The sequence below is a fragment of the Bombus affinis genome, chromosome 18, assembly GCF_024516045.1.
Source record: "Bombus affinis isolate iyBomAffi1 chromosome 18, iyBomAffi1.2, whole genome shotgun sequence".
In the NCBI taxonomy this organism is placed as follows: Eukaryota; Metazoa; Arthropoda; class Insecta; order Hymenoptera; family Apidae; genus Bombus; species Bombus affinis.
In genome coordinates, this window is record NC_066361.1 from 753,002 (window position 1) to 897,180 (window position 144,179).

The window sequence follows — 144,179 nt, forward strand, 5'->3', positions numbered from 1 at the left end:
TTCGTTAATATGGACTTTTGCTTCGAAGCGTATCCACGCAGGAACGCAGACAATTCAAATTTTCACTTTCCTCGCAGTATGTATTTTTAATGAAGCTTTTATACCCATGTTAAAAATCTTAAGTGTCATGGGAATCACGATTGGCACAGAAGCTCATGCGTTCGCAATCAGGCGAGACGAAGTTCCTATCAAGCGCTCTGAACTCCGAGCTTCAGAGGCATCAAAGGAAGCCAGAACTGCTCGTCTCCATGAAAGAACTTCGGAAAATGAGCATTTTGAAGTAAAGGAAGGTTTCCTGTAGGGAGCAGGAATCGCCGATTAAAAATATGTAAGTATGCTGTACCATTCTATGAGTAAAATTGCCGGAAACTTGCCTCAAAATTTTAAACGCGTAGAGAACGATTATGTTCTTATTCATAATGATCATGAGAAAAATAGGTTGGACATTGAATGGTTAGGGCCATACAGAATTCACCAAATTAAAACTCCGTATTACGGGATTTTGATTGATAGTGTTATTAAGAAAATCCATGGTAATCGTTTGAAAACTTATTTCTCAGAACGAGATCCACCCTAAAGTAATTCTCAGTATTAGCACCATTGTTCCAACCAAAAATCCTGAATTGCCTTTTAAAAAACATGAAACTATACAAAACAAAGTTCCAATGCAGCTGGTAACGCTATTGGATGCTATAAAACAATTGAAAAAAAAGAAAAAAAAGAATCTAGCTTCAAGAATACGGAGATCCAAGTAGTAGATAAAGGAGGTCAAAGATAAAGGTCATTCAAAACACCATTAAAAGACCGACAGTCCGAGTCAACATTTATACCGAGGTGCCAACTTCAAGGGGACGCGTCAGGGGAATCGTCAGTTGGAATCGAGAGTTGTACATAAAGAGTCGAAAGCGGAATTTGTTAATAAATATACTGTTAAACACTACCGAGTATTTCTTTGGTACCCTACACGCACATATAACATTATCGGAAAATATAAAAAAAGCAATATATAAGTAAGCGTGTATGCGAAAATGATACAACGTATGGTGATAATCGTTTAATGCTAAAAAGATATTTTCTTGATGTATACGACCATAGCCTATTAACACTTAGTCAACCGCGCCCGCACAGGCCAACCTATACGCTGTCCACCGTGCATTTTTCTAAGTAAGGACTAATATTCACTAATACTTGAAAAATAGAGAAGTCTACAAATTATTTAAATGGTCAATTATATTTTGCGGTAATGATTTCGTTTAACGATTTCACATATTGTTTATACAAAACATCAAATTAAAAGTATAAAAAGATATAGTCAACATTAAAAACATTAAATCTGATTGTTCGATTGGCTAAGTGTTGAAAAAAGTAAAAAGAGCTAACGCCACACGGAGTTCCCAAGCGGTCACCCATCTAAGTACTACCCGTGCCCAGCGCTGCTTGACTTTCGTGATTGGACGAGAACGAGTATTTTCAACGCGGTATTTTTTTTTTTTAACTTTGTTCATTAATTCCAGGATTTTTTACATATTTGTTTTTACATGGTTTTTTTTCCAGAATAAACGCTGAATTCTAATTGTAGGGTGGTACAGGCAAAAGTACCGATACGCGACGGTACGACGTAGCCATGCATTATTACTGAAAAGATATAGAATGGATTCGGAAATACAAATAATTCCCATTATTTAGCACACAACTGTTATACATATATCTTATACTCTTAAAACCTCAAAATCCTACTCACACGCACGCTTGTTGTCAACCGACTCTTCCAGATACTTCTAACGACTGGCTCTTGTCTTTTGTCTCAACCAAGACCCGGACGTCCTCTGACGCTTACACACACATTCACATGTACAGTGTAAATGTATCATATTCCCAACACGCCTCCTTACATTTATACTGTACACTTAATCGTATTTACATGCTTTGACGAATTACGTAACAGAAACTTTAACACTTATTTATTTACATTTCTCTTAGTTTACATTCATCCATGACCTAAACCTTTCGAATTTCTCTCTACACAGTGCCTTCGTAAAACTATCCGCAGTATTTTCGTCTGTACTTACTTTAAGTATGTTTATCTTGTTCTCTTTTAAGCACTCGTGAACATAGTGGTAATGAACTTCAATGTGTTTAGAATTTTTTGTAAAATTTCCGTGCTTTGCTATACTTATCACTCCAGAGTTATCCTCATAAATTTTTACAGGGTTATCGTCTAGATTTACATTGAAGATTTTCATAATTTCCCTAATAGACATTAATTCACTCACCGCTTCCGATAGAGCTACATACTCTGCATACGTCGAGGCTTTTGTCACACACCTTTGTTTTTTAGACTTCCAACCAATTACATTTCCATACAATCTAATTACATATCCAGAAGTCGATTTCCTATCTAAATGATCTCCTGCCCAATCAGCGTCCACATAACAATCTATCGTTTCACATTTTTCATTCCTTTTATAATCTAATCTTAAATCTCTAGTCCGGTACAAATATTTCAATATTCGCAAAGCATATTTAAAATGTGTCTCATTACAACAATCTTGAAATCTACTCAAATAATTCACACTATAACTTATATCGGGTCTGGTATTTACACTAATATACAACAATGCGCCAATTAAATTTTTGTATCCAATATCCTATCTATTTATCTCAGCTTTTTCAATTTTTAAGTTGGTCTCCATAGGTGTACAGTACAATTTGCTATTTTGTAACTTATATTTGTTTGCTAATGATTCAATGTGTTTCTTTTGGCTTAATCTCATTTCATTTTTGAAATAATCATACTCTATATTTATTCCAAGATATTCTTTGACTTCACCTAAATCTTTCATTTCAAATCTATTAGTTAATAGCTTCTTTACATTTTGTATCTTCCTTTTGTTTTTACTACAAATTAGCAAATCATCTACATATATTAACAAATAAGCAACATTTTCTCCCTCTCCATGTGTATATAGGCACAATTCTATGTTATTCTTTTTAAAACCTAATCTCGTCACATACTTATCAAAACACTCATACCAGTCCCTTGGACTTTCTTTTAACCCATACAGCGCTTTCGATAGTTTACAAACTCTATTCGTTCCGTCCGCATATCCCTTTGGTTGATTTACATATACCTCCGAGGTTACTTCACCATTTAAAAAGGCAGTTTCTACATCCATTTGCTCAATAATTAATCCATTTCGACAACAATATGATAGCAATATCTTAAAGGTCTGATTACTCGCTACTGGGGAGTATATGTCATCAGCTACATTTCTTTGTTGGAATCCTCTTACCACTAATCTAGCCTTATACCTGTCATCTGATTTTCTCGTGTAAACCCATTTTACATCTAATACGTCTTTGCCTTTTACCCTTTCTACCAATTTCCAAGTTTTATTCTTATAAAGACATTCTATTTCCTTATCCATAGCTTGTTTCCAATCTTCACTATCTTCGCAACAAATCGCCTCCTCAAATGTACAAGGGATATCTACTCTACAATAATTTGCATGGATTTCACTAATGTTTTCCTTTTCTGGATATCTTACTGGAGTTCTCTTATTACGTGTAGATCTTCTAGGGATGTTTAAGCTTTCAAGACTGTTATCATTTTCATCTTCCCTACTTTCTAACTCTTCCTTATTCATGTTTACCAATAAATCATTATCCTCAATGTCATCGTTATCTTTATCGAATGAATTTTCCACAAAGCCGATACATTTTGTGTCTGTTCCTATGACCTCTACATGTCTCGCTATTGTTATTTTCACACCTAATGAGACTCTGTAACCTACTTCACTATATCCTAACAAAATTCCCATATCTGCCTTCTTATCCCATTTAGAAACACTTTTTTGTTCTGGTCTTCTTACAAAAACTTTACTTTCATATAGATGTAGATTTTCAACACTTGGTTTTCTCCCGAAGAATATTTCAAAAGGTGTCTTTCTCTCTATAGTATTTGCCAGTATTCGATTTTTCAAGTATACCGCTGTACAAACTATTTCCGGCCAATACCTTTTATGTACTTTCGCTTCCGCTAACAAGCAACGCGCCATGTCCATAACTGTTCCATTATACCTTTCCGCGGTTCCGTTTAATTCATGTACGTAGGTTGGGCAATTATTTATTCTGATACCTTTATCCCTAACAAATTTATAAATTCGATTATTCAAATACTCTTTTCGATTATCACATCTCAATATTTTTAACTTCTTGCCCGTTAAATTCTTGGCTTCATTTACAAACTGTACGAAACAATCAAAAACCTCACCGTTTGATTTTATACAATAAATTCTTTCTATTTTGCTGTAATCATCGATAAATGAGATGAAATATTTCTCCTCATTGAATCCGGTAGTCTTAAAGCGACCGACACGTCCGTATGAATAATTTCCATTATCTCCCTAGCCTTGGTTCGATTATTTTTGAATGGTAAATTGTGCATTTTACTTTCTATACACACCCTACATTTCAAAAATTCCTTCTCAAATTCATTCGGTATACCAGTAACTAGCTGCTCTTTACCCAAAATATTTAAATATTTAAAATTTACGTGTCCTAACATCCTATGCCATCTTTCCTTTTTACTCATACCACTACGTTCGGCGCTGTTTGCTAAGTGCTCCTTCCCCTTCAATATACTTTTCATTCTATATGTTCCCTTTTCTTTAACCGCTACCGCTGTAAGCTTATTGTCCTCATCTATTACTTTTGCAATATTTCCTTTTGAAATAACCGTTTTCGTATTATCTGTTAACTTGCCTAAACTAATCAAGTTTGCGGACATTTCTTTCGCGTAAAAAACATTATTCATATTTATTTCATTTTGCTTTCCAAATGCTTCAAAATAACTTATAACATTCCCTACTTTTGTTGCCTTTATCGATCTATTATCGCCTAAATATATATTTACCGGTTCTTTAAGGTCAATAGATTTATCGAAATAATTTACGTTGTTAATTATGTGATCTGTGCAACCGCTATCTAATAGCCACATTACTTCATTATTACTTATCTCGTTCGCCTCGCCGCTGTGTGCTGCGTGCGCCGTTGCTATCCATGTGCCTGATCTTGAGTTACCATGCTCGCTCGTGCCGGTTGTTGATTGACGATGAAAATTTCCACGTCCCCTGCTCGTATTTCCTTTGTTTCCTCTTCCTCTGCTGCGACCACGTGTTGACCCACGCCAAAAACTGTTACTGCTTCCCGCTTCGACGCCATTTTGACACTCTCTCGCAAAATGTCCTACTCTTCCACATCTGAAGCATCCTTCCTCTTTTGCAGAAAAGGCGTTGGTTTGCATTTCTCCTCGATTGGACTTATTTTTCTTCTCCGCTATTTCAATTTTATTTTTTACGTACGCTACCGTTTGATCTTCTGCTTTCAATGCATCTACTATATCCGCTATGTAGGTGTATTCTTCGGGTAACGTATTCAGCATGTAATTTAGTTTTTCCCTCTCACTCACTTGTGCACCCGCACATTTTAATTCGTTTATTAATTTTTCGAAATCACTAAAAAACGATGCTGAATCAGTGTAGTTCTCAAGTCTTATCTTTTCCAATCTCCTTCTGCATACGATCTGTAGTGCCGTCGACTCTTTCAAGTACATTTCATCAAACTTTTTTACTATCTCATACGCCATTTTTTCTTCTCTAATATATTCCAATTGTCTATTTGTGACGGAACTATAAATTATATTTATTGCCTTCAAATCCTTTTTGTCCCAGTCTTCATGGCCTGTTTCTGTCTTCACCCTAGTTGTGACAATCTCGCATTCTTTATATCTGAGAAACATCGTTATTCTTTGCTTCCACATACCGTAATCCTCACCATCGAAAATAGGTATCATGATATCCGATCTCTCCATTTTAAATGATTCCTTATCTCTTACTCAAGCGTTCGTACGTGCTCGAAGTGTATTTTTCCTCTTTGTAACCTTTGAACGTTTCTTTCCTTACTGAGAACTCACTCGAACTAACTCGCAATTTTGAAAAACACGCACTAAAATAACTTGCAAAATTATGAACCACGCTCTGCTACCATAAAAAGATATAGAATGGATTCGGAAATACAAATAATTCCCTTTATTTAGCACACAACTGTTATACATACATCTTATACTCTTAAGACCTCAAAATCCTACTCGCACGCACGCTTGTTGTCAACCGACTCTTCCAGATACTTCTAACGACTGGCTCTTGTCTTTTGTCTCAACAAAGACCCGGACGTCCTCTGACGCTTACACACACATTCACATGTACAGTGTAAATGTATCATATTCCCAACAATTACATTCTTTATTTTTTTTTTTTTTTTTTTTTTTTTTTTTTTTTACGCCTATTGCAGTAAGTTAAATTTAAGCCGCTGTTGCGCTGTGCTTATGTGCAATGTTTTAGTTTATGTCCTGAAAGTCTGGACGCAAAAACAGGACAGTTCGCTAGCCTATTAGGGGGGGATGGTCTGGGAGGGGAGGGAAGGGGTGTTCTGTGGGATTAGTATAATATTTGTTTGTCTATTTACATATTTACATATTTACACTTAATTCGGTGAGCGTTGCCGTTCTGTGGTTCTTTATCTTGTTGTTTTTTGTTATGGGTTCCGTATCCACTAATATTTTTTTGTGTTTCTTCTGTGTTTGTCTTCTGTATCCTTTTGGGGGAGGGCCATGTTGTATCTCCACCTAGTGTCTGCAGTACGGCCATCTAGGTTTTCCTCGTATTGTATAGATTTCATTCCTATTTTTCTTTGCATATGATAAATTATGGGGATGTTGTTTTGGTCTTGGAGATAGTTTCTTTCGTCTAGGTATAGAAAGGCTTCGGGGGGGAACTTAGCCTGTTAACAGAGTGTTTTTGAAGTATGCGTCGTTTGGGTATAAGCAGCCGAATATTAGGCTGTTTTCTTTGATCTTCGCGGCTTGCGCGAAGTGGTTTCTTGTTAGTTTTAAGATGTGACAGTCGATGCGGTGGATGTTGGCTAAGTCGTATACTTCTTTGTTTTTTACGTATTTTCTGTATCCGCTGTGTTCTGATCTGTAAATGCTCAGGCAAGCTCTGATGCATTTTCTTTCAAATATGCGAATTTTTTTCATTACTGACGCTGGTATGTTGTACCATATTGGACAGCCGTAGGTTATAATGGGTCTTATCAGCGTTTGGTAGCACATGATTTTTACTTTGCTATCGAAAAGTCTGGAATAAAACAGCCTTTTTGTATTCCAAAAAGCTTTGCTGGCTTTGGAGAGTTGGATTTCGATGTGTTGCTTGTAGTTTAATTTTTCATCTATATTTACTCCTATGTATTTTACGCAATTTTTGTGTTGTATGAGGTTCTCTTCGTTTGCTTTTTCTTTTAGGCGGAATTTCCTGACTTGTTCCCTTTCTGCTGGGCCGATTTTGCTTGTCATGGGTCTGAATAGAATGGTTTCGCATTTGCTTGCATTAATTTTTAGTTTCCATGTATGATAGTAATCGCTGATTTTGTTAAAGAGTTCTTGCAGTTCTGTTCTTATCGTTTTGGTTTTGCGGCCTGTTACGTAGATGATTAGGTCATCCGCGAAGGCTATGGAGCGTTTATGTGTGGATGTGTTGAGGTTAAAGAGGTTTAGTAAGTCGTTATTCTAGATGCTGAAGAGTAGCGGGGAATTTACTGTTCCTTGTTGGAGGCCGTTCTCTATGGAAAATTCTTTGCTTGAAGTGTGCGAGCCGTTGGTCATTATAAAAGTTTTGTTTGTTATCATGTCCCAGACTATTTTGATTAGGTATTCAGGGAAGTTCTTTTTAATCATTTTATAAATGAGCCCTGGAATCCAGACTGTGTCGAAGGCTTTTTCGATGTCTATTAGGCAGGCGGCTACTCGTTGATTTGCGTTAAGTGCCCAGTAGATATCCGACGTAAGTTTGTTTATTGCGTGGATTGTGGAGTGTTTGTGGCGGAAGCCGAATTGGTTTTCCGGGATTACCTTATTTTTTGAGCAGAAGGCTGTTAGGGGGTTGTTTATGATCATTTCGTATACTTTGCTTATGTTGGGGAAGAGGCTTATGGGTCGTAGGTTTGCAGGTGATGAACCGTCTTTATTTTTTTTTTTTTTTTTGTAATGGCTATGAGTTTGGCTTTTTTCCATATTTTGGGGAAGTACGTGTTGTATAGAGCGTTATTAACAGTACTGTGTAGTACCATTTTATTTTGTTTGGTAAGCGTTTGAGCGAGATGTTTGGGATGTCATCGAAGCCGGCGGATTTTTTGTTGTTTAGCGTGGAGAAGATTGTACTTAGTTGATTGAAGTTTGTAAAGTAGCTTATTTCTGGGTCGAGCTGTTTGGGGTCGTCCGATGTGTTTTCGTTTGAGAATGTGCAGACTGTTTTGTTTAGCGCTATGTCTTGTTTTATTTTATTTTTTAGTTCGTTTGTTTCGGCGATGATAATTCTGTTTAATTGTTGTCGGCCCATGTGTTCGTTTATGTGTGAGTTTTGGCGAAGTGGGTGCCGATAATGTCTAGTTTTTCCGTTGTTTTTGATATTATGAAGTTGCCCTCTGTGTCTTTGTTGATGTTGTGTATCTCGATGCCTGCTTCTTGGATGAGGGAGGCTTTTTCTGGTGGCAGTTTGAGGGGCGGGATGGAGTTTTGTTCCTTTGGTCTGAAAATTTGATTTATCTGCGAGAACATGCTAGCAGAGTCTTTTCTGGAGATATTTTTTATTTTATTTGTCCAGTATTGATTTATAGAGTTTGCGAATTCTTGTTTTAGTTGTGATTTTATTTCTTGTAGCAGGTACTTTAGGAATTCTATGTCTTCTCTTTTGTCGTAAGAGTAGTTGTGTCTTAGGATGTTTAATTTAGATAGTATGTAGCTTTTATCTCGTTGTAGTTTTTTTATTTTATAGTTTATATATGGCTCGCAGGAGTCTTTTTTTTTAAACGTCGGTACGGTTTCTTGTAGGGCGATTTGTATATGTTTTTCTATTTCGTCTATGAACGAGTCGATTTGTCTGTCTGTTAGGTTGACATTGTTGTAGATTTCTAGGTCGCAGTTCTGTTCGAGTAGGTTTTGGAACTTTTTCCAGTCTGTCTTTTCGTAGTTGTACCTGGGTGTTTCGGTCTGTGTTTCGAGTGTTAGGTAGTCAGATGTGTTTTTGCTTATCTGAAATACTATGGCGTTATGGTCGCTGTCGTAGTCTATGGTTTTGAGAGTGTTATTTGGTCGTAAGTTTTGGAATTTTATTCGGGCGTCTGCTAGGCATATGTCTAGGTAGGAGCGTCCTTTTGGGTAAGAGAGTAGCTCGGAGCTATAGAGGTTTGTTTTGTAGAAAATGCTTTTATTGTCTAGCCAGGTTCTGACGGAGTTTCCTCTCGTGTCTGTTTATTTCGTTTTTCCAGCTGGTATGTTTGGCGTTAAGGTCACCGGCTATTATATAGTAGTTTTCCTGTTTGTCGAGCTGTAAAAGTTGGAAGAGATTGTCGAATTCGTCGTTAAATTGTTTCTGGTTTCCGTAGGCTGCGGAGATAAATAAGTTTTCCTTATTGTTCATTTTTATTTTTATGATCGCCGTCTCTAGGATTTTGAAGTTTGTTATTTTGTCGTTTTGGATTATTTTGAACTTCAAGGGGTTTTTTATGAGGATTGCCGTTCCTCCTCCTTGGGTAGCGTTTGGTCTGTCGTGTCTTATTATAGAGTAGTTTTTGTAGTGCACTTTATGTCTATAGTTCAGTTTGGTTTCTGAGATAAGTACTATGTCGGGGGTTTCCTTCTTAATTAGGGTTGGCATGCTGTATCTTTTTTGGTTTGAGATTAGTGAGTTGGCGTTTATTGAGATGATTTTCAGATGTTTAACTTTTATCTGATTTGTTTTTTGCTGTAATTGGTGGACGGGTGGGTTTTGGCTAATCTTCGTCTATATTTGCGATGATGTTGAAGATGGAGTCGATTCTTTCTTCGTGCGTATTTAATGCTTTTTTTATTTCGTTTAGTTGTGTTTGTTGGTCGCTTAGAGCTTTTAGAATGCTTTTTTTGAAGTCTTCAATGACATTTATTATGCTTATTTGAAGTGAGTCCATCGTTGGGTTGGGGTTTTGTTTGACTCGTGCCGCTATATTTGTTACTTGTGGGCTTGTCTCGTTTATACTTGTTCCTTGTTTTACTATGTCCGCGAACTTTAGCTCGGAGACGTACTTACGGCTTATTTTGGCGATTCTTTCGGTTTTTGCTGTTTTTGCTTTGGTGATATTTTCATTAATCTTTTTACGTAATTCGACGAGTTTTGGGCATCCTTTGTATGATGCAGAATGCCCGAAGTTTTTGCAATTTACGCAGTAGATTTTTTCTTTGCTTACTGCATCTTCTTTTTTTATATTACACTCGCCAGGTCCGCGCGGCTCAGTGCATTTTACACAGCGGTAGTTTAGGTTACAGTTTTGTGCTGTGTGGCCTATTCGCTGGCATTTGTAGCACTGCGTGATATCGTTTTTTTTTATTTTTTCCCATGCTATTTTCAGATAGTTAAGTCTGTTTATTTTTAGTAGGTTCCCAATGTTGCTATCGGGGGATACTTGAATTATATAGATTGGGAGCAATATATTGTTCTCCCTTGATTTTCTTGTTGAGAATCGAGACACCTTGGTGAAGTTAACTTCTTCTATTTTCAGGGCTTTTAGGTCTTCTAGAATTTCTGCTTCTGTGTAGCTGTTTCCTAGCCCTTTTAGCAGGTACGTGTGAGGTTTTTGAGATTTTGGGGTATATGTGAAATAGGCCGTGTTGGCTGCGGTCAGTATTTTTTTGCCTTCGCGTGGTCATTTAGGTTTTGATGATAAAGCACGTGCTTACCTGCATGGATTCTTTTGATATGGAAATTCTTGATTTTGAGGGAATTTTCCATGAGTGTTATTGTGTCTTTCGGGTCTTGTAATGTTATGTTGATGGGGGGCGGCCTGGCCCCTTTTGCCGATGTGGGGGGGGGGGGGTCTGTCTGGTCTTCAGCGGGGTGACTGGGTGGCAGGCCCTTATGCGTTTGGTTTTTCAGTGATGTTGTAGGTTGTGGTGTTGTTTTTTTCAGCGGAGTGGCTGGGGGGGGGGGGTGCTTGTCCGGGCGGCATTGCTTTTGCTCGTGGTTATCGGTGACCAGGGGAGTGGGCTGTCTGGTTGCTTTTTTCCTTAGTAAGTCGTTTTTTTTAATGTTTTCGATAATAGTTTCCTGCGGTTGCGGTGCGCAGGGGTCTTGAGCTTGGTGGTCTCCGAATCTGTTTTTTAATGGGATTGCCTTTGGTTGAGGTGGAGGGCTTCTTTTTTGTTTCATATTTTCGTTTTTTTCGTCGCGCTCTTCTTGTGAATCGCTTTCTTCTTCTTTTAAATTTTCTTGTTTTGTGTTTTTTTTTTGTTCCTGCTTACCAGGTTTGGAGACGGATTGAGTTTCCGCGTCTTTTGTGCAGCAGGTCTTATGTTGCTATCTTTAATTATCTGTTGTTTTTCTATCTTCCTTTTGATCCCTTTTTTGTCGGGCTTATGGCGGATTCCGCCTCGTTGGTTTCAATTTCATTCCTTTCGTCTTCTATTTTTATATTGTTTGTAGTGTGGTTGATGTTATAACTATTTTTTCACTGTTTAGCACTCTTTTTATTTTTCTTTTTTTTTCGCCCTCTCACTGTATACTGTACACTGTATAGCTTGCCGCGCTCACTGTTAGGGCCTACGCTTAGTGATTCCTTAGGGCCGAGAGGTCCGACCTGCTCGGAGGATCACGGTCAACTGATTTTCAACGCGGTATGAACGTTGGCTGAGGTAATCAGTTTTGTTATTTCATGTCATCGAATAAACTAAATATTTAAGAAAACATACATGTATATATGAGGATAAATGGTATTTTTAGACGTGCATACAGATATATAAAGTTTTTCCTGGCTTCGTTTCCCAAACAACGGATTGTGAAGTTCCCTCATACAGGTACGCGTATACCTAAAAAGCAGGGTGTTTCAACCGTTCGCGGAGAGACGCGACCGCGAGATAACGCGTCAGCGAGAGTCGTAAATTCTCGTTACGATTAAACAATCGACGCCACGAACTGATTGATCCCCTATTTCTATTACGAGAATAGAGGTGGTTAGGTTTGAGTGTGTATGAACAACTATACTGGGTTGGTTGATAAAAGTTTAATAAAAATAACGAAACAACAAGTTCAGTCAAAGATCAACAATTAAAAACGAAAAAGATAACAGTCAAGGTTTGTTTAGCGGTTTGTTTATAACGAGATCTATCGCACTTCGCAGCTTGAGACAGACGTTATGTGTTAGATTCGATTCAATGTGTAACGTTCGACGTGTCACAAGGAACTAACTGACTTTAGATGATTCCTTTGTCTCGTGTTTAAGACGACCCCCACTCTACTTAGGTCACGCCACCGTTCGCGCCTATGATCACGTATGTCTGTTCTTGCGTGAAAAACGTAACGGACAAAGTTCGACGTTTCCAGAACTCGCTGCTTGGCGACAGCTATGCGCTCGTCGATACATTGTATATGATCCGGCGGTCAGATAAAACGATCTGCCTGCGACATTGTAGGGCCGCGAGCGACGGTTAGAAAATACAGCCTGTGGCAAGCCTCGTGGCGTAACACAGGGAGTCAAGTGGAACTTCATAACTGATTTTCTGGAAAACCAAGTCTTGTGTCAAAAATTGTCACTTCATCCTCGACTTATTTTTGTATAGGAAATCAGGCCCTTTCGACTTGCACCATCATAATACTCTAGTTTTCGTGCCTACATCAATTTTGAAACTATTTAATTTCACTGGATTGCGTATAACTACCAACAGTAGAATACTAACATTCACGAACGACACGGCTGTTGTGACAACGACCATACCCAAATCCATGTCGTTCCATACTATTTCGACTTGACCTTTGCACACGGCCCAACATTACTTATAGGAAGATGATACATTTACACCGTATATGTGAATGTGTATGTAAGCGTCAGAGGGCGTCCAGGTCAGAGTTGAGACAAAAGGCGGTTGGAAAACAGTTAGAAGAATCTAGTTGAGTCGGTTGACAACAAGCATGCGTGCAAGAAGGTTGTCGAGGTCTTCAGAGTGTAATATATATGTATAGCTGTTGTGTGTGAATAATGAAATCTATTTGCATTTCCGAATCCTCTCTATACCTTAACAATTACATTTTCCCCTTTACGTAGGGCGATTAGGATTCGCCCCTTGAACCTCAACACCAACAATGGCAACCAGTAAAAACTGCAAGCATTCGACCAAGAAGAGTCTTCTTTAATCTTGAGTCTAGTCTTGTGTACAGTTTGGCTGTGATTTGAACTTCATTGTAATATTATACTTAATCATTTTCGTGAATAAAAGCCTACTGCAAGTTTACGCCTCGGTCCGATTTAATTGCCATCGCCGTGGCTGTTTCCATTGGCATCGAGACGATCGTAGAAAAAACGTTTCAAGTTCTGTTATTTCAGTTTCGAGTTTCTACACGAATCTCCCTCACTGTTTTGAATTTATTCGGGATATTCTCTGATCGGCCGCTGATCTTAAAGCTTCTACGCCGAGTATTTGCAGCCAGATCGAACGTTTGTTACCCATCCGACTGAATTTCCGTCGAATAAATTCGAATGGCCACGAGAGTGAGAGTCGTAGGGCACACACGATGCTGGTATTCAAATTTTCTGCAACCCGTTCCCGTAGAAAACTGTCGAGACGACCCGTGACCGAAGGGATTTGCTCAAAAATATTAAATTACACGGTCCAGCCAACGATTCAAAGAGATTTTCTAAGACAATGGCATCTATTTAGAACTCGCTTAGGATACAGAAAGATGTTTTCCTGGTCTGTTTGCTCTTCATCTGGAACAAGTTCTCGGGCTTGTCCTTTCCTGGCACGGACGTTTTTAAGGGAATCGTTCAGGCTGAAAGTACAGCGTGATACTAATATGAACACGTGCTGGCAGTGACTACTGGAATTGTAGAAATAAGGATGGATAGATCATACTCGCAAGCACTTGAGAATGGAGAATGTAGTTTGTCGAGTGATGGGAAGAAATATCGAAATATTTTTGCATCATTTAGAAAAATTGCATCTAAGGACTGCGCAAGAATAATTAATTTCTGTTCATTTTTGTATCACTTGATGAGTAAAATAAAATATATACATGTATACAGTATAATTTAATGTTATTATATATATTTATTAATAATTTATCATTATTTAATGTTACACAATTTAATGTGTATAACAGCGAACATAAGGAATTGCGGAGTACATGAATAGCTGTATATGTTTCTACATGGTTTATAATCCGTTTCATCTGTTAACTGAAAGTAATTAGTGTTGTATTAGTGTTGCGAAATATGTGGAAAACATAATTTATCAAGACATTCCGTACGAGTTGTGTCGTACTCCACGAGTTTCATAAGCGTTAAGAGCGAAACACAAGCTTGTATATCTTTCGTGCCATATAAATAACAAATAGCCTTAAGGAAAAGTGATGTATTCTGCAAAATAAAAGTTCAGAAATTCAAAAATAAAATGTAAACGAATTGTTAAGAATTTACAATATTTATTAACGATACATAATAGAAATGTGAAATGTTATATTTCGTGTTAGTAACGTTAGCAGCATTTGTTACAAATATTCCTATATCGATCGCAATGACGTTTTTACAGAAACTTGACGCTGACGCAATATCACAAAATAGGAACCACAATTGCCAAACATTTATGTCTCATTTCGTTGTTTTAACCATTGTCGAACTCACATTTTTGTAAAAGCAAGCGAAACTCGATAAAAACAAAAACAAGACAACAAAGAAGAACGGGTCCATAGGCTCTCTGTGCGCTTTTAGGCGACCGTACTCCACATCCACCGCCGCTTTTAACAGCACCTCGACTGTGACACGGTTTGTATTAAGTCATCCCATAAGTTCGTGTCGACTTTTGTGTATACACTTCATGTGTTGATTTATAAACATACGGCGATAAGGGACCAATGCACTTGAGCTTAGCTGATCGAGAACAGGATAGAGTAGATTTTCGCGGGTATAAGATCGTAATATATTGAACACAGTGACTGCTAACAGTAAAAAATTGTAGTATCGGAAAAAGGATAGGATTAGGATAATTTAGATTTGTAAAATTCTCCTAATACTATTTATTAAGATAAATGAAAATAACTCTCTTTTTACCAACGCCTCTGTTTTGGTAACGCCGAAATGGCCACGTTCGTGAGCTCGTCGGACCACTTGGGTTTGCATCGACTTCGGCACGACCAATAGCGGTGTGTCTTCTACTTCTCGATACAAAAGTTCGTTTCTTAAGATGTACCCGTCTGCCTCGTGCTGCTTTATGTTGTCTCAGATCTGTCGCAGGTCATCCTCTTGCAACTGCGCTTCTCTCAAACGTACGACAATCCCTCGTTTGTCTTCGTCTATTAGCATGACCTCGGGTAGGGGATTTCGACTCAATGCTTCATCATGCATCATACTGGTCTCGGGCCTATGCTCCACCTTATAATCGAACTCCTCTAGGAGGATCGCCCACCTCGCGACGCGCACGCACAAGTCCTTTTTCCGCATTGTTAATGCGAACGCCTGACAATCTGTAACGATTTTGAATAGAATGCCGAGCAAGTAGACACGGAATTTCTTCAGCGCTTTCACGATGGCCAAAACCTCAAGCTCGTAACTGGTGTACTTCTCTTCAGCCGGTGAGGTCTTTCCGCTCGAGTAATACACGGGGTGAAAAACGTTGTCCTCGCTGTCGCGTTGCAGTAAGATCGCACCGTATCCCCCGCTGCACGCATCCGTATGCAGCTGAGTCTCCGCTCCAACACGATACAGCTTCAACAGTGGCTTCTCGCTTAACGCGGTTTTTAGGCTTCCGAACGCTTCGCGCTCGCGCGATTCGAACCTGAACGGGACATTTTTCTTTAATAGATCTGTTAATGGTCTCGCGATGACAGAATATCGGGGCACAAACTTCCTAAAGTATCCCGCTAAGCCCAGGAAACTCTGAACATCTCTAGCCGATCGGGGCTCCGGAAAATTAGCGACGGCCTTGGTTCTGCATTCAGATGGTTGAATGTTACCGCCCTCGATGATGTGGCCCAAATATTCTATTCTCGTTTGTAGGAATCGACATTTACTCCAGTTTACGAGTAGTCCCTGTTCACTAGCAACACGCAGCACTGTGCTTAGTTTCTCTATTCTACTCGAAAAGTCAGTCGACGGCACGATCAGATCGTCCATGTACGTTAGCACCACCCCTGTCGCGATCAACTCTTTAAAAACTGCGTTTATATATTTCTGAAAGACGGCTGGCGAATTGCACAATCCAAAAGGCATTTTAAGGAATTCATACTGGCCTGTGGGGACTACGAACGCTGTATACTTCCTGCTACTTTCCCCAACAGGAACATGAAAAAATCCGTTCTTAAGATCCAACGTGCTAAATACCCTCGAGCCCTGTAGCGGATCTAGTTGGTCTTCGATCAAGGGCAGTGGGTATCTATCTTTTACTACCTTTTTATTTAATTGTCTATAATCGACGCAAATTCTAGTCGAGTCGTTTTTCTTTTTGACCAAAACGATCGGACTGGCATAGTCGGAATGTGATTGACGTATTATTCCGTCTTCCAGCCACATTTTGATCTGTTTGTCGACCTCGACCTTGTCTTGTGGAGATAGTCTTCGCGGCCTTTCTTAAACCGGAATAGCGTCATGCAGTATTATATTCATTTTGATTCCTACTTCGCGCGTTTTCTGTGACCTATAATTTCGGATTAAACTCTCTACTGCCTGCTTATGGTGCACGTTTTCGACATGGGATAAATCTACTCCACGCGCCCCCGTCTCTATGTCTACTTTAAGAACTTCCGGAATCCCATCGGAGTTTTCGTCTTTTAATCTGAAAATGGAGATATCTCCCTCCTCCTGTTCATCTCAACGGTATCCAGGAAGTCTGTGCCTATTATCAACGAACGGTGCATCATAGTGTTTGGAACTACATGCACCGTTATATGATATAACTCATCATCTATGACAATATCCGTTGAAAATTTCCCGAGCGTAAGATTGTTCTCGGATCCGATACTGCGAAACTCGATAATTTCCCGAATTAATTTGGGCGCTCCAATTTTGGCATGTTGATCCGCCCGCATCACGGCTAATTCGCTACCGGTATCTATCAACGCGCTCAGTTCGCAATTTCCAATTCCAACACTTTTACAACCCGCTCGTAGCGACTTCTGCGTATTACAAACCTCTTTAGGGGACTTACCCAGATCGCTGCATCTCGATGCGACGTGTCCGTACTCTCTACACTTGAAGCCCTTAGGACCTCTCGATCCGTTCGGGCAATCCGCGCTTACATGTGCTTCATCGCCGCAATTGTAGCAACGCGTCTTTCTCGCACTTCCACCTTCATTGGGACTGTTGTTTCTCTCAACTCTGGCCAGCTTCGCAACCGACTTCGTCCTTCGGCTCTTCTGCTCCTCGTACGCGATTAGCCTCTTCCTTAGCTCCTTAATGGATGCAGCACCATACAGCATAGATTTATGGACTTCTTCGTCCGTTATCCCGTCTATGGCGTATGCTACTTTGACTTCTTTCTCTATATCGGCATAACTGGCTATTTCCAGCGTGCGATACATGTTGGCCAAGCACGCCTCGTCGCTTTTCTTTCTCGTCTCTCTAAGTTTTTGGTGTACTTGCCTACTGTTGGACGTTCTGGAGAACTCTCTGATTAGTCCCTTCTTCAGCTCATGCCAAGTCCTGGCATGGCACTCGAAGCTTGCGAATATTTTCGCCGATCCCCTCAGCAGCTTCCTCGCGTAGACTGCCTTCTGACCGTCCGACCACATACACGTGTCCGCGACTTCTTCGAATGATTCGAACCATCGCTCCACGTTTTCACCTTTGTCGCCGCTAAACAATTCTAGTGCGTCTTTGACATCTTTAATGCTTAATACCGAGACGGTACCTGCCTTTTGGCGATATTCATCACGGTCCGAGCACATCGCTCGCGTACCTCCCTCGTGTTTTATCACGTCTCTCTCATCTTCTTCATTGTCACTTTCGTCGTCGCTTTCTTCTTCCGACGATACGTTGTCTCCTTCCAGGGCCGCCTGTAGCCGTGCGCCTAGTTCAGATTTTCTCCCTGTGACCTTTAACCCCAAGCTAGCGAGGCGCGCTCTCAACTCCTTCGTCCTCAGCTTCTCGAGGTCTTCGTCTCCAACCTGATCGCGCTCAGCTCTCTGCCCACTCCGTAGGTCTCGCTGATTTACCGATTCTTCATCGCGCTTCGATTCCTTCGGAGTTGATTGACCAGCCTTATACGCTCGGTTCAGCCTGGCCATCAGCACTGACTTCGAACCAGATATCGGCAGATTCAGACGTGCGAGCTTATTTCTTAGCTCCTCCAGCGTCGAACCCTCTTCAGTCGAAAACTGTTCCTCTTCACAATTTGCCATTTTCAACTCTTTTTTTCAGCACAATTAGTTCCGTTAAACGTGTCGTTCTCTGTCTGGTTTCAATCCCTGCTCGACCCCCCAATTGTAGTATTGGAAAAAAGGATAGGATTAGGATAATTTAGATTTGTAAAATTCTCCTAATACTATTTATTAAGATAAATGAAAATAACAGAGATTAATTGGACAGAGAACGATAAATGTTCAACTTGAACTAAAACACAAAAGTCTTATTCCGCTCAAATCACTCTCGCAACTCTATAACTCTAACAACTCGATCTCTCGTCTTCGGCATCTGCACTCGCACGCTCCCGCTTCTCAACTCACTGTACGCCTTTTGCATTCGTTCTCGCCGGCATCTCAACTAACACTCCCTTTAGCATCTCTTTGTCTTTTCCCGCCCTATCGCGCACGTGTCCCGAAAACGCCCGTGGCCAGGGTCACGCAGGCCTCTTCCACGAAACTGTTCACTTGAAAGGACCGACGACACATTGATGTACCCGACGATGCCGCGGCTCTCGCGACATTGTTTACAATTCGGCCGATATCTTAGGCCTTTTGTCCACGATACTACAAAATCATGAGTGAAATGCGTATCCATTTTCGACATCTCATGTTATATGAATTTCGGAAAGGAAGTTCTGTAACAATTGCCACGAAAAACATATGTGCTGTTTACGGAGAAAATGCGTTTTTATCTCGCACCTGTAGGAAGTGGTTCCGACGTATTAGAGCTGAGAATTTCTGTTTAGAAGACGAGGAACGCTCCGGGCGTCCTCCTCGGACAGACGAAGATAAAATTCGGGATCTTGTTGAAAAATCACGAAGTTTGACAGTTCAAGAGATGTCAAATGTTCTGAAAATACCTAAGACAACGATTCATAGGTGTTTAAACGACCAGGTTTAGTGAATAGGAACAACGTTATCTTCCATCACGACAACGCTAGACCGCATGTCGTAGCGAAAAGTGTTACGTCGCCTAAACATCTGCATGCCAGCCCTCGCGACCGGACAGACAGCGACCTGCGTATCGTCACTCCGACCCTCAATAAACCTACGGACCCAATATAGTCTTTCGCTGTCACTGTATTGTATCAACAGGCGTCTTCAGTCAATACCTTTATCCTGAAGAATTTCTTAAGCCAAAAAATATTTTTCGAAGCACATCTGGTTTTTAGAGAAGTCCTTGGGTTTATTAGGCGCGCTGAAAAAATACGGAGAAAGCGAACACGCACCCATTGGGAAGAATCGAATAGCTAGCTAATAAAACAATCAGGTTTTCCCATGAACAAGGTCACCTATCAATCACGATGGTAGGAGGCCTTCTACCCATCCCTTCAAGCATCAGCGTAGGGCATAACCAATCGACATCGCGGATCGTTACCCTCACTTTTCTTAACGAAAAGTGTGAACAACGAATCCGCGTTCGTCATGCAAAAGGGCACACCCACACTGAACTTTCTTCCGTCTCAACGCAAGAGCGACCAATTAGTCAAAATTCTAACGCCTAACGTCTAACTCTGAACAGAACGCCAACGGAGCGTAATTCAAGTCGGTCCGCGACATTGCCAAACATCCGCTTATTCTATTAAGTATCATACAGTGCTCCGTCCTCTAAGAGACTAAGTTCAATTGTAAAAGCCTTGCTCTAAATTGTTTTTTTTTTATTTATTAGAATATTTACAATCAATTCTCGTTGAGAATTTTCAGTAACTTAGTTTGGCGTGATACAATGACATGGATTATAATAGTTTTATATTGTTGGTTCTAGTAGAAACTAAGGATTTAATCTAGAGGGTATTTTCTTTTTAGTCTGCGGATCTGGTCCGTCGTGTCCAGTAGTTGGGTTGCGGTGGTTGTTGACTCTTGAGTTATATCTGCTTCTGAACTTGTGTATTTCATCTTTGACTGTAGGTATCTTGAGATCACGGTGGATTGTTTCGTTGGTAACATACCAGGGTGCATTTAATAGGGATCTTAGCGTTTTCGATTGGAAGCGTTGGAGTATTTCAATGTTGGAGTTACTTGCTGTTCCCCATAGTTGGATTCCGTAGGTCCAGACAGGTTTTATTACGGCCTTGTAGAGGGTTATTTTGTTCTGTATGTTTAGTTTGGAGCGTCGGCCCGTGAGCCAATAGAATTTTCTTAGTTTTTCCTTTAGTTGCTTTGTTTTTTCCGAGATATGTTTTTTCCAAGTTAGCCTCCTGTCCAGGGTCATGCCCAGGTATTTTACGGAGTCCTTGCTTGGAATTATTGTGTTGTTACTGGTGGCCTGGGGGCAGGTTTGTTTTCGGAGCGTGAAGGTTACATGAGAGGATTTTTTTCGTTTATTTTGAAGCCCCATTTTTGGAACCACTTTTCCATGGTGTCGCGACTTCGCTGGAGAGTGGATGAGGCAATTGCCGGGTCTGCGTGAGTAGCTAATAGTGCTGTGTCGTCGGCAAATGTTGCTATTGTTACCTCGTTTGATATAGGTAAGTCGGCAGTGTAGATGGAGAACAGTAGTTATCCGAGGACACTACCTTGGGGTATGCCGGATTCTATTGGGAATGTTGCGGAAGAGGCGCCTAGGCATTTAACTATGAATTGTCTGTTGGTTAGGTAGGATTTTAAGATGGAGTAGTATGGATGGGGTAGGATCTTTTTGATCTTGTAGAGTAGCCCTTCATACCATACTTTGTCGAATGCCTGTTGGATGTCTAGGAATACCGCTGAACAGTATTTTTTCTTTTCAAGGGTTTGGCTGATCATGTGGGTTATGCGGTGGATTTGCTCTACTGTTGAGTGTTGTTTTCGGAAGCCGAATTGGTGGTCTGGGAGTGTTTTCAATTCTTCTAGGAGTGGGAGGAGACGATTCGTGAGCATCCTCTCGAATAGTTTAGACAGGGTAGGTAAAAAACTGATTGGGCGATAGGAGGTGGTTTCATATATTGGTTTACCGGGTTTAGGGATGAGGGTGATTAGTGAGATTTTTCAAGCCTTGGGAAAGTGTTGAAGGCGGAGGATAGCGTTAAAGATTGATGCAATGAGTGCAATCCCTTTTATGGGAAGTTCCTTGATTGCTTTATTTCCTATTAGGTCGTGACCTGCTGCTTTCTTGGGGTTTAGGCGACTGATTGCTTCTATAATCTCTGCAGAAGTGAAGGGTTCAATAGGAGGGGACATTTGGAAGGGAGTGTGCAGGTATTCGGTAACGTCTGCAGCAGCTACGGAGGAATGGGGTTTGAATACTTCAGACAAGTGTTTGGCAAATAGGTTGGCTTTTTCTATAGGGCTACGCGCCCATCCGCTTTGCGGGCGGCAGATTGGAGGTATTATTTGTGGGGGGCGCGTGAGTTTCCTGGAGGCCTTCCATAGTGAGTAGTTGGAGTCGGCTGTGGGGGACAAGCTGGCGAGATATTTGTGAAAACAGTCATTATTGTAGTTTTTTATGGTTTTGGATAGTTTTCTAGTTGCGTTGTTCAGTTTGCGTTTGTCCTCCGGTGTTCTATGGGTTTGCCATACTCTTCTTAGTGTACGTTTTTCTGCTATTTTTTTTAATATGTACTGAGGATATTCGTGTTTGCTGATGGAAGTTATTGCCGGTGTGGAGAAGCGGATAGCGTTTATTATGCTCGCGTTTAGGTATTCCGTGGCTGCTTCGATTTCTTCATTGGTCTTTAGTGAAGTTGAGGCTGAAGTTGTGTGTGTGAAGATTTCTCTAAAGAGCTGCCAGTTGGTGTGTTGGTTGTGAATGGAGCCATTAGGTGTATTCTCGATGATAGATGAACTGACTGTTACTATCACGGGGGAATGATCAGAGTAGAGATCAGCCGAGGAATTGATTTGGACGTGTCTTGGCGAGATATTTTTAGTTATGAAGAAATCAAGGAGATCGGGTATTTTGTTTGTGTCGGTGGGCCAGTGTGTGGGTTCGTATGTGGTAAGGTAGTTGAGGTTGTTGGTTATTATGCTGTTGAGGAGGTTTTTGCCTCTTACTGTAACCAGTCTGCTACCCCATTGGGTGTGTTTAGCGTTGTAGTCTCCTCCGGCTATGTATCTGTTGCCCAGGGTGTCCAGGAAGTGGTCGAAGTCTTCTTTGGCGATGGAGTGTCTGGGAGGGCAGTATACAGCTGAGGTGGTGATTGTACCATGATAGTCTTCTATTGCTACGTTTGTTGCTTGGAGGTAGTCTTTCTGGAATGGTGGAAGTTCGTAGTGCTTGATGTTTGCTTTGATTATGATTCCGGTGCCGCCGTGGGCCTTTCCGCTGGGGTGTTGGGTATGGTAGAACTTGTATCCGTTTATGTTCAGGTAGTTTTTGTCGGTGAAGTGGGTTTCAGATATGAGCATTATGTCGATTAGCTGGTGTTTTAGGAAGGGTTCTAGCTCAAGTTTGCGTTGCGCTAGACCATTGGCATTCCACAGAGCTATGCGTCTTGGTTTTATTTTGTGTCTGGGCGTATTAATTTATCCATGATGAGTGTTAATAGCGATAGCAAATTGTTTATTTGCTCTGATTGTTTCTCTATTAGCTTTTCAAGTCTAGAGACGTTGTCTGTGTTAGGTGAGGTGGGGGCACTATTTTGGGGAGGATCCCTGTGGCTATTTGGTGTATTTTGAGTGCCTTGTACCGCTTGGGCATAGGAGTTTGAGGGAGTGGTGAGTTTGATAGGGCTGGGTGTTTGGTTGGTTGGGGGGATTGGGATAACGGTGGGTTTCGGTGAGCTGGGTGTTTGGTAATTTTCCTCTTTTGTTCTAAGTTTGGGGTATTTGCTTGAGTACAGAGTTTTGTAGGCTGGGCAGCCTTTGTAGTTGGCAGGATGATCACCTTGACAGTGGATGCACTTCGCTGGGGTTTCCGGTGATTTCCTGCACTGGTCGGTGGGGTGTGTACCTGCACATTTGACGCAGCGGAAGGTGTGGTTGCAGTATTTCTGCGTGTGCCCATATCTTTGGCACCTTTTGCATTGGACTATCTCCTTTTTGGTTTGCGGTGGTTCGAATTTAACGATGGCGTTCATTAGGCGACTGATATTGTAAATTTCCTTGTTGTTTGGTTTCTGTTTTAGATCGATGAAAAATAGGGATAGCGGGTCTTTTGTGACTCTATGCCTTATGTTGCTGACATTGGTGACTTCGTGGCCGAGTTTCGATAGTTCTATTTTTAGTTCGTCGATGTCTGCGGAGTGGTGGATGTTTCGTAGCACCACCCGAAAAGGTCTTTCTTCTTTGAGTTGGTAGGTGTGGAAGTTGGCGTTCAGGGCCCTGAGTGTCTTGGTGAGCTTCCTGTAAGCTTCTGGATTCGTCGGCAGGATTTTTACTTGATTGTTGGTTATCTTCAGGTTATAGTCCTCCTTGGAGATATCTCTCTCTAAGGACTTGGTCATTGTCTGGATGTCGATGACATCATTAATAAATATTGGTGGGGGAGGGGGGGGTCTCTGTGCGTGGTGGTTAGGTGGTGAGCCTGCGGTTTCCATGGCATCGTTGGTGGATTCCAAAATTGCGAACCTGTTGTGGGTGTTAATTTGCGTTGCTGGCTGTTCGTTCGAGTTTGTGTCTGCTGGTTCGGTTTTGCGTTTTTTCGCCTTATTGGCGTCGTTGGCACGGGGGGATCTGCAGAACTTCTGCCACGGGGGGAGTAGCGCGGGGTAGTGATGGGTTTGGACAGGCGAGCCTGGTCGTGATTGTTGGGCCATCATCGAGCTAGCTATTTCAATATGAATAACTAGTCGTGAGGCTATGCGGCAGGGATCGGGTTGGGGTTAGGTGCGTAAGCTTTTCTTCTCTCTGGCGGATAGGAAACACTTGGGAAGATAGGAGCACGTTGTGTTCAGTTTCGACGGTTGGGTGACACGTGTTGCTTTCGAACTTCACTGGGCACTAGAGACACGTCTGCACGCTTCGGCACTCGACAGCGAACTGAGGAAGAAATTAGCAGATACTCAGAAAAATACAAATCAAGAATAGCAACAGACCCAAACCGGCTAGCTGCGGAAACGTACGAAACCATAAACATGGACAGAAGGCTAAAAAGGAAGCACCCAGCAGACCTCATAAAGGATATAACCTAGCAAACGCGAGGATGGTACCCAGCTGGGGGTAGCCACCAACATGTTAATATAACTGTTAAAAAATTCTACCAAATGTCCAAATTGGACAAATTGTGAATTTCAATAAATAAATATATAAAAAAATCTAAGATGTGATATGGAAAGGAGATACCTATATATTTAACAGTGTGCTGAACTGGATAATGTGCTGAAGGGAAGAGAATATATTATCGAGACACTGAGTCGGTAACATTTCGAATAATACTAAAATGCTAAAGGTTCCCAATGCTTCCAGATGTGCGACAAATGTGTTTATTCTACGTCTCATTTATATATATTGATATAAATGTTTCTTCTGTACTTCGTTCCGTCTGTGTCATTGTATCTCAGATGATATTACATATAAATATGTTGTCGGTAATTTACCGACCGCAAAAGTTGATGGCCCATCGAATTCAAATAATCATTTCTTTAACCACGTTTTAATTTCTTGAGCAATAAGATTCTCATCCTTAACGCTAGAGTATAAAACAGATAGTTTGACAAATATTTTAACAACCAGTGGTATCTCATAAGCCTTTCACAAAGTCAACAGTAAGTACATGTGTATGTGCGTGCGTGCGTGCGCGCGCGTGCACGCATGTGTATGTATGCACATATTTGCCATGTTCGAATACACAAATTTAAGAATTCCATTAGAGTGGGTAAGACTCCTACGGACCAGAAAATATTTCTCGAGTAAGGGATTTCAATCGATTTGTTAGACTTCACCGTGCAGTGCTTCTTGTGTCTGCAGCACGATCGTGTTTAGAACTAAAGTCTATTGTATTATGTAAAACTACAGTTATTTAAACAAAATTCTTTTGTATCACGTGAAATATTGTATATCTACTTTAAGTATATTGATGAAAATTATGAAAAGCAGTTTAGTTTATATTGTTTACATTCAATGATAATGCAAACAAAGGTGTTAACAAATCGATGCCAGCGCTACGACTAACGGCTGATTTGTAAAGTACATTTCCGAATATTAAGAGCATTACCCTCTCTACTGGAGTTTACAAACCTGTGTATACGTATGATGCAGGAATAATCAGATATTGATTGACGTGTGTTGGTGTTGCTTCTTAGATGCACAGATATACATACATATATAACGTGAGTTTATATAGAAACGTGAATATGAAAATTGTATTGGACATAACTTGAAGTTAGTCAGAAAATCTACTCAGTAACACGCATGCGCTGTAGCTCTACGAATCAATTTTTTATTTACCGTTACGTGTAAACGTACAATATGATACTGTTTCGTAATTAAAATGCAATTTATAAAATAGATTAGGTAAAATTAGATGAAACTAATATTAAACTGTCGAAGAGTGATGTATTATAAATAGTATAAGGTTCTTTATTGTACACTTTCCCTCCATAAATATAATTTCAAGGTTACTTCCTTACCGATAATGATCTGAACCTACCTGAACTGAGCGGCATGTTTGCTACTAGTGGAGGACGCCATTTTAATGCCCACAGTACTGCTTATGGTGGTGTCCGAGTTTGAACGGTATTCTCTCTCTCTGTGCATGTTTGTATGTGTATAAAAAAAATTTACATTCTATCTTGAGCGCGAACTATTAACAAAGGAAAACATTTTCCGGCTGCAAGTGAATAATAAGTGAATAATAAGTGAATAATAAGAGAGTGTAAACATCTTTTAAGATCATGTATGACACGTTAACCTGAAATACTTTTCATCATCTTCTGCTTTTCATTGATTTCACGACTTTTTATCAAATAATTACAGTTTTGTTAAATATATTTGATAACTTTCTGTTATGATATTGTTATGTTTACTTACTGTTTGATATTTCGTACAATTTCTATATTCATTTACAAGTTGCTACTGTTATTGTGCAGGTATAACATATTTTAAGAAAAACGCGAATTGTTTTTTGAGGATATTATTAAAGTCTACTACTCGCTAATTATAGATTTTCTTTGTGCACAGGCAAGCAGTTTGTCTAATAATAATAATAATAATTTCATAAAGCAAATAGCTCGAGTGTTAGTTTACGTACACCCCGTTGATGCAATCTCCATGGATATAAAATTGGACGACAAAATGGACGTAAGTACCTTTTGAAACGTCATTCGATAAGAGAACTTTGACCGTGCTGAATAATATATTTTGTTTCTATAAATCTTGGTTAATATAACATATTAAGCTAACGATTATGTACCACTTTCTTTAACTATTTCAATATAACAAAGTAAGATTTGCTTCTTTGGTCGTTGTGACGCAAACTTGTGATTTTTAATAGAAATGAAATTTAATTGTTGAATTAGAAGGAATTTCTATCATGGTACATAAAATTTTGTATAATATATCCGTCAATTGTAAGATTACTTTGGCCAACGCGCTGTGATCTCTTGGGTCTATGCTTTATATATTATGGCTCAATAATAATACATGGATTAAAAATATTAAAGTAATGTAGAATGTCTAGCATCGATGCAACCTTGCTTATTATCATCAATATAATATTTAATTGCTCCTTGTAGAGTAATGAGTTTATACGAACGTGATTATTTTACAATTAAATATCATTTACATACTTTATTTCATAAAAATGGAAATATTGAATTGCAAATGATTTCCATTAATATGTTAATATTTAGTATACTGATTATGTTTACCATTTGTGTTATTATTATTTGTTATTAATTTTCCTAGACTTCTAGAATATAAAATTAATATTTATACATATATAAATATGTTTTATGTAATATTAATGTAAATCACTCGTGAAATGTTATCTATTTATCGTGAAATGTTATCTATTTATTCATACGATACCAAGTGAATTAATAAAAAAGATGCATGTTACAGATAAGATTTTTATCACGTTAATGGGTTAAAGCATACGAGCGTTGAAACAACGTATGTTGTAAAAAATATATTGCCGTATAATAAATTAAAACTCACACATGTATCAGGAAGGTTCATCACTGGCAACGTGCGTTACCTTTTCACTGATATATTTATATGAGTACGGGCGTTGGATTCAGCTGAGGCATGTTTTGTATTGTATAACCTTAAATAGAGCAGGTCACACCAACGTACCGTTAGTTATTCGTTATCAATTCGATGAGCACGTATTTTTTATGTATGCCCAACGATTATCCTATAGCGAATAGTTGGATCGGAATGAAACCCCCCTATTTTGTGCAACGATTTTTAGATTTGTTTATTATGAATCATTTGTTATTGCAAAAATCATTTGTATAAATCAAATTATTTAAAGTTGTTAACGCACTTCTATATCGATTCAGATTAAAAAGAAATATTTTTGGAGTTTTACAACACAATGTCGCGAAGGTTCTGTTAAGCATGGTTTACGCCACAGTCAAGAACAATCGCTATTTTTGAGAAATAGAAATTTAGCGCTTCGACCATCTACGTGCCAGCGCTCTGATAGTACTAGATAGTAGATGAGTAATTCTTCCGCCAACTCTGCAAAACAGGCAACGCTCGTATGCCGTGACTTCTACGTACCTACGAAATGACTGTGAAACGTATGTCCGTTTTAACGCTCGTGTACCTTTATGCCCAGGTTTAAATTTGTGCATGTGTTATGAAAAATATTGCTGCTGTCAGTTCATATACAAAATTTTTCCGCACACATACATGTTTGCATTCGTGTGCGTGTGCGTTTGCCCGCGTGTACATATATTCTTATACAAATTGGCAACATAGTGAAAGGGAGGAATTTTGCATATGTCCCTTACTTCCCGAATAGCATTGGGACAGTAGTTGTAGTATAGCCTAGCGTAGAAAATTCGTTGAGCAGCCTGTTCAAGTTGAAACGTATTGCAATGACGCTACGCATCGACTCCAAAGTCTCATGAAATGACATCAGTATGTCAATATATACTTAATATATACCCAATAGCTTTGCTTACAAATTAAGAAAATATATTACTTTCTGCATCGATTCAAGCCAACATACATCATAAAAGAACAAAAGACGTTGATGCGTTCATCGCATCAGTGTTTCGGCGTATGTAAGCACCGTTGACAGTCACGTTTTCCTTCTGTTTGACCGGATACTACCATTAACTGCTTCTCACACCGGTTACTAATTGCAATTGATTCTACAATATTTTCCATCGAAATGGATACGAATATTTCTATTTTATATTTTCAAATGATATGGAATTTTTAGAGTTTTGCATGGTGTTTGTTACTCTGTCGTACATTTTATTTCTCATTTATAATATACAATTTGTTAAACATGTAGAAGGACCGCTCGTTGCTTTGTACTAATTTGTTACCTGGAAGAATACATTCACGAAATAACGTTAAACAACCATGCTAAAAGTATTGTTTGCGAATCTGATTTTTCTTACATTTGAATATAGTTGAGAGTTGAATATAGTCGACTTCGCTACATAATAGTTTGAAAATATCGATCGGCCCTGTCCTATAGTAAATGTTAGGAGTTGAGAAATAGTTTCTTAATAATTCTAACGGAACCGTAAATTTGCACAAAATTTGCACGTCTCTTGTTATGTATGTAGTATTCTGGATTTGTGCAGCTACTTATTTCATGTTTTTAATGGTAGAATCTGGCTAACTTATAAACACGGCGTCACAAACCGTTCTTTCTAGTATCTAGTTCTATAGCTCCATACGTAGCTTTCTATCCTACCCATGATATTTATGGCACGATTGACTTCAATTACCAGACTAGGACTGATTCATCGATTTTTCGTTTCTTTGGATGTTACATTAGGTTTGTATATTTTTTCAGCCTTTTGAATATGCAGTAAGCATAAAGGAAGAGCCAATCGATCCAGGGATCTGCGATGATTTGTCGCCAATTGATACGAATACAGAGAATGAAAATGAAACAGCGACGTTTAAAGCTGAATCTTTGGATGACGTTTATTGTAAAAATGAAGAATCCGCGTTTCCTCAAGAAAGTACGTATTTAGAAAATAACAAATCGGATGCTGATAAACGAAAAAGTAAACATAAAGCACCTTCAAACAAAAGAAGAAATTGCAATGTTTGTTTGTTAACTTTTCAAACTAAACATTTATTGGAACTGCATAATAAATTATATAGCTGTAATATATATAAATGTAATAATTGCACTGCGATCTTCACTATGCGTATTTCGTTCATACGTCATTTAAAGAAGCGATGTTGTACGAAAAGGTCGTCGGGATATAGATGTAATTTTTGTAACCGAAATTTTTCCTATAAAAGACATGTCCAATCTCATTTATTCCATGCGCATGGGAAAGCGATATTTTCTGGTGAAAGCAAAATTATGGAAACATCTCCTGAATCGTTAGAAAAGTCGAATAATTCGGATGGTATAGTCATGTCAGAATCAAATACTTCACACAGTCCTTGCCCAAAAGACGTAAATAGCTCAATAAATATATCTTTGAAACTATCTTGTTGAGGTTATTCAGTATATAAAGAGAGAAAAACGCGTGGATGAAGTGTAAGATACAAAGTATATATTTGACTTAAAATGAAATACAGGAATACAATTTGAGCTGGTCCAGATCCGCACGCTAGCAGTGTTACTTTATGACTGAAAACCCCGAAGCCAACGTCGCCTGTCTACAGTTTATGGTCTGCCTCCCTGCTATTCTTTTGTCTATGTGCTGTCGATGGCTTCAGCGCTTGAGAAAGCTAAAAAGACCAGATGTGGAGTTTTCCTAGAAGTGGTGACCACTTCAACATATCTAATAGTTCAAACAATACACCCACCGAGGGTTCCAGCAGCAAGATCAAGTCTACGCATCCGAAACGGTTAAACGATTCGTATGGCACTCCTTCGAACAGGATGAAGCAGACCGTCCTTACAGACTTCATACCGCTGTACAAAGACAAACCGAACGACGAATGGGTTAGTCCGGAAAAAGTTATCGATAAGGAGGATATTCCTGTTAATGCGACTATTATTCCAACTTCAACGCTCGAGACATTCGGTAACGAGACATCAGCGGCTGCAGAAGTTATTCAGATGTCGAATTCTGTTGAGCGAATCGAATCTCCTGTTAGGAACAAGCCATTTGTTCAAATTCATGTGAATTTAAAAACAATGATATCTTTATTAAGGAACAAAATAAAGGCTAAACTTGAAAGCTCTAATACCTCGCACAATATGTCTTATAACCTTAGACCAGTGAAAAGACGTTCTTCTTCTTTAGATGATTCTTACGATTTATTGAAGTTTGAGACCTTTGGAAGATCGAGACAATCTTTTAAAAGAAAGAAGTCCCCCTATATATTTAACCAAAGTAGAAGATCTGCAGCTGAAGTTGAGTGTAAAGAATGCGTGGTCCGTTTGGAGAAATGCGACAAATTCTTGGAGTCTTCTAGCTTTGTGTCAAACGTAGAGGAAGACGAAAACGAAGACGCTTTCAAAGAAGCAGTATCGAATATTCTGAAAGATGGATTTAAAGGTTTTCGTGAAACAAGCTCGGCATGTAACTTGCCTTTGAAAGCTGACACGATCGCGTCAAAGCGATTCAATGAACTTGTAAAATCTTTCGCGGATAGATTAATCGTACCTCAACGAGAATCGGTTGAATTTCAGAAGAACTTTAAGGTCAATAAGCAGAAAATATTTCAATGTCATATATGTCAAAAATCGTTTTGTTTGAAGGAGAACCTGCGCGAGCATATGAAATTATTCCATACGATTTACATGTCGAGCATATGCAACGCCCGTTACACGTCCATGAATAAATTACTAACTCACTATCTACGTCAGCATATCGTGTTTAAACGAAGGGAATGTTGCGTGTGTTATGAGAACTTTGACACGTCGGCATTGTTGAGGCGACACATGATTGTGCATTGCTTGAAGACCATAAGATCAAAAAAGGACGCTCCAATGGTTGATGTTGAAAAAAGCTGCAACGCATTCAAGAAACAATACAAATGCAAAGGTTGTCGCAAACGATTTTGGCTATACTCATGTTTGAAACAACATAAGAACGTATGTCGTCGAATGAAAGTCTTAATAAATAAACAACGTGTACCTTGTGTAAACCATTTGTCTCGGTCCTTGGAAGAACCAAGTGACATGGAACTCGGCATAGTACAGTCACCTGATTTTGAACAAATGTTGGATGTTTCGGGTGAGACGACAAGATCTTTGGAAAATTATTTGACTCCGAGTACGCTTATTACGGATGATACTTTCTCTTCGTCGTTCGATACAGCTGCAAAGATCAAAAGATTACGTAATGGGAATACACGCGTAAAAGGTCACAAAGCGAACAAGATGGACGGAACAAAGTTTCTTTGCATTATCTGTGGAACACAATTCCAAGAATTTAAAAATTTGTGCATACACGAGCGCACCTATAGCCAAACAGCCACAGAGAAGTGTAACGTTTGTAACACGATGTTTTCCACTAAAAGGTTATTACAGCTTCACATACTTGCTACTCATACGCCTTCGTGCTCGATGAACTACAAATTCTTTTGTAAGTTCTGCAATCAAGGATTTGTTAAGAAATCGAATCTTCAAATTCACGAACGACACTTGCATATTGGGCAGGATACTAGACTGGAGCTGAATTCCGATTGCGTTGTGAAAGATAAACCAATCTGTAATATATGCCATTTGTTATTCGAATCCTACGAAAGTTTAGTCGAGCATAATATGTATTATTACAAGGGCAATGATTTTTTATGCGCAATATGTGGCAAGTTGTGTCAAGGAATGTACAAGTTTTATCATCACAACAAGTTGGAGCATTGTCCGGACGAACCACGGAAATTGCACCCTTACAGATGCAATACTTGTAACGAAGGCTTCAACTACGAATCACATTTCCACGCACATAAGCTACACGTTCATTCGCACGATTCGACCGCTGACGAGGCGCGCGACCGCAATACATCGAATTAGACTTTTCGCATCTGATAAATTAAGATAACCATAAAATAGAAGCATAGATAATATTTAATTCTTCGATTTATAGGTCGTTTCAAAATCAATTTTCACGGTACTATACTGAAGAATCGGCCTAGATTGAGACGTGCAATAAACGCGTTAAGTACACACACACACATACGAAGAAAATGATTTCTAAAGCGCTCTTTAAGTCATGCATTCGCATTTTCCACGATACGCGTGAAATGTATTGATATTTGTTGAAATATACTTTACAAGTCAAATCAACGCTTCTGGTGCAACTGCGCTCGACTCAACATCGAACAGTGAGTGAAATTTGGGTGTCAGCCTTAGGCGCTTCCTGTTCGTTGTTTGCGATGGTCTCAGTTTGCCGAACCAGAATATGTCAAGCATTCTAGGCTAGACGACCAGCGAGAAAAAGAGTGAACCAGATATTCCATATTGTTTCCAACTTTATTTAATATACATCGTTTTGTTCACATAAGAGATAAAGAGATCTAATCGCGTTGATAGATCGAGTAATACATTTGTCTGATTTTCTTTGAACGCGTTATATTTATGTGCTTTTATATACGTATATGTTTTCTCCGTGCGTGTGCGTGTGCGTGTGTGTGTGTGTGTGCGTACGCGCGCGCACGTGTATTTTATCAAGTACGTTGATCATTACCCTATTTCATTATTGAAAAACTTTTTGTTAAAGGAAGTGCGTGCGCGTTTGCCGATTTTCATATTTTATAAATTGTTTTGTCAACGTAAATGTTTGAAAATAAATAAAAGTTAGAAAATAAAGGAAGCGAGGGTAAGTAAATGTTGCAATCTCTTTTCTTAATTGGTCTGATATTGATCATTTTTCTTCTATTGCAATGTTTGTTCGCTATAATTATTCGTTTAAACGTCCGCTCGATATAATATTTATAACATTCGTTAAAAACTGAACGAACCTATTAATGAATCTGATATTGAGATTAAAAAAAAATTCATTTCGTTTATCGCACGTGAAATGATTATATGATAAATTTCATATTTGACAGATGATTAATTTAAATATGGATCGTAATTACAATTTTCATTATGAGATGATATATTTACTTACTCAGCTATCGATTAATAACGTCGAATGATAATTGTACGGGAACGACAATGCTTTGTAATGTGCAATTAAACTATTACGTTCAATATTCAGTAAATTAATATTTCAATTTCCATCACAGTGTCGGTCGCATAATACGATAATCGAGAGGAATATGAGACCAATTTCGTCGTATTAGAATTTCTATAAAGAAATAAAAATTGACGTTTATATCAAATATATTGGTTGTTTCACAGCGGGAAAATGAACTATTTTTACGAGCTTCCACCGGTTCTGTCGTACAACGAAACGAACAGTTGAGCAATTATAAAAGCTTGTTAACGTTTGTACTTTTTAAATATTTGAAAACTAATAAACTTAACAGATTGCTCGGGAAATTTGTAGATTTTAGTAGTATGATATTATACTGTTTTTAAAAGTGTAGGTATTCTTTAATAAATTACATTTTCCAGAAAATAATGTAAACTCTTTCCACGTGTAAACTACGACATTCGTACAACCTTTATTACTGTACGAACCAACACTATCGAGTTCGAAACGGTGTGTATATTAAACTCGCGTTAATTAAAAGACACGACATGAAGTTAAAATTATGTCTTTGTACACTTGGGACTCGAAATATGGTGTACTGGTACCATTGTATACAGCACTTTGACTTGAAATGTTTTGTACAAGCAACGTTAATTAGAAGATTAAAGCTACGTTCTTGTTGAACTAGATGATCAACTAGAAAATAACGACGTATTTGTTTCCATCCTGTTTTCACCGTGATGAACAATCAGCAGTGACTGCGCTAAAACAAATCCTCTTTATGGAAACATGAAGCGTCTTTGTGTCAGAAGAAATATAATTTTACAAATTCTGCCAATAACCTGGATTTTGGAATTTGAACCGAAGCTCCTACCGAATTTTTTGAGGTATGTTGGAATGGATCGTTTGAGTGAAAGAGAAGAAAAGAAAAGTACATCGAATTAGAGGAATTCCAAAAAGAACTTCACCAGTTACAATCTGGAGTAAAGTTTCATCGGTGTGGTTGTTACGTCGCGTGAAAAGGTCCGCGCGACGTCCTTCTGACCGCCTGACCGTCAAGGCCCAAGCATCGTTAGAGAAACCCTCAATAAACCTAAGGCCCCACCATAAACCGAGTCTGGCAGGAAGCTTTAATCCTGCAAGTATTTCGGTTTGTGACTGGTACTTAAAAGGTCCTTCGGTCTGTTGTACATTTTCTGCCAAATTACGGAGAAAGGAAGTAGTTACCTAATGGGAGAAACGAAATAATTGCCTAACGGAAAAGCTGCTTTTTCCCATAAATAATGTCGCCCGTGAATCACGTTGGTAAAAGGCTTCTTCCTCCCATCTTCCTTCCCAACATCGCTCATAACCAATCGGCATCGCGGATCACTGCCCTCACTTTCCTAACTAAAAATGTAAGCAACGAATCCGCGTTCTTCGTTCAAAGGGCACACCCATACCGAGATTTCCTCCGTAATCACATCAGTCCGAACTTCAGAGTTTTCCTTCGGCTCTCACAGTGCCTCCAGTTTCGAGAGTTTCTTCGGCTCTCACAATACCTACATGTCCGAGAGTTCCTTCGGCTCTCATGGTGCCTAGAGTTCCTACAGTTCCTTCATCTCTCAGACTGCTCCGACTGCTCCTACTTCTACCGCTTCTACGCCATCAGGAGAGTCACTATATTGGTTCTCATAACCAACGAACAGTCAAGGTCAACATATATACGGATTCTCTCATCTAAGAATAATCCTTCTCTTCGTTACCTGTATCTTGATCAACGGCGTTACTACTTTGTGTGATTGTATAAAGTGTTGGAAATACATAATTTATAATTGTGTGAATCACAGTGTTATACTAACTGGATCACCCCTATTATCTTAACCGAAATTAGGGGATCGAACTATCCGTGGTGTCCATTATTATAATCGTAACGGGAATTTACGACTCCCGTTGACGCGTATTCTAACGACCGCGTCTCCCCGCGATAGCTCGAAAATACAGTGGTAACTTGTGCAAAGTTGTTCGATGTTGCCGAAGATCATCCAAAGTGAAACACGAACGAAAAGTAGACAAAACGTTTTACTACATTATAGATTTTAATGGCAAAATGGAAAGCACTCTAAAGAAAAATGAACATCTGCCCAATACATATCCTATGGTAAAGGAAATTTTGATAAAATCCAGAGGTGTCTGATCAAAATTAGGGCGAGAGAGAGGCTAGCCATATTTATCAGATCGACGGTTGTATTGCGTTTCAATTGCGGCACGGTAAGTTAACGAGAATTGAGTTTCAACGGAGGAGATCCGGAGTATGGGTGCCGGCCCATTCCATGCACGTTCCCTGATAACGTGACACACGACACGGGTATAATATCAACGGCGTGCTCTAACGTGCCTCTGTTATCCTGTCGTCCTTCAGTCACGCTATTTTCGGAAATTTGTGTGCCCTATTTCCCGTTTGGCATGTAAGTTGCGGAATCAGAAATACGCCGGTCTCAACGAGCGCACGTTGCCTCTGTCACGACCGGCATACTTCAAATCCAATGGACCGATGATGGAGATAAAGATGCGCGGCCTTGGCGACAATGTATATCGTCGAAGTGCCTAATGAGTCATCTATATCCCAACGATCCTTCCACCGAATGTTCTAGAAGCGTGGCAGCGGTCACGTACGCCTACGGGGTAGTGGGGATATTGAGAGATGACAAACAAAGAAGAAACAGATCCCACCGAAAGTCAAATTGTAAGAGCTTCAGTCTTGGAAAGTCACGGCTGGAGCTCAGAACCAAATCGCAGTCAGTGTAAACTCAGAGTACAGGAAATAAATTCTCTTGTTTTTTTGTTACCTTTTATTTTTCTTTTCGTTCGAGCTACCCCTTTTTTTTATTTTACGTGACACTATAGATGCCCTACAACTATAAGCAGAATTTACTACGTGCTGTCGATAGTTTCTTGCGAATATCGCGGTAACTAAGCGATACCGCTTAATCGGTTATATGTATTTAGGAAAAGGAAAACATTGTTCAGAATCGTGCTTTCTCTCCGCTCACAACATATTTAAAAATCACCGAAGTCGCAGAGTCGAGTACTATCTGTACATTTACCAGCGTTACCAAGTACTATGCTTTACTGGAAAGCGGACTAACAGGATGGCTCAGAGGCAAGGGAGGTACTGCTCTATATCTTATATACGTATATATATTATATATTCCTTATATACGTACAGCTACTTAGGAATTTGCTAAATCCTGAAATTTTGATTCCTCTGAGAATTACTTTTCCCCAGGGTAATGCCTGCATATACGGCCAACGATTGGATCTGCACGTGGCCATATATCCGAAGAGGCGACTATTTAAGGATAGAACCAAATTACTCGACTGCTATTCACTCTGCCGTGTTCTACGTACGTTACCATGCGCGTATCAAAAGTAAGTGCGAATGAGATAGAATAGCTAAAGTGCAATAAGATACTATATAAGATAGGGTTCCAGTCACATATTACGCATTTCTTCAATTTAATTAAAAACTGTTGGTGAAATGTAGCCATGCTTTAATATCATTTTGATCACACGAATCTCAATAATCTGACTAGGGTCATTTCGTAATAGAATATATATGTCGGAGATGAAAGGACATGTGGTCTTTCTTTTGGAATGTTTGGGAAGGTCCCCAATATTTTAGTCCCGACTTTTTATTGTAGCTGTACTTAAATAAGAAAACTTAGAAGTGGTTGTTTATGATTTAATCCGAGTATGGGCGCCCGAGATTTGTGACAGTGGGCTTGGGCTCGAAGTGACATAACGGATCGCTGAACGTAGCCACGGTCACGGGATGGACGTGTACCTAACAGAGGTGTAAAGTAATTATATAACTCTCCTTAAAAGGAAATAGTTGTAGCGGCATTCGACAGTAAACTTTCCAACGGGTTCTGTCTTGTGGCTTGCCATACGCAGACTCTATTCCTCGGGAAAAAGGATTACCAGATATTGATGCATCTCCACAGTACATGTTCAGTTAGCCTGAGGATCCGTTATAAATCTTAGGATTTAGTTAACTAAGGTCTTTCAAACGGACAAACAGTCTTTATCCTAACAGTCCCTAAATCTACTACGGAAGGTACGGGAAATCTGCATTTTTCACGAACGATGCTTCCCGCTAGCAAATTTCTCTTAAGGCGGTTAGCATCCTTATTCAACCACCAACATAGAAATTAACCAATTAACAGCAACGTCCACTTCCCTCACTTTCCGAACGAAGCCGTTCTTCGACGAATCCGATGATCTCGTGTCCTTAGACACACCCCATCATAGTTTTTCTCTGCAGCATGACCGTGACAAAGAGGACATTTCCGTGCGATCTCATCAGCAAGTATAATGTCACGTAAAATAAAAAAGGGGGTAGCTCGAACGAAAAGAAAAAAATAAGTTAACAAAAAAACAAGAGATTTTATTTCTTGTACTCTGAGTTTACACTGACTGCGATTTGGTTCTGAGCTCCAGCCGTGACTTTCCAAGGCTGAAGCTCTTACAATTTGACTTTCGATGGGATCTGTTTCTTCTTTGTTTGTCATCCCTCAAAATCCCCACTACCCCGTAGGCATACGTGATCGTTGCCACGCTTCTAGAACATTCGGTGGAAGGACCGTTGGGATATAGATGACTCACTAGGCACTTCGGCGATATACATTGTCGCCAAGGCCGCCACATCTTTATCTCCATCATCGGTCCATCGGATTTGAAGTATGCCGGTCGTGACAATAACAACGTCTTTACGATCAATGAATACTTCACGTTATTAATAAAGAGTTCGACTTAGACATTAGAAAGTACATTTGGTATCCCGTTGACCGCGGATTCTTTATTGAACCTAAGACCATTGTCATTAGCATATCGAGTATCTAATTACCACGGTTACTTGTCAAATTAGACAAGATTAATTTTTTGGTGATATCCTTTGCTGTCAATGAATCAACGTGTTCATTGTGCTGTAATTGTATTGTAAAGTAACACTGCTAAATTCATCATCTGCATCAACATATACTATACCTGTACTTATACTTACTTCAATATATTTATATCTATTTATATTTATATATATTTAATCTATTAGAAATTTATCCACGCGTTCCTCTATCAGGCAACCTCAACAGTCCAGATGCACTTTTTCTGATGACAATATTATGATATCTACGTTAAACAGAAGATTTCATTACATTATCAGTCAGCCTTAATAATTTCATAACTAATAATTCTCTAAATTTTCTATTTGTATTCTTCTTTGTTGTAATCTTGTAAACTATTAAAACCTATTTTCTGTAATTTCCAGAAGAAACTGAATGCCAAATTTGAGTCCTTTTCTAATTGTAGTGGCACAAGAAACCATTTGATCCGAATAATCTATACTACACTTTATTGTATGCAAGAACAGCTAGTGGTTTCAATTTTCCAAATGACTATTGGCTTGTAAAAGCAGCATGAATGTCACGAACATTTGTCGTACTTGGTACCGCGATGGGAGTGTGCTTTGTTGATAAATCTCAAGAATCTCTCCATTTGAGTACGACAATGCCATTCTTTAATACATATATCTCTCCTGGTTTTAAACAAATCAGTGGATAGTGTACCTCACAGATTGATAGAAGCAATAAAAAATAAGGGAAAATCCACTAAATATTAAATAAAAGGATAACAAAATTAACATTGAATTTATATTGTTTCACAGCCAGAAACACAATTTTAAAAGAAAATTTAATTTTTTCCAGAGTTCGAAAGAAGACAATTTTTGTTTGTTCTATCTTCAGTTTTGTTTTATATTATAATATGATATTATACAAACGATTCTTCCAATTTTTGTTTTAGTATCATGAAAAATCTGAAAAATAGGGTTGGGTTTATAATTATTCGCAGCAGTGTATGTGGTAGCTAATACAAGTGTAAAAAGATGTATAAAGGCAAGAAAAATGTAACTAGCAGGAGAATTTGAAAACGTGTCAACAAGTATCCAAGAATCAGAGTTATTTTGTTATGAAACATATGGACGCACGACAACTCACTTATTATTAGCTTCCCTTATGTTTTGAAATATTAATTTATACTTAAATATAAAAAATATGCAAAAATATCTAGATGTATGCAAAAATATGCAGAAATATGCGAAACTAGATCTACGTTACGTACGCTTTGAATATATTTTATATGTGTTTTTCATTCTTGAATACATAAAAAATTTACTCAATCTGGTCACGCGGAATCGTTGTGTTACGACCGTTCGCGAAGAAACGCGGTCGTGAGAAACACGCGTCAGCGAGAGGCGTAAATTCTCGCTACGATTCTAATAATCGACGCCGCGAATTAGCCGCTCCTCTGTTTCGTTTAAGATAACAGAGGTAGTTCAATGAATTTAACACTGTATTAACAGGTTAATATAGCTTGTATATTTACTAACAATTTAATAACAATGAAGCGTCACAAATTATTTAGCGATAAATACAGTTAATGCGTTACAGAAGTTCGACTCGACCTTGTGATATCTCTCGATATGTTCGTTAGATTTAGCGATTTTATTTATCAGACCTTTCGATGTATACTGTCAGAATCTTCAAATGAGACTCATTGCCCTTCGATCATTTCTTTGTCTTCTCTGGGAGACGACCCCCACTACGCTCGGGTCACGTCACCGTTCGCGCCTATGATCACGTATGCCATCTTCTTTGTGCGGATGAAATAACGGACTGAAATCGACGTTTCTGGAACCCGCTGCTTGGTGACAACTATGCGCTTGTCGCAGGAGAAATTCGACTACCTATGCGATAAGACAGCCAAATTTCAAGCGCCTTATCATAAGTGACCACCGAGATAGCGTCCGGTCACTCTGCCCGCTCCCAGAGACATATGACAAGTGCAACCAAGGTCTTTTCCCACTCCCACGAATAAAAGAATATAAATACTACCCCCCAAATCGTCCAAGTCAGTCCTTAATCAGTCCGAACCAGCCCGAATTACTGTACAAATTGAGTGAAAATAACAGAATGTGACATTTTAATCACATGTTAAATATTTTTTACGCGACACACTCGTCGATACATTATATGTTTTCCGTCGGGCAGGTAAGGCGATCTGCCCGCGACACTGTAGGACCGCGAGCGACGGTTAGAAATACGACTTATACCAAGCCTCGTGGCATAACACGTTGAATTTATTTTTATGTACAGTCCAATGCGGACTCATGATTAGGGTTGCGGGCGTGTAACGAATCTTCATTTGGATTAGACATTGTTGTTATGCAATAGAAAAGATATTTACTAGTATAAATATGATTATTATAGAATTTGACAAGTAGCTATAGTAATTAAATACTCGAGATGCTAATGACAATAGTCTTAGGTTCAATAACGAATCCGCGGTCAACGGGATAGCAAATGTACTTTCATCCAAAGTCTAAGTCGGACTCTTTATTAAAAACGTGAAGTATTCACTGATCGTAAAGACGTTGTTATACTTGCTGATGAGATCGCACGAGAATGCCCTCTCCGTCACGTCTCACGGTCATGCTGCAGAGAAAAACTATAATGGGGTGTGTCTGTTGAGGTTATTAGATGTATGAGGAGAGAAAAACGCGCGGATAAAGTGTAAGGTACAAAATATATATGTCGGATTAAAGTCAGGATTATGGGGATGGGCGTTTAATGAATTTTCGTTGGAATTAGCCATTGCCGTGATACAATGGAGAGTTTATTAGCACGGGCTTATTAACAAGATTACGCACTAGTGATGATGACCTTAGGTTCGAAACGAATCCGCGGTCACGGGATGGTAAACGTATGTTCTCGCACAGTTCAAGTCTAACTCTTTATTAACTAGATGTGATGTATTCGCTGGTTGTAAGGTGGCACTGTCATTCGTCGATGAGATCGTACGAAAGAATGAATCTCCGTCTCGACGATGTCGTCGAGGAAAACTATATTGGGTGGGTCTAAGGATATGAGATCCTCGGATTCGTCAAAGAAAGCTCTCTTTCCAAAGGAGAGGGAAATTAACGCTGTTGCTAATTGGTCGATCTCCATATCGGCGTTTTGAAAGAGATGCTGGCCGCCCTTGAGGGGAGGTTGTTGACGGGGGGCAACGCTCGTGGAGGATAGGTTTCTCCTATCTTCCCGTAGTTGCAACAAAGTCTATTTGACGGACTTCGCTTGACTAAATCTTAAGATCTATAGCGGGTCCTTACGTTAGCTAAACATACGCCACAAAGGCATGCCGACACCCGGCGATCATCTTACCCGAAGGACAAAATCTGCGTGTGGCGGGCCGCGGGATAGAAACTATTGAAGTATTTACTGCCACGTATCGCTACGACTATTTCTTTTAAGGAGAGGTATAGAGTTACTCTGTGCCTTTGTTAGATAAAACGTTCATCCCTTTGACCGCGGCTACGTTCGGCGACTGATTGTCGCCTCGAGCCCAAGCTCATGATCATAAATCTCGAACAATCGGAGCGGCATTCGTTTAATCCAAGTTACAGAGTTGCGGTATTCCCGCGAATCCAAGGAGGAGCTCCGGCGTTCTTTCATCTCCGACATATATATTTAATTTAATAGAGAAGTGTAATAATAAGTAGGAATACAATTTGAGCTGGTCCAGATCCGCACGCTAGCAGTGTTACCTTATAACTGAAAACCCCGAAGCCAACGTCGCCTGTCTACTGTTTATGGTCTGCCTTCATGCTAGTCTTTTGTCTATATGCTGTCGATGGCTTCAGCGCTTGAGAAAACTAAAAAAACCAAATGTAGAGTTTTCGTAGAAGTGGTGACCACTTCAACATTGTCTAAGGACACGAGATCATCGGATTCGTCGAAGAGTGTCTTCGTTCGGAAAGTGAGGGAAATGGACGTTGCTGTTAATTGGTTAATTTCTATATTGGGGGTTGAAGAAGGATGCTAACCGCCCTTGAGGGGAAGTTGCTAGCGGGAAGCGTCGTTCGTGAGAAAAATACATTTCCCCTATCGTCCCGTAGTTGGGCCAAGGACTGTTTGTTTGTTTGAAGGACTTTAATTAACTAAATCTTAAGATTTGTAACGGGTCCTCAGGCTAGCTGAATATGTACTGTGGAGATACATCGACATCTGGTAATAATCTTGCCCGAAGAATAGGGTCTGCGTGTGACGAGCCACGGGACAGAAACCGTTGGAATGTTTACTGTCGAGTGCCATAGCAATTATTTGTTTTTAAGGAGAGCTATGGTATTACCCCATACCTTTGTTAGATAAAGCGTTCATCCCTTAACTGCGGCTACGTTCGGAGACTGGTTGTCGCCTCGAGCCCAAGCTCATTATCATAAACCTCGGACAAATATAATCGGATTGAATGACGACAATTGCTTAATTACGGCTATGATTAGAATCTAGATTATAATGTTAAGGGATTTTCCCGAAGTTCCAAAGGGAAGTCTCCGGTGTCCTTTCATCTCCGACAAATATATATATATATTAATTTTTCATCATTAGCTGATCGATACTGCGATATCATTCGACATGCTTTATACTCTGGTTGAATGTAATTATTTTTTGTCAACAAGCAGCAGCCGATTAACGAGTATTTTTATCTCTGCGCGTTTCTCGCGTGAAATTGAACGTTTCTGTAAAATTCTCGATACGCTCTGCCGATGAAAACGGCTGTTACGCCGCGCAACACATCTGCATTCCATCCCGCCCGGCGTAACAGCCAACGGTCTACGTGCCGTCCTTCGAACCCTCCACAGGCCTAAGGACCCACCATAAAGTCGAAATTCTAACTGCATTGTTCGCACACATGGTTTAAGTCAATCTGTTTGCCAGAAAGGACTTTCTAATTCCAGAAGTGTTTTCAGCTGGTTTTTTAGAAGGGTCCTTGGGTTTATTACGTACTCTTAAGAATTGCGGAGAAAGCAGGTAGTGGCCTAACGAAAAAAGCGGAGATCTCCCTAACGGAAAATCCGAGTTTCCCCATAAACAATGTCGCCTAGGACCCAAGTTAGTGGGAGGCTTCTTCCTCCTATCTTCCTTCCCAACATTGGTCATAACCAATCAGCATCGCGGATCATTGCCCTCACTTTCCTAACTGAAAATGTAAGCAACGAATCCGCGTTCTTCGTTCAAAGGGCACACCCATACCAAGCTTTCCTCCGCATTCACATTAGAATAAAACTTGAGAGTTTGATCGTCTCTCACGGTGCCCAGAGTTCCTGCATTTCCTACAACTCTCACCGTTCCTGTATCTTTCTGGCTTCCTTCATCATTCCTCAAGGTGCCTACACGGTCTAGAGTCTTCTAAGGCTCTCACTTATCCAGAACTCCGACAGTTCCTATAACTCTCAAGGGCCTAGAGCGCCTAAAGCTCCCCTTCTCTCATCCAAGACTAACCCTTCTCTCGTTATCTGTATCTTAATCAACGGCGTTACTACTTTGTGTGATTGTATAAAGTGTTGGAAATATACATTATTATAACTCTGACTCCCAGTGTTATACCGCATTAACCACCCCGATTATCCTAACCGAAATACGGGGATCGAACTATTCGTGGTGTCGATTATTCTAATCGTAACGGGAATTTACGACTCCCGTTGACGCGTATTCTAACGACCGCGTCTCCCCGCGATAGCTCGAATAAACAACGGCGCACGTAATATTTGTAAGAATCGCAGAGAAGCCGAGTATCCCGAGAACCTTAACGACGAGACGAGACAAGACGAGACTTTCTGTTACGCCACGAGGCTTACCACACGCTGTATTTTCTAACCGTCGCTCGCGGCCCTACAATGTCGCAGTCAGATCGTCTTACCTGACCGCCGGATCATATACAATGTATCGACGAGCGCATAGTTGTCGCCAAGCAGCGAGCTCTCGAAACTTCGAATTTTGTCCGTTACGTTTTCCACGCAAGAACGGACATACGTGATCATAGGCGCGAACGGTGGCGTGACCTAAGTATATTGGGGGTCGTCTTAAAAATGAGACAAAGAAATCATCTAAAGTCGATCAGTTCCTTGTGACACGTCGAACGTTACATATTGAATCGAATCTAACACATAACGTCTATCTCAAACTGCGAAGTGCGACAGGTCTCGTTATAAGCAAACCGCTAAACAAACCTTGACTGTTATCTTTTTCGTTTTTAATTGTTGATCTTTGACTGAACTTGTTGTTTCGTTATTTTTATTAAACTTTTATCAACCAACCCAGTATAGTTGTTCGTATACACTCAAACCTAACCACCTCTATTCTCGTAATAGAAATAGGGGATCAATCAGTTCGTGGCGTCGATTGTTGAATCGTAACTAGAATTTACGACTCTCGTTGACGCGTTATCTCGCGATCGCGTCTCTCCGCTAACGGTTGAAACACTTTCAATACTTTCTGTTCGTAGATTTGCGCCAAGTTTACCGCCTTAGCTGGCTAGTAATAAGCGCGATCATAAAATATAATAGGCACTAAAGCGGATCGGAAGTCGTTGATCGATTTCACTGCATCGAATCGTAGAGTTTCGTGCGACGATATCGCGAACTGGCATGCGATAGGCGATAGGCCATAGACGATACGTGATGCGCAATGAAAACTTTGGTATAGGTGTTCTCTCTGCTTGTCGGTTGTGCAATATTCAACGGTGACATATCGTGCCCCTTCGTAGCTCACATTCACCTTTGGTCGATTTTACGACGATTTAATGAAAAATCGCGGCAATCCTTCATTAACCGCCATTGCGCGAAATTTCCCTGCAATGATTTATCATAAACGCCCCGGAGGGCGTTTCTGATAAACAATTTCTTTGTTGGCGAGACATCATAATAAAGTCGCTCTGTGTCCTTTCAAGCGGAAAATCATACTCTTTTCTGTTATTACACGATGGCGGACTTTACGAGGCCGCGCCTTTCAGAGATCGCGAACAGCTTTCCGCCTCGAAGCAACAGAAGCTGCCATAAAAACTTTTAAATACGTTTTATTCGACCGGCCATACAGGCCACTGTTATCCTTACGCCCGTGCAAACTAGAAAACAAACAGATTCTTGAGAAGCGTGCTTTTCCATTTCTTTTTTAAAACTCGCGTAATTAGTCGAAGATTACTAGGGCACAGACAATCGCGCTCCAATGAATCGTAACACCCTTTCTGTTTTGTTCCGTTCGTATTTCTGTCGTTCGAAAGTTTCTTAGATGTCATTCAAAGGGATAATATCAACGGGAATTTCATGGCGGCCGTTCGACGAAAGACAAAACGAACATAGAATGTAAAGGATTGCACGCGAGAAAAATGGCTGCTCGCAATAAGAGAAGACTTTTTCGCCGTAGGTGCAACAAAATTTGAGAAGAAACCCGACAGAATTACGCGATATAAATTGTTGACTATTTATTGTTTCTTGAGTAATTGCTTTGAAAGTTCGTGACGCGGCCGTGTATTCGATCGAACGCGCGACTTTCACGCGCCTTTTAGAACGTGGCGTTCTTTTTTCTTCGATGAACGATGTTCAAGAGGTTTGCCCGAGAAATTTGCCGCCAAAATTAATCGCCATCGAGCGCAATCGATGAGTTACCATGTGCTTAATTCGTTCAAATATTGTCGTCGGGCGATCCTTGCTCGTGAAATCGTGTTTATGGTTTTAATTGCCAGCTACGTACTTTGAAATGTACACGCACGAATGAAAAACAACGTGGACTCGTTACATCCCGGCTCTGCGTCTCTTCCCGTTTATGTTACATCTTTTTTCATTTTTCAGTTTCAACGCACGCGTAGTCCAAAAGGATTTTTACATTGCTCCCAGCGAAGGGAAAATATAACTGGCAGTTTTAATACATATATGGGCATTTTTAATAAAGTTCCCAACATTTCGAATCGTTTTACATCAAGTTTTAAAATCGACGACGATACCACTTTTTTCATCGATATCGGCTCGCTTATCGAAACGCGTATCGCCTTGATGTTACAAATGATGCTTTTCACGTGAAATTTCCAATCGAAGCTGAAAGTTGATTGAAAGCAAACATTATCCCGCGAGGGTATAAGAACAAGTAGATCATTACGTTTTCGAAAGAAAGGAAAGCGTAGAACTAATTGCGTGACATTGCGATTATGTGCGTGATATGTGCGATATATCAGGACCAGAATTTGCCTATAGATGGCCCTAGCTGATAATGTAGTTATCACTAAACTGCGTCATTGATGCCAAAAGTCTTTGTTGACATCTCACAAACATCTTCGACTCAGAACAATACAAGTTTCATACAGCAGCATAGATTGTAATAGCGTTGAACATGTCGAATTTTGTGCCTGGAAACTACGATTTGCGGACAGCATTGATTTTCCGTTACCATTTGAAGAAAACTGCTGCAGAATCGCATGGAATGCTTGTCGAAGCTTACGGTGAGCATGCTCTTGGTAAATCACAGTGCTTTGAGTGGTTTAAAAAATTCAGAAGTGGCAATTTTGACGTGAGAAACGAAGAACGTGGATCAGAAGGGTGTGATCTATTATGAGCTGTTAAAACCTGGCGAAACCGTTAATACCGAGCGCTACCGACAACAAATGATCGACTTGAATCAAGCTTTGCGTGAAAAACGACCAGAATATCAAAACAGGCAACACAAAGTAATTTTGCTTCATGATAATGCACCATCACATACAGCAAAACCAGTTAAGGAAACGATCGAAGCGTTCAGTTGGGAAATACTTTCGCACGCGGCTTACTCACCAGACTTGGCTCCGTCCGATTACTATTTATTTGCATCGATGGGACACGCGCTTTCTGACCAGCACTACACTTCTTACGAAAATGTACGAAAATGCCTCGATGACTGGTTTGCCTCAAAAGAGCGACAGTTTTTTCGGCGTGGCATCCACCAATTGCCAGACAGGTGGGAAAAATGTACAGCTAGCGATGGGCAATACTTCGAATAAAATATTTTTAATCATTTTCATACAATAAACGTGTATCTTCTGTACAAAAATTCCGGTTTCATATTTACATACCTGGTGACAAACGATTCACGCTCTTCTCGACATTGATTCGAAGGATATTAACGTGGACAAATATCAAACACGTTAGACTGGCTCGTTCAAAGCGGTTCCGTTAGTTTTGTTCGAAGGACGATTCGAAATGTTCGGAACGTCCTGTGAATCCATTTGGCTTGGTCAAATCAACGAGTTACGTGAAAAACTCGATAATCTGCACTCTAAACGTTACGGAACCGAAGCTGGAACCTGAAACCGACGTTTTACGCTGAACAAAGGTAATGAGAATTTATTCCGTCGAGTAATCTCTCAGGGTTTTTCGGGGCGAAATGAATTTCTTTAGGAGCAGACTTTGTGGTGGAGAGTCTGCTCGATCTGAAACAGACGGAAACACCTCAAACAGTGACTTCCGAAGGAAGAACATTGTCTCCTAGTGAAAAGAAAGCCGGAGTGAAAGAAAGATGGCCACGATAAACGGATTTACGTAGATATATATTCGAGCTGGCGAGGCGGATTGATGGGCCGAAAGAAACGGTGTCGACGCGAGAAAATCGGTCTTTTTAATACGCTCGTAAATAGACAATGGGATTCCATTATCGGGCAAGGCTGGCTCGATAAATATCGTACGAAGTTACCGAGCTCGCTAACGATTTACGCCCTGCGAACAGAAAAAACGAGGCAAGACGACAGAGGCAAAAAAGCGACGAAAATAGACGCTGCTAACGAAACGTTTTCACTTGTAATTTCCTATAGGAGTGCATTAAACGAGACAACGTGAAATGAACGAGCGAAAAAGAGAAGAGGACACGTATCGGTGAAGACGAAGAGACAGAAACTACGAACGGACAGAAACTGAAGCAAGGAGGGAGAAAGAGAGAACAGGATAGACACCGAGGTTCGACGCAGCAAGAAGTAGGGGAAAGGAAAAAGAGAGTTGGAGAAGGTCGGAACAAAGGGGAGTAAGGAGATAGAGGAAAAAGAGTGAGAACGGAAAAGGACAACAGGGATGGGAGAGGGTATGGGGGAGAAACAATCGAGAAATAAGACAAAGGTGAGCTTTTGTCTCCCGTAGGAGAACAAATCTAACTTGTCCCGATGTCAAACGGAGTTGGTGGCGGACTTGGCCGAGCTCAGCCCTGTCTGTTTGTCGCCTCCGACTCCGTCAACCACGGAATTTCCAATGGTTTCGGCATTTATTGCACCACGGTGCGAATTGCATCCGCAGGCTGGGCACTGATCCCCGAAGAGGCAACGGAACATCGAGGCGCAACGGTGAAATTGACGACGACGAGCATAGGCGTGCCCCTTGGCACAAACCGAACGCGAGACGAGCTAGTTGCTGGCCGCCTACTATTTTCAACCGTTTTCAGATAAATTCTTGTAAATCAATTCGCCTGCCATAATTTTTATCAAGACACGCGACGCCTGTGACAAACATAAATTACTGCAGTCGTCGTCCTGTGTATCAGTTTCTTTTGCGACGAGAGAGCGCGCAAATACGCCAAATGGCAGGATCGTGTGTAAATTGAAGCCGCTTCTCGCCCGTGATACTTATTGTTAGTATTAATACCGTAGTAACTTAATCGATAAACGATATTGCAGTGGTCCTTGGTTTCCAGCTCGCAGTAATTCACCGTTGGTCACGGCCGTTCGAATATCGACAATAACGATATTAATGCGACCACGGAAACCTGAAATCAATAATATTATCATAATTAATTACGGCAAATTCGCGTTGATCAACGATTCCGCTACGAATTAATTGCAAACATCGCGAACTATCGCTCGATCGCAGCGTAAATTTCCTGTTATACTTTGAACGGTGCAAAGTAGGCCTTATTCCGTGATGACGTATTCACTTGCGATAATGAACAGTTCGTGAACTACAAACTATTAAACGAATCGAATAAGGTGGATAGAAGATTAAATTGGTCGATTTGGAAGGAGTATCGATTTCAGAGGAAATGGCATGCGCGTAGTCGTATTTTCTACCACTTTGTTTTTAAGAAGGGTGATGAAGACGACGGTCTTCTTTATTCTAATTGTAAGTGTTGCGGTTATTAGATGTATAAAGAGAGAAAACGCGTGGATAAAATGTAAGGTACAAAATATATACATTTAATTTAATAGTGAAGTGTAATAATAAGTAGGAATACAATTTGAGCTGATCCAAATACGCACGCTAGCAGTGTTATCTTATAACTGAAAACCCCGAAGCCAACGAAAACCAGATGTAGAGTTTTCGTAGAAGTGGTGACCACTTCAACAGTAAGTTCGAGGAAAGTAAACAATTCTTGTGCGTACTTTATCGATACAGGTCCGAACAACACGATAATGCCATTTTATAGTGAAATGAAAAAATCACACTTCAGGGAAGTGCTATCATCTGGTGTTAAAGGTCTCGATCGTTTCACAGGTTCAAAGACAAACTTGTCGCACGAAGCGCCAAAAATTACCGAACTTTCGGTTTTGTTCACGTAACACGAACCAACTCGTTTTCTACCTTTCTTCCGTTAGTATCTAGAGGCATTTTCTTTGCCGGGACAATTTTGCATCGGATATCTCGAGATTTAAAGATGCTCACTCTGAAGAATCTATAATACGTTGAAGTTTAGAGCAACTTTGTCGGTAAAGCGGCGATTAACAGATATACAGACCGATATAGATATAACGATACAGACCGCCAGTTTGTACGTTTTAATTGCTTTCTCGATAAAGCGAATTAAATTCCTCGCGCATAGCGTACGGTAGAGTACTTCGATAATCGCGAGCATCGTGCTCTAAAAGGAGTTGCACGGCTTCCGTATCGCTGAAAATAAGGTTGCGGCTAACGCCCCCTATGAAACGTCCAACATATGTACGGTGCAGGAAAATTACGTCACACGGAGCTATCGCGTGGTTATCTGTCCCGATGACAGCATACAAGACATTCTTGTTAAGGTATAAAGAGGATTCGGAAATACAAATAGTTTGCTTTATTTCACACACAGCAACTATACATATATATGTAGTATCTTAAATGGGTCTTAGAGGAAGGACAAGTAATGATGTTTTGGTTTAACAAATGATATTCAAAACAACGAACTGATTACAATATTGTCGCACGTTTTATTATCATACTCGGTTCTCGACTTCCCGATTCACACTATCCGGCTCTGCACTTGCTCACCCTCGCTTCTCAACTCACACTGCACGATTTCCCAACTAACCAATACCCCATGGGCTAGCATCCCTTTGTCTTTTCTTAGCCCCACCACGCATGTGTTCCGCGAAAGCCCGTGTTCAGGGTCACGTAGGCCTTTTCTACGAAACTATTTACTTGAGGGACCGACGACACATTGATGCCCCCGACGACGCCTCGGCTCTCGCCACATTGTTTATGGTTCGACCGATATCTTAGGCCTTTTGTCCACGATACTACATACATTACACTGTGAAGACCTCGACAACCTTCTTGCACGTACTCTTGTTGTCAACCGACTCCTCTAGATTGGGGTTAGGTTGGGGTTAGATAGAAACTCGAAACTGAAATAACAGAACTTGAAACGTTCTTTCTACGATCGTCTCGATACCAATAGAAACAGCCTCGGCGATGGCAATTAAATCGGACCGAGGCGTAAACTTGCAGTAGGCTTTTATTCACGAAAATGATTAAGTATAATATTACAATGAAGTTCAAATCACGGCCAAACTGTACACAAGACTAGACTCAAGACTAAAGAAGACTCTTCTTGGTCAAATGCTTGCAGTTTTTACTGGTTGCCATTGTTGGTGTTGAGGTTCAAGGGGCGGATCCTAATCGCCATACGTAAAGGGGAAAATGTAATTGTTAAGGTATAGAGAGGATTCGGAAATACAAATAGTTTTCTTTATTCACACACAACAGTTATACATATATATTACACTCTGAAGACCTCAACAACCTTCTTGCACGCACGCTTGTTGTCAACCGACTCCTCTAGATTCTTCTAACCGTTTTCCAACCGCCTTTTGTCTCAACTCTGACCTGGACACCCCCTGACGCTTACACACACATTCACATGTACGGTGTAAATGTATCATCTTCCTAACAGTAATGTTGGGCCATGTGCAAAGGTCAAGTCGAAACCTAACGGTCCGCTGTCAGATAGTATGGAATGACGTGGATTTGGGTATGATCGTTGTCACAACAGACGTGTCGTTCGTGAAAGATAGTATTTTGTTGTTGGTAGTTATACGTAATCCAGTGAAATTAAATAGTTTCAAAATTGAAGTAGACGCGAAAACTAGAGTATTATGATGGTGCAAGTCGAAAGGGCCTGATTTCCTATACAAAAGTAAGTCGAGGATGAAGTGACAATTTTTGACACCAGACTTGGTTTTCCAGAAAATCAGTTATGAAATTCCACTTGACTCCCTACTTTTTAGGTATACGCGTACCTATATGAGGGAACTTCACAATCCGTTGTTTGGGAAACGAAGCCAGGAAAAATTTTATATATCTATATGCACGTCAGAAAATACCATTTGTCCTCATATATATGTATGTTTTCTTAAATATTTAGTCTGTTCGATAACATGAAATAACAAAACTGATTACCTCAGCCAACGTTCATACCGCGTTGAAAATACTCGTTCTCGTCCGATCACGAAAGTCAAGCAGCGCTGGGCACGGTTAGTACTTAGATGGGTGACCGCTTGGGAACTCCGTGTGGCGTTGGCTCTTTCTACATTTTTCAACACTTAGCCAATCGAACAATCAGATTTAATGTTTTTAATTTTGACTATATCTTTTTATACTTTTAATTTGATGTTTCGTATAAACAATATGTGAAACCGTTAAACAAAATCATTACCGCAAAATATAACTGACCATTTAAATAATTTTTGGACTTCTCTATTTTTCAAGTATTAGTGAATATTAGCCCTTACTTAGAAAAATGCACGATGGACAGCGTATAGGTTGGCCTGTGCGCGCACAAAATCCGATTAAGAATTGCTCTCTGCAGAAATCCTTTACATGCAAGAATGTACTTTCTTCCAAAAATACATTAGAATTATATTCCTCTTAGATCCATCGTCAGTGCCATAATTTCTCACATCCAAAATATTCTCGCGAGCTTCGATGTCATTGTGTCACTATTCTCAAGAGCGCTTATTCTCGATACCTTCGACATCGTAAAATACCTCCCACACTTCTCATCCGACCTAGTGGACACTGCCTCACCAGTCCACATTTCTCGGTAAACGATAAATTTTACGAACAAACATCAGGAACAGCTATAGGCCCGTATGTATCGCCCATCGTAGACAATATCTGGATGGAATATTTTGAAACGCAGACCCTCAGAGAGACCTGTAAGAGGCCAACAATATAGTACAAATATGCAGATGATTGTTTTGCTGTCTGGCCACATGGACGAGACGAACTATACCTATTCCTAAACAGAAACAAACTTATATTATTATCAACAAAGTAATAATAATAAAAATGAGCTAAAGAAGAATAAAATTTGGATTGATACTAACATTGAAGAAATGAAAAAATTTTAGAATTTCTTGCCAGAATAGTAAAAAAATTAGAAAAATTCTACTATTGGTCTAATCACCCATTATTATGTATATCTATTTCCGGGAACGTAATTTAAAAAAATAGATCCCAACAATTATGGGAGTATTAGCATTTTGATAATAATGAGTATTGTCACAAAAGGCAAAATAAGAAAAAACAGTGGAATATCACAATGTTAAAAAACTAATACTCCAAAAGCGAAGTCTATAGAATCTCGTTAAAAATGCATTCTGGTATAAACATGGAATTTAATAAAAAATTTGATAACCATGATACCCACAATATGGTTGAATATATAAATAAAAGAAACAAAAAAGGGAGAAGATTAAACGCCCCTAACCCTAATCGTAATCTGAACTCGACAAATATATATTTCTTCATCATTGGAGAATATTTCCAAGGCTATTTTATAACTTTAACAATAATAGATGTAAACTTTCAAGATACGAAGGCAGCGAAAGATATTCAAATTAACAGAAAAAACATCCGTTTAAAATATTTTAACAAGAAACTGTCTGATAAATTAGGAAACGTGAACAATGCAAGCCATTGTTTCTGTAAAAATAGTATCAGTATATTCAGTATACATTGATATATAAACATTGGAATGACGGGAAGAAACCATTTCTCTACGCTTTATAAAAACAGCGAAACAAAGTCACACGAACGTGAGAGCGGCCGATAAGCGATGACTCACGAAATTATACGTGGTGCGGCCGTCAATGTGTTGATTCAATTAGGAGTGATTATCATCTATGTATTCAGTTTGGATTCGCTTTAGAATTAGGTTAGGCTAAGGTTTTTGATTAAATCTCTGCAAGGCGACCGGTAACGCTTCCCTGAAATAATAAGGAATTATAAAAATTATAAAAATATTAGAAGAATGTAATTAAATGATTGAATGATGAATTTGTTGAAAATGACAACGTGAGTTCGTGCTCGCTATCCATATGCAGATGCGTTAGTTACAAGAAATAGTAACCAGAAGATAGTTCTAGTTACATTCGATAGATTTAATCGATAGGTTTAAGATATTCTTTTGTTTTTATCTCTAGTGTTACGCCGCGAAAGACATCTACACTCCATCCCTCGCGGCTTGACAGCCAACGGTCTACGTGCCGTCCTTCGAACCCTCCATAGGCCCAAGGATCCACCATAAACTTGAAATCCTAACTGCATTGTTCGAACATATGGTTAAGTCTATCTGTTTGCCCGAAAAGACTTTCTAATCCTAGAAGTGTTTTCGGCTAGTTTTTAGAAAGCTCCATGGGTTTATTACGCGCTCTTAAGAATTACGGAGAAAGCGGGTAATGATCTAACGCAAAAAGCGGAGATGTACCTAACGGAAAAGCTGGATTTTCCCACAAACAATGAACCACGTTGGTAGAAGGCTTCTTCCTCCTATCTTCATTCTCAACATTGGTCATAACCAATCGGCATCGCGGATCGTTGCCCTCACTTTCCTAACTAAAAATGTGAGCGACGAATCCGCGTTCTTCAGAGTTCCTACGGCTTTCACAGTTTCTACGGCTCATACTGTTCCTACTGCTTCGACTGCTCCTACTTCTTCTAAGGCTTCTACGCCATCAGGAGTGTCAACTCCACCGGTTCTCATAACCAACGAACAGTCTATTTCATACAGTCAAGGTCTAGTCATTCGGTCAGTCAAAGTCAACATATACATGGATTCTCTCATCCACGAATAATCCTTTTCTTCGACACCTGTATCTTAATCAACGGCGTTACTAATGTGTGTGATTGTGCAAAGTGTTGGAAATATACATTTTATACATCGTAACCGAAATAAGGGTATCGAACCATTCGTGGTGTCGATTATTACAATTATAACGAGAATTTACGACTCCCGTTGACGCGTTTTCTAGCGACCGCGTCTCCCCGCGATAGCTCGAATTTACACCTAATCCATGTAAGAATGTGCAATAAAGGTTTTGCGGCTCAGAACAGTGTGATAGATTTATCCAAAGAATAAAATAATAGCTATTGTGATCCTACCTCTGAATAAAGAAATAACAACAGAATTAAATATACATAATTGATGTTATTTTGCCAAATAGAATTATTGTTACCATTCACGCAAGAGTTACTGACTGCCTCGTGACGGTTGGGTTGAAAAAACTGACCAAAATCCAATAGACTGACAGAAATCTAATACAGTGATGATAAGATAAACGTCCAGCAGCCAGCGATCAATACTGAAACGTACTTGTCAATGGTCGTCTACTTTATTCACAAGGAACATGTGTGTATCAAGGTACATGAAAATAAGGTGCGACGCCATGATAATGATAATAGAGGAGAGGAAACGAGAGTGCTCATATCCGTATTTGTAGTTGTTTTACAGTACAGGTGCTGCACCATGCGCCCAAATACTGAATTTAATTAACATTAGTATATCATACAGGAACCGATAAAATTAGAGATCTACCCTGTTTGGTCGAAATTTAGCATATAGAAGAACGTATGTATCTAAGTTTAAAGTTGGGAATCTGCTCTGTGTGTTCGCACACTACCGTAAACAAGAAAATATTGAGTTTCACACTACAAGAATTCTAATTGTATTCTATTTAATTACACGGTTCTACGAAAAAATCTACTCTTCTATCCGCTATAGACAAGTATAAGAACGACAAAATCATGCAATAAGGAAACTAATTGTAAGTTGCTTAAGAAAGGGGAATTAATTGTTTACTATATTTTTTAACGGTAACACTTATAAAGCAGGGTTAGAAATAGTAGAAAATGTCAGAACATAATAATTTATTAACAACAGATAAAGAAAATAAATAAATTTATGTCGTCGAGGAAATGCCAACTGCTCATCGCCCTTCTTCTCGACTCTTGAAATCTGCATTCTTTCTTGATGTCTTCTCGGACGCGGATCTTCCTCGGCTTTAACAGAAAGCTCTTCTTTGGATGCTCCTAGAATCCATTGAAGGAACTAATTCTCCAGAAAGTGTGGTATTCGGAGCACGATTGTTTCGTAGGTTGGCTTCATAGTAATCCTTTTGCCTCGCGAATAAGAGTTTTCGCGGTCATCGGTAAACCGAACCCTCGCCTTCTGGGACGAAGCGTCCTCTTCTTGGGCGATGATTTTTGTCGGGATTCAGGCTCTTTTTCTTAATTCGTCTTCCTCTTCTCGTACGAATATATTATATCATCCAAAAAGGAAATAATGGATGCACAACATTTTCCGTTTTATATTATCTTATCGAATTACATATAATTCATTTTGTTTTATCAAGATAAAGATCACAAAAGATTAGGTTTCATGTTTGTATGCATCGTATAATATGCATCGTTGTAAAAGACGTGTCTGTAAAAAAACACACTTTTCGGACATTCTAAACTACTATGCATCTAGAAGAAATAAAACTGGAAGAGTAAGACATTGTATTATTTTCAAAAGTATTCACTAATATTTACTTTTGGAATAACAGAACACGATTATACATAGAGCGAGTAACTTTAATATTCGGATACCACAAAATTTTAAGTTTGTTCCACTATAATTTTGTTTACAACAGAAAAGAACCATGCATGGTCACATATATTAGGTCATCCCATAAGTTCGTGCCGACTCTTGTGTGTATACATTTCATGTGTCGATTCATAAACATACGGCGATAAGGGACCAATGCACTTGAGCTTAACTGATCGAGAACAGGCTAGAGCAGATTTTCGTGGGTATAAATAAGGTCGTAATATAGTGAACACAGTGACTTCTAACAGTAAAAAATCATGAGTGAAATGCGTATCCATTTTCGACATCTCATGTAATATGAATTTCGGAAAGGAAGTTCTGTAACAATTGCCACGAAAAACATATGTGCTGTTTACGGAGAAAATGCGCTTTCATCTCGCACCTGTAGGAAGTGGTTCCAATGTTTTAGAGCTGGGAATTTCTGTTTGGAAAACGAGGAACGCTTCGGGCGTCCTCCTCGGACAGATGAAGATAAAATTCGGGATCTTGTTGGAAAATCACGAAGTTTGACAGTTCAAGAGATGTCAAGTGTTCTGAAAATACCTAAGACAACGATTCATAGGCGTTTAACCGACCAGGTTTAGTGAATAGGAACAACGTTATCTTCCATCACGACAACGCTAGACCGCATGTCGTAGCGAAAAGCGTTACAAAAAAATTGTCTGAATTTAATTGGGAAATTTTACCATACCCCCCATATTTCCCAGACATTGCCCCATTTGATTACCACCTGTTCAGAGCATTACAACACTTTTTAGTAGGTAAAAAATTTGAAAATATAGACATTCTCAAAAATAGCTTAGAAAATTATTTTAAAGAAAAACAAGAGAACTTTTATCGAGACGGAATAATGGCCCTACCAGAAAAATGGGAAGAAATTGTACAACGAGAGGGGGATTACATTTTTTCATGAAACTGAAAGGTATGTAAACAATCTTAACATATATAACCGCTCGAAAGACTGCACGAACTTATGGGATGACCTAATACAATGTATACTTTCCCGCAGGAGCAAGGAATCTGGTAAGTCCCTGGGATGATCCTATCCGAGTGGTTTGAAAAGGTTCTGGTATTATGTTCTGCAGTAAGGCATTCCTAGCCTATTCAGTTCCTTTTATGGCTACGTTTTGTCCAAAATTTTGATAGTTCTGTATGTTAGCGAGTGGATGACAGATTGTTTCTGGGATGCGTGATGGTATCTGTTGGTGCAGGTCGGTTTTCTATAGACTTCGTGTCGTAGTATGTTGTTGGGCTTCTTGCAAACGAGGACAACGAAGAAAGTTAGCTTTCCGCTTTGTTCGACTTTTATAGTGAATTTGATATTTGCATGTTGTGCGTTCAGTTAGTTATTTAGTTAGTTTAGGAATAGGTATAGTTCGTCTCGTCCATGTGGCCAGATAACAAAACAATCATCTGCGATTTGTACTATATTGTTGGCCTCTTACAGGTCTCTCTGAGGGTCTGCGTTTCAAAATATTCCATCCAGATATTGTCGACGATAGGCGATACATACGGGCCTATAGCTGTTCCTGATGTTTGTTCGTAAAATTTATCGTTTACCGAGAAATGTGGACTGGTGAGGCAGTGTCCACTAGGTCGGATGAAAAGTGTGGGAGGTATTTTACGATGTCGAAGGTATCGAGAATAAGCGCTCTTGAGAATAGTGACACAATGACATCGAAGCTCGCGAGAATATTTTGGATGTGAGAAATTATGGCACTGACGATGGATCTAAGAAGAATATAATTCTAATGTATTTTTGGAAGAAAGTACATTCTTGCATGTAAAGGATTTCTGCAGAGAGCAATTCTTAATCGGATTTTGTGCGCGCACAGGCCAACCTATACGCTGTCCATCGTGCATTTTTCTAAGTAAGGGCTAATATTCACTAATACTTGAAAAATAGAGAAGTCCAAAAATTATTTAAATGGTCAGTTATATTTTGCGGTAATGATTTTGTTTAACGGTTTCACATATTGTTTATACGAAACATCAAATTAAAAGTATAAAAAGATATAGTCAAAATTAAAAACATTAAATCTGATTGTTCGATTGGCTAAGTGTTGAGAAAAGTAAAAAGAGCCAACGCCACACGGAATTCCCAAGCGGTCACCCATCTAAGGTACTAACCGTGCCCAGCGCTGCTTGACTTTCGTGATCGGACGAGAACGAGTATTTTCAACGCGGTATTTCTTTTTAACTTTGTTTATTAATTTCAGGATTTTTACATATTTGTTTTTACATGGTTTTTTTTCCAGAATAAACGCTGAATTCTAATTGTAGGGTGGTACAGGCAAAAGTACCGATACGCGACGGTACGACGTAGCCATGCATTATTACACTTTTTTTTTTTACGCCTATTATAGTTAGTTAAATTTAAGCCGCTGTTGCGTTGAGCTTATGTGCGATGTTTTAATTTATGTCCTGAAAGCCTGGACGCAAAAACAGGACAGTTCGCTAGCCTATTAGGGGAGGGATGGGAGGGGATGGACTGGGAGGGGAGGGGAGGGGTGTTCTGTGGGATTAGTATAGTATTCGTATATCTATTTACATATTTACATATTTACACTTAATTCAGTGGGCGTTGCCGTTTTGTGGTTCTTTATCTTGTTGTTTTTTGTTATGGGTTCCGTATCCACCAATATTTTTTTGTGTTTTTTCTGTGTTTGTCTTCTGTATCCTTTTGGGGGAGGGCCATGTTGTATCTCCACCTAGTGTCTGCAGTACGGCGATCTAGGTTTTCCTCGTATTGAATAGATTTCATTCCTATTTTCCTTTGCATATGATAAATTATGGGTATGTTGTTTTGGTCTTGGAGATAGTTTCTTTCGTCTAGGTATAGAAAGGCTTCGGGGGGGATGTAGCCTGTTAACAGAGTGTTTTTGAAGTATGCGTCGTTTGGGTATAAGCAGCCGAATATTAGGCTGTTTTCTTTGATCTTCGCGGCTTGCGCGAAGTGGTTTCTTGTTAGTTTTAGGATGTGACAGTCGATGCGGTGGATGTTGGCTAAGTCGTATACTTCTTTGTTTTTTACGTATTTTCTGTATCCGCTGTGTTCTGATCTGTAAATGCTCAGGCAAGCTCTGATGCATTTTCTTTCAAATATGCGAATTTTTTTCATTACTGACGCTGGTATGTTGTACCATATTGGACAGCCGTAGGTTATAATGGGTCTTATCAGCGTTTGGTAGCACATGATTTTTACTTTGCTATCGAGAAGTCTGGAATAAAACAGCCTTTTTGTATTCCAAAAAGCTTTGCTGGCTTTGGAGAGTTGGATTTCGATGTGTTGCTTGTAGTTTAATTTTTCATCTATATTTACTCCTATGTATTTTACGCAATTTTTGTGTGGTATGAGGTTCTCTTCGTTTGCTTTTTCTTTTAGGCGGAATTTCCTGACTTGTTCCCTTTCTGCTGGGCCGATTTTGCTTGTCATGGGTCTGAATAGAATGGTTTCGCATTTGCTTGCATTAATTTTTAGTTTCCATGTATGATAGTAATCGCTGATTTTGTTAAAGAGTTCTTGCAGTTCTGTTCTTATCGTTTTGGTTTTGCGGCCTGTTACGTAGATGATTAGGTCATCCGCGAAGGCTATGGAGCGTTTATGTGTGGATGTGTTGAGATTAAAGAGGTTTAGTAAGTCGTTATTGTAGATGCTGAAGAGTAGCGGGGAATTTACTGTTCCTTGTTGCAGGCCGTTCTCTATGGAGAATTCTTTGCTTGAAGTGTGCGAGCCGTCGGTCATTATAAAAGTTTTGTTTGTTATCATGTCCCAGACTATTTTGATTAGGTATTCGGGGAAGTTTTTGTTAATCATTTTATAAATGAGCCCTGGGATCCAGACTGTGTCGAAGGCTTTTTCGATGTCTATTAGGCAGGCGGCTACTCGCTGATTTGCGTTAAGTGCCCAGTAGATATCCGACGTAAGTTTGTTTATTGCGTGGATTGTGGAGTGTTTGTGGCGGAAGCCGAATTGGTTTTCCGGGATTACCTTATTTTTTGAGCAGAAGGCTGTTAGGGGGTTGTTTATGATCATTTCGTATACTTTGCTTATGTTGGGGAAGAAGCTTATGGGTCGTAGGTTTGCAGGTGATGAACCGTCTTTATTTTGTTTTTCTTTTTTTTTTGTAATGGCTATGAGTTTGGCTTTTTTCCATTTTTTGGGGAAGTACGTGTTGTTTAGTGCGTTATTAAACAGTACTGTGTAGTACCATTTTATTTTGTTTGGTAGGCGTTTGAGCGAGATGTTTGGGATGCCATCGAAGCCGGCGGATTTTTTGTTGTTTAGCGTGGAGAAGATTGTACTTAGTTGATTGAAGTTTGTAAAGTAGTTTATTTCTGGGTCGGGCTGTTTGGGGTCGTCCGATGTGTTTTCGTTTGAGAATGTGCAGACTGTTTTGTTTAGCGCTATGTCTTGTTTTATTTTATTTTTTAGTTTGTTTGTTTCGGCGATGATAATTCTGTTTAATTGTTCTCGGCCCATGTGTTCGTTTTGTGTGTGAGTTTTGGCGAAGTGGGTGCCGATAATGTCTAGTTTCTCCGTTGTTTTTGATATTATGAAGTTGCCCTCTGTGTCTTTGTTGATGTTGTGTATCTCGATGCCTGCTTCTTGGATGAGGGAGACTTTTTCTGGAGGCAGTTTGAGGGGCGGGATGAAGTTTTGTTCCTTTGGTCTGAAAATTTGATTTATCTGCGGGAACATGCTAGCAGAGTCTTTTTTGGAGATATTTTTTATCTTATTTGTCCAGTATTGATTTATAGAGTTTGCGAATTCTTGTTCTAGTTGTGATTTTATTTCTTGTAGCAGGTACTTTAGGAATTCTATGTCTTCTCTTTTGTCGTAAGAGTAGTTGTGTCTTAGGTTGTTTAATTTAGATAGTATGTAGCTTTTATCTCGTTGTAGTTTTTTTATTTTATAGTTTATATATGGCTAGCAGGAGTCTTTTTTTTTAAATGTCGGTACGGATTCTTGTAGGGCGATTTGTATATGTTTTTCTATTTCGTCTATGAACGAGTCGATTTGTCTGTCTGTTAGGTTGACATTGTTGTAGATTTTTAGGTCGCAGTTCTGTTCGAGTAGGTTTTGAAACTTTTTCCAGTCTGTCTTTTTGTAGTTGTACCTGGGTGTTTCGGTCTGCGTTTCGAGTGTTAGGTAGTCGGATGTGTTTTTGCTTATCTGAAATACTATGGCGTTATGGTCGCTGTCGTAGTCTATGGTTTTGAGAGTGTTATTTGGTCGTAAGTTTTGGAATTTTATTCGGGCGTCTGCTAGGCATATGTCTAGGTAGGAGCATCCTTTTGGGTAAGAGGGTAGCTCGGAGCTATAGAGGTTTGTTTTGTAGAAAATGCTTTTATTGTCTAGCCAGGTTCTGACGGAGTTTCCTCTCGTGTCTGTTTATTTCGTTTTTCCAGCTGGTATGTTTGGCGTTAAGGTCACTGGCTATTATGTAGCAGTTTTCCTGTTTGTCGAGCTGTAAAAGTTGGAAGAGATTGTCGAATTCGTCGTTAAATTGTTTCTGGTTTCCGTAGGCTGCGTAGGCTGCGGAGATAAATAAGTTTTCCTTATTGTTTATTTTTATTTTTATGATCGTCGTCTCTAGGATTTTGAAGTTTGTTATTTTGTCGTTTTGGATTATTTCGAACTTCAGGGGGTTTTTTATGAGGATTGCTGTTCCTCCTCCTTGGGTAGCGTTTGGTCTGTCGTGTCTTATTATCGAGTAGTTTTTGTCGTGCACTTTATGTTTATAGTTCAGTTTGGTTTCTGAGATAAGTACTATGTCAGGGGTTTCTTTCTTGATTAGGGTTAGTATGCTGTATCTTTTTTGGTTTGAGATTAGTGAGTTGGCGTTTATTGAAATTATTTTCAGATGTTTAACTTTTATCTGATTTGTTTTTTGCTGTAATTGGTGGATGAGTGTGTTTTGACTATTCGTCGTCTATATCATATTTTCGATAATGCTGAAAATGGAGTCGATTCTTTCTTCATGTGTATTTAATGCTTTTTTTATTTCGTTTAGTTGTGTTTGTTGGTCGCTTAGAGCTTTTAGAATGCTTTTTTTGAAGTCTTCAATGACATTTATTATGCTTATTTGGAGTGAGTCCATCGTTGGGTTGGGGTTTTGTTTGACTCGTGCCGCTATATTTGTTACTTGTGGGCTTGTCTCGTTTATACTTGTTCCTTGTTTTACTATGTCCGCGAACTTTAGCTCGGGGACGTACTTACGGCTTATGTTGGCGATTCTTTCGGTTTTTGTTGTTTTTGCTTTGGTGATTTTTTCATTAATCTTTTTACGTAATTCGACGAGTTTTGGGCATCCTTTGTATGATGCAGGATGCCCGAAGTTTTTGCAATTTACGCAGTAGATTTTTTCTTTGCTTACTGCATCTTCTTTTTTTATCTTACACTCGCCTGGTCCGCGCGGCTCAGTGCATTTTACACAGCGGTAGTTTAGGTTACAGTTTTGTGCTGTGTGGCCTATTCGCTGGCATTTGTAGCACTGCGTGATATCGTTTTTTTTAATTTTTTCCCATGCTATTTTCAGATAGTAAAGTCTGTTTATTTTTAGTAGGTTCCCAATGTTGCTATCGGGGGATACTTGAATTATATAGATTGGGAGCAATATATTGTTCTCCCTTGATTTTCTTGTTGAGAATCGAGACACTTTGGTGAAGTTAACTTCTTCTATTTTCAGGGCTTTTAGGTCTTCTAGAATTTCTGCTTCTGTGTAGCTGTTTCCTAGCCCTTTTAGCAGGTACGTGTGAGGTTTTTGGGATTTTGGGGTATATGTGTAATAGGCCGTGTTGTCTGCGGTCAGTATTTTTTTTGCTTTCGCGTGGTCATTTAGGTTTTGAAGATAAAGCACGTGCTTACCTGCACGGATTCTTTTAATATGGAAATTCTTGATTTTGAGGGAATTTTCCATGAGTGCTATTGTGTCTTTCGGGTCTTGTAATGTTATGTTGATGGGGGGCGGCCTGGCCCCTTTTGCCGATGTGGGGGGGTCTGCCTGGTCTTCAGCGGGGTGATCTTCGGCTGGGTGGCAGGCCCTTATGCGTTTGGTTTTTCAGTAATGTTGAAGGTTGTGGTGTTGTTTTTTTCGGTGGAGCGGCGGGGGGGGGGGGGGTGCTTGTCCGGGCGGTATAGCTTTTGCCTGTGGTTATTGGCGACGTGTCCAGGGGAATGGGCTGTCTGGTTGCCTTTTTCCTTAATACGTCGTTTTTTTTTTAATGTTTTCGATAATGGTTCCATGCGGTTGCGGTATGCAGGGGTCTTGAGCTTGAAGGGCTTCGAATCTGTTTTTTTAATGTGATTGCCATTGGTTGAGGTTGTGGGCTTCTTTTTTGTTTCATATTTTCGTTTTTTTCGTCGTGCTCTTCTTGTGAATCGCTTTCTTCTCCTTTTAAATTTTCTTGTTTTGAGTTTATTTTGTTCCTGGTTACCAGGTTTGGAGGCGGATTGAGTTTCCGCTTCTTTTGTGCAGCAGTTCTTATGCTGCTATCTTTAATTATTTGTTGTTTTTCTATCTTTCTTTTGATTCCTTTTTTGTCAAGCTTATGGCGGATTCCGCCTCCTTGGTTTCGATTTCATTCCCTTCTTCTTCTATTTTTATATTGTTTGTAGAGTGGTTGATGTGATCACTAATTTTTCACTGTTTAGCACTCTTTTTGTTTTTCTTTTTTTTTTGCTCTCTCACTGTCTACTGTGCACTGTATAGCTTGTCGCGCTCACTGTTAGGGCCTACGCCTGTTTATCCCTTAGGGCCGAGAGGTCCGACCTGCTCGGAGGATCACGGTCAACTGATTTCAACGCGGTATGAACGTTGGCTGAGGTAATCAGTTTTGTTATTTCATGTTATCGAATAGACTAAATATTTAAGAAAACATACATGTATATATGAGGATAAATGGTATTTTCAGACGTGCGTACAGATATATAAAATTTTTCCTGGCTTCGTTTCCCAAACAATGGATTGTGAAGTTCCGTCATGTAGGTACGCGTATACTTAAAAAGTAGCGAGTCAAATGGACGGAACTTCATAACTGATTTTCTGGAAAACCAAGTCTTGTGTCAGAAATTGTCACTTCATCCTCGACTTATTTTTGTATAGGAAATCAGGCCTTTTCGACTTGCGTAATACTATATAACGTGATACTATATAACGTAGTACTATATAACGTAATGCTGCTCGCTGCACAGGATTATGGAAATAAAGGACAACGTGGTACAATTTGCAAAGCATTGGCTGATATAGTCTCTTATATTCCGGAATCTATAAAAACTGTGACCGAAAGGACGATATTTTCAAATGGAATGCAACGCCTTGATAATTTTGAAACACCGCGGTACTCTAATTGATATTGAAATTCAAAGAAAAATGATCGCTATGTACTCTATTTACAAAACAATCTCGATTCTCAAACTTTCCGCCAGGCAATGTGTACTTCAGCAATTCTTTTTAATAGCATCCTCAAAGCGATGTTGAATAATACATAAGTCCAATTATCGCCATCGAAGATTTTCGCTATTTCATTCCCAGGCTCCCGACTTCATATCCAAACACTCGTTAAACTTCCAAACTTTCATCCATAAAGATTTAATGAACGCGAACTCTAAACAACTCCTGCTGTGACCTTTGACGCGCTACACTTCCCATAGGGCGCGCGGCTATTTACTACGGTACAAGAAACCATGAACAAAAGTCGCACGCGTCATTATGGCGCGCCAGAAGCTATTCGTTGCCCGGTGTTTCGCATAGTTTTCACTTTTCTGGGATAAAGGCAGTACCGAACGTCCCTGAAGAACACCAGGTACCGAATCAGCAGAATGATAAATGTCAGATAAATCTAAGCGACACGAACATGAAGAGCGGCCGAAATCATCGACTGGTGCTAAACGAGTTTCTGATGACGCCTTTCGAGGTGCTTTACTAGTGATCGCGGGTTGGAAATTGACGGGATAGAGGATCTGGTTGGACGAGGAAGTCGTACGACGCAACTTATCGGCAGCTTGACTAGTCCCCTTTCTGATACGCGACGACGGCAATCTATCAGGCCGGTGTAAACATTCGCTGGCGATAGCAGCCATCCTAGACGCGTCGCCATCGGAAATAAGATATTTTTCAATGCGGTCGAACGCTTTACTGCGAAACCCGAGCAACTTCTGAGCAACTGATGCATCGTTCGAATGGAAAAATGCCGTCCAAATCGAGGAAACCCATCTACCGTCGAAATTGGTAAACCATCCGTGCTTAAGCCACCAAGAAGATTACAACACTCAACCGAATAACATAATTCTCCGATACGTAAGAACGTTGGCTCGTGGCCAACCAAGATCCAAAATAACAGCTTAAGTTTTCAAGTTAAAAGTCGAGCAAATTGGGTAACAAATGTAGTATCGTGGACAAAAGGCCTAAGATATCGGTCGAACCATAAACAATGTGGCGAGAGCCGAGACGCCGTCGGTACCATCAATGTGGCGTCGGTCTTTCAAGTGAATAGTTTCGTAGAAAAGGCCTACGTGACCCTGGCCTTTGCGGAACACATGCACGGTGGGGCTAAGAAAAAAAACAAAGGGATGCTAGCCCATGGGGTATTAGTTAGTTGGGAAATCGTACAGTGTGAGTTGAGAAGCTGGAGAGCGTGAGTGGAGGAGCCCGAGAGTGTGAATCGGGAAGTTGAGAGCCGAGTATAATAATAGGACGTACGACAGTATTGTAATCAGTTCGTTGTATTGAATATCACTTGTTAAACCAAAACATCATTACTTGTCCTTCCTCTAAGACTCATTTAAGATACTACACAAATAGAAATCACCCAGTTACGGTGAATTTTCGTTTTGTCCGGGACTTTTGATGCCGCGTTCGAGAATACGAGATTCGGCATAATCAAACTTTGTGGGACCTTGTAACGTCCAATGCTATGTTTGTAACGATGACGCAACACTCGTTTGCTTTGCTTCCTAATTACGGGATATTTGTAAGAGTTCCAATTGAAATTCGTGTGACATGGTTCCTTTTATTTCTCCTGCTTTAGGGGGGCTATCTAACAAAAGGCTATCGGAGGATCGATATTGCTTGGACGAACTTATATTTCATCCGTTTATTGCGTATACGCCTCTGTGTCTATGTGTTTGAAGACGAACACCTGCAAATAACGTTGCTAGTTTAATCATGTTGCAGGAGACGCATTAGTCAACAGGTTCCAAATCCTCGTTGGATATGTCGTTACGTTGCGAATTATAGTCGAAACCATGCCCCTTAAAAACATCAGGTTCTTCCTTGAAAACGTTCCTTCGCACCCTTTCGACAATTACGTGCTTGTCGCGATGTTGGTTTCTCGCGAGCATTTTGTACCTGTAATTTGCGCCAACGTTTCATTGACATAGCGGCCTGCATGTTCAGACCAGTTCCAGGTCAGTTTCAAGCTAGCTTCAAGCCAGTTTCAAGCCCCACTCTCTCCATTTACACCATATAATCTCTATGAGTTACATTTCGATTGCCTGATCAAACTCATGACTCAACTCGGAAAATCGGACCGGATGCTCCACTCGGAAGATTTAACCGAAAGTAATTTAATTTGATTGCCCGATTGAATTAGAAACCAGAAGAGAAGGCTGGGAAATCGAGTCGATGTTATACTCGCTGTCTTTGCGCACAAATTGTTTGAAAGTTTCAAAATTTCTATTACTCCGCGGTGATTCCTGTGCAAGTATGCGGATGTCTCTGCAATGACAGTTGCTTTCTCTAAATATATCGAACGACCTGCTTATTCTGGTATACCTCCGGTATTCTGCTAGGGTTGCTTAACTGAAACGTTTCGTGCAAATTTTTGTCTACTGTTCCTTCGATCGTTGACTGACTATTCTCCCGATTTTTCTCCCTATGTATAATAATATTAAGGCTCCGTATCTAGTTAACAACAGTATAAATTTTATTTCCATAACTTGCAATATTTGACAAATAATATGTCTTAAATGAAACAAGGTCTGATTTTAATGTTACTTTAATATTCGGACACAGAGGTGCAGTAGCATTCGCGATACTTCATACTCCGAAATTCGGAGGCTATGTTCGTTACCCCGTGCTGAAGAGGGTTTCAATTCTAGGAAAATTCTACATTTTTTCTAGTGCTTAGTTTTTGACACAACCATTCTCTTTACGGCGGCTTCTTTGTTCTTTATTATTGTACCGCGGAGAGATCGTCGACATACAGACAATGTCGACGATAAAGCGCAAATGACGACAAGCCGAAAGAGTCGGAAAACTTCAATAGACCTAACGGCCATCAATATATTTCGGTATCGCAGTGGTTGAGAGTCAGTAGTCAAGAGTCGTTAATCAAGAGTTGTCAACTACTGTGTCACGACCGGCATCCTTCAAATCCGATGGACTCGAGGGCCTGGGGGGAGGCAAGGAGAAGAACGAGAGTAACAACAACTACGCGGAGCAGTGAAGGCAAGAATACAAAACAACGAAAAACCACAGAAGGAGATCAGCCCAGTATTCTGAACTGGCTGAGAAGATGACATGAGCAGTAACTGCCCGAAGAAGAAGATACAACGGGGCATGAAAGGACAACCCTGATGACTGCCGACAGGTTTTACCGGGGTTGTCTGTCCTCAAAGCAGAGGAAGAAGGAGGAGTGGTTTTTAGTAGGTATGGCAACGACATCCGCCCGAGTTCCACATAACCCAGTGATGCAGGTCACTGGGCATGCGTAACAGCATTTTCTCCTCCTCACGCAAAAAAAAAGAGAAAAATCCGATGGACTGATGATGGAGATAAAGATGTGGCGGCACTCGGCGACAATGTATATCACCGAAGTGCCTAATGAGCCATCGATATCCCAACATTCCTTCCGCCGAATGTTCTAGAAGAAGACGTGCGTGGTGTCACGATCGGCATACTTCAAATCCGATGGACCGATGATAGAGATAAAGATGTGGCGGCCTTGGCGACGATGTATATCGCCGAAGTGCCTAATGAGTCATCGATATCCCGATGGTCCTTCCACCGAATGTTCTAGAAGCGTGGCAACGATCACGTACGCCTACAGGGTAGTGGGGATATTGAGTGGTGACAAACAAAAAAGAAACAGTGTATGTTTTCTTTTCACCTGAGATTTCCTTTTTTTATTTTACGTGACCACTGCATTAAGTTCAAGTTAAATAATCATTGTCTTCTGTTTAATCTATTGAAATAAATCCATCTATCAATATATTATCATATAAAATAGAAACCATTGGAAATCCTAATTTTCAACATTTCTGAATAAAGAATTTCTATGATACATTCATCCATACGTCTGCTTTTTCTATTTCGAGATATATATAAAATCTTAACTCTCTGTATGTAAATATGTACCATATGTTTACCATATATACCAAACGTTGCATCAGTTGCGTTTCGATATTCGCGAAATTCACATATTTACGATATTACATACATATCTATATCTATTATATACATATCTATTATATACATATCTATACAATCTATTCAATATTGTCGAGAAACGCCAAGTTGGTATGATCGCTAGTTCCTATAAGTTAAGTTGGTACGACTTCTAACGACGCTATTTTTTGTCTTAGAAGTCGACCACGCGTTAATTGCTTAAGCGTATCCGGTGTGTTTAGACGGTTTGTACGAGGAGGTGAAATAAAAAGTGCAATATTCAATCCGTGTGGATCAATTGAATATCAACCCCGACCTATATTTAATAACAAATATATACGTCCATTTGTAATTTTTCATAATACTAATGGAAAATTGTATAGACAAATTGCTGTTATGCTCAATTTAAGTAAGAGCACGGTAAGAGATATAATTAGAAGATTTAAACAAGAAGATCGTGTAGAATCTGTATCACAAAAGGACAACCAAAGAAGTTGGATATCCGTAACTAAAGGAAAATAATAACAAAAGTAAAAGTAAATCCTTCATTACCAGGCATGTAAATATGAAACCGGAATTTTTGTATAGAAAATACACGTTTATTGTATGAAAATGATTAAAAAAATTTTATTCGAAGTATTGTCCATCGCTAGCTATACATTTTTCCCACCTGTCTGGCAATTGGTGGATGCCACGCAAAAAAACTGTCGCTGTTTTGAGGCAAATCAGTCATCGAGCCATTTTCGTACATTTTCGTAAGAAGTGAAGTGCTGGTCAGAAAGTGCGTATCCCATCGATGCAAATAAATAGTAATCGGACGGAGCCAAGTCTGGTGAGTAAGCCGCGTGCGAAAGTATTTCTCAACTGAACGCTTCGATCGATTCCTTGACCGGTTTTGGTGTATGTGATGGTGCATTATCATGAAGCAAAATTACTTTGTGTTGTCTTTTTTGATATTCTGGTCGTTTTTCACGCAAAGCTTGATTCTAATCGATCATTTGGTGTCGGTAGCGCTCAGTATTAACGGTTTCGCCAGGTTTTAACAGTTCATAATAGATCACGTTCCACGTTCCACGCTTTTCGTTCCTCACGTCAAAATTACCACTTCTGAATTTTTTAAACTAGTCAAAGCACTGTGATTTGCCAAGAGCATGCTCACCGTAAACTTCGACAAGCATTCGATGCGATTCTGCAGCAGTTTTCTTCAAATGGTAACGGAAAATCAATGCTATCCGCAAATCGTAGTTTCCAGGCACAAAATTCGACATGTTCAACGCTATTACAATCTATGCTGTTGCATGAAACTTGTATTGTTCTGAGTCGAAAATGCTTGTGAGATGTCAACAAAGACTTTTGGCATCAATGATGCAGTTTAGTGATAACTACATTATCAGCTAGGACCATCTATAGGCAAATTCCGGTTTCATACTTACAGGCCTGATAAGTGGTCCGAAACTAGCTGAAGAACTTTTGATAAAAACTAAAAAGAAGGTGTACTCTCAAACCATGCGCAGAACATTGAAAAAAGGCGATTACAGTGAAAGAGTTGCTCGGAGACAGCCATTTGTAAACGAAGCGAATAGAAAGAAAAAAGTAAACTATGCACGAGAATTTGTTTTAAAAGAAGATACATGGCGAAATGACGTAATTTTTAGTGATGAAAGTACATTTAACATTTTTAGTTCAGATGGGCGGCGAATAATATGGCGGAAGAAGAATAAAGAATTTTAATTTAAAAGTACGAAACCCACTGTAAAATATGGTAATGGAAACGTGCTTGCGTGGGGATGTATTTCAATGTTTGGAACGGGCGAATTAGATTTTGTTGATAACATTATGGACGAATATAGATATTTAAATATTAAAAAAAAATTTACTCAAAAGTGCTTTGAAAATGGGGATTGTTGATATATTTAAGTACTATCAAGATAACGATCTTAAACATAAGATCCGCATATAGAAATTGTTGCATAACTATCCAAAATTATTACACCCTGCATCTCAGTCACCAGATCTGAACCCGATTCGAAACCTATGGGAAGAACTAGAAAGGTGAATTAGAAAAATTCCAATAACGTCAAAAGAAGTGTTGAAACAGCGATTAAAGGAAGATTGGAATAGTATTAATACTGGATACCTGAACAAATAATTTGTAATATGCCACAACGTTTGAAGGAAGTTATTGATCAGGAAGGTTACTCTATACATCACTTGTAAAATGTAATAAATAATAAATAATAAAGAAAAGAATTACTTATATTTTAAAGTCCGAATATTAGAGTAATGTTTCATTTAATACGTATTATTTAACAAGCTCTGGATGTTATATAAATAATATTTATACTCTTGTTAACTAAACAGAGTACCTAAATATTGTATAATATTATAATAAGTAACTAACTATACCATTTACGTTTATTCCTGTTATGAACAAAATTATAGTGCAATAAAATAAAAATTTTGTTATATCCAAATATTAAAGTTACTCACTATATGTGTACGAAGGTGATGTGAAATTATTAAAATTTACTTTTTACACAATGTCATTTTTGACACCAAAAAAAAAGAACGTCTATACCAATAAACTACGTCACGTTCACTTGCTGTTGTTGGCAGTGATAGTGATGGTATTGATGTCATTTGTCGTTGTCTTGCCCTTCTTCTTCTCTCATCATCTGTTTTTTAATTACGAGCTGCCTTTTTTGTACATTTTCTTTTTCTTCATTATTTTCTAATAAATATTTTGATGGTTCGGGCATGGCATTCATCTTCAACCTAGTCCTTCTATTCGTATTTTTTGTAGAATTTGTTTTGAACATTGCAGGCAAGAAATGATCGGCACAGACACCTATAATATACTTCTTAAAGTAGAGCTGGCGTAATATTTTAGATTGAGATTGCCTGTTAAAAGAGTAGTATATATAGAGAGTAATAGAATGTAATATAGATGAAAAGATAAGAAGAGTACAAAAGAAAAAGATTGAATGACAGTCGAGGCTCGAAACTGAGAAAAAATTTAGAAGTCGGTTCCTGCGCTCGCGAAAACATTGAAAATGCCAATAGTATACATGTACACTTATTATTGCAATCAAATATTGCGAATGATCTATGAACTGTGTAATACTGGCGTTAAATCTGTTATTTAAAGACGCGTTCGGCTTCTTATCTTTGTAACATAAATAACTTCCGTCGTTAGTCGACTAGTTCGAACGGACTCCGGCACTGCAATACGAGAGTTAAATTACTTCCTCTTTTTAAACTGGTCTGTCTAAATATGAATTCTGTAAGGTGTATTGTTGTATCTCAACTGTTTACTTTATTCCTTATTCTTACTAGTAGAAAATGTTTAATACGTTAGAAATGAAAAGTACTCAACGAAATAGAAAAAGGACCACGATGTTTGTAAGAATGTCAACAAGTTCATCGCAATTTACAATAAATGTGGCATTTGAATGGAATCTGAAACAAAAAGGAAGTTACATTGTAATTACATTTCAGATAAGCGTAAACCCACTAGTCACCCAATTACTTGACACGATGGATCAGATCCGCAGACTAAACAGACAATACCCTTTAGATTGAAGCATTAGATTCAACTAGAATCAAACATACTGTAAACTCTTATAATCCAAGTCACAATACCACGCCAAAATAATTTACTTATAATTCTCAATGAGAATTGATTGTAAATAGTCTAGCAAATAAAAAAAAGATAAGCATAATGCAAGATATCAGTTATTAAACCAAAGAATTGAACTATATGCGGGAACAGAACCGCGTTCGCTTGTCTTCTTCGGAATTTCGGGGCACACGGGGACGTAATATCGTCGAACAAAAACTTAAGAGGCTCGCTTTCTCAGCGATCGTCCTCTCTGATGTCTTTCACTTACAAAGAAACCTATAGTAGTTTGCCGATTTTAACAAATTATATCGTGTTTCGTGTTATTTTGATCACAAAAATATCACGAACATGTTGATGGAAGTTTCCTAAAAAATGGGTCAATAATATAAAAGTTTTGTTGCTCCGTCGATATTCGTTCTCGGATCGAGTAACACTGCCTGCCACTATCCCTGTAGTCAGTAGTAGATGTTCAATAAAGAAAATCTATGTAATTGCTTTACTGTAAATTCCAAGATATCATCAAAGTGCTGAAATGTCACTACTGGGAGTATATTTTAATTGAAAAAACAGCTAAACTTCGTCTGCAGGCACAATTCTTTCTGAATTATTATTGCATTTTTTGATAATATAGGAAACATTCGAAAACTGCACAAAAATCGGAACCCAAGAGTTGTAATAGCAGAGATGTAGATAGAGGCAATTAATAAAATTTTACTTAAGCAGCAGAACCTTTGTAATAAGAATCAAGGACACATACTCTGAAGTTAAAGACATCAAGACAGGGGTACGCAAGGAAGCGTCCTAGGCTCAATACTTTACATTACATATACACATTATACACGGCTAACATACCAACAACTACCAATAGCAAACTACTGACATTTACATATTACCATAAAAACATATCACAAAAGTAGAAAAGTGGCAACAAGAAAAACAAATAAAAGCAAAGCCCAATAAATGCAACCATATCACATTCACGCTGCGAAAACAGATACCACCAAACATCCTTCTGAACGGCACGCACATAACACAAACAAAGCAGATCAAATATCTAGGACTTCACTTAGATACACAACTCACATGGAAACAGCATACCAAATCAATAATAGACAAAATACAGACAACAAGGAGACAATTGGCAAAATCCAAATTATGCAAAGAAAATAAATTAAAAATATACAAAACGATCGTAAAACCAATCTGGACTTACGGAATACCACTATGGGGGACAGCAGTAATGAGCCGTATAAACGAAATAGAGACAATGCAAGCTAAAATTCTTAGAACGATAGTAAACATCCCATGGTACGTTAGAAACGAGGACATACGGAGGGACCTGAGAATACCAACGGTCAAGCAAGTAATTAGCAGTTATGCGGAATAATACAAAGAAAGAATAGCAACACACTCAAACCGGCTAGCTGCGGAAACGATCAATACCTCAAACATGGAAAGAAGGCTAAAAAGGAAACACTCAGCAGACCTCACAAAGGATATAACCTAGCAAACGCGAGGATGGCTCTCCGCTGGGGGTAGCCACCAACATGATAATATTACTGTTAAAAAATTCTACCAAATGTCCAAATTGTATAAATTGTGAATAAAAAGAAATAAATAAAAAAAATATTGATCACACTCTCTCATAGTTCACTTTCCACGGTTCCGGCTTTCACATGACTCGTACTACGTGAATCAGCTCAAGTTCCAACAGATATCTATATAAAAATCCGTAGCATAATAATGATAATCTTCAGGATAATAAAATCATTTTTAAATATTAGTCTTAAAATTGAAATATTTTGCACAGTTGTACGCAGGATCCGCTTATAACTTTGAAGCGTAGCTAATGAACGTAGTATGGTAGTAGAATTCACATGGCACGTGGTTGTGTCTAACAAGTATTAACTACTTGCAAGTGCTAAATGAAGAATAGAATTTGATTATTAGAAGGTTGGCTTGTGAAGTTTGTGAAATATTTTATAACTGAATATTTATAAATTGAATACTTTGTGCGAATTATTTTAATCGGAAAACTTTGTTCTCTCTCTACAATGGATCCTACAATAACCAAATAAATTATTGTACGTGTAAAAGTAAGTCATAAAAACAAATACAGTTTTCTTATACTGTTTTGCTTACTTTCATTATTTTTGGCCTTTATTATATTAGATTTATAGTCACTTTTCTTAATGATTTTTTTTTTTTTTTGGTTAGATACTTGCTAACATTTATATTCATGTAAGAGTTTCATATGTCAGTTCTATCGTCCTTTCCATAAATTTATTTTTTTCTGCAAAGAAGTGTTTTTGTCGTCGAGTGATTATTTGTCCAAAAACATTTGTGTCATCGATAATGGTTAATAACAACCGATAAAATCTTTTGTAACAGATATTCATATATCCAGAATGCTTAAAAATTAATATTCTTTAATAACTCTAATACAGTCTTGTTTTCTCTTAATACTAGTTGCTTCTTGGATTTTTTGTTCTAGTTATCTAATTGACCAGAATTTTGTAAGAAATATATTCAAAAATATGTGCAATTTATGATAAATGCATATTATCATATTCAAAACTTATTGCAGTATAAATCGTTATAAATTCTTTTCTATACTGATATGGTAAGTCTGTCTTTTTCCTTTTGTTACAAAATATCCTATTTCAATAAGAAAATAAATATCATTTATTGCATTAATGATGAACGTGATGAAAATACATGGTATGTTTGTACATTTAACTATAGAAGTAACAATATATCTATAGAACTTCTACAAATCAACCTCTACAAATATTATCCAATTTTACACGCATAATCTGGATATCTGTAACTTACTGTAGTTATAAAAATACTTTGAAATATCAAGTGCATTACACACACACACACACACACACACACACACACACACACACACACACACACACACACACACACACACACACACACACACACCTTTATCTTTATATATATCTATATCTTTAAAGGTTCAATAGCAAGCATTCGAATACTTTCGTGAGCCATTGTACATAACAGATACGTATTTTATTATACGTATTTACATATTTTACATATTTTATTATATAAAATCATATAAAAATTTGGTGTATAATAATCGTTATTTTCGGTATTAAAATCGTTATCAAACATCTATTTAATTAATCTTTAAATTGAAGTACAACCATGGAAAATTAACAAAAGAATCAAATTTAGATTTTACAAGTATGGCACAAGGTGACTGCGTAATGATTGTGTACATGTTCCGCTTCTAATCCTGAAGAGTAGCCAATCAGCAAGCAGCACTACTCCTTTGTCGTCACTGTTATCCTAGAAATCGATGCTGTTCAATCGTCATTCATTTTCGAGTCAAGACAGAGTGTACATCGTATAAAAATTTATTTGTTTAGAAACTTGATCTGCAAAGTTTCTGTAAAAAGAGATTTAGATTTAGATTAGAAGAAGAGATTTGTATTTTATACTGTTTTCTGCATTCACTGATCGTTCTTGTCTCCCAGCTACTCTAACTTTGATTATTCTTTTATTTATTAATAGCAGTTTCATATGTAAGTAAGTAACTTTAATTATTTTTTCTACATTCTTATCATATTTATATACTTCACTATAGATAGATTATTCTATTCTTTCTTTCTTTCTTTTCTCCAGAAAGTATCTCTGTTATTTCTTTTATTATTGTTTAGTTTAAATTTATTATTATTTCTGTATCATTGGGTTCATAACTCTATTTGAGTTTATCATGTGTGTATAACTTTTTCCAATGTTTTCCTGTTTAATTATGTGTTCTCCCATGTTTGCCAGTTTTAACATATAATTTACGCCTCATTTTATTAGTTTCTGTTCCAAGCCTATTCTTCTTGCTTTTAATCATTAGCTTTTAATCTGGCATTACATGGTATTTCAGTATGTATAATATTCTTTTTAGGAAATGTGTTTGTGTTTTATCTATTTTTGTTGAGTAGTGGAAATCCGATACTTCTATGCCATATAGCTATATACTGTGTATGGTTCACTTTATCTTTATGTCAAATTACCATTAAGGCATTAATTTCTACCAGCACTATGAATGTTTTTGCTATAGTATTAGTTGGGCCATATATATTTTTTTTCCTGTATGAAATACCAAAAATTGTCTTTGCTGAATCAATTCATATATTGATCATTACTTGTGAAACAATGGATCGCTAAACTCAAAACTGTTATTTTTCATTTTCATGTTCATCTTCATATTCATGAAATAACATTAGAAGATACAAACAATGACCAGAATGAGCGATGCCCTGAAACAAAGTTTAACCTATTTATGTTCAAGTTCATTATGGGTACTTCTACTTTACCTCTTATTTACAATCTTTTTATAATAACAGTTTTACCCTTTTTTCTTCTTTCAATTTTGTCTGACTCTTCTAGTACCTCACTTCTTTTTGTTAATTTGCTTCTCTCTTCTGTCCATTTTGCTCTGTTCTTCTGTTCATTTCCCTTTCTTTTCTCCTATCTTTTTCTATATTCTGATATTTCTCTACTATAATATAAAATCTCTCTTAATTAATCTTAAATTTTTCTTACCTTCTTTAATTCGTCTTCCATATTCCCCATTCCCTTCAACATTATATGTACTTTCTATAGGATTTAAGGTTTAATTTAAGATTATGCCTTCATTTCCTTTATTGTATTTACTGTATTTTCTTTGCTCGTACTTGTTGTTTATTTCTTGTCTCCTACTGCCACTTTACACTTTGTAATTTATTTTAGTGACCTTCCTCCTGTGTTTTTTTCTTATTATTATGGTTACCTTTGCCCTCTTAAGCTTCTTTTATTTCGCTATGGTTTCCTAACATCTGCCTTACTTTTTCTTGACTTTTTACTAAATTCACTGTCAGAATTTGTATTGTCTTATTTTCCTTTTATTACACTCTATATTGTTTGCATAATGCCAATGGCATGAATTTTGCAATTTGATCAACTGTGGAAATTCACAAGTAAACGTGAAAAGCAATTAAATAACTACGAAAATCAATGTATCTGAAATTTTCTTTCAAACCTTACTTTTCATACCATATTCAAGTGAAACTGTGAAATAAATTTTAATTTTTATATCCTTATTTTGCATTATACATCAAGTTTATAATTCTTTGTATTATAATAATATAAGGAAATGACATTTTGATAAATGAACTAAGGAAAATGATTATTATTTTTGATATTTATAAATGTATACATATATTTCAATACACACCTCAAATTAAACAAAAAAAGAAAAGGAAGTAGAATTTGTCACAAAAGCTGAAAATTTTCACATTTATGCTCTTGGAATGAAAGTCACGATATTTCCTCTTCACTTTTTAATTTATATTTCCAACTATTTCGATTTTTCTAAATGCCCTTTCACGCATTTTTGCACACACTATCTTTCCCTTGTTACAATGTTTCTGTTACAATTTAAAAAATTGAAGAAAAGTCTGTTAAAATTCATTTTTTAAGAAATTATTTCAAGAGTTCTCGTTGCCAGAAATTTAAGGTGAATAGATTTTGTGATATTCAGGCAAACTGACTCCTGAGTAAGATAAAACTTCATAAATTCTTTCCCATGGTTCTTTGGTAAGTTCGTTTTTTTATTTGCTTTTAATTACGGAATGCACTATACCATTTAAAGAAGGTGATAAATTCCATTTATGCGTTATCTTTTCTATTCGTTATTTAAAATTACAAATGAAAAGAATATGTTTCATTTTTGCTTCGATTTATACATATAGGTTTGGGGTTGATACTTGATTGATTCACACAGATTCAAGTTTTACTTTCTATATTTCACCACCTCGTACAAACGTCTGAACACACCGGATACACTTAGTTAATTAACACGTGGTCGACTCCTAAGACAAAAGAGCGTCGTTAGAAGTCGTGCCAACTTAGCTTGTAGGAACTAGCGATCATACTATCTTAGCGTTTCTCAACACCTATATCAATGTGATCATAATTCTTGGAATCATGAGATATTTTTTTATAGTTCTTACAACTGAGACCTTTGGATTTTAACTCGTAAACAAGTTCGCTAAATGTGCGATTTATAAACAGTTGCATAGAACTGCTCGGTCAATAAGGTTGTTTTCTTCCTGAAAGTACAAACTGGCACGGTCGAATTACGATTGAATTCTTAGCTAAGTACTAATGAACATTAGTGTTTATTGGACCATTCGCGGAGAGACGCGATCGCGAGAAAGCACGTCAACGAGAGTCGTAAGTCCCGTTACGATTAGGTAACCGACGCCACGAAATAATCGATCCCCTTATTTCTGTTACGATATCAGGGGTGGTCCAAATGGATTTACACTGAATTAACAGGTATAAATTAATGTTTATTCCAACAACTTTGTAAAGAAGATGTAAATTGATAAGGTATAATTGAGTTTCGATTGATAGCCATAGTTACAGTGTGTGGTACGCGACGTAAGCTTAGATGATGACGGTTCAAAAAATGCATAAAAGACTGTCTTTCTGTGAAGATGATTTGAAAAGACCTGATTTGTTAAGGATCAGTTTTCGTTGGGAGAGTGAAGGAAGGATTTCGCCGTCAATTGGCTAATTTTCTAGGTTGGTGATGAGGAAGAGTGCTAACCGTCCCCGAGAGAGAGTTGCTAGTGGGAAGCATCCTACGGAAGCATCATACGTGAGAAAACTAACTTTCCCGTAGTAAACAATAAACTTTTTGAACACGATTTTGAAAAAAGATATTTGTTTGGTCTCAAGGACCTTAGCCATGAAAGTGCCAAGATTTATGACGAGTCCTTAAGACTATTTAGGGTACGCGGCAAGGATGTGTGGATGTCAGACGTAACAATTAGTGCAAGTTTTTATGAAAATTAACATGTATCTGTTAGTTGAATTTCCTTGTGAGATGTTTCTAGGCGTGACATTTGAGATTCGCACACACTTTGCCCATACGCGCATTTGCAAGGTTTTTGAATAATTTCTATCGAATTCTTTTTCTTTAAAGATTCTCCACCATTTACAACATTTTGGACTAGCATTTATATTTGATAAAATATTACCAACGCTACCGTATAACATGGCTAAGCGCACTGCAAAGATAACTTTTATATTATCATTGTCTGAATTGTATGTATTGGAAGAAAGGTTATCTATTTCCATTATTATCTTCTTCTTCCCTAGCCAGTGCCTAATTTTTTTCATAAATACAAATTTAATAGCTCGGCGATAAGAGGTTGGCGAGGATTCAGGGTTTGACCACCAGCACTTAATTATATTCATCTAACATTAACTTAAGCAGCGCTAAAGCAATTACAAACAAAAGTTCTATTTCAGATGAACTTTGTGTAAAGCGACTTAGAATCCAACTTTAACTGGTTTAAAACATGCATGGATTATACTCTTCGCTATTCTTAGGACATTTACAAATTATTATGTTTCTCCTTCTCAAGTTAGAAATTCCACTTTTTGCGAAAACACTATTGTATCATAATTATTCAAAAACAGTTTATTTAACATTGTTTGGCATCCTTTAGCCTTGTGCCTATTCGTTTCTATACATGACTGGCATATTCTTTCTTTTAAACAGCAATGTCTTCGTATGGATTAATATCGTTATTCGTTTCGCTATCTCCATCTCCAATATATGTAGTATGCTTGGCATGATGATTTCTTTCCTGATCTCATAAACATTTCTGTGATGACATCAATTTTCACTTTACCAACATCGATATGGTTTATAGTGCAATTATCTTTGTCACCTTCATACTAATCATTGTACTGTTCTGTGTCCAGTTTATTTTCCCATGCAACGTTGCAAGATTGGGAAAACTAGATTTTACAATTATATCAAGCATTTTCTTACTGTGTTTCCCGAGGAATGTAGCAAGACTAAACGAAGAATTCAATTTTTTCTTTTTCCTGGTATTTTTTCTTCCGAAACAGTAACTTTCCTTTCGTCTTTCTCAGCAGCTCTCAAAATTGGACGATTATATATCCGTAAAACAGCAGAATATAAATTTTCCGGACAGCCATAGTTCCCGAAATCCCTGAAAAATATCCATTAATCCACAAAATAAATTTATCTTTCCCATTCCGCTCTCTGAAAGTCGCCAACACAATCCTGCGATTTATTTCACATGGTTTTTGGTATGGATTGGCATTGCTAATTAGTGGAGATAAGTTGAAAAATTTCATTCAGTACTCACACTTAATTGCAATTTTAGAACCTAAGCCGCGGTTTCTGGTTCTACAATACTGAATTTTTCTTTTGCAGTTCTTGCAAATAACACTAGTCGCTATCATCGAAAATGCAGCAACAAAGTTCAAAGTATATTAACTAAGATCACTTGCAATCACGTCATTGTTATCTCTATTTCGCAATTTTTTAGTTGATACGCTTGTTATTGAGTTCAGCAACGTGTATCATTCGAGTTGCAATTGATGTACACGTAAAACGTCATATTAGACCTGATGCAATTTTCCTGAACTGCTGCCATCTGCAGCTATATATGCACTGCAGCTAGTTCTCATCACGAATGCTATCGCTATAAGGTTCACTTCATATCAAGCATTCTGTGCGAAGCAACAATAATGTGTAATGTTGCCAATATTGAATCGCTTCTTTAATAGCAAGGCATTCCAGATTTTTTTTTTGCGTGGGGAGGGGAAAATGCTATTACGCATGCCCAGTGACCCGCATCACTGGGTTATGTGGGAGTCGGTCGGATGTCGTTGCCATACCCACTAAAAAACCTCCTCCTTCTTCCTCCGCTTTGAGGTCAGACAACCCCAGTAAAACCTGTCGGCAGTCATCAGGGTTGTCCTTTCGTGCCCCGTTGTATCTACTTCCTCGGGCAGTTACTGCTCATGTCGTCCTCTCAGCCAGTTCAGAATACTGGGCTGATCTCCTCCTGCGGTTTTTCGTTGTTTCGTATTCTTGCCCTCATTGCTCCGCGTAGTTGTTGTTTCGCTCGTTCTCCTCCTTGCCTCTTCCCAGGCCCTCGCTGTCACCCTCCTGTGACACATGACGGTCTTGCAGAATTGCCTGAATTTATTCCAGCTCTCGTTCTTGGCGGTCACCGTGGCGATCAGATTGCCCACGTCTATCTTCCCGCCCAGAGCGTTCTCCAGTTCGATTCTTCTGTCCGTCCATTTCGGGCACGCGAAGAGGGCGTGCTCTGCATCGTCGTTCGGGTCTCCACAGTCGAGACAGTTGCTGTCGCTGTCCTTGCCAATCCTTTTCCTATAGACACCGAAGCTCCCATGCCCGGTTAGCAGCTGCATGGTGTGGTGATCGATGTCCATCTTCTTTTTGGTAAATAGCAGCGCACTCGGTATTAATTTCTTTCTGATATTCTCCTTTTTGTAGTTGTTCCACTCCTTCTGCCAGTCCTCTTGGGCCTTCTTGCGAATCGCCTCCAGTTCCTCCTTCAGCTTGCAGCCGTCATCCGTGCCAATCCTGGACCCATGGATCTTGTTCCTCTCGTAGGTCTCTCCGAGCATCTTTATCTTTATGTAAATCGGGAGATTCCCGGTCAACACGCAAAGTGCCGCGTGGGAGACGGTACGGTATGCCGTCGTTGTTATGCACAGGGCCGTTCGTTGTGCTCGGTTCAGCTTTTCCCTGTTCTTATCGGTGTTCGCTGCTCTAGCCCACACTGGTGCTCCGTAAGTTACGATGGACTCCCACACATTGTAGTAGAGCCTACGAGCCAAGGTGGGCGGCCCGTTGATGTTGGGTAGTATTCCCCTAAGGGCTCCTATTAACTTGTCGGCTCTATTACACACCATCTCGATATGCGCACCGAACCTCCGACTGGAGTCGATGACGACTCCGAGATACCTGATGCGATCGACCGTTTCAATGTCAGAGGAGCCCAACCTGAGTTTCACCACTCTCGGCACTCGTAAACTTGTGATGAGCAAGACTTCCGTCTTTTCTCTCGCCAGAGTGAGCCCGACACTCGTGCACCAATCGTTGGCGATCCTTAGCATCGTGTTGACCTTGGCGGAGGCCTCTTCGTTCCTCCCGACGGAACATGTGATGGCCAGATCATCCGCGAAGGCGGTTGCTCTGACCATTGGCATGTTGTCGAGTCTCTCGAGCAACCGGTCGTATACCAAGTTTCACAGGAATGGTCCGAGGATGGATCCCTGCGGAACTCCCGCTGCCACCTCGTGCTCCACCGTGCCGTGCTGGTTGCTCACGATGATCTTCCTTCCAGCTAGGTAACTGCCGATTAGCCTTTTGACCTTCCATGGCAGCTTCCTCTTGTCAAATTCCTCGTATATGCTCTTCCAGCTGAGCGAATTGAAGGCATTGCTAATGTCCAGGGTGATCATCACGCATATTACCTTCTTCTGTTTGCAGATGTTGGCAAACTTCATCACCTGTGTGATGGCATCTACAGTACTCCTCTTCATTCTGAAGCCATATTGCCTCCGATGGAACGGGTCCATTCCGATGCATCTCTCGATGATCTTCTTAAAGCATTTTTCCCAGATCTTGCTCATGGTTGGGAGTATGCTTATCGGCCGGTACGCGTTAGGGAGACTGGGATCCTTTCCCGGTTTCCTTAGCAGTATTACTCTGGCCGTCTTCCAGCAGTCTGGGATCCTTCCTGATTCGGTGATGCCGTTGAACGCCCTTGTCACGAGCTCGCTCCTGCGACTCGCTATCAGCTTTGCGATCTTTCCCGGCACGCCATCGACTCCTGCAGCCTTCTTGGTGTTCATTCTTCCGGCGGCATCGCCTTCGCCGATGTCGACGCTGAGGCTGATATCTCCTTCTTCTTCGGTCTCTGCCTCTTCGCGGCCCTCATGATGGGGGGTCCGTGTCCCAAGGTGAATAGCCTCTGTAGAACTGCCTTCACCATGTCGATCGGCATGTCGTTGGTTGGTCCCTTGCTTTTACATCTCTTCATGACCGTGCGATAGGGTTTGCCCCAAGGGTCGCTCTCCAGTATCTTGCAGTATTCTGCCCAAGCTGTTTTTTTGCTGCGGGCGATCTCCTTTTTTAACTGCCTTCGGATCTCCTTGTAGGCGTTGACGAGGCGTTGTCGGTGTTGCCGGCATTCTTCTTCCTTTCTCTCGTCACCTTCCTGAGCGCTTTGTGCGTCTGCGCTCTAAGTTCCGCGATCATCAGGTTCCACCAGTAGTTCGCATACTTGCGGCTCGTCGCACAGTTCGACTTCCTTAGCACGTACCTTCGATGCTCTTTTGCAAGGGTTCGGCCCCATCCGCTCCGATAGCCGCGTTGAGGTCCTCCTTCTTCAATGTGTCGTCGAATCTGCTCAGGAACTCCTCCGGCGACATGTCCTTGGTCACGGTCCTGTAGAACTTCGATACGGTCCGGGTCTTCCTCGCCTTAAACCTGTGGAGCACGTACAGATGATCCGAGGCCGAGTATTTGTCCAAGACCGCGCTTCCGGCGTATATCTCGCTGACCTTGTTAGATACGCTTATTATGTCGGGGAAGCTCGTCTTCCCGCTCATAAAGAAGGTGTACTTTTCCTTGAGCCTCACTGGAAACACCCGCTGGCCGCTTAGTGCCTCCATTAAGACTCTCCCTCTCTTGTCTGTGGCCGATCCTCCCCAACAGGTTGACTTTGCGTTGAAGTCTCCGGCCACGACGACCTTGTCGTGTCTTCTAGCAACGCTCTTCGTCATAGTTGACAGCGTGTCTATGTACTTGGAGTATGCTAGTTTACTTATGTTGGGTGAGCAGTATCCGCTGAAGCAGAAGACGTCGCCGACGCGGACGCCCACTGTCCCGTCGCTCTTGACCTCTGTTGTTTCATCAGGCAGTTTGCCATTGAGGAGTGTGACCCATATCGAGGCGTCTCCTTTGGTGTCATTAAACCAGTGCGGTAGCTGCCTGTTCGGCTCGGATATTATTATTAAATCCGGCCTAAGTTCGATCGCGCTTTGGTGCATCATGTCCTGCGCCAGCTTGCATCTGTTGAGGTTTATCTGCAGTATCCTCATTTATTCGCTTTCAACCGCCTTCTATATTCTGGACAAGCCAGGGATCCGGTTACGTGGTCAAATTTCACTCCTTTCTCCTTGCTGCAGATGGAGCAGCAGGGTGCGTTGACGCAGGCAGCTATCGTGTGGTCTTTGGCTCCACACTTCCTGCAAATCTCCTTTCCAGGGCTTATCGCCGTGCATTTGTTCGCGATATGCCCGAACATGTGACATCTGAAGCACTTTACCACATTGGGTAGTGCCTTTATCGAGGCTATAGTCAAGCCGGTTCTGATCTTCCGGCTCGCCCCCTCTTTGGCCAGATAGGCTTTCGGCATCGTCACTATTGCCGATTGGGTGCCCCACGGCGCCATTCTTAGGGTTTTTACTTCGACCTCGGTGATGTCGCTTATGCATAGTTGCATTACTATCTCCCTGGCTAGTTCTTCCTTGCCTACGAGCGGGTCTATATCCCTGATCTCCACGGAGGTCTTGTCGCGTATTGGTAGCGCTCTCACCTTGCCTCTTAGCGCCGTGTTCATATCCGCCGCGGTCTTTTTGGCGTCGCTACCTGCTTTCAGCTCGATCAGAATGTCTCCTGTTCTGGTCCTTCTAATTCCGCAGCTCTCTTTTAGGGTCTCCCTTGCCCCCATCAAGTCTTTGTAGACCTGGATCCACTCCTTGTCTTGTCCTACTTTGAGGATGGCTTCGGGTCTGTTACGTACCATCTTCGGTCCCTCCGGCCTCTTTGGCTTGTCCAATGCCGCCCTTCCTGCCGTCGCCTTCCTGACCACCGTCGGGGTGTCCGTTCTTTTTCCTCTCCTTCCGCGGACAGGGATCCAGTCTTCCTTTACGTCGCTGTCCGTGCAGTCCGTAGTCGCTTTTGCCGAGCTGTTGCCGGCACAGGCTCCTGCGTAGGAGGCCTCCACGGTCGTTGGTCTCTTTCTCTTGGTGTCGCCTTTCCCCTCGACGGGCGATATCTCCTTCCTTTTTCCTTCCTTCTTCTCACTCCTCCCCGGAGGGGTGGTCATCCTGGTGGTCGTGACTATCCTAGCATTCCTCTTGAGCCTCATCTCGTCCAACATCGAGTGGAGCTTGATCGCTTTTTTACTGATAGCGTCCCTCCTTTTCTTGATGTCTGTATCCTTCTTGCTCATGAGGTAGAGTCTGCTACCTATGCATTTCGCGGAAGACTTCTGTGATGATTTCCGTCATCGCCTTCCATTCGCTCATTTTGATGACGATACTGTCCTCGTCATTGCATTTGGTCTCGGCCGTTGCTCTGTTCGCCATGGCCTTCCTCCTGAGACATTCCCTTGGTGCCGCCGCTTCGCTGCCGCTGTCCGACATTTCCGCCGGTGTGTCTAGCTCCGAGGTGCTGGCTGCTTCGTCCCTCGTTGCCATCGGCTGGCTCCTGGCCAGGCTTCTCGTTGTCTTGCACGCGCCCTCCTCCACTGGGGACTTCCTCATATATCTTGTGATCTTGTCATCTTTCAAGATTTTTTCCTTGGCGATTCGGGACGCCTTTTCGGTGGGTGGTGTCTTTTCCTTGAATGCCTGTATTGGCATCTCGACATCCTCGATGATTCCCGCGATGTCTTCCTCAAATACGAGGTATCTTCTTGTGGTTTTCTTGCACATCTTTTCCTCTGCGGGTGTTTCTTGGTCCCCGGTCGTGTTTACCGAACGAGGGGAGGCCCTGGGATCGACCTTCCCCTCGCCGTTCGTCCAGTCGTTGGGTGACCGTCGGGTCAAGCCTGGGACGCTACTCGAATCCCCGACGGGGCCTGGAAGCTCCGAAGCCCCCTGAGCCGTAAGTTTACTTACCTTATAGTACTTGTCCATATTCTATTTTGTATGTTATATATACATATATATTTATATGTATATACGAAATGGATGTCCTTCGACGTAGCCGGTCGTCGTATAATCACCTGTATCCTTCCGAGTGTATGCGATTCGTATCCTAGTAAACTTGCCGATGTCGTCGTAAAGTCGCCAATCGTAAGACTGATGTCCGGATTATTTCTAAAACTCGCAATGCCACTATCACTGTTCGACGCGGGGAGTTTTAACTGGTCCTCCACGGAGGCGCTCTCCACCACTCCTTGGTTACCCAGGTAGCCCGCACGGTGGCGCTTCGGTCGCTCGACCCAAGATGGCCTCCGCTCTGCCCCTAAGCTCACTTTTCACACACAGCACTTCTATCGTTTCTCTCGCTATTTACCAGCGAGCTCCACTATTCCTTGTATTCTCACTCATTCCGGAGCACTAGAAACTTCACTTTCGTGCACTTTTCCGCCAGAATTATTTAATTAACCCAGATATTTCGGTTATGCCTACGGAGCGACGTGCACGTGTCCGTTCTGCTTGCCGCCATCGTTCGTAATCCAAGGCATTCCAGATAGATTGCTTTCTTCTTTGATTCTGTCTGGTTTCAGTTTTCCTGAGAAGTACGCAACCGGGTGTAACATACCGTTATCTTAAAACAACTCCTAAACCATCAACACTTGCATCTGTATAAATGAATATTTCTTTGTTTTGCTTATATGTTGCTAGAATCGGACTTGAACTGAGATCTTCCTTGATTATCTGAAATTATTTCTCATGTTCTTCATTGCAAATGAATTCCACATTTTCCTTAATAAGTTATGAAGTGGTTCCAGGAGTTTGCAGGCATCTTCTATAAATTTATAATAAAAATTAACTTTCTCCAGTAATTGTCTTACATTCCTTTTTGTTCTTTGGACGTTTCAATTCGCCCAAGTCAAGAAATGTTCTTTCTGCTTTTAGCCCTTTCTTTCTCTTTTCCAATTCGCTTTTTTCCTGTTTTCAAATTTTTATATCCCTTTTCTGTTTTCCTCTTTCTCTAGCTATCCGCACGATATGCTAACCGTGTCCACACATAGTTTGTTTCTGCAATGTTTGATATAAAGAGAACGTCTCGCGAAAGCGCACGAGAACACACGCCCAGCGAAGTGCACTGGCACCGATTCTATAAACTGATAGACTCGAACTGACTTGAAGTGATTTAACGAGTAGTCAGATAGAAAAGAACGCGGTGTCATTGTTCGACGCTCTCTTTAAGTAGACCGCGGGACGACCATGCAATTCCAAAAACTCGTCGTTCTGTCGATCACCCAATGCAAGCCATGTCCTGATAATTTCCGCAGTTAGTGCTTGAGAAAGACGCCTTCTCAGTGCATCGATTGGCAAAACAGTTAAAAGACGCTTTATAAGAGATCCAACCATTCTGTTGATAGTGTGCATGAATATGTAGGCTCCAAGTCAGACGACAACTATACGAACTATAATAAGCTAAGTTTATGAAGGGAAGCTAAACGCTACGATTAAATTTTATAGATAACTCACGCTTGATGGACATAATCGGAATAAGTTGCGCGACGACGTAAGAGATGATATAATTAATCTAATGAGCAGTGCTAGTTAGTTAAACCATCAGTCCTCATTTGTGCAAATTTCATGTACCATCTATGCCATATAATACATTAATCCATTTTTTTCTTAGATTTTGGTGATATAATGAGTTCATCACAAAATATGCGAGTCGGAGCGAAGAATTTTGCATTTTTCATTTTTCCATTACTACATTTTCTTTATCTGTGCTAAGTGCGCTTTTGGTTTTGAATGATTTTTTTCGTTCGGTCTTTTTTCGAGTCTGAGTAATTTCCTGTTCGACCTTGCTTTTACATTGTTCCGAGATGATTGTTACGGCGTTCCCTCTTTTCTTTGCTTTCCTCTTTACTCTTTCCTTTGCTTTCAGATAGATTTGATTATTTTGGGGGAAAATATAAATGCCGAAGGCTTTGCATCCTTAGACGTCACTGATAGCGTTCCTACGTCCTTAGATGTGGATAGTAGCGTTTCTACGTCTTTTGATAACAGGACTTGCTGCACAATGTTGGTCGCCTATTGGTTTATTAAATCCTCTTGTTGTAGCTGTTAATATTTGGTGGTCTCTACTTGTAGTTCTCAAAGGAGCACACAAGTAATCAGGAAACACATTAAAAGGAAATATTGCAGTTTCCTGGGACCCTTGAATGACAGTTTCAATGATAACTGCCTCAAAAAAATGTTGCTTTATATAATTCCGTAACTTCGTAATCTGTTACGGAGCGTTTAAAATATTTAGTGGAGGTGATTGCAAATGATGGGCGTAGTACGGTGGATGACATAAAGTAATAATATTATTTTCTGAGCGAGATTACTTAATTGCACGATTTTAGTGTTTTGACGATACGTGACCATCAAGCAAAGAAAGCACTGGTTCCTCAAGCATGTGACTTGAGAATTTTATGAATCTCCTAAATCAAAGGATAAAAGTTATAATATATTTTCAATGATTTGTTAGGCCGTTGCATAATCCTGCTTTCGTCAGCGTTGTGAATATTACCAGGTTAAGTCTTGTAATTTTCATAAAAGGAATGTAATGAATAGAAGAGCTGCCCTGCAACAACGCGTTGAAGCCAATTGCACGACTAACGAATGTCTTCTGAGATGTTTTTAATGATAATGTTATATGCTTCTGAAGGGGAAGTTACCCGAAATATTATTTTTCTTTGCTATTTGAGAAACTAATTGTTGTAGACTCGTTAAAGTAACGCCACATAATGTTTCTGAGATTAATATATAGTTTACTAACTCTTTTCTTGGGTTTCCGATAAAACTGCCCTGTGATCATTGAATTTTTTTCGAGCAGTGTTGAGGTTATTCGGTATATAAAGAGAGAAAAACGCGTGGATAAAGTGTAAGATACAAAATATATATTTAATTTGATAGTGGAATACAGGAATACAATTTGAGCTGGTCCAGATCCGCACGCTAGCAGTGTTACTTTATAACTGAAAACCCCGAAGTCAACGTCGCCTGTCTGTTTATGGTCTGCCTCCCTGCTATTCTTTCGTCTATGTGCTGTCGATGGCTTCAGCGCTTGAGAAAGCTAAAAAGACCAGATGTGGAGTTTTCCTAGAAGTGGTGACCACTTCAACACCCTCCCTAAAACTCTACAAACCTACAAACAATTATATCTTAATATTTTTCTAACTCTTGATTTTGTCAATGTCTTCACAAATACATTTGCCAGCTGCCTTTCTCTTTTCCATTCAAATTCGTGTATTACTAAAACACGAGAGGACTAAACAGATCATGTAGAGTTTTTTTTTTATTAGAAGTGATAGTCACTTCGACACCCTCCCTAAAAACTCTACATCTCTATAAACAATTACCTCTTAACATCTTTATTTTTCAAACCTAACTTTTGTCTTAAATATTCAAATCTTGGTTTTGGCAACGCTTTTGTACATATATCTGCCAATTGCTCTTCGCTTGTTACATATGTTACATCAATTTCGCCTCTATTGTATAAATCTCGCAAAAGGTGGTATCTTATATCAATATGCTTACTTCTTTGATGGAATTCAGGATTCTTAATTAATTTTACGGCATTAGTATTATCTACACATAGCATATACTTAAATATCTCTATTTTGCATTCGAGAAATATTTTCTTTAGCCACATAATTTCTTTCTTTTCGGATCTCATCGCTTCGTTAAAATCCACTGGTAATTTTTTCGCTACGTACGTTACTGGGTTACCATAAAAATCGGTTCGCTTGATCTTATCTCTATCTCTCAATTGTCTCACATTCTCGCTAGTTATAAAAGGTTGTTTTTCAGTTTCACTCTCTGCACTTTCATACGTACATACTCTATCGCTCTGTGCACGCACATCTTCACGCTCGACAATTTTCGGTAAACTTAAATTAACGAATTTTTCAATTTCTAGTTCGGGCTTAAATATTACGTCACGGCTTAATATTACATTTCTTACGGTCGGCACGTACACTCGATACCCTCGTCCGTCATCTAGATAGCCTATCAAGCCTTTGTTAGCCTTTCTGTCCAATTTCCTTCTCTTTTCCGCAGGTATGTGTGCGAAGCATTCAGTACCGAAAACTCTAAACTTTTCTACATCTGGCGATTTCCCGTACCACAGTTCATATGGTGTTTTCTTGTCTTGTCTTGTCGGCCCGGTCTTATTTATGACATGCACTGCGGTGTTCATGGCTTCGGTCCATAAAAACAGCGGTAGATTAGATTTCGAATATAACATCGACCGTCCTGCTTCTACTATTGTTCTATTTTCTCCTTCTGCGACGCCATTCTGTTCAGGAGTGTATGGGACGTTAATCGTATGCTTAATTCCCTGACTTCTTAAAACCTCTTTATTTTTGACTTCTTTCCCTCCATCACTATGAATTTCTTTGATCTTATTATTGAATTGATTTTCGACTTCTAGGCAAAAAGTTTTTAACTTTTCGATTACTTCTAACTTATGTCGTAAGAAGTAAATCTTTCTGAATTTGAAAAAATCATCTTTAAACGCAAGAAAATACAATTTCTTGCCTAATGACTCGACTTCCATAGGTCCACATACATCCGTATAAATAATTTCGCGAGGTTTAGTCGCACGCTTGGTTTTCTCGTGAAAACTCAATCTATGATGTTTCCCGTACGCGAAACCTTCACAGAAAAAGTTACTATCCTCTACAACTTTTATATTCGAATTCTTTAAAAATTCCTTAACGTGTCTGATGTTTTGATGACATAGCCGTTTGTTCCATAACTGCAGTGTGTCCGCGTTTGACTCCGCTCTATTGCTAAGATTACAAACTGACGGTGTGATAACTCGCATATCGACCTTATATAAATTTCCAATAACAGAACCCCTTGCTATTATTTTCTGATTTTGTAGAAACATACAGTTTTTCCCTTCCCTTAGAATACAGAAATCTATACCTCTTCCTGCAACGGATCTAATGGAAAATAGATTTCTTTTCATACCTGGTACATACAAGACATCGTTCATTGTACATGCTACCCATTTGCCGTCCGCAAAAGTCTCTACCTTGATTTTTCCTTTGCCGTACGCATCCATGAACGTACCATCGCCGATTTCTATCTTCACCGTGTTATCGAATTTTTCGAAGACGCTGAACCATTCTTGTCGTCCTGTCATGTGATTCGTAGCTCCTGAGTCGATTATCCAAGCATCATGGTTTGCCACTTGTATCGTTGAGGTGCTTCCTAATAGACCAATTCAGCTGTGATCTCGATTTTCATTTCTGGGTTCCTGGTTGTCTCTGCTGTTGTTTCCTTTCTTATTTTTGAAGCAATTTTTGCTGGTGTGGCCTTTCCTTTTGCATGTAAAGCATCTAAAGCAATCCTTCTTTAGATGACCAACTTTTCCACAGTTGAAACAGCTTGGTCCTTGTTTCTCGTATTCACGTTTGCTTGACTGCTTTTGCTGTTCCCTTTTATAATTGTTACCTTTTGTTACCAGCGCCACCGATGTTTCCTGGTCGTCTTTCTTCCATCTGATTTCTTCCGCCATCAGCCTGGTACTAAGCCTGTCTGAGGTCTTCTTTTCTTCTTCCACCGAATCCCACGCACTGTGAAAATGGTCAAATTTGTTCGGTAACACCGATAAAATGCGTGTTATCAGCATTTTCTCGCCAATTTCACTCCCAAGAGTTTTCATCTTCGCCGCTATCAATTCCAACTTTGATAAGTTGTAAGATACATTTTCAGATTCTTCCCATTTAAAATTGAAGAACTGCTTCTGGACCATATTTAGATTCTCATCCGACTTCATGTCATATACTGTATTCAACTTTTTCCACATTTCATGTGCTGTTGTGCAACATAAAAGAAGATCCAACGGTTTCTTTCCTACTGAGGTCACAATTAATTTTCTCGCTAGCCGATCTGCCTTCAAAAATCTTTTACGGGCGATTTCTTTCTCCGCACTGTTACCTGGATGACACAGATTCCCTTCACACACGTTGATCAGGTCGTCATCTTCCTCCAAAAGTGTACGCATGACAAAACGCCACTGGAGCCAGTTTTCTTCGCCACGTAACATCTCGATCTTCGCACTTGCTGATTCCATTTTAGCACTATCACTTACTTTACTAAGCACAATACTTTGACAATTTATTCACTTCGCGTTGCTATCTTACACTTTACAGCCCTGGGCCCATAATCTGTTGAGGTTATTCGGTATATAAAGAGAGAAAAACGCGTGGATAAAGTGTAAGATACAAAATATATATTTAATTTAATAGTGAAATACAGGAATACAATTTGAGCTGGTCCAGATCCGCACGCTAGCAGTGTTGCTTTATAACTGAAAACCCCGAAGCCAACGGCGCCTGTCTACTGTTTATGGTCTGCCTCCCTGCTATTCTTTTGTCTATATGCTGTCGATGGCTTCAGCGCTTGAGAATGCTAAAAAGACCAGATGTGGAGTTTTCCTACAAGTGGTGACCACTTCAACAAGCTCAAACAAGAAAGACCATTTCGTGTGGTGCTACGCAACATCCACCACTCAGTCAATCTAGACGAACTAAAGTTCGAACTGTTAATGCACGGCCACGAAGTAACTAACATCAGCAACATTAGGCATAGAATCACAAAAACCCACTATCCTTATTTTTCATCGATATAAAACAAAAAGAAAATAACAAAGAAATCTACAACGTCAATCGGCTTATGAACTCTATAGTTAAGACCGAACCACCTCTTATAAAAAAAGAGATAGTACAATGCAAAAGGTGCCAAAGATACAGCCACACGCAGAAATACTGCAACCATAATTTCCGGTGCGTAAAATGTGCAGGTAATCAACCCACTGATCAATGCACTCAATCCCCAGAAACCCCCGCGAAGTGCATCCGCTATCAAGGAGAGCATCCTGCGAACTACAAAGGATGCTTAGCCTATAAAACACTGCACACTAATAAGTACCATAAACCCAGACCCAAAGAGATAACCAAACAGGAACCTAGACCCCAAAAATTCTCCACACCATCAATCTCCTGAGCCCAGGCAGCACAAGCAAATATAAACAATACGAAAACCCACAGTGTATAATCAGAAAATAGTGTTCCCACCCCACAAAATACAGACAACTTCACCAGACTCGAAAAACTAATAGAGAAGCAAACAGAGCAAATTAACAACTTACTGTCACTATTTACACTCTTCATGGATAAATTAATACGCACAGAAGCAAAATAAAACCAATGCGTATAGCTCTGTGGAACGCGAACGGTCTAGCTCAGCACAAATTTGAACTAGAACTCTTCTTAAAACAACAGGAAATCAACGTAATGCTCATATCTGAAACCCACTTCACCGACAAAAACTACCTCAAAATACACGGCTACAACTTCTATCATACCCAACATCCCAGTGGAAAGGCACACGGCGGCACCGGAATCATCATCAAATCCAGCATTAAACATTACGAGCTTCCATCATTCCAGAAAGACTACCTGCAAGCCTCAAGCGTAGCAATAAAATATTGCCATGGTACAATCACCACTTCAGCAGCATACTGCCCTCCCAGACACTCGATTGCCAAAGAGAACTTCGACAGATTCCTTGACAGCCTAGGCAATAGATTCATAGCTGGAGGAGATTATAACGCCAAACATACCCAATGGGGCAGCAGACTTGTCACAGCAAGAGGCAAAAACCTCTTGAAAAGCATAACCACCAACAATCTCAATTACCTCACCACATATGAGCTCACATACTGGCCCACTGGCCCACATTACTGACATTAACAAAATCCCCGATTTACTTGACTTCTTCACAACCAAAAATATCTCGCTTAGATATGTCCAAATCAACTCCTCGGCTGTACTCTCTTCTGATTATTCCCCCGTAATAGCAACAGTCAGTTCAGCAATAATCGAGAACTCACCTAATGGCCTTATTCGCAACCAACTCACCAACTGACAGCTCTTTAGAGAAGTCTTTAATCACTCCACCTCAGGCTCAATTTCACTAAATACAAAGGAAGATATTGAAACAGCCACAGAATACTTAAACACGAGCATAATAAACGCTATCCGCTCCTCCACACCTACTAAGACTTCTATCAGCAAATATGAATATCCCCATTACGTATTAAACAAAATCACAGAAAAACGAAGACTAAGAAGAGTATGGCAGACCCATAGAACACCAGACGACAAACGCAAACTAAATGTGGCGGCACTCGATAAGACAAATATCACCATTCGATACGAATTAGTGTCGGACGACGGCAGCGCAGTGGTTATCGTCTTAGGTTGCGAACGTTCGGAACCCGCGTTCGAATCCCGGCGACCGGAGTCCGATTTTATTTCCACGCACCAAGAAACGGAGGAAAAATCAGTAGTACCCCGGCAGCCACATCGACAGCCCCCAGTGACAATTACAGCGGACTAGGCCCAACTACTACAACTATCACACACGTCCAATATATACAACTATACCTATCACGCACATCACATCATAAACAACGCAGGAAGTTAACCAAAATCATTAAAAAATACAAAAATGACTGTTTTCAAAAGTATCTCGTCAATTTGTCACCCTCTGCCGACTCCAACTACTCACTATGGAAGGCTTCCAGGAAACTCACGCGTCCCCCTCCAATTCGCTGTCCGCAAGACGGATGGGCACGAAGCCCTATAGAAAAAGCCAACCTGTTCGTTAACTACCTATCCAACGTCTTTAAACCTCATTCCTACAATGCCACTCCGAAAATAACAGAATACCTGCATTCTCCCTTCCAAATGTCTCCCCCATTAAACCTTTCACTTCTCTAGAGGTTACAGAATTAATCCATCGTCTGAACCCAAGGAAAGCACCGGGACATGACCAAATAAGTAATAAAGCAATTAAGGAACTACCCGTAGAAGGGATTGCACTCATTTCTTCAATCTTCAACGCAATTCTTCGCCTTGAATACTATCCCAAAACCTGGAAAACGCCACTGATTACGTTCATCCCAAAACACGGAAAACCAATACAAGAAACTAGCTCCTATCGCCCAATTAGTCTTCTACCCACTTTGTCAAAACTATTCGAAAAGTTGCTAACGAATCGACTTCTTCCACTCCTAGAGGATCTAAAAACCCTGCCAGATCATCAATTCGGTTTTCGGAAGCAGCATTCCACAATAGAGCAAATCCACCGAATAACACACAATATCAGCCAAACCCTCGAAAAGAAAAAATACTGCTCAGCGGTATTCCTTGATATTCAACAGGCATTGGGCAAAGTATGGCACGAAGGGCTTCTTTACAATCTTAAAAAAGTCCTACCACACATTTACTACTCTATCCTAAAGTCCTAACTAACCAAAAGACAATTCATGGTTAAATACTTAGACGCCATTACCACAACATTCCCAATGGAAGCGGGCATACCCAAGGTAGTGTCCTCGGACTTCTCCTGTTCTCCATCTACACTGCCGATTTACCAATATCGACAGAAATAACTATAGCAACATTTGCTGTCGACATAGCGCTATTAGCGTCCCACGCCAACCCAATAATTGTCTCATCCACTCTCCAGCGAGGTCTCGACTCAATGAAAAAATGGTTCCATAAATGGGGCTTCAAAATTAATGAAAAAAAATCCACACATGTAACCTTCACGCTGCGAAAACAGACCTGTCCACAGGCCTCCATTTACGATATAACAGTTCCTAACAATGACACAGTCAGATACCTGGGCATGACTCTGGACAGGAGATTAACATGAAAACAACACATCGTAGACAAATCTAAACCACTCAGGGACAAACTCAAAAAATTTTATTGGCTCATTGGCCGTTGCTCCAACCTAAGCACGTTGAACAAAATTACGCTCTATAAGACCGTAGTAAAACCTGTCTGGACCTACGGAATCCAACTATAGGGAACAGCAAGTAATTCCAACATTGAAAGACTCCAACGCTTCCAATGGCAAACGCTAAGATCCCTAATAAATGCACCCTGGTATGTTACCAACGAAACAATCCACCGCGACCTCAAGATACCTACAGTCAAAGATGAAATATACAAGTCCAGAAGCAGATATAACGCAAAAGTCGACAACCACCACAATTCATTAGTCACCCAACTACTTGACACGACTGACCAGATCCGCAGACTAAAAAGAAAATACCCTTTAGATTAAATCCTTAGATCCTACTAGAACCAACAATATAAAACTATTATAAACCATGTCATTGTATCACGCCAAATGAAGTTACTGAAAATTCTAATAAATAAAAAATAAACATAATTTTGAAAGGATGAATACGTCCCCGCTATGGTTTCCGTACGGTGTCACTCTTAACGTTTAAATATTCGTTGTTTCATGGTACAGATAATGGTTACGGAGACGAAAGAAACCGCGGCTAAAAAGGTCCAAGAAGAATTTTTTTTACTTATTTTTAAGACGAGAACTGGATCTAGGGAAAAATTTTGCGAATATGTTGGAGCAGGCAATTGGTTTATGAGATTAATTCGCGCGGGCGGGTCATGAGACGGAAAGGGAGAAGAATGCATTTCACGTCGATGCTTGACTACTTTTTCTACACTGCTTCCGAAATATGTAATTACCTCCTTTGTAATTCGTTTTATGGAGGAAATAGGTTGAATTAATTCAAACGTTGCGCGGTCTAATTTCTAATTTTGTAACGCGACCCTGTTCTAGTTTTATATAATTTACTATAATATAATATCTGTTGTACGCTTCGTATAATTAGAATTCTGTTGCGCGTGTAACGCGGTAATTAAGGCAAAGAAAGATTAAAGGATAGAGAAGGTTAGAATTTTCTACTGGGGTCAATGTAAACTAAACTTACTTCACTGTTTGAATAGACACGCCTCATGCGTAAATAGAAGTAAATGCGCTAATTTATATTATTTATACCTGGTTATACTCGCTCTATCAACTATATTTTCGAGGCTTGTGTTTCTCAACGTTCGTCCCTCTGGGAGCAGGGGTAGAATACTCTTCATATACAGAGTCATTATGTTACGTTATTATGTAGAAAATCTTGTTCAATTTTTGATAGGTTGAAAGTGCAATATCACTGGAATAAATATCTTGGAATAAAGCTATTTCCCGTTCGAAGTCGCTGCTTTCTGTTCTGAATACCACTTATCATTTACCAGCGTGTACTAAATACGATCGATCTCTGCCAATCGAGATTCCAAGATTCACACGGGACGACGCCGATCATCGTCAATGTCTCCTTGACCGGATTTTCACGCGCGAACCGAATCGTGCTACGCTCGTAAACGTAGTCTGTCGTTGTTCCGAATTCCACGCTTTCCACATTCTCTTCCGTTTACTTCCACAGTGTTTATTTTATCAACCGCTTCAACCGTGAACATCGCTCTCTTAATCTTTAGTACCGCCGTTTTGTTTCGCTTTTAAGTAAGAATTAACGTTCTGTATGAATCTACACGTAAAGCGATTCACCATTATCTTCTTCTTGAACTTCTTGTGTCATACTCGTACTTCGTCCCTGCGTTCTTCCCGATTAGGTTTCATATTAAACGCAGAAAGGAGGAACAACGATCGGTATACTCGACAACTTGGACGATTTTTATGACCATTTAATATTATACACTTAACGGGACAAATTTTGTTTGCCGTTATAAAAGCGCAATAGCAAGGAGTTTGTTCGAATGGAGGAATGTTTTATTGGATAATAAAGACAAAACGACATTCGAGGAACGACCAATGTTTCCTTCAAATTGATTAGATTATGTCTTTTAGTTTCATTTTTTAATTATAAGTTAGATCAAGGAGATCCTTCTGAATTGATAGGAAACTTGTCTTTATTAATGCAAGCTGTGCTATTTAAATCTTAAAAAATCTGCGTAGTACTATACATGGAAAATGGTAAAAAGTCTCATCCTCGTGTCTTATCGTTACAGTTTACGAATTTTATAGAAATAGAGTAAACGCTGCTTCTAATTATTCCACAGTTGGATATTAAAATACTAGACGATAGTGTAAACGAAGTATAATCTAATTTAAAGTAATAATCCAATTTTAATCTTTCGTGGGATTCGTCCTTTTGCGATCCTTTATATCTTCGTTAACGGTGGATCATCTCCCTTCGACGTTTTGAACGCTTCTTGCAACGAGGTTTACACTGCAATAAGCATTTTTCCACCATATGTCCGCACATTTCTTCCGTATCATCACTGTTTTATTTTTTCGCAGGCAAGTGGCTGTAAACTAGAAAAGCTCCGTTTGGTTTGGCGGTCTCGAAACACTGGTGCACTGCCTTTCAATTAGACTCCCATTTCAGAAGCACATTATTTTCGACATTAAGTCGACGTGTTGAACCATTTTCTTTCCACTATTTTACTCTATTTGTCAGTTGACTTCAAAGAATTGACTTTTGTAATAATTTCAGACAAAGACTTATTATTGTATTCCTTTATATGGTCTATTTTATATTCTCATCATACTACGGTACGGGATTATTTACAAGGCTAATGCTATACAATTTATGTAGAATTAAAGTAATAGTTAAAAACCACCAATGAAAAAGTATACCAATAAAATTCTTCAAATTAATTTGGATTCTAATTCAGAAATAAGTTCGTGGCACATTTCTTCACTTGAATTAGGTATATTCTTCTAAACCTATAAATTTCCTATCTCATAAAAATCCTTGCAATTAGTTTCTAATTTCTATGAAACTCAACCTACCTGTTATTCTATATTCAACTCTTCTTGTTTTCTTCTATTCTAATTTTCATCACACAACACTATCTGTCGCACTATGTGCACCAGTCCATATCATCGCTATCCTTCATGAAAAGATTGTTAATGACATAGCAGAGGGGCAAACCAATTACGTGCTATTCGCCATTGCTCGTTGTTACGTCGACGACACTCGACCTAGACCAGGCCACACACCGCGGGCAAGATGGCAACCAGATGTCCGCACATCCTTATTGCGTACCTTCAATACTCTTAAGAACCTATCATAAATCTCAGGAATTTTCTAGCTAAGGTCCTTCAGACCGAACAAACATCTCTTTACTGAATCGTTTTTAAAGCTTATTGTTCACTACGGGAAGACACGGGAAAGTTAGTTTTTCTCGCGTATGGTGCTTCACACTAGCAACTTTCTATCGAGGACGGCTAATACCCTTCCTAGTCCACCAACCTTATTTTATCCAATCAAAAGCAATGTATACTGCGCTCACTTTCCTAACCAAAATTGTCATCAACAAATCCGATGGTCTCTTGCGTTAAACACACCCAACACTAGCTTTCCTCCGACACAGCATCGTCACATTTACTTTACTTATTCTTCATCGTTAGAATAGTCAACATGTCATTATCGGGTTTCTAACCCTAAATCAATCACTTACTTAACTTATACATACGCATCAGTGTAATTATCATCTTTACAAAGTTGTTGGAATAAGCATTAATTTATACCTGTTAATTCAGTGTAGACTTAATTGAACCACCCCTATTATCGTAACAGAAATCAGGGAATCGATCAGTTCGTGTCGTCGATTATCTAATCGTAACGAGAATTTACGACTCCCGTTGACGTGCTTTCTCGCGATCGCGTCTCTCCGCGAATGGTCGAGTAAACACTCTGCATTACACTACATATGTAATCTGATTGTGATAATGCGCATGCGTATCTTTAAGATTGTATCGGATTTATCAGAAGTAATAAATCAGACCCGCATTCCTTTGCTCAGTCATCTTCTAATTTCTGCACAATACTGCACAGTACATAGACAATGCAAGAGAGATAAGCACGCCTATTCACCACAAGCGTTATATATGTAAACATGACAGAATGATAAATATGGTCAACTATAGAGCGCGGTACTTCTCGTATCTCCGTGCTGTCTTTTAATCATCTCCACTTAATATCTCTTCCATCCATCACCTCACTTGAAGCATCCCTGTTAAACAGACTGCGGATGTTTATGCAAATTCATATTTTTATGAATATAAAATAAGAAGAGTGGAATGTAAATAACTTAACTACTAAATATAACAAGAAATATCGTGCCTTAAACCTTTTATATATTTTCGCATGTTATATGTATTCTACGTGTATTTGCAGCTTCTGACCAATAAATGCATAAAAACCTGTAGTCTATTAATAAACATCTATTCCAAAAACATCCTCTTCCACCATTTTCCCCTTCTCAAGGACCATCATCATTCCATCTCAAGATCCAGGTCGTAGGTGGAATCCAGTCCGCTATATTATTCTTGTTAATAGAGTTCCCGTAGTTGTTCCAGTTACAGAAGCCAGGGGAGCATGAGGCGGGTGCGGGCTCCCAGGGCGTAGGACCCCGTCCTCGGAAACCCCGATGAATCTAATGTTCTCCTATAGCGGGGCGGTGGCTGATCGGCGCCTTGGGCACCCGCCAGAGGCCGATTCGGTGCGCAGAACTTCGGAGAAGTTGGTGGGCACGTACCTGCCAAGACCACTCACCTCACCTTCTTGTGGGGCGCCCCGTCAACCTGCACCGGCCTTGACCGGGGTAGGGTGCGAAAGAGTGAGTGGCACCAGGATGGAAACTCTAGTTGACGACCTCGGCAATATTGAAAAAATATCATGAATAGCAAGACGAAACAAAAAATTGTTTACGGTGCAGGGGAGGGATACCCAAGTACCGGCGCAGCCGCTGGTTGTAAAGCGGGCCCCGCTGCGCCGTCGTCGAGCAATCGTAGCCGTTCGGGGGTGGGCCGCCATTCCCCCGGTCGCGCTCTTGCGTCTAGCGAGGAAGACATGGGAGCCTCACGGGGTGGGACACGGCTAAGGCGCGGAGGCGGTGGAGGGGTTGGATCCGCCGTCGACGAAACGCCGTTGTGTTCTCCCTCTCCGGCCGCTGCGGAAGCGATCGGCAAGCCGCCTTACCGCAGAATCGCAGGAACCGCAGAGGGTGCCGCCTTGGCCGCCTTCGCCGGCAACGGTCGCGACGGCAACACGGGACGCCGTACTCGTCGGTGGGACACATCCGCGGGGGATTCGGACTCCGCATGGCTGCCGGCCCCGGGAAAAAGGAAGAAGAGAGGTGCGAGACGCGGGGTGAACACTGACCCCGACACCGACGCCGAGTGTCTACCGGTCCGAGTGACGCTACCACAATAGCGGCCGCTGCTGCCAACCGCGGCGGTGCCGACGGCAGCGACATGGCGCGAAGCGACGTGGCGGGGACCGGATCGGTCGAGGAACATGCGACCAGGGAGAGCGCGAAACCGCCCCACGGTCAGGAGGAAGAGGAAGGCCTATACCTGCGGAGGAGGGTGCACCTTTTGGAAAGGGAGGTTAGCCGTCTCCGGGAGACGGTGGAACGGCTGACTAGTGAGCGCGCGGAGAGGACAGCCGAGGGCCCTAACAGCTAGAGCGAGGGACAAATGGGTGGATCTCCTCTGCGAGGGGGACGAAACAAAAAGTCCCCGGGGACCCTACGGGAATGACTATGCGTCCGCTACCCCAGCCAACCCCGCGACCCTGGTCAGCGTCGCGCCGCTCCCGCTGTCCCGACGGGCTGGGGGTTAGCACCAACAGCAGGGAAGCGGACAAACCGAGACACAGTGGCCCGAGACCTCGAGACCCGCTGGAGGATCTCAAGAACCTGCTCCTCCGCAAGTTGGATGAGTGGTGGCGGGACATAAAGCCAGCGGGAGCGATCCTCCGAAATACGGAAGTTGCCGCCATCGCAACAACCGTGCAAGCACGGTTACGGGTGTCCAGACATACCTCGCGGTCGACCATCGAGTCGTCGGCTGACGAGGCAGGATTCACGACCGTCACAGGGGGGAGTGCTAGGCGAAAGAACAGAAAGCCAGCAGCGCAACCTCTCCCAACGGCCCAGGCGCCGACCGAGGGCGCAAGATTCGGGGGCCGAGTACCGCCGTCTCTGTCGTCATCGACGCTGCGAACAGGAGTCTCGGCACGCGGGGCGGCGGCCGGCGATGGCGGGTCGGGGATAAAGATGAGGACTTTTGCGGAGGTGGCCGCTCGGTCCCCGGAGCGTCCCCGCGCGGGGCGAGAATTCATGCGGTGAGCGGGAGGTGGTGACGGAGCGCGGACTGCCACGAATGGGAAGGGACGTGCCGCCGGTGGACGGGACACGCGCGAGAAGAAGGTACTCGGCCTTCCCCGACCCCCACGATGTGCAGCGGTATTGCTCACCGTGAGGGACGGCACGGTCTTCCCGTACAGGGAGGCGATGTCAATAGTGATGAGGGAAATTAAGCTCTCTGAACTTGACATCAGGGAGCCGGGACTCAGGAAGGCCGTCACGGGGGCGATGCTGTTCGAGATATCAGGACAGGACGCTGGGAGTGAAGCATCCCGACTGGCCGAGAGGATGGCGTCCACGCTAAAGGAATTACCCGTCAAGGTGACCTAACCCCAACCTAACCCCAACCTAACTCCCACGCGTCACGGGGTGCTGGGGACCTAACCGCCTCGGTTGCCATATTCTGGAACGAGAGCGAGGGAAGCCGTTCCTGCTCGGTGAGCGAGCGGGGACGGGGCATCGTGGCCGCGAAATGGGGCAACCTAGCCGTGTAGGCAGTATACGTGTCGCCCAATCAGCCGGACGGTGTACGCCTCCTTCCTGAACGTGCTCGCGGCTTGTGTGAGACGCTTGGGCGCCTGTCCGTCACTGGTCCTCGGGGACTTCAACGCCCATTCAACGGCGTGTGGCTCCCGTAGGACCAACGGAAGGGGGCGCGTCGTACAGGACAGGGCGGCCGCGCTCGACCTCCGGCTTATAAACCGAGGGTCGACCAGTACGTGTGTGGCGTGGCGGGAGAGTCCACAGTGGATCTCACGTGGGCAAGCCCAGCCGCTTCCCGCTGTGTTTCCGAATGGCGCGTGTCCCCGGAGAAGACCCTCTCGGACCACCTCTACATTTTGATGGAGGTGGCGGTTAGGGGTGCGATGGGCGACCCTTGGCTCGATGCGAGCGGACCGACTGGCCCACCGGGAAGGAGAAGAGGATTCCCGCGGTGGGAGGCGACCCACTGCGACGAGGACATCATGGCGGCGGCCGCTATAACCGTCGCCTTATCGGAAGATTCTCCGAACGACGAGGACGCGGAGGCGGGAGCGACCCCTCTGAGGCGCGACTTGCGGGCGATCTGCGATTCATGTATGCCGCCGTCCGAAGCACCGCACCGCGCCGTGCCGGCCCGGCGTACTGGTGGTCCGACGGGATCGCTAGTCTCCGCGAGGCGTGCATCCGTGCTCGGCGCCGTTACACCAGATCTCGCCGTAGACGGCGAGAGGACGAAGCCACGGTGGCTCGACTGTATGAGGCTTACCGCGAAGCGCGGAGGCCCCTGCAGCGAGCCATCAAGGAGGCGAAGAGGTGGGCGTGGGTCGTGCTTCTGACCAGCCTCCACTCCGACCCCTGGGGGCTCCATTAGAAGATGGTACTGAAAATACTGCGTCCATGGGCGCCTCCCACAACGGAGAGCATGGATCCCCGGTTCCTAGAGGAGATTGTCGGCACCCTGTTCCCGGGAACGACGGACGAGGAAAATAACCGGTCCACCAATGAGGAGGAGCAGGAACCCCAACCGTCGGAGGAAGAGCCATGGGACCCCGCGGGAAGTTGGAGCCCGGAATCGAGAGTCACCGAGGAAGCATTGGCCGAGGCTGTCGGGAGGATTAGAGCACGGCAGGCTCCGGTCCCCGGCGGAGTCCCGACCCGCCTGTGGAAGGACGTCGCCGGGGTCTTGGCCCCGAGATTAATGCGTCTATTTGACAGATGCCTGTCTCGGGGCTAATTCCCCGCCTTGTGGAAAGAGGCACGAATGGTCTTGCTGCCGAAGCAAGGACGCTCTCCGGACTCGCCTTCTGCCATCCGGCCGGTGTGCCTTTTGGACGGGGTTGGTAAACTACTGGAACGAGTGGTGGCGACCCGTCTGGTGTCGCACCTGTCCCGGAGTGTTCCCGGACTGCACTATAGCCAGTTTGTCTTCCGGAGGGGACGGTCTACGGCCGAGGCTGTGGCCCGTGTCCGCTCCCTGGTCGACGGGGCCGAACGGCGCGGTTACTTGGCGTTGGCCGTGTCGCTGGACGTGGTCGACGCCATCAAAAGCATCCCCTGGGACTGGATACACCGGGCCCTCGAGTTTCATCGGGCACCCGCGTATCTACTGGGTGTGGTCCGGACATTTCTCTGGGATCGAAGCATCACCTACACAGTCCGTGGCGGGGGGGATGGTTGAGATGGCGGTGTACCGCGGGGTCCCGCAGGGCTCCGTGCTAGTTCCACTGCTATGGAACATCGCGTACGATGCGATGCTTCGAGTGCCGATGCCCCCGGACTCGGCGCTGGCGTGCTATGCCGACGACACGTTGGTGCTTGTCTGGGGCTCGGTGTGGGACGGAACCGACCGTCTGGCGGAACTGGCTGTGGCCCCCGTGGTCGCTGCGATCAGGGGATTGGGGCTGAGGGTGTCCCCTGAGATATCTGAGGCAATGTGGTTCTGCCGCAGGGCCGATCACGGTCCGCATCCAGCGGGCTATCGCCTAAGGTTGGAGGGGGCTGAGATCGAGGTCGGAACCAGCATGAAATACCTGGGCCTGTCCCTCGACAGTCACTGGACCATCCGCGCCCACTTCGAGCGCCTGGGACCATCGGCCGAGGTGACGGCGAATGCATTAGGACGTCTGCTGCCTCGGCTGGGCGGGCCCGGCGTCGGAGTGCGCAGTCTGTACGCCGGCGTGGTGCGGTCGAGACGCCTCTATGGAGCTCCGATCTTGGCAGAGGACTTGATGGCCAGCCGCCGCAGTCTCCTGAAGATCAGGAGGTTGCACAGGTCGGTGGTCATCAGGGTAGTGAGGGGCTTGCGCACCATTTCTGCGGCAGCAGCGGCGTTACTCGCCGGGTTCCCCCCGCTCGAACTGCAGGTACTGAGGTGTCACGAAATTTACCTCCACACACGGGGTCTATCGGACGGGGTCGGGACGGTAGGCGACGACGTTGAGGGTCGGGCTCGACGGGCCCTGCTCGACAGATGGCGTGTCAGTCTGGACATGAGTGCGGGCGCGCCGGGGCTAAAGGTTCTCGAGACCGTCCTTTCAAACTAGGATATTTGGTTGGATGAGGCCGGCCCCCCCTGACTTACAGGGTGACGCACGTGCTCACCGGGCACGTGTGCTTTGGCGAATACTAGCACTGAATCAGGAAGGAAGCGACAGCGCGTTGCCACCACTGCAATGCAAGCGTGGATGCGGAGCAGCACACATTAGAGTTCTGTCCGGCTGCGCCGCGATCTCATCGCGGTATTCGGGTGGGATCTCTCGCTACAGGCGATACTCGCGGCACTGTTGGCGAGCGAGAGAGAGAGGAGGGCCGTGACCTCCTACTGTGCGCAGGTTATGTTTCGGAAGGTGGCAGCGGGGGGAGCTAGGATGCCGAGCTCCCACTCCGAGAGGATCGACCGGCGGGGGCGCGTCAGACGCGGCGGGCACGCTTGGACAAGGCGCTCCAGGGCCGCCGTTCCCCCCGGTGGGGGGTCAAAGTTAGGTGCTGATGGATCAGCGCCGCGGGACCGCCAGGCAGTCCGGTAGGGAACTAGACTGCCTTGTACGGCGGCTCCGGAGACGATGCATTTTGTGCGCGGGAAGGTTCCGGTGTGTCACTCGCACCGGTTCCCGGGCCTCTTTCGATCGCAGCCGAGTCGGCCATTGTGGAGGTTTTAATCGGTTGGAGTCCGGCACTACCACGCCACTCCCCCCCCCCCCCCCACGCCGAAGTGGCCTGGTGTCCGTGCGGATTTCCTCCACGTAAAAAAATAGTTACAGAGGCCAGTGTCGACACTCTTAATCCCGGGGGTGATGCGGAATAGCAGCGGCGTCGCGGGGTGGGCGTTGTGGTGGAGCCGGCGGTGGCGTTACCGGATGAGGACACCGGTATCGCCCTGATCAGCGTCCACTCAGAATGCCTCGTACTAGACGGCGGTGGCCAAGTGAAAGGACCCTCGGGCAGCATAAGACCGGGCTCAAAACACAAACCGAATGTTGGCTCCCGGCTCGGTAGAAGAAAGGCCCTGTTTTCGATGCGAAAATGCATCAGCGACTACGCGCTCGTCATGGGCATGTTTGCGATTATTGCGATGGTCATCGAGAACGAAGTGTCCAGCGCCGAAGTCTACACTAAGGTGAGTCGATGATCATTCTTCGTTTGCTTTGGTTATTGGCACTCTTCCTGTTGGGTTTGGTGCACGATGAAAGGCATTGAAATGCATGACTTCTGCGATGCCAGCGAGAAGGCTTACGGAGCTCGTGTTTATCTCCGATCCACTAACCCTGACAGCCGCATCTAGATACAGCCTCTAACCGCAAAATCAAAAGTAGTCCCGCTCAAATCCCAAACCATTCCTCGGCTCAAGCTGGAAGGAGCTCTCTTTCTTACGTCCTAGATTTCGACAATACAGCAGGCCCTATTGCGCAACATTACTTGGAGTGTCTATTGGATTGATTTCAGCATCGTCCTCCACTGAACAAGTACCTCGCCTCAGACGCTTAAAATATTTATCGCTAACAGTTTTTCCAAAATCCAAACAAAGATCAGTATCCGCGATTGACGCCATGACCCTACCAACGACAATCCCGCGGATTTAATATCGCGAGGCAATACGCCCGAAGATGTTCTGCGTCCGACCATTTGGCACCACGGTCCTGAATGGCTCCAACAGGTGGACGACTGCTGGCCGACATGGTCACTAACACCGTAAATAGAATTACCGGAACAGAAAAGGACGATTTGTCTGTCCGCGACTTCTGTCGATTACAGTTTGCTGCAAAGATACTCATTCTGGCCCAAGTTAATACGAATCATCGCTTGCTGCCATCGTTGGAATCAGAAACAGAACCGATCGACACTCTTAACTATAAACGAATTAAACATATCACACGATAAGCTGAGAAGGTTATTGCAAAACAGGCATTAATCCGAGGAAATCCATACGCTCCGAAGGGATCGAAACGCGTTGGTACAGGGGAAGCTCACGCGACTCAACCTGTTTATAGACAAGGAAGGAATATTGCGAGTCGGGGACCGAGTCAATCAGTCGTGGATGACTTTTTCCCTGAGGTATCCTATAATATTTCCCAAATCATCCGTTACAGCACGAGTAGTCGCTCATGAACATAAGGTCTACATGCACTCCGGAACACAGGCTGCATTATACGCAGTAAGGCGATACTGGCCCATCGTCGGCTGAAGTCAAATTTTGCGTACGGTCAAAAGCTGCGACTGTTGCTACTGCGCTCATCCATTGCCGGTGGACTACGTAATGGGTAATTTGCCGGAGGCACGAGTAACAGAATGACGCCCATTCACAAATGTCGGCGTCGATTATTGTGGCCCATTCCACATCAAGGAGAAGAGAGATCGTAACCGCCGTCAGATCAAGGTATACGTAGCTATCTCTGTATGCCTAGCAGTTAAGGCGATGCATGTTGAGCTCATTGGCGATCTCACAAGCGAAACCTCCATCGCCGCTCTTCGTAGATTTATCGCTCGATGATGGATTTGCTCGACCATCTATTCCGACAACGGCACAAACTTCATTGGTGCAAATAAGAAATTACGAGAACTTCATGACCTTCTGCAATCGGATGATCACATTCCTATCCAATTGTCAAATTGAGTGGCGCTTCATTCCCCCTCAGTCGCCGCATTTCGGCGGGCTATGGCAAACCGCAGTGAAGTCATTCAAACGCCACCTCAGTTGCGTCGTCGGCAACGAGTTACTCATATTCGAACAGTTAAACACCTTCATCATCGAAATTGAATCCATCCTTCATTCAAGACTGCTAACTCCAATATACACTGACCCAAATGATCTCCTGGTCCTCACTCCCTTCCATTACCTCATCGATGATTCATTAATGAGTTAGCGGGAGCGAGATTTCAGGGACACTCCATCCAACCGGTTCTCCAGATGGCTACATATATATCGGAGATAAAAGGACATCGGAATCTTTCTTTTGCAAATTTTTAAAGATCCTCAATAATTTAGTCTGGACTATTTATTATAGCTGTACTTAAATAATAAAACATAGGAGTAATGTTATGATTGAATCCGATTATGTTTGCCCGAGATTTGTGACAGTAGGCTTGGGTTCGAGATGACACAACTGGTCGCTGAACGTGGCCACGGTCACGGGATGAACGTTTTTATCTAATAGAGAAGTGCCAATATTGTGAGACGCACGTTGTATTAATAATGAAATCCCGGGCAGGAGCAATGACAGCTCCAGGTGGGTCTGCCTAGCAACGACGGCTAGAATTTTGTTGGTATACCTGGCCAATATGCAACGAATAAACGCGACAAACGTGTACTATCGGGGAAATTTAGATATAAGATTTAGCCTGGTACTATTTATAATTTGTGATTTATTTACAATGAATTAATTATACCGATATTAATTCAGATTAATCAGACAGAAAACGACGGTTGTTTGATTTGAACTAAATGTACCAATCTTACTTTAATTTGACCACGCTCGCAACTCGACAACGCTAACAGCTCAATCTCTCAGCTACGCTAGTAACTCGCGCGACTCCACAACAGTAACCACTCAATCTCTCAACAACTCTAACAATTCTCGCAACACGACAACGCTAACAACTCTACTCTTCGAATCCTCGACTATCTCTGACCTCTCGTTCAACGTTCTCACCTCTCCATTAACGCTCAACACTTCTCGATCAACACTCTGTGAATTCAATCCTTCCAACAGTCATCGCCCGCCTCCATTAGCGTTATTTCTTCCTCTCTTTAATCCCATCCTGTTAACGCTCCACAAGAACTAAGTGACTTTAGTCACATAGTCTTTTTCCCTATGTACTATCAACCGAAGGACAGACGACACTGTTTTGATCGATATCTCTTCAGACCTTTTTTCTCATGATACTACATGCGGCTATTCCTGACCATCACATCTGCCCTCAGATGTGCTCATCATCATTGCTCTCACTTACATCACTAACACCAACGTTCCATCACTTCATGTGGTCGGTTGCAGTGGAAGTTGAACGCGGCCCCTCGTGTTCGTCTTCACGTTGCACTAAGTAGCGGTTATTCCGCAGGACTTTCATCACGCAGTACAATCCAAGGAACTTCGAATGAAGCTTTAACCCAGAACCGCCCTGCATCCACTCGATCACCACCAGATCCCCCGTCTTGTATATTGATGCCTTCTTGCGTCTCTTGTTAAACGTCTACTTGTTTCGGGTGTGGATCTCCTCGATCCGTCCCCTTGGTATTCCACCCAATTGATCCCGCTCTTCCTGGACCATTGCGGCCCATTCGTATTCAACCAGAAGCCTGATCTGCGGATCGTCCCGCGTTTTCATCCGCGTTCCAAACAACAACAAGAACGGAGTATCGTTGGTAGTTCTGCTGGGAGTTGCATTGAGGTATCTCTGAGCTTTCTCCAGATGTTCGAACCACTCGTCTGCTGTTGGGGCAGATAATTTCGTCAACAACGGGACAGGGGTCCGATTCACCATTTCTACCTGACCGTTGGACCGCGGAATGCCAGTAGTAGTCCACACATGCTCGATGTCTTCCTTATTGCAATAGTCCCCAAAGGCGCCAGCTGTAAACCCCGTCCCATGATCGGAGATGATGCTTCGCGGATTCCCAAAGCACACAGACTGCTTCTCCAAGCGACTGATGAATTCTGCAGTACTCGTTGATTTGGTAGTGTACAGCCAGATGAACTTGGTGAAAGCGTCAACCACTACAAAGATATGCCGGTAACTTCTCTTCGGAGTGGGTAATGGTCCAATATCGTCTACATGATAGGTGTCCAATGGCAACTCTACATTCGTCGAAGGTGTTCAGCAAACACTCCATCTTTCCTTTCTTTCTCTCTGCAAGGATACAGTCAATGCAACTCTGCACTAACTTTTCCCACTTTCTCACGCATTCCCTTAAACCAATAATAATGCCTTTTTAATAATGCCTCTGATTTAGTGATGCCGAAGTTGCCACGTTCGTGACCTCGTCGAACCACTTGAGTTTGCATCGACTTTGGCACGACCAATAGCCGTGTGTCCTTTATTTCCCGATATAATATACCATTCTTTAGGACGTACCCGTCGGCCTCATGCTGTTCGATGTTGTCTCGGACCTGCAGGTGGTTCTCCTGCAATTGCTCTTCTCTCAACCGTACAAGCATCCCTCGTTCGTCCTCGTCTATTAGCATGACCTCGGGTAGGGGATTTCGACTCAACGCTTCGTCATGCATCATACTGTTCCATGGTCAATGCTCCACCTTGTAATGGAACTCCTCTAGAAGGGTTGCCCACCTCGCAACGCGTACGCGAAAGTTTTCCGCATCGTTAATGCGAACGCCCGGCAATCTGTAATGATATTGAAAGGGATGCCTAGCAGGTAGACACGGAATTTCTTCAACTCTTTCACGATGGCCAAAACTTCAGGTTCGTAACTGGTGCACTTCTCTTCAGCCGGTGAGGTCTTTCCGCTCGAATAATATACGGGACGAAAAACATTGTCCCCGCTGTCGAGCTGCATCAAAATCGCACCATATGGCACACTGCACGTATCCGTATGCAACTAGGTCTCCGCCCCAGCATGATACAGCTTCAACACTGGCTTCTCGCTTAACGCTGCGTTTAGACTTCCAGACGCTTCTCGCTCGCGCGACTCGAATCGTGAACGGGACATCTTTTCTTAATAAATCCTATAATGGTCTCGCGATGACAGAGTATCGGGGCACCATCTTCCGAAAATATCCCGCTAGGCCCAGGAAACTTTGAACATCCCCAGCAGATCGGGGAAATTAGCGACGGCTCTTGTTTTGCATTCAGATAGTTGAATGTTACCGCCCTCGATGATGTGGCCCAAATACTCTATTCTCGTTTGTAGAAATCGACACTTACTCCACTTTACGAATAGTCCGTGTTCGCTGGTGACATGCAACACTATTTTTAGTTTTTCTGTTCCACTCGAGAGGTCAGTCGACGGCACAATCAAAACGTCCATGTACGTCAGCAACATCCCAATCGCGATGAACTCTTTAAAAACCGCATTTATTAACATCTGAAAAACGGCCGGCGAATTGCATAGTCCAAACGGCATCTTAAGGAATTCATACTGGCCTGTGGGGACTACGAACGGCGTATACTTTCTGCTAATTTCCCCAACAGGGACATGAAAGAATCCGTTCTTAAGATTCAACGTACTAATTACCCTCGAGCCCTGTATCGAATCTAGTTGGTCTTCGATCAAGGGCGGTGGGTATCTGTCTTTTACTACCTCTCGATATAACTATCTATAATCGACGTAAATTCTAATCGAGCCATTTTTCTTCTTAACCAAAACGATTGGACTGGCGTGTTATTCCGTCCTCCAACCACATTTTGATCTGTTTATCGACTTCGACCTTGTCTTGTGGAGATAGTCTTCGCGGTCTTTCGTAAACTGGAATATCGTCCTGCAGTACTATGTTCATCTCGATTCCTACTTCGCGCGTTTTCTGTGGCCTATAACCCCGGATCAAATTTTCTACTGCCTGCTTATGTTGCACGTTCTCGACATGAGATAAATCTACCTCACGCGCTCCCGTCTCTATGTCTATATTAAGGACCTTCGGAAACACATTGGAAATTTCGTTCTTTATTCTACGAATGGAGATATCTTCCTCCTTCATGTTTATCTCGACGGTATCAAGGAAGTCTGTGCCTATTAACAACGAACGTTGCATCATAGTGTTCGAAACTAGCGTATCAATATATAATATGATTCATCGTCTATAACAATATTTGTTGAAAATTTCCCGAGCGTAAAATTTCTCTCAGACCCGATACTGCGAAATTCAACAATTTCTCGACTTAATTTGGGCGCTCTGATTCTTACATACTGATCTGCCGGCATCAAAGTTAATTCGCTGCCGGTGTCTATCAGCGCGCTCAATTCGAAATTTCCAATTCCGACACTTTTACAACACGCCCGCAGCAATTTGCGCGCATTGTAAACTTCTTTAGAGGTCTTACCTAGATCGTCGCACTTCGATGCGATATGTCCGTGTCCTCTACATTTAAAGCACTTACGCCCGCTCGACTTGTTCGGACAATCTGCACACACGTGTTCTTCATCACAACAATTATAGCATCGCGTCTTCTTCGCACATCCAGATCGACTGGGCCTCCTCTTTTTCTCAATTTTGGCCGGCTTTGCTATCGACTTTGTCCTACGACATTCCTGCTCCTCGTACGCGATCAACCTATTTCTTAGCTCCCTGATGGATGCAGCACCGTACGACGTAGACTTGTCGACTTCCTCGTCTACAATCCCGTCAATGATATACTCCACCGTGGCTTCCTCTTTCGTATCGACATGATTAGCTATTTCAAGCATGCGATACATATAAGCCAAGCATGTCGTCATCAACCACTACCACCACGAGTCCAAACCCATAAAATGGCCGAGCAGGGGGGTGGCTATTCCCGTCGGGCTTTGACTCGACCCCCGTGGTATCATTCGTAATCATTGATGGGACTATCGTGTGAATGTACGCCCACGTCACTACCGGCCGGTGACCTGCTAACCGAGCTCGGCAGTTCCAAATGGGACTCACGTAAGCGGGGTCCTCAAGGTACAATGTACCCGGGAACTTATCCCGATGGTCCCATCCGTGGCTTCAGGATCGTGGGTGCGCTGCTACCCAAGGCCACGTAGAGAAAGTGTAATCGTACTTAAACGCCTTACACTCCCAGCGAGCTTCCCTGCGGAGTACATAGAGGACTCACGTAAGCGGAACGCTTGTCGCGACGGTCCTTCCTGGCTTCGGGAACGTCGAGAAGCAAGTAGTTTGAGCGTTTAGGGCTTGACCTTTGGGCCTACCGCGCCATGCCTGGAGTATAGAACTTACACTGGCTTCGCGAATAGATGCTGGTTATGTTCTACTTTCCAGCGTCCAATTCCCGGGGAAAGGCGCGCGTAAATGGTCGGCGCGCGACTTGAAAAAACCCTGCGCTCTCCTTTCGGGTCATTGGACAAGTTGAACCTATTGCACGCATCTGCCAGCGTTCTTGCCACTTCTCTATTGCTTCTCCGACGATGGTTCTTTAGTTGCTCGCTTCGTCATGTCCTTTTTTCTTCCTGTAGACTCCCGCCCTGACTTCGATTAGGAGGTCGACGGGAATGACTCCAGTGATGACCTGAAGTGCTTCCGTTGATGTTGTCCTATAAGCCTTCGTCACTTGGAGGGGCGCCATCCTCTGTGACCTTATCAATTTGCTCTTCGCTTTCCCCTGCAGCAGATCACTCCAGCCGGCTGCGGCGTATGTGGTTATCGGCTCGTACAACCCTTTGTACAGGGTACGTATAGCCGCGTGTCCAAGTCCCCATTTCGCCTTGGCCACTCTCGCGAGGCAGCTGAAGAGTTTTTGGCACTTACCGGTTATTTCTTGCACGTGCCTGTTGATTTTTAGGCCTCTTTCGAGATGCACTGCAAAGATCGCTCGTTCCATTCTTACATTCCTGCCGCTGATCTTGATGATTGGTGGTCTCTCCGCGTCCAGTTTACCTTTGAAAAGCAGCATCTCCGTCTTCTGCGCGGACAACGCTCGTTTCTTCCTCGTGCACCAGACGGAAACGCGGGTAGCTACTTCCTGTCCTTTTTCTTGCAGCTCGTTCCTCGCGTTATCTGCGACCAGGATCATTATGTCGTCCATGTTCACACTCTATCCCGCTTTCCCTTAGCTGGGCCAGCAGGTCATCGAATACAAGGTTTCAGAAACTAGGACCCAGTACGGATCACTGCATCCTTTCGTAACGCGCTTGCTGACTGAATCGTTTTTCTCAATGATTTGCACTGTTCTGTCCGAGAAGTAGATCCTTGTCATCCGATACAGGTTGCCGGGGCAGCTTCTCCTTTTCAGTTCGTGTAATACGTTCGGCCACCAAACATTGTCGAAGGCTCCTGATATATTGAGAGCGATTGCGAGGACGTACTTCTGCTCGCCCATTTGCTTGACTTTCTCGCGGAACTTGGTGATCGCATCCACCGTCGATCTTCCGGGGCGAAAACCGTATTGTCTGTCCGAGGAGAGCGCGAGGTCGTGGAAGATGGGGGCCATCCTGGTGGCCATTAGCATTTCCAGCATCATAGAGGGCAGTCTATCATAGAGGGCAGGCAGATGGGCCTGTAGGATTTAGGGTTGCTACTGTCCCTATCCGGTCCCTTGGGGATGGTGATAATATTTCCCACCTTTCACCGTTTGGGAAAGATTCCCCAGGCGAGGCAGCCGTTCATGAGCCTTAGGAGCTCCTGATGTATTCCTCCGCAGGCCCGTCGGATTGTTTCAACCTCAATGACGTCGGGGCCTGGGCATTTCCCCTTCCTCAGGCGTTTCACAGCGCCACTGAGTTCCTCGAAGCGGAATTCAGGGGTGTCTTTGACTTTCGGAGGGTTTGTCGAGCTCTGCCTTATCTCTTTCTTCTGTTTTCGTGTCTTCCTGTTCGCCGGGTAGAAGAGCGGACAACATCGCTGTCGCGGTCGTTCGCCAGTTTGAGGCATTTCCTTGCGGCGTTTCCAGCGTTGATGTTGTTTCCTCCCCTCTGGGTTTCCTTCCGACTGTTTTGTACGCGATGCCCAAGGTTCCCTGTTTCCTTCTTTGGTGACGAAATCCTGCCAGCTCTGGATCTTTGTTCTTGTCAACATCCTCTGGTACTCCCTTCGGGTTTCCTTATATCGCAGCTTCTCTTGCTCCCTCGTTACAGGGTCCTTGGCCCCTTGGTATCTTCTTCTCGCCTGGTAGGTGTTCCTCTTTGCTCTGGTGAGCTGGGGCGTCCACCAGGGTACTGGCCTATAGTGCCATTTCTGCTTTGGAATGGCGGCGTCGCAGGCTCCTATCAGGGTTGCCTGGAGTTGCCCGGCCATTCTTTCGACGTCCTCAGCTTGCTGGAGGGTTATTTCTTTGAATATCTCTATTCCCTCCATGACAGCTCTCTGAAATGCCTCCTAGTTGATTTTTCGCATATTGTATCGTCTTTCCTGAAGCTGCGGCATGGTGCTCCTCTTCCCGAAGTTCAGGAGCGTCTCCAGTATCCTGTGGTCACTGGAGGTTCCATCTTCGTGTATTCTCCAGTCCTTCACGAGGGGTATTGCCTCTGGGCTAGCCATAGTCACGTCTATGTTGGATCGCCCTCGAGTCGTCTCGAACGTGTAGGGTTGTCCTGGTTGATTCAGGACATGGAGACCGTACTGCGCTATGACTGCCTCTAGGGCTTCACCTCTGCCGTCGGTGCTCCTGCTGCACCACAGCGGTGATTTCGCATTCGCGTCCAGGCCGATGATGGTCCTCTTACCCCTGAGACACCGTAGTACTTTATCCAGTTGTTGTATGCCGACTTCGATGTCGGCGGAAAGTACAGGCTTGCGGCATATACCTCTGTCTCCCCGTTGCTTATCTGCACACAAAGGCAGTGTGTTGTGCAGAGTTCGGCGACTTCGAGAGGCGTTAGGGTCTCTGATTTTATCCCTACCGCTGCCATTGGCGGGTCGTGCTTCGACCCTCTACAGGCGATCGCAACTCCAGTGCCGAATCCAGTTATTCTTCCCTCGACGCTGTATGGTTCTTGCATTAATAGGATGTCGTCGCCATCAGCGTCCATTTGCGTCCTGATCTCGCAGGGAACTGTTTTGGATCGCTGCATGTTATGCTGCAGGGTCCTTATTTCCCTTTTCCTCCCATGTTCTCTTCTATCACTGTATCGCGCTTTAGTCATGTTGCGTTCTTGATACCAGTGCTTCCAAGGCTTTAGTGTACATCGGGCATTTCGCGCTGGAGGCCGCGTGGTCGCCCTTCTTCCCTACTTCTTCCCTTCTTCCCAAGTTCTTCTCTCTTAGCAGTTTCTCCTTTACCTGGGGGGTGTGGCACCTCGATGACCCAATTCGTCTCCTTCTGGTCCTTTCTGCCAGTCCTGAAGCAGAACTTGATGGCTGCGACGTCATCCTCATTCAGCCATTCCTGATTCTGCTTCCTCATGCAAGCCAAGATCTCCTTCTAGGGGATGTCTCTCGGGGCGTCGTATATGATCATCCTGGGGGGTCTCCGCTGCCACTATGTCTCTGGCCTGTGCCTTTATATCTGGCACTGGCCGTTTTTCCTCCCCAGCTGTTTTCCCCTCATCTCTGGGGGGCGGGGGGTTGTTCTTCTCCAGGCTAGATCTCATCGGTTTCTCCAGTTTCTTTGGGCTTGGGGTGGCCTCGTTCCTTTCCTTCTGTTTCCTCAGTGGCTGTAGAACCACCCTAGCCTCTGCGCCTGGCGGCGACTGCCCTCGCGTCGGCATCGCCGGCGCCTTGCCGCGTTTTGCGGCTGCTGCGGCTGTTCGCTTCCCGGAGAGACATGTCCAGCGGCGTATTGCTTTCCCGACGCAGACTTTAAAGTTTGACGGCTTATTTACACAAGCACTCCCGCACTAAGTCCGGCGGCGTATTGTTTTTGACACCCGAGCTTGACGTAGCGGCGGCAGCGGCGGCAGCGGCTGCATGCTTTCGCCCGCACTTCTCTATAATAATTCGAATCGCGCACAGACACTAAGTCTACGGGCTTCACTATTCTTTATATCCTCACTCGTTCTTGAGCACTAGAACTTCACTTTCGTGTACATTTTTCGCCTGAATTCTTTAATTAATCCGGTTTTATCGCTTATAGACTACGGAGCACCGTGCACGTGTCCGTTCTGCTTGCCGCCATCTTGTGGAATCACATTGAGGAGCAAGAGAGTCAACTAGTAAGTCTCTTTGGTAACGGGTGCTTTCCGCAGATAAATATCCATACAGGACCAATCGGGGTTGGGTAAACGCCCAACCATCGCACAAGGCACCCAGTGCCTTGCTTCCTGGATTACCTAAGCCTGCAGGGGCTGTCGCTCGTCTCAGGTCGAGCGGTGCACATTCTAAGCCCTCCCGTCTCCCGGGACTGTTCCGGAGCAGGTGGGACGCTGCTCACCCGCCGAAGGCCATTCGGTGGAGCCGATCACCTTAATTCGGCCCTCTTTCCGGCATCTTGGCCATCAACCACTGCCACCACGAGTCCATACCCATTATTTGACCGAGCAGAGGGGTCGCTACACCCTCCGGGCTGTAACACGATCCGCCCGTGGTACCAACCTTAGTCATTGGTGGGACTATTGTGTGGATGTACGGCCACGTCACTACCGTCCTGCGACCTGCTAACCAAGCTCGGCAGTTCCAGATGGGACTCACGTAAGCGGGGTCCACAGGGTACTTGCGTACCCTGAACTCACCCTGACGGTCCCATCCTTAGCATCAGGATCGTAGGTGCGCTATTACCCAAGGCCCCGTAGAAAGAGTGTAACCATACTTAGACGTCTTACACCTCCGGCGACCTTTCCTGCGGTGTACATAGGGACTCACATAAGTGGGACGCTTGTCCCGACGGTCCCCCTGGCTGCAGGAACGTGGGTTTGCCAGCCCCCATAGGCTCGCAAAAGCGAGCCCTCCCTGCGGTAGTACGAAAGTACTATCCTCGATTGAAGGCGTTGATTATTGATTGTTAAATAAATATATTGTTGAACACCACCGAGTATTTTTTTGGCACCTTAGGCCAAGCACCACCTCCACTTCTTACGACACAAGTCAGAAGTAATTCCAAAACTAAAAGCCTTTTGCCTAGAAGTTGAAAATCAGTTTGATAGTAAAGTCAAAGAAATTCATAGTAATGAAGGGAAGGAATTAAAAAAAAAAAAATAAGTAAGTTGAAAGTTTTCTAAGAAGCAAGGGGATTAAACATACAATCAGCGTTCCATACACTTCTGAACAAAAAAATGTCGTCGCAGAGAGGGAAAATAAAACGATAGAGGCGGGCCGGTCCATGCTGTATGTCAAAAACAAATCTACCGTTGTTCTTATGGATCAAAGGCATGAACACCGTAGTGCAGGCCACTAACAAGACGGGGCCGACGAGACAGGGCAATAAAACGCCTTATGAATTGTGGTACGGGAAACGGCCAGTTCTAGAAAAGTTTAGAGTTTTCGGTATTACGTGGTTCGCACACATATCTGCGGAGAAGAGAAGGAAGCTTGATAAAATAGCGAGAAAATGAAATTTAGTAAACTATCTAGATGACGGACAAGGGTATTGCGTGTACGTGCCTAGTGTGAGAGATGTAATATTGAGCCGCGACGTAATGTTTAAATTCGAACAAGTATCGGTGGAAAGTGTTAATTTAAGTTTCCCAAATAATATCGAACACGAAGATATGCATGCGCAAAGCGATGAAGTACAAACGTATGAAAGTGCAGAGGACGGGCAGAAAACCATAAAATAACCTTATGTAGTTGGCGAGAATGTGAGACAATTGAGGGATAGACGTTAGTTTTGCAGTAAACGTAGCGTCGAGACTCTTAGAAAAACCAAGCGAGTATCAGTGGCAATAAGTTAAGCAAATTTTGTGCTACTTAAAAGGGGCCACAGAAATGGGATTATTACATACAGAAGCAGGTAGTCTCGAAACCTTCAGCGATGCTGACTATGCGGGAGACAAAGAAACAAGAAAGTCGACATCAGGCGTGGTATGCAAATATGCGAATGCGGCCACCACATGGCAAAGTAAGCACTAGCAATGCGTAGCTCTATCTATGACAAAAGCCGAATATATTAGTACTGCCTCAGAAGTGAAAGAAATTATGTGGTTGAAGAAAATCTTTCATAAATATAATATAGAGAATGTGCAGTATATGTTATGTGTAGACAATACAAGCGCTTTCAAATTAATGAAAAATCCAGAATTTCACTAAAGAAGTAAACATATCGGCGTAACATATCATTTCTTGCGGACTTTATCTAATAAAATCGAAATTGATATAACTTATGTAAAAAGCAAAGATCAATGAGTAGATAAACTTACGAAGGCGTTACCAAAATCAAGGTTCGAATATTTATGACAAAAATCAGTTTTGAAAAATAAGAACGAGATTAAAAGGTGATTGTTTGTAAAGACGTAGACTTTTAGGGAGGGTGTTGAAGTGGATCTCATCTCAAGCATATCTTTTCTACAGTTTTCTTAGTCCAAGCCATTGAGCATTATTTAGCACTAAATCAATTTGAGGGGCCTCCCAGCCTCTGTTTTCTAGAAACATGCCTTGCACAGATGATGCAGCAGGATATAGACAAGCCCTCTCTGTAATCGTATAAATACCCATGTGTACTTTGGACCAATCGCGGGGAGACGCAATCGCGAGGAAACACGTCAACGGGAGGTAAATTACCGTTACGACTGTAATAGATCGATCCCCTAATTCCCGTTGAGATAATAGGGGTGGATGAGCTAGTATAACGCTGCGATTAACAGGGTTATAAATTATATATTTCCCACAACTTTACACTGATGACTTTACGTACTGCATAAGATACAGGTGACGAAGAAAAAGATTACTCGTAGATGAGAGAATCCGTGTAGATCTGAAGACCGAGATTGAGTACGGGTAGATAGGTGGTCTTCGAAGATGTCTTGAGGTTGAGAGCATTCGAACTGAGATAGAACTGCTTGAATGTTCAGTTGATATAGGCTCCCGATGGCAGACTGTTCTGTCGTTCCAAGAACAAGTTGACAAGAGTAGAAGGATGTGGTGACTGCTCTGTAGTTTAGAGAATAAGTTGATTGTTCCATAGGTTCGAGAACAAGTATAGTTGACCCTCTTGATGGCGTAGAAGCAGTAGAAGCAGTATAGATTATGTAACTGCTCTGTAATAATGAGAGCAAGTCTAGAGGGATGTAGAAGTTGAGTTGACCCTCCTGTAGTAGCAGAAGCAGTGAATTTCGTTCTTGTGTGATTACGGAGGATAGCAGTTCTATATAACTGCCCTTCAGCTCTTATATACTTATGGAGGAAAGCTCGGTATGGGTGTGCTCTTTGAACGAAGAACGCGGATTCGTTGTTTATAATTTTAGTTAGGAAAGTGAAGGCAATGATCCGCGATGCCGATTGGTTATGACAAACGTTGGGAAGGAAGATAGGAGGAAGAAGCCTCCTACTAACGTGGGTCCTGGGCGACATTGTTTATGGGAAAACTCGGATTTTCCGTTAGGTAGATTTCCGCTTTTTGCGTTAGGCCACTACCCGCTTTCTCCGTAATTCTTAAGAGCGCGTAATAAAACCAAGAACCTTTCTAAAAACCGGCCGAAAACACTTCTAGAATTAGAAAGCCTTTTCGGGCAAACAGATTCACTAAAACCATATGTGCGAACAATGCAGTTAGGATTTCAAATTTATGGTGGGTCGTTGGGCTTATGGAGGGTTCGAAGGACGGTACGTAGACCGTTGGCTGTCAAGCCGCGCGGGATGGGGTGCAGATGTCTTGCGCGGCGTAACAGCCACATTTTGAGGTTGAAGATTCTAAAAAATTAGAAGGATACGGATTGGTATGGTAAAAAGAGCAACTAATAATGATATATTCATTTTAACGAAGAACAATAATTGATACCTGACATTGGCGTATCAAAAACAAAGATTATATATTATGTCTGTACATTATTAACACTGTTATAAAACGTAGTGAGGGCACAAGAAGTGTGAAGCAAGGCATGTGAAAAAGATCATTTTGTTCAAACGGTGAGTGAATGAGTCAGTAGAGTCAGCCACTATTGTGGCGCGTCGTAATATAAGATGGCATCCGCGAAAGCCACTATAGTGGCGCATCGTACCTAAGAGGTTAAACTCTGAGACTTTCTTTATGGCCATAGGCCGCTACTTTACGACTTCGCTCGTTACATCACAAAATATTTCCATGCCATGGTTGAGGAAACATACCTCTTTTCGCCGCAACGCGCACGTACCGGAGTTGACGATGTCGCTTAACTCGGTTTGGTTCTCTTGTGCGGTTGCGAGTGTTCGGCGGTGACGCCTACGATGATTCTGTTACTAATTTCAAGAAAATCACAAAATTTCTCCTTTCCACGGCACATCTAAACCGTTTAACCGCTGTGTATATCGCGAGTAATTCGCGATCATACGCGCTGTACATTCGCTGTACGAGGGTGACAGATTTCGTAAAAAATCCCAGCGGCTGCAATGTTTCGTTCATACGCTGCTGTAAGACCGCTCCTACCGTGTAATCGGACGCGTCTACCACGAGGCTCATCGGAGCGGCTGACAACGGATGGGCTAGCATCATGGTGTTAGCAAGGGCGCGATTCCCTTCTTTACGCCTTTCAACATATCGTTAAACGGTTGGAGAAAGTTCGCGGCCCCCGGAATGAAATGTCGGTAGAAGTTAATCGAGGTACCTCCGCAGGTGCTTAACGGTCACGGATATCGGAACCTTTATTGTCGCATCCATGCGTTTGGCTAGCGGTTTTATTCTATCGACATCTACCGTGTACCTGAATAATGTGATTTCACGCGCGCCGAATTCACATTTCGCGGGGTTTATTACCACGCCATAATCGTTTATGTGGTTAAATAGCGTTCGCAAGTGCTGGCGCTGTTGTTTCTCGTCTTCCAAGGTTACCAGAAAATCGTCGATGTACGTGCAAACGATACCTAAAGCGCCCGTAATTTCGTCGACGAATCTCTGACACGTTTGTGCCGTGTTGTGAAATCCAAACCTTGTATTTAACGCTTCGAATAACCCGGACGGAGTCGCTGTCGCTGTCTTTTCGATGTCCTCGGACGCGATCAGAATTTGATAGTACGCGCGGACGAGGTCGATTTTCGAGAAGATTCGCTTACTATGCAGTTGTTGCGCGAAGTTTTCGATATGCAGCGGCGAATACCTGCCTGGTATAGTGCGGGCGTTCAGCGCCCGGTGGTCGCCGCACGGTCGCAGTCTTCCATCTTTTTCGGGACAACATGCAGGGATGATGCACACGGGCTCTTCGATGACAATCACTCCTTGCTCCAACATCATCTCCAATTCCGTCTTCAGCTGTTTGAGGCGATTGGTGACGAGGCGTCTTACTGTAGACGGGTAGTACTGACGTGGTCTTGATATGTTACACGCCGTACCAGGCGGATGGGTTAAGTCCGAGTATTCCGGCAGGAGCTGGTGATACTGGAGGAAGCTTTTCTTTCGCGGGTCCACCAGCACCCGTAGTAACTGGGCGTGTTAACGTCCGCCATTACGAAACGCCACTTAACGTCACGTCGAAGAGACAGATTCAGGGACGTCGCGATGAGTGTCCCGTTGGCCGCGAACGTATTCGTTCCTGTTCGCCGATCCGCGTAATCTATTGCCCGGGTACACGCATAGGTCGGCTGCAGTGTCCGCGAGGAAGGAAATCCTCGAACTCCTGTCGGTCACGAATATGCGGTGAGATACGGAGCCGTCATAGCACACCACGTTCACTAATGCGAAACTCATGCGCTTAAATCCTGGGATTTTCTTTATGGCCACAGGCCGATACACACATAATTCTTAAGCCTTCAGTTTATGCTATATTAACATTTAGGCAACCGCGCGCGTCGCAGCATGCTATACGTTTCTCAACGCGTTCGGACAAGCCAAATTATACGCTGTCCACCGCGTACTGTTCCAAGTATCGAAGACTAAGATCTACTACTTAGAGAACAATGAAGTCTAAAAATTATTATAGGATTTATTCAGAAATATGAAAAATTAGGATTTCCAATGATTTTTATCCTATATGATAGATTCATTGATAAATGGATCCATTCACAATGGATTAAACAGGAAACAGGAAACATTATAACGTGAACTAAACACAGTAATGTGCTATCACTTTGACAACTAAATGGATAATTCATAACTCACAACTAATAGTTTAGAATTCATAACAACTCGGCACCTCTCTTTCGACTCAACTCTCGACTCCTCACAATTCGACTTTCAGTTAACGTCTGCTGATTAATTCGTCTTTCTCCCTTAAGTATCCCTTTGTCATCTTTTCGTACCCCCCTCCCCCACGTATGTATTCCATAACCGTCCGCATTGATGGCCACGTACGCCTTTTTCAGAGTAACTATTCGACTGAAGGATCGACGACACGTTGATGCCTCTTGGCCGATTCAAGTTTCCCGACCCTTTCGGCCTGTCGGCACTTAGGCTTTTTCGCAACATTGTTTGTACAATAGTTCATCCGATATTTCTTAGGCAATCTGCCCATGATACTACATTGTTCAAGTGGTCAATTATATTTTGTGGTAATGATTTTATTTAAAGATTTCACATATTCGGTATACAAAACCTCGAATTAAAAGTATATACCTAATGTATAAAAAAACATAGGTAAAATTAGAAACATTAAAAATGATCAAAGATAAATAACACGACTTGAAAGAGAAATTAAAGATTCATAATGCACTTTAATACTTTTTTGCAGCGTGGTATCGTTCGATTATAACTTTATTTAATCGTAACTGGTAGTGAAGGTGTTAAATTAATTTTATCACCACTAGATTGGTGTATTTTATTATGTCATCCCATAAGTTCGTGCCGTTTTTCGAGCGATTACATATATTAAGATTGTATACATACCTTTCAGTTTCATAAAAAATGTAATCCCCCTCTCGTTGTACAACTTCTTCCCATTCTTCATTATTCCGTCTCGATAAAAGTTCTCTTGTTTTTCTTTAAAATATGAAATGTATACACAAATGTCGGCACGAACTTATGGGATGACCTAATATATGAGGTGGATAGATCGTCATAGGTACCGAAGAAATACTAGAGTATAACTAACAGTATATTTATTAACGATACCCTCAATGTACATGAGATCATACACTTCATCGAGGAAAACCTCCATTAGGTAAGCGAGGGAAATGGACGTTGCTGTTAATTGGTTAATCTCTAGAGTGGTGGTTGAAGGCGGATACTAACCGCCCTTGAGAGAAAGTTGCTAGCGGGAAGCATCGTATGTGAGAAATGCGGATTTCTCGTATCTTCCGTAGTGTGTGATAGATTTAGGGACCGCTAAGAGAAAAACTATTTGTTCGTTTGAAGAACCTTAGCTAAATGAGTCCTAAGATTTATAGAACGTCCATAGGCTAGCTAGAAATATACTGTGGAGATGTATCTACATCTGGTAATCATCGTATCCAAAGAATAGGATCTTTGTGCAGCGAGCCACGGGATAGAAACCGTTGGAAAATTTATTGTCGAGTGCCGCTACATTACATAAGTGTTTTGACACCTTACAAGTTCTATGGCTGTATGGAGAAAGAATCGACTTTCACTTTCTTTTTTAAAATATACCGCGTGTCCTCACTCACGCGGGAAGTACGACAGGAGTTGACTCAGCACAGTAAAGTACGAGAAAAGAAATTCGTGTAAATACATGATACGATCTCATTTTCGATTAACGTCGTGTTTTGACAGTGACATATGATTTCGTGATAGATTTGACTAAAATGAAGTAACATTTTAGCTTTGAATAACGACGGTCGTATTGTAGAGTTTTCTCAACTAATTATTTTCAGTGAGAATTTCATTTTAATTGAGTTTCCTGAGGGCTAATTTTTTTCGACTGACCGATGAGTTGAAGAACCTTCAGAGTGAATGGAATTTCATTCATTAAAGGTACTTACATAATGGAGATCAAATTATCGTCGTACTTTTGTTCTAAAAAAAGTATGACAAGAACGCAGAATCTAATTAATTAAATTTTTCTTGGGACAGCCGATCAAACTCTCAAACGAAAGTTTAGATCAGAGGAAATCTACTCCAAAATATTAATTGATCCTCCCGATAATTCATTGAGAATGTTAAGTCTACATTTCCTAATCTTAATTAATCTTGATTAATTTTGATCGATTAATCCAGAGGTGGTTAAAGGTTTTAATCGGATTAATATTTAATTAATTTGTTATCAAAGAGCTGAGAAATATTTGTTAACATGGAAAATGATTTTTGTGGGAGCGTTTTTTTAGAAGATTTAATATAGCTATTAGAAAATATCTTCTCAACCAACAAATAATAACTTTAATATAGAACCATAATTCAGAAGTAAGTTAAGACAATTAGTAATGCTACAAAAAGACTAGCCGAGTTAACGAATTGGTAATTAGGCAGCGAGAATGAAAGTAATAAAGTGCTGAAAATTACTTTGAGACTATCGGACGTTGCAGAACGACTTATGTTAAAATAAAACTAGTACCACTTTTTTGGAATTTGTCTTTTAGTGCATATTATTTGCCTCATGAAATTCATCCAGATGTATTTGCAATATATATAGGAATCATCTTTTTCTGAATTGAAACCAGTTATATAGTTTTTTTATCATGACTTTTATTAGCTCCTTCATCAATCAAGATGCATGTCAGTATCCATGTATGTGCACATGTATCTATAATATCTCGTGCATATTATGTCCTGAGAATGTACTATGCATGTATGTACGAGTACAGAGTAAAGATTTCACAAAAATTGTAATTATTACTGTACTGCAGAGATTTATGCATTTGCAGGAAATATAAAAATGCATGGTATTCACATGATATACAAAACACATAAAACATCTAAAACAAATCGCTCATTATAATTATTTGGTGGGAGGGAAAAAGTTTCTATACAAGACACATCTTTTTTTCTAACTACATGCATAAAGATATAAAATTACATAAGAATACACAAACTAGCCGATGCTTACAGTTGGATAGCAATTTACACAGTTTAGGTCGATTTTTCGTAATCGAATATTTCATTAGAATATTGCTACTTATGAATAATTTTATACAGAATATTTTATTATTTTAAAACAATTTATACAATTTATGCAGTATCGTGGACAAAAGGCCCAAGATATCGGCCGAACCGTAAACAATGTCGCGAGAGCCGCGGCATCGTCGTGTATATCAATGTGTCGTCGGCCCTTTCAAGTGGATAGTTTCGTGGAAAGGGCCTGCGTGACCCTGGCCACGGGCGTTTCGGGACACGTGTCCGATAGGACGGGAAAAGACAAAGAGACGCTAAAGATAGTGTTATTTGAGACGCCGGCGAGAACGAATGCGAAAGGCGTGTGGCGGCACTCGACAAGCCAAATACCACCACTCGGCACTAACTAGTGTCGGACGACGGCAGCGCAGTGGTTAACGTCTTAGGTTGCGAACGTTCGGAACCCGGGTTCGAATCCCGGTGACCGGAGTCCGATTTTACTCCCACGCACCAAAAAACGGAGGAAAAATCAGCAGTACCCCGGGCAGCGACATCTACAGCCCCCAGTGACAATTACAGCCCAACAACTATAGCTCACTCACGGCCACCTCAACAGGCGTACAGTGTGAGTTGAGAAGCGAGAGCGTGCGAGTGCAGAAGCCGAAGACTAGAGTTGTAGAGTTGTAGAGTTGCTAGTGTCACGGAGAAAAGGAAACTCTCTTGATGATAAAAAAAAAACTTTATTTCTCAAGAGTCCAAGACCCTTGGCTACCACTTACAATGTTCAAGTATCGGCTCACAGTTCAGACTGGCTCGGTCGTCATTATTCGGAGTCTAAATACTAAGCAGGAACAATGAAGATAATGGAGGGGATATTGTTCCTGGAAGTTTTCTTACCAGGGTGGCGAGGTGTATCCTCCAGAGGATATTTAGAGGTATCATCTGTCCTGAGAATATTTAGAGTAGAGGTATCAACTGTCCGGAGAATATTTAGAAGTGGTCGCCTAAGGTGACGTCAGGATAAAAGAGTTTGGGGTTACACTCCCCCCCCCCCCTCCTTAGAATGAACTTAGTCCTCGAAGATCCTTTTCCTCTTTAAGATAGATGGGTGAAATTTTGCCTTGGGTGTTTCCAGGTCGAAGGTTACTTGTGAATCGTTGCTGGTGCTGGGCACAGATAGAATCGGGGTGAATATGCTGATAGCTGCCGGGTTGATTGGCATCGGAGCGCTGGCTGGTGGATTGTTATTTGTCGTGTTTCGCTCGACTTTACAACAGAATAAATGAAAACACAATTTCGGCATTCCTATTTTGTCGAGAAAGTATAAGCATATGAGAGCAATGGATAAATATCCTATAATTTGTAATATAGATATTCCCCGTGATTCAACTTGATCGATTCTATGAACAAAAGCTAGTTGATTCGTTTGATCTTCGATTCCATCCAGAGAGTTTTTGTATCCGTAATTATCGTTAATAAGTTTTGGAGTTTTCTCTAGTTTATTTAGTAAAATAGTCCAGTCTGATTCATTAGCTACATTGACTGTTTTGATTTTAATCTCGTAAGAAATTTCCTTGCTACTACCACTCATTCTCATATGGTTATTCTTGTACAATATGTCTACGGTTTTATTAGTTTCTAACAAAGATGGTTTCTCTAATCTAACAATTCGATGTGTCTTTTCTTCGAAAATGCTCAGGTCTATCGGTTTTTCTGGTATAGCTATAAAATGATTCTCAGCATTTAATGGGATAAAAGTTATATCTTCAATGTTATAAACTACTACCTTACAGAATTTGACAGTGTTTTCTGCGCTTAAGATTTCAGAGTTACAATCGTGCTTCACTCGACGGTCGTGAATCGGCTGAGTTTGTTTGCAAATGTAAAAATCAGATATAGAACGGCATTGCTTATCCAAGTAATTTTGATCGGCATTGATGTAATTTAGTCCTGACGTTAAGAATATCGGATGAACTACTAAAGGTGCTAAAAACACTTTGTTCGTGAGAGATGGTATGGGGTATATTTGCTCTATATCCCATTCCATGTCCATAATTGTTGGTACCGACATTACAAAGAAAACTTTGTTTTGTCGAGTAAACAATGTGAGTTCTGAGATATCTAAAATATTTTGGAAATTCTCTTCCTTTGGTATAAAAGTGTTTCCTACTGTTTTGCTACCTAGTACTTGGGCGTAATTGTTAATAAAAGTTCCGTGATCAATAATCTGTGGGCTTATTATTCCTTGTTTTCCTAAGATGATTAAATTGAATATTTCGTCGATATGGAAATGTAAATCAGAGAGTGAGCTTTCTAGAGCTATGACTTTTATTAAGGTGATTTCGTTTTTGTTAAGCGTTTTAAGTTCGTTTGTTACACCTGTGTCTACTTGTTTCAGTTGTTGGATGACGTCGTTATTTAAAATTCGTTTAATCAAAGCTGTCTGGTTGGCTACTATGGTTTTTAGACTGTTACCTTCTTCAAAGAGTTTGTCTATATGTTTGTTGATTATATCTAGATCGTTTGCCTCTAGGGTTCCAAAAAGAGTTTTACTAATAGATCCGATAGCATCTACTAGTCCTCGTCTACTTCTGAGATGAATGTGAGCTAATGATCGTAATTTGATGCTAAGTGTTCTGACGTTATTCAGTTTTGCTTGTAAAGAGCGTATTTCTGGTAATATGTTACAGTCTTGTCGTGTCTCGCAATGATTCCTAACTTCGGCTACTCCCTTTTCAGTATATCTTACTTGTTCCAATACAGCACTAATATCTAGCCCTATAATAACATTTATGTGTTCGCTATAAAGATATGCTTTGGATATTTTCTCATGAAATATTCCATTATTGTCAATAGGGGTTATTTTTAATCCGTTAAGGGTGGTAAAGCCGACGGCAAGGGTGATCGTCCTGAAAAATAAGGTTTTATTCTGTTACCGTGGATTTTCTTAACTCGATCTCTAATAAGAATCTCATAATACGGTGTCTTGACTGATTTAATGGCGTAGGGTCCTAACGTCCAATTTATCTGATTTATGATCGTTCTGAAGCAGTATACGATCTCCTTCCTTAAATAAGGTTTGAGTTCTAATGATTTTTCTTGTCTGATCTCTCATGTACCTCTTTCTACTTTGTTCAAGAGTGTTTCTTCGCTATCATTCTATATTTTTGTAATTGTTTTTGCCATAATGCAAACATTTCTTCGTAGGTGTAATTGGAAGTTCGGGATACGGAAGATGGGAGGTTAGCTTTTCTTCCAAATGTTAGTTCGAAGGGTGAAAATCGAGTTGCATCGTGTATCGCGGTATTATACCCTAAGCAAATAAAGTCTAATACCTGATCTCATTCTTTATTAGAATCGTGTAGGCTCGTGCGAATCATGTCTTTTACTGCGGCGTGTGTTCGTTCTAAGGATCCGTTAGATTGAGGATGAAAACTAGTGGTCTTTATATGTTTGATTTTAAATGCTTCCTCGAATTTTTCCATTAGTTCGCTAATAAAGTTTTGTCCCTGGTCCGTTAGTATCGGTTTGGGTGCTGAGAAGGTGTAAATGTAGTGGTGTAGTAGTGCATCGATAATCGATTCAGTTCGTTGTCTTTTCAGTGGTACTAAAACGAGATATTTCGTTAGGTCATCGTGAATCGAAAGAGTGTATTGATTTCCACGTGTGGTTTTAGGCATCGGACCAATTAGATCCATGGCTATCTTTTCGTTTGGCTCTACTGGTGTCTGAGGAATTACGGGTTGTTCCTTGGGTCTGATGCTAACTAGCTTTTGTCGTTGACAAGCTTCGCAATTTTTTATAAAATCTTGTATCCTTTCCATGAGGTGTGGGATTTTGAATTGGTCTTTGATTTTACTATATGTCTTTTGAATACCCAAGTGTCCACTAATGTCGTTATGATTTTCGCGTATAATGTCTAGAGCTTGTTCGTCAGTTATGGTTTGTATCGGTTCGTATGCAAAACTTATTTCTTCAATTTGGTCGTTAATAAACATGAGTGTTACTTTGATCCTAGCTTTTTCGGTTTCGGTAAAACTATTGTCTCCTATTCCAATTTTCTTGTGTTTCTTGGTTAGTTCAAAAATTTTTCGAATCCAAGTATCTTTGTCGAATGGACCTAATGTTTCTCTATTCAATTGATAGAAGGTGTGATCGTTTGGCGTGATTTTAAGTCGTCTCGGGGGTGTCGCGTCTTCTGACCATGCGTTAAAGTGTTCTACAATGTTTTCGGAGTTTGCAGGTGTGTCTGGGACTGATTTGTCGGTAATTTGGTAAATTTTTCTGGAAAGTGCGTCGGCTGCTGTGTTCTCTTTACCTTTGCAATACTGAATATCGTAATCGTATTCTTCGAGTTTAAGTCTCCATCTAATCAAACGCGAGGAAGGGTCTTTGCAATTTTTCAGCCAAGTGAGTGCTTGGTGATCGGTTCAAATAATGAATCGTCTTCCTAACAGGTATTGCCTGAGTCTTTCAACTGCCCATACGATAACTAATAATTCCTTTTCTGTGGTAGAATAATTTTTCTCTGGGGGGTTGAGTGTCCGTGATATGTAACAGCAAGGATGTCCGTCTTGTGATAAGATTGCGCCTATTCCTTCATTGGAAGCGTCTGTGGTGAGTGTGAATGTTTTCGTGTAGTCTGGGTATGCTAAAACTGGGGCTGAGCATAGCTTTTCTTTTAGTGTGTCAAAGCTTGTCTGTTGCGTTTCTGTCCATCTAAAAGGATTGTCTTTCTTTGTGAGATCTGTTAATGGTTTGGCGAGTTTGGAAAAGTTTTTAATGAATTTTCTGTAGTATCCTGCTAATCCGAGAAATGATTTTACGTCTGTTGGTGTTTTGGGAGTCTTAAAGTCTTTAACTGCGGAGATCTTTTTAGGATTTGGCTTTATGCTCTCGTGTGTTATGACGTATCCTAAGTATTCTAATTCAGGTTTTAGAAATTCGCATTTGTCGGGTTGGATTTTTAATCCTAACTCTTTTAATCTTTGCAATACTATAACAAGGTTTTCATTGTGTTGTTGAATTGTACTACCGAATATTATTATGTCGTCAAGGTATACAAAGCAGTATTTGTTCAATAATCCTCGTAACGCGGTATCCATCATGCGTTGGAAGGTGGCTGGGGCGTTTTTTAAACCGAATGGCATGCGATTATAGTGAAAGTGTCCCTGAGGTGTGCTAAAGGCTGTATATTTCTTTGAGTCGGGGTCCATAGGTATTTGATGGAATCCTGAAGATAAATCTAGAGCAGAGAAGAATTTGGCGTTGCCTAATTGTGATAGAATGTCGTCGATTGTCGGTAGTGGGTAGGCGTCTTGATCGGTAAGTTCATTTAATTTTCGAAAGTCGATAACTATACGCCATTTCTGTTTACCTGATGCGTCTGGTTTCTTGGGTACTACTCATACTGGATTGTTGTAAGGAGAATCTGATTCTTCAATGATATTTTTATCTAACATTTTTTCATTTGTTTTTCAATTTCTGCTTTATGGGCTTCGGGAGGTCGGTACGATTTGACGATTTTGTTTTCGCGTAGGGTGATAGTGTGTTTTGTTAGGTTGGTAACAGGTAAGGTATCGGATTCTAGGTCAAATACGTCTATGTAATGTAGGAGGATCTTTTCGATAGGAATACGAAGTTTGTCTTCAATATGGTCTAGTCTAATTATTTGTTTCATTTTAGCAATTTTATCGAGATCGTGTTCATAAGAAAGATCAGTAGTGATTATAGTTGGTTGCTCACCAGTATTGCAGAAACATACTGTCGTCGGAAATTTATCCAGATAAATTGTTTCGATTTTGGTTTGCCCTGGGAGAATGGTTTTCGGCGCCTGAAAAAATGATTCGTTGCTAATTTGATATGAGTAGTTAGAGAGCATAGGTAAGCCAATTATACCGTCTTCTATTAAAGGAAAATCGTCTGGCACAACGTGAAATGTGTTCATGATGTTAAAGAATTGAAAGTCTACTGTTTCGTCGGTTTGGTATTTGTCATTGCCCATGTAAAATGTTTTAGCTACTGTCTTTTTAGGTTTAAATGTGGCACTTGATCTTTTAACTAAATTTATTCCTGAACCGGTATCGATTAAATATCGTTTGATTTCTGTTCCTGATCGAACTCCAATGGATAGAAGTTTCCCTGTTGTTGCGTGTACTCATATGACGTCTCTCGAGGTTCTGGTAGTGCTGTTTCCTCTTCTCGTTCCGCATTCTCCATGTTTATATTGTAGCTGCGCGGTAGCGGAAGATTTCGCTGGCTGGCCGGTTGAAAATTTCAGCAGTAATTTGCGGTATGTCCTATTTGGTTGCACTTAAAACACTTCATTTTCCCTCCTTCTTGTATTAGTTTTCCTTCTAACTGGTTAAATCTGTTTTCAGGGATACCCTTACCGTTGTTTATTTGAGTGCTTGTCGGCAGGCGATTGAGCGTAGTCATCGGACCGCTCCTAAGTGGGGGGTTGCGTTGTGACGATACATTCCCTCGGGTGAATGAATGAGCTCTTATTTGCTGGCTGCGCTGATTTCCGCGGTTTCGCTCAATTTCTCCGATTAATAGTTCTGCTTCGAACGCGGCATCTTGTCAGGGTAAAAGAGTTTGGGGTTACACTAGCATTGTAGAGAGATCGAGTTGTTAGAGTTATAGAATTGCGAGAGTGATTTGAGTAGAATAAGATTTTTGCGTTTAGTTCACGTTGAACATTTATCGTTCTCTGTCCAATTAATCTCTGTTATTTTTTTTTATCTTAATAAATAGTATTAGGAGAATTTTACAAATCTAAATTATCCTAATCCTATCCTTTGTCGCGATACTACAATATAACTACAGTTATTTTAGTTTTCAACAGAGAGGGTTGCTTCAGTTTGACAATTTGATCTTCTTCTTCAGAGAATATATTGAGTTCTATTGGTTTTTCTGGTATAGCTATGTAGCGATTTTCATTTTTGTGTGGTATAAAAGTTATTTCTATGATTTTATAGATTGTGAATTTACAAAATTTCATGTTATTGTCCACACTAATTATTTCGGATGTACAATCGTGTTTTGAACATTTATCATGTATGAGTTGAGTTTGTTTGCAAATGTTCAATTCGTGTTTGATTTGACATTGCTTGTCCAAATACATCTGGTCTACATTCATACAAGTTAATCCTGAGGCGAAAAATATCGGATGTTAGACGAATGGGGCGAGAAATGCTCCATTGTTTTGAGTTGGTATGGGGTATATCTGTTCGATATCCCATTCTTAGTCAATTATTGATGGAATGGAAATTTTAAAGAAGATTTTTTCGCTTTGGACAAACAGTGTGAGTGTAGAGACGTCTAAAATGTTTTGGAAATTATTTTCTTCTGGTGAAAATCCTTTATTCATGATGTGATTTCCTAAAGCTTTAGTGTATTGTTCTAAGAAAATGTGATGATTTATGACCTAGGGGCTAATAATTCCTTGTTTTCCTAGTAAAATTAAATTAAATATTTCATCGAGTAGATATTCTCTCGTGGAAAATTGTGTTATTTTCGATTGGTATTAATTCCAATCCGAGGACGAGGGTTGTGCATGAGATGAGCGTTCTGAAAAGTATGGTTTAATTCTGTTGCCATGTATCTTCTTAATTTGGTTATTGATTAAAATCTCGTAATAAGGAGTCATAGTTTTTTCGATGTGGTAAGGACCTAACCATTCATCGTCCAATTTATCTGCTTTGTGATCATTATGAGATTGTGATCATTATTACAAGAACCTCCTTCTTTAAATACCGTTTGTGTTTTAATGATTTTTCTTTGTTGGTCTTGCATGTAGCGTTTTCTACTTTGTTCAAGTATTTGTCTAGCTAGTGTTTTGTATTTGTCCAATTGTTTTTGCCATAGTGCGAACATTTCTTCATACGTGTAGTTGGAGGTTCTGGATATTGAGGATGGGAGGTTAGCTCTTCGTCCAAAGGTTAGTTCAAAAGGTGAAAAACCGGTTGCATCGTGTATTGCTGTGTTACATCCTAAGCATATGAAGTTTAATACTTCGTCCTATTCTTTGTCTGAGTCGTCTAGATTTGTCCGTATTATGTTTTTTTACCATTGCGTATGTTCTTTCTAGGGATCCGTTAGATTGTGGGTGAAAGCTGGTTGTTTTTATATGCTTTATTTTAAATGCTTCTTCGATCTTTGTCATGAGGTCGCTAATAAAGTTCTGTCCTTGCTCTGTTAGTATAGTTTTAGGTGCTGAGAACATGTAAATGTAATGATTCAATAAGGCGTCTGTTATGGATTCGGTTCTTTGTGTCTTGAGAAGTATTAATATCAGGTATTTTGTCAAATAATCATGAATAGAGAGTATATATCGGTCTCCTCGTTTAGTTCTCGGCATGGGACCAATTATGTCCATCGCTACTTTTTTGTTTGGTTCAGTGGGTGTTTGAGGTATTACGGGAATTTCTTTCGCGTGGATTCTGACAAGTTTCTGTTTTTGACATGCTACACAATTTTTTATAAATTCCTCTACTTTTGAGAACAAATGTGGGATTTTAAATCGTTCTTTGATTTTTGCGTAATTTTTCTGTATACCTAAGTCTCCTAAAACGTCGTTATGGTTTTCTTTTATAATCTTGTTCGTCTGTTAGAATTTGAATCGGATCGTATGCAAAGATTATTTCTTCTATTTTGTCGTGAACATACATCAAAAATGTTTTTATTCGTGCCTTTTCGATTTCATCGAAACTTTTGTCTCCTATGCCTAACCTTTTATGTGTTTTTTGTAGCTGATGCTATGATCTTCATTAACCATTCCTCTTTGTTGTGGGTCCTAAAGTTTCTTTTCTTATTTGGAAGAAGGATTTTTCGTTGGGGACTATCTTTAGCCGTTTAGGAAGTGTGTCGGTGTCTTGTTCCCATTTGTCATACTCGTCAAGGAGATTGTTTTCAGTCGTCAAATTGTTAATAGTTTGTCTCGAGAGTGCGTCAGAAGCCGTATTATCTTTTCCTTTATGGTATTGTATTTCGTAATCGTATTCTTCTAGCTTTAATCTCCATCTAATTAGTCGTGATGAGGGGTCTTTACAGTTTTTAAGCCAAGTTAAAGCTTGATGGTCGATTCCTATGAAAAAATGTCTTCCTAGAAAATATTGTCTCAAACGTTTTACTGCCCATACGATTGCAAGGAGTTCTCTTTTAGTGGTTGAGTAATTTCTTTAGTGTTGGAGGATTTAGTGTTCTGAAGATATAGCAACAATAAGGATGGTCGTTTTGTGAAAGAACAGCGTCTATTCCTTCGTTAGAGGCGTCGGTTGTTAATGTAAATGTTTCGTTAAGGTTGGAATGTATCAATACCGGGGCTTTGCATAATACGTCTTTGAGAGTTTGAAAGCCATCTTGATGTTTGGCTATTTAATGAAAGGGTGTGTCTTTCTTTGTCAGGTCGGTTAGAGGTTTGGCTATCTTTGAAAAGTTACGTACGAATTTTCTATAATATCCTGCTAGTCCTAAGAATGATTTTACGTCGGTTCGGTTTTTGAGAATTTTGAATTCTTAGACTGCTTTTATCTTTTTCGGGTTTGATTTTATTCCTTCGTATGTGATAATGTGTTCAAGGTATTCTAATTCTGGTTTTAAGAACTCACATTTGTCTGGTTGAATCTTTAATCCTAATTCTCTTAATCTCTGTAATACAATTGCAAGGTTGTTGTTATGTTGCTGAATCGTACTTCCGAATATTATGATATCGTCTAAATAAGTACTGTGTCCATCATGCGTTGGAATGTAGCTGGGACGTTTTTTAATCCAAATAGTACTCGATTGTATTGGAAGTGTCCCTGAGGCCTACTAAAAGCTGTATATTTCTTTGATGTTACGTCCATTGGTATTTGATGAAAGCCAGAAGAGAGGTCTAGTGCGGAAAAGAATTTGGCGTTTCCTAATTGTGAGAGTATATCGTCAATATTTTGCAAAGGGTACGCGTATTGATCAGTTAATTCGTTTAATTTACTGAAATCTATCACTATGCGCCATTTTTGTTTTTCGGAGGCGTCCGATTTCTTGGGGACTACCCATACTGGACTATTGTACGGTGAATCTGATTCTTCGATTAAGTTTTTGTTTATCATTTCTTTGATTTGTTTTTCGATTTTTAATTTGTGTGCCTCAGGTGGTCTGTAAAATTTTGTGTTTATGAATTGTTTTCTTTCAGCGTGATGGTGTGTTTTGTTAAATCGGTGCATGGTAAAGTGTCTGTGTCTAAGTTGAATACGTCAATATAGTGTAAGAGGATTTTTTCGGTAGGAATGCGGAAATTGTTTTCAATATGGCTTGTTCTAATTATGTTCTTGAATTTTTGAATTTGTTCGAGATCAACTTTATTAGAGAAATCATTAGAAATTGATATTGGTTGCTCACCAGTATTGCAGAAGCATACCTGCGTTGGTCTCTTGTCGAGATAAATTGTTTCGACTCTGGTTTGTCCTGTAGAAATTAGTTGTGGTGACTGAAATAAGAATATATGATCGTTGAGTTGGATTTGGTCGTTTGTAATTTTATATTGATAGTTTTCTAACATTGGTAACCCTATGATTCCGTCTTCAATTAGTGGGAAGTCGTCAGGTACTGCGTAGAATTTGTTTCTTTTGTTACAGATTCTAAGGTAAACGTATTCGTCTGTCTCATATTTGTCAGTGCCCATAAAGAATGCTTTCTTGACGTCTTTTAATGGAGTGTAAATGATTTTTGAGCGTTTGACTATGTTTATTCCGGCACCAGTGTCTACTAAATATCGCTTTAGTTCAAGTTTTGATCCGATGGTAATTCTGAGGAGTCTTCCAGTGATGGCGTTAATTCGTATTGTGACTATGCAGGCGACAAAGAAACAAGAAAGTCGACATCAGGCGTTGTATGTAAGTATGCGAATGCGACCATTACATGGCAATGTAAGCGACAACAATGTATAGCTCTATCTACGACAGAAGCTGAGTATGTCAGTGCAGCCTCAGGAACGAAAGAAATTATGTGGCTATAGAAAATATTTCTTGAATGCAAAATAGAGATATTTAAGTATATGCTATGTGTAGACAATACTAGTGCTGTAAAATTAATTAAGAATCCTGAATTCCATCAAAGAAGTAAGCATATTGATGTAAGATACCATCTCTTGCGAGATTTATACAATAGAGGCGAAATTGATGTAACATATGTAACAAGCGAAGAGCAACTGGCAGATATATGTACAAAGGCGTTGCTAAAACAAAGATTTGAATATTTAAGACAAAAGTTAAGTTTCACAAATAAAAAAGATAATAAGAGGTAATTGTTTATAGAAATGTAGAATTTTTTTAGGAAGGGTGTCGAAGTGGTTATCACTTCTAATAAAAAAAAAAAAACTCTACATGATCTGTTTAGTCTTCTCGTAGTTTGGTTTTTAGTAATAAATTAATTTGAATGGAAAAGAGAAAGGCAGCTGGCAAACGTATTTGTCAAGACACTGACAAAATCAAGGTTCAGATATTTACGACAAGAGTCAGAAAAATATTAAGATATAATTGTTTATAGGGATGTAGAGTTTTAGGGAGGGTGTTGAAGTGGTCACCACTTCTACGAAAAATCTACATCTGGTGTTTTTAGTTTTCTCAAGCACTGAAGCCATTGACAGCATATAGACAAAAGACTAGCATGAAGGCAGAACATAAACAGTAGACAGGCGACGTTGGCTTCGGGGCTTTCAGTTATAAGGTAACACTGCTAGCGTGCGGATCTGGACCAGTTCAAATTGTATTCCTACTTATTATTACAATTCTCTATTAAATTAAATATGTATATGTCGGAGATGAAAGAACACCGGAACCCCTCCTTGGATTCGCGGGAATGCCGTAACGTTGTAACTTAGATTAAACAAATGTCACTCCGATTGTTCGAGATTTATGATCGTGAGCTTGGGCTCGAGGCGACAAGCAGTCGCCGAAAGTAGCCGCGGTCAAAGGGATGAACGTTTTATCTAACAAAGGCACAGAGTAACTCTATACCTGTCCTTAAAAGAAATAGTCGTAGCGACACGTGGCAGTAAATACTTCAATGGATTCTGTCCCGCGGCCCGCCACACGCAGATTTTGCACTCCGGGTAAGATGATCGCCCGGTATCGGCATGCCTTTGCAGTGTATGTTTAGCTAACGTGAGGACCCGCTATAAATCTTAAGATTTAGTCAAGCGAAGTTCTTCAAATAGACTTTGTTGCAACTACGGGAAGATAGGAGAAACCTATCTTCCACGAACGATGCCCCCGTCAACAACCTCCCCTCAAGGGCGGCCAGCATCTTTTTCAAAACGCCGATATGAAGATCGATCAATTAGGAACAGCGCTAATTTCCCTCACCTTTGGAACGAAAGCTTTCTTTGACGAATCCGAGGATCTCATGTCCTTAGACACACCCATTATAGTTTTCCTCGACGGCATTGTCACGACCGGCATACTTCAAATCCGATGGACCGACGATGGAGATAGAGATGTGGCGGACTTGGCGATAATGTATATCGCCGAAGTGCCTAATGAGTCATCTGTATCCTAACGGTCCTTCCACCGAATGTTCTAGAAGCGTGACAACGGTCACGTACGCCTACAGGGTAGTGGGGATATTGAGGGATGACAAACAAAGAAGAAGCAGATGCTACCGAAAGTCAAATTGTAAGAGCTTCAGTCTTGGAAAGTCACGGCTGGAGCTCAGAACAAAATCACAGTCAGTGTAAATTCAGAATACAAGAAATAAATTCTCTTGTTTTTTCGTTACCTTAATTTTTTCTTTTCGTTCGAGCCCCCTGCTTTTTATTTTACGTGACAGCATCATCGAGACGGAGAGTCATTCTTTCGTGCGATCTCATTGACGAGTGACAGTACTATCTTACAACCGGTGAATACCTCACGTCTAGTTAACAAAGAGTTAGACTTGAACTGTGCGAGAACATACGTTTATCATCCCGTGACCGTGGATTCATTTCGAACCTAAGGTCATTATCACTAGTGCTACGAGTGCCTGATCTTGTTAATAAGCCTGCGTTAATAAACTCTTCATTGTATCACGGCAATTGCTAATTCTAGTGAGAATTCATTAAAGGCCCCTCACCATAATCCCGACTTCAATCCGACATATATTTTGTTCCTTACACTTTATCCACGCATTTTCTCTCTTTATACATCTAATAACCTCAACAATCTCTATTTTGTTTATATGGCTCATTGCTGCTGTCCCCCATAGTGGTAATCCGTAAGTCCAGATTGGTTTTATGATCGTTTTATATATTTTTAATTTATCATCTATGCTTAATTTGGATTTTCAGCTTGTTAGCCAATGCATTTGTCTCTTTGTTTTCTGTATCTTTTCTATTATTGATTTAGTATGCAGCTTCCATGTGAGTTGAGTAAGTGGAGTCCTAGCTATTTGACATGCTTTGTTTGTGTTATATGCGTGCCGTTCAGAAGGATGTTTGGTGGTATCATTTTTCGTAGCGTGAATGTAATATGGTTGCATTTATTGGGGTTTGCTTTTATTTCTTTTCTTGTAGCCACTTTTCTATTTTTGTGATATGTTCTTGTAGTAATTTGACTGCCGTTTCTGGGTTCGTATGCCTGACTAGTATAGCTGTGTCGCCCGCGAATGTCAGTACTGTGCTATTGGTAGTTGTTGGTATGTTCGCCGTGTATAATGTGTATAGTATTGGGCCTAAGACGCTTCCTTGTGGTACCCCTGCCTTGAAGTCTTTAACTTCAGAATATATGTCCTTGATTTTTATTACGAAGGTTCTGCTGCTTATGTAGGATTTTACTAATTGGTGTATTTGATCCGGGAATTGTTTCCTAATTGTTTGTAGTAGGCTATCATGGTTTATTTTGTCAAATGCTTTCTCTATGTCCATAAAGAGGGCTGTGCAGTATTCCTTGTTTTCTAGTGCTATTATTATTTCGTTGACAAGCCTGTGCATTTGCTCTATCGTGGAGTGTTTGTTTCTGAATCCAAATTGGTGTTCCGGTATTAGTTTTTTTTATCTCTATTATTGTTTTTATCCGGTAATATATTACTTTTTCCAGTATTTTGGAAAATACTGGAAGCAGTGATATTGGTCTGTAAGATACAGTTTGGTGTGGGTCTTTGCCTGGTTTAGGTAACATTTTGACCTGTGCTAATTTCCATGGTTTGGGGAAGTATTGAATTGTTAGAATTGCATTGAATATTATTGTCATTAGTCTTATCGCTTTTGGCGGAAAGTTTTTCAAGATTTTACCATTGATTAGGTCGATTCCTGGTGCTTTGTTGTTTTTTGATTTATCGATTATGTTTCTAATTTCTTGTGCTGTTGTTTTAGGAATGGTGTATTTCTTGTCAGTTGTGGTAATAGTGGTTTGCGCATCCTCCTCCGTATGACTTTTGAGGTTGCTGTTGTTGATAATGTGTGGTGTAAATGTGTTTCAGAAGTAGTTGGAAAATTCTTCAGCTTGTTCTTCTTCTTTATTTTTTTTCGTGGCTTTCCATAGGGAGTAGTTGGAGTTCTCGTGTGTAGAGAGGGTGCCTATGAACTTTGCGAATTCGTTATTATTGTGCTCTTTTATTTTGTTTTTTATTTCCTTTGCAAGTTTGTTTAGGTGATTTTTGTTTTCTCGAGTTCTGTGTTTTTGTCATTTTGCTTTCGCTTTTCCTGTTTCTCTAATTTTGTCGAGTATTTCTTGCGGAATTGTATTCGTTTGTCTGCTGGTTGATTCGTGTGTAGTGGTTGTCCTTGCCGCTTCTTGGATAGTTGCTTTCAATGTTGCTCCTGCCTGTTCTATGTGTTCAGGAGTTTTCAACGGGATGTTGCTGTATATTTTGCTTTCTATTATTTCTTTAAAAGGTTGCCATTTGGTGGTTTTATTGCATAGTGTTTCTGGTTTGCTATAAAGTATTCGTTTGCTTCTGTATTCAATTATTGTGGCTGTATGATCAGAGCTAAGCTCGAGGTTAGTTTGTTTGTGTTTAATCCCCTTGTAACTGCAAAGTCCAGCAGATCTGGTTTTTTGTTCAGGTCAGTCGGCCAGTATGTCGGTGTTCCTGTGGATAATATATTGAGGCTATTATTTCTAATGTATTTTTCTAGAATTCTGCCTCGAGGTGTAGTGTTCCTTGAACCCCATAGCGTGTGCTTTGAGTTGTAGTCTCCCGCTGCGATGTACTTGTCCCGTAGGTCCTGGAAGTAGTCTTCCCACATTATTTTGTGTTGCGGAGGCACATATACTGCTGACAACTGGAAGAAGTTGCTGCTAATGTAAACTGTAACGGTGGTTGCTTGTAAATATTCCTTATTAACTTGGCTGTGTAGATAATGTTTGATATAGTTTCTGACTATCAGTGCTGTCCCTCCGTGCGCTTTACCTGAGGGGTGTTTGGTATCATATATGGTGTAGTATGGTATTTTCATGTAGCTTTTTGTAGTGAAGTGTGTTTCTGGGACAAGTAGTATGTCTATATTGTTATTGTATATGAATGTTTTAATTTCGAGGGCCCTTTGTTGTAGGCCGTTTGAGTTCCAGGCTGCTATTTTTAGCGTGTCCGTTTTTATTTTTTCTTAGCACGCTTGTAAGCAGTTGTAGCAGGACTGTGATTTGTTGGGTATGCTGTCTGAGTACTGCGTTTTGTTCGCCTATCATTCTGGTTAGCATTTCGGTGTTCTTTGAGCAGTTCTTTGATTTCTGCAGTGTCGTTGTTTCTATTGTTGTGGTATTGGTTGTCTGTGTGTGTCGGTTGGCTGGTTACTTGCGCGTAGCTTAGGCTACCAAACGTGTTGGTGCTGATGTGTTTAGTGTTGATTGCGTGCTCTGTATTTGGTATTGTCTCGGATTTTGTGCTGTCCTGTTGGACTTGTATGTTAGTGTATGTCCTGTTCCTTCGCGGCAGGAACAGTTTGCGTTGTAATTGTTTCCTTGCTTCACAACCTTTATAGCTGGCAGGGTGTTATCCGTTGCAGTTATAGCATCTAACTTCCTCTTTTTTCCCGTGGATGGGCAGTGTATTTTTAAATGATTTTTTACTCATTTAACTCATGCCGGGGTTCTATTGCAATATTTTTTTGTGTGGCCATATTGCTGACACCGTATGCATTGTGGGATATCTCTTTTATGTCTAGGTGGCTCCACTTTTACTATTGTGTTTAGTAATTTTGTTATATTATATATGTCTTTGTTATTGTTTCTAGGTTCTACTTCGACTAGAAATAGCGGTAATGGTTGTTTGGTATCATACTTGTTTATGTTGTTTGTTTACCTTACCTGGTGTCCGATTTTCGCTAGTTCTTCGCTTATATTGTCGGTGTTTGTTTATGGGTGTAATCCTCTGATTACTGCTTTGTAGCTTTCGTCGGTTTTGAGCTGGTAGGTGTGATACCCTGCATTTTTATCCTTTAGTGATCTTGTCACTTTTCTGAATCTGTCTGAGGTGTTGGTTTGCACCTTCACCTGATCTATTTTTGTTTGTTTAATGGTGTAGTTTTCTTTCCCTGCCGTGTTGTTTAGCAGTTCAATGAGGGGGCCTATTATTTTCGCATCTATGTATATTGGTGGTGGTTTAGCAATGCGGATTGTCGGACATTCCGTTGGGTCAGTTGCTGTCTCTTCTGGCAGTGCGCTAAATGAATTATGCAATTTGATATCCTGCAGCCATTGTTTTTTTTCTAGTGTTTCGGTTTTCCTCCCACTTGCGAACGGGGTTACTTTGCGTTTTTTGCTGGAAGTTGCCACCGTCCAGCTTTCTTCGTGGTGTGTTGGTTCCATGTTCACGTCATTGGCTTGTGATATTTCCATGTTGACGTCTTTTTTTCTGCCTCTGTAGAGCCTGTAGCTCTATTTATAAAGTATGTTTCTCCTTTATTAGTTATTTTTATTGGTGTAATCTGCATGTTTCCACGTTTTGTCGATGGGCGTTTACCTTGCCGCACTTTCACTGGTGCACTGTTTCGCATGTCCGTTTAAGTCGCCTGCACGTGCGGAACTGGATCCTACAAGGGTGAGAGTTTTTTTATTCTCTCCCTTTGTGCTTGATCCTTTGCGAGCATAACTTGCAGAAGAGGTGGACAGCATCGTATTCCTGTGGCCCGCTTAACATCGCTTCTAAAATCGCCGAGGGGGTCAATTTTTCGCCTATGACGTGCCGCAGGGTGTATAGCTCCCTGCCGTGCCGGGCAAAGCTCCAGCGTGTGCTGTGCTGTGTCCCTGTCCTCCCTGCAATAGTGATAGATGTCCGTCGTCTCCCGTCCGATTTTCCTGAGGTACTTGCCGAACATGCCATATCCCGTGAGCACCTGGGTCATCCTCTAGGTGAGCGGGAGGCCGCGGCGGCTTCTCCATGTCTCCTAATTTGGGAGGACCGCCTCCGCGCCTCGATGATTGCCTCCCTCGTTGATCAGCTGGGGTCGCCACTGGTCCCACGCGTCTCCTCGGCGATTCCTAGGTCGTTTGGGGCCGCCTGGTCGGTCGAGTCCTCTCCCAGGGATAGAGCCTTCTGAGGAGCAGGATGCTGCGACGACTCGCCATCAGATCGTCCCTCCATACCGGGGCCCCGTATAGTATAGTCGGCGCACCTCGACTCCCGCACAGCCTATGACATAGCGGCTGCGGTCATGAGATCCTCGTCGCCGTGGGTCGCCATCCACCGGGGGAAGTTCTTTCTTCTTTCCGAAGATCTGCCGGGCCCGCGCATCCCAGACGAACGATCGTCTCTCGCATCGCCGACTGCCACGTCCATCACGATGTCGAGGTGGCCCGAAAATGTTTCCTCTGGGGACACCTCCCACCTCGAAACACGGCCGGAAGCGGCAGGGTTTGCCCACGTGAGGTCCACTATGGACTCGTTCTGCGGAAGCCCTACGTCGTGGAATGAGCGTTGAAGTCCGCAAGGATCAGTGACGGACAGGCGCCCAGACGCCTCTCACAAACCGCTATTCCGTCCAGGAAGGTGGCGTATTCCGTCCGGCCAATGTTGGGCGACAAATGGACGGCAACCACGGCCAGATCGCCCCATTTTACAAACACAAAGCCCCGACCCTGCTCAATCACCGAGTAGGGGGGGGCTCACCGCGATCACGGCACAGAATATGGCGTCCAAACCAACTTG

General features: G+C 41.3%; 2 protein-coding genes, 3 long non-coding RNA genes, 1 other non-coding gene and 1 pseudogene across 7 annotated transcripts in view; 4 read left to right on the forward strand and 3 right to left on the reverse strand.

The window, feature by feature from the left end:
- Positions 1 to 938, forward strand: part of LOC126926711 (uncharacterized) — a 3,045-nt gene extending 2,107 nt beyond the window's left edge. The window contains exon 2 of the long non-coding RNA XR_007714803.1: positions 1 to 938. This exon is cut by the window's left edge and continues 846 nt beyond it. This is a non-coding gene — a long non-coding RNA (uncharacterized LOC126926711).
- Positions 939 to 1,383: 445 nt separating this feature from the next.
- LOC126926756 (5S ribosomal RNA) lies at positions 1,384 to 1,482 on the reverse strand (annotated as a pseudogene).
- Positions 1,483 to 15,661: 14,179 nt separating this feature from the next.
- LOC126926585 (uncharacterized) lies at positions 15,662 to 26,018 on the reverse strand. The gene is made up of 3 exons (XM_050742955.1): positions 25,978 to 26,018; positions 17,276 to 17,958; positions 15,662 to 15,907 (listed from the first exon to the last, which is right to left on the reverse strand). The coding sequence occupies exons 1-3, from the start codon at positions 26,016 to 26,018 to the stop codon at positions 15,870 to 15,872; spliced, it is 762 nt and encodes a 253-aa protein (XP_050598912.1). The 3' UTR covers positions 15,662 to 15,869.
- Positions 26,019 to 26,050: 32 nt separating this feature from the next.
- On the forward strand, positions 26,051 to 29,631 carry LOC126926713 (uncharacterized). The gene is made up of 3 exons (XR_007714804.1): positions 26,051 to 26,223; positions 26,508 to 26,627; positions 29,314 to 29,631. It is a non-coding gene; the product is annotated as an uncharacterized LOC126926713 (long non-coding RNA).
- Positions 29,632 to 30,366: 735 nt separating this feature from the next.
- LOC126926586 (zinc finger protein 43-like) lies at positions 30,367 to 32,448 on the forward strand. Its single transcript, XM_050742956.1, has one exon. It carries the CDS (start codon positions 30,367 to 30,369, stop codon positions 32,446 to 32,448), a length of 2,082 nt encoding a protein of 693 aa, XP_050598913.1.
- A 19,662-nt stretch (positions 32,449 to 52,110) lies between these two features.
- LOC126926746 (5S ribosomal RNA) lies at positions 52,111 to 52,229 on the forward strand. The gene has a single exon (XR_007714840.1). It is a non-coding gene; the product is annotated as a 5S ribosomal RNA (ribosomal RNA).
- A 19,177-nt stretch (positions 52,230 to 71,406) lies between these two features.
- Positions 71,407 to 74,411, reverse strand: LOC126926653 (uncharacterized). Of its 2 annotated transcripts, none has more exons than XR_007714727.1 (3): positions 74,006 to 74,411; positions 72,344 to 72,431; positions 71,407 to 72,194 (listed from the first exon to the last, which is right to left on the reverse strand). It is a non-coding gene; the product is annotated as an uncharacterized LOC126926653 (long non-coding RNA). The 2 variants fall into 2 exon arrangements; XR_007714726.1 differs by having other exon boundaries at positions 74,098 to 74,352.
- Positions 74,412 to 144,179: the final 69,768 nt, after the last annotated feature.

What these genes read in the sequence shown, in the direction of transcription:
- LOC126926585 (XM_050742955.1), bottom strand. Translation starts at nt 26,018, where the DNA reads ATGGCGTCCTCCACTAGTAGCAAACATGCCGCTCAGTTCAG. An exon ending in AAACATGCCGCTCAGTTCAG is followed by an intron (nt 17,959 to 25,977) that starts GTAGGTTCAGAT and finishes CTCGGTATTAAG; the next exon opens with CATTAAAGATGTCAAAGACG. An exon ending in ATCGAGATGCAGCGATCTGG is followed by an intron (nt 15,908 to 17,275) that starts GTAAGTCCCCTA and finishes TGTCCCGTTCAG; the next exon opens with GTTCGAATCGCGCGAGCGCG.
- LOC126926586 (XM_050742956.1), top strand. Translation starts at nt 30,367, where the DNA reads ATGAAGCAGACCGTCCTTACAGACTTCATACCGCTGTACAAAGACAAA.